Source organism: Rutilus rutilus, assembly GCF_951802725.1.
Source record: "Rutilus rutilus genome assembly, chromosome: 10".
Taxonomy (NCBI): Eukaryota; Metazoa; Chordata; class Actinopteri; order Cypriniformes; family Leuciscidae; genus Rutilus; species Rutilus rutilus.
In genome coordinates, this window is record NC_140215.1 from 38,535,348 (window position 1) to 38,671,964 (window position 136,617).

General features: G+C 40.0%; 3 protein-coding genes across 3 annotated transcripts; all 3 read right to left on the reverse strand.

Annotated features, from left to right (window-relative positions):
* Positions 1 to 641: 641 nt before the first annotated feature.
* Positions 642 to 32,647, reverse strand: LOC311298304 (sacsin-like). The gene is made up of 8 exons (XM_084421112.1): positions 31,785 to 32,647; positions 29,869 to 29,923; positions 24,119 to 24,206; positions 23,891 to 24,002; positions 22,831 to 22,977; positions 12,220 to 13,645; positions 12,029 to 12,117; positions 642 to 11,924 (listed from the first exon to the last, which is right to left on the reverse strand). Exons 2-8 carry the CDS (start codon positions 29,901 to 29,903, stop codon positions 1,021 to 1,023), a joined length of 12,801 nt encoding a protein of 4,266 aa, XP_084277238.1. The 5' UTR covers positions 29,904 to 29,923; positions 31,785 to 32,647; the 3' UTR covers positions 642 to 1,020.
* Positions 32,648 to 47,671: 15,024 nt separating this feature from the next.
* cd101 (CD101 molecule) lies at positions 47,672 to 63,845 on the reverse strand. Its single transcript, XM_084420772.1, has 11 exons — positions 63,668 to 63,845; positions 62,407 to 62,775; positions 61,713 to 62,129; positions 61,067 to 61,465; positions 60,442 to 60,825; positions 59,914 to 60,294; positions 52,393 to 52,776; positions 51,257 to 51,652; positions 50,358 to 51,155; positions 49,802 to 50,185; positions 47,672 to 48,820 (listed from the first exon to the last, which is right to left on the reverse strand). Exons 1-11 carry the CDS (start codon positions 63,759 to 63,761, stop codon positions 48,609 to 48,611), a joined length of 4,218 nt encoding a protein of 1,405 aa, XP_084276898.1. The 5' UTR covers positions 63,762 to 63,845; the 3' UTR covers positions 47,672 to 48,608.
* Positions 63,846 to 73,735: 9,890 nt separating this feature from the next.
* ptgfrna (prostaglandin F2 receptor inhibitor a) lies at positions 73,736 to 112,903 on the reverse strand. The gene is made up of 8 exons (XM_084421116.1): positions 112,463 to 112,903; positions 107,281 to 107,652; positions 102,100 to 102,516; positions 95,659 to 96,081; positions 90,452 to 90,856; positions 88,812 to 88,919; positions 81,198 to 81,494; positions 73,736 to 75,103 (listed from the first exon to the last, which is right to left on the reverse strand). The coding sequence occupies exons 1-8, from the start codon at positions 112,515 to 112,517 to the stop codon at positions 74,937 to 74,939; spliced, it is 2,244 nt and encodes a 747-aa protein (XP_084277242.1). The 5' UTR covers positions 112,518 to 112,903; the 3' UTR covers positions 73,736 to 74,936.
* Positions 112,904 to 136,617: the final 23,714 nt, after the last annotated feature.

Below are 136,617 nucleotides of genomic sequence, written 5' to 3' on the forward strand. Positions count from 1 at the left end.
ATCAGATCAACGTGTGATCGTCAAGGAGTGGGTCTCTGAGCTGTGAGTGAGTGGAGGTGGGGCTCATTTGCATATTCATAGAACCACGTATACTAAATGAGGCAAGGGTTACATTCGAGTTACATTCAAGCTATTTTAAGGCATGAAGACTTTTAGTTTTCAAGGAAAACCTTTTTAAATATGTAATTTGGGTGATAAAAGATGATTTTTAAGGGATAAAATTATTGACTACAGGGTGACTTTAAGTCAATGGAGCTCAGAGAAGGCAAGAGAGATGCGGCCTCCCGCTGTAACTTCACCTGCGGGTGTCGCCGTTGGACACAGTTACTTTATAAATACAAGTGACTTTTACACTTTTAATGTCACATTTTGTAATATTTGTGTTGTTTTATTTTTTGTAATGTCGATTATTTTCTCATCAATGGGCAAAGGACCGCCTGATGCCAAAAGCAGGATCCAGACATAAAATGTGTAATGCATTTCATTTCACAGCATTACCTTAAATATTTTCATGTCCCTTTGGATGTAATTTGTATTTAAAATTCATTCATTTTATTTGCAGTTCTGTCATTTAGTGAATATTTGTTTGACACAGCTTTGGACTTCTGTTAATATTTCTTAATAAAAAACATGCTTTTAAATGATTTACATTGAAATTTTAATTCTAATGTCAATTATATTGCACATTTTGCAGACTTGTTTATCTAAAGTAACTTACATTGCATTCAAGATATACATTAATGTAATGCTTTCCCTGGGAATCAAACCCATTAACTCGGCATTGCTCTACTGTTTGCTGCAAGAATGTCCAGTATACAATAATATAAATGCAAAATAGGCTATAATAGCAAGAAAGAAGAGAAGCAGACTTAGAATTATCAAAACATAATTACAAAGATATAAGAATTTCCAGTATGCATGGTAGCAGTACTAAACAGATAAAAAAAGAAGATAAGTATTGTTACTTGAAAAGATCCTCATGATCGTCTCAGTGGAACATAGTCTGTGATTTAAGATACTTTAATAAATGTATTCTTTTATTTTTTCTAAAAGCTTTGTTGCAATATCCAGTGCACTTCTAGCTTTATCGAAGCTGAACTGCTTGTTTGGAATGTGAGGAAATGGGTGATAGTTCGGATACTGAGTTTTTTTGCCATCAACACCAAGTTCAGTCAGTTGCCTCACAGTGTTTGGTAAAGAAGTCAACTGTGGGCTGTAATGGGACACCTGCTGAGCAAGGCTAGTTATTGAGCAGTTGTTGGGATGCTGTCCACTTCTCCTGTACATTGCTGCTTTCAGGGCTTTTTCCACAGCCTGATGCACCTTAAACAGACACCACTCTGAGCAATCTCCTCCAGTGTCATTGTGAGCTGCTCTGATGTCACATTGAGCCTGTTCATACCAGCGCTTTGCCTCTCCTCTGTTTGGCCTTGGTGTTTCTCTGTGATATGACCAAAAGTTATAGTGGCTTCTAGAGTAGTTATGATAGAACCTCTCGCGTCCCCTCCTGTGGCTTCGTGCCTCTGTGTTCCACGTGTTATAGAAATCTCGATAGTCTCTCCAGGTTGAGGATGTGCTATGTGCAGTTTTCCCTTGTTGTAGTTCCTCAATTCTGTTTTGCAGGTATTTGAAAGCCTCATTGGCAAGTTCTTCATTGCCTGGGTTTTTGTCTGGATGCCACCGGAGGTAGAGACGTTTGAGGGCTTTTTGTTTGTCCTCACTTGACATATTCCAGATTTCTTTTAAGCTTTGGTCAATTTCTTTTCTGATCTCTTCAAATGTCCCTGGAAAGACTCTTTTGGGTGGAGGCCTGGATGTCAAAAAACGTTCTATATCTGTGCAAGTGGACCCTGTTGACACAGTTGCCTTCTTTTCCTGTTTAAATTGGTAAAGGTCAAGAGAGCTTACTTCAATGAAGTTATCAATGCCAACTTGTATTTTATATCTGGCAGGAAATTGTCTCGTTTGTCCCAGTGGATCATCCAGTCGGTTGATAACAATGGCATAGAAATATTCACCGGATTCGTCCTTGCTGAAGCCAACATACTCTCCACTTTCAAAGTTGTTGAGGAAGTTCATATCAAGGCAGTCATGCCATTCTTCAGGTATGAGACATCCAGGTTTCGGTAAGGCATCATGTCCTTCCTCGAGGCCACTATTATGAATGCCATGATTTGCCAAGGTTTTCTCAACATCCTCCATGTTTTCACACAGCAGAAGATGCCCAAGGACTAGAAGTCTTGAGGCGGTCAGACAGTTCTTAAGAAGAGCATTGATTTCTTTAGTAAGACACATATTAACTTCATTCACTACTTTGTGGGTCATGTCATCATTGTGTTTCAAGTAGAAACTGCACCCATCTTGCTGTTTTTTCACATAAACATCTGTTTCAACCTTACTACCTTCAAGTGGCTCATGGTTTAACAGAAGTTCAGTTTGAAGAGTTTTGCAACAGATAATCTGAATCTTAGAAAAGATTTCTTCACACTTTCCTGCAGCTTCAGACTGTGAAACCCCACCTTTGCTGTCTTCTCTGATGAGACAGACTAGACCATGAAGAAATGCAGCAGAAGACAAGTGTTTTTCAAACCAGCCACTAAATTCACATCCCCCTTCATCACAATATTGGACACTTGCTCCCTCCAGATTTTCAGAAATTACATCCGAGAGAAATTTGGGGCGAACTTGCTGTGGAAGGAACTGCAACAATGTTTGATGTTCATAGTGATCATTTTTGAGATGACAGTAGTTTAATTTTTCCAGCAATTTCAACTTGGTTTCCAAAGGACCCTCAAGTCTTGCAGGCTGGAAGACTGTGTCATTGAAAAACAAAGTGTTGGATTCATAGAGTCTTCCATCTGTTGATGGAAGATAAAGTGAGTCGTTTTGGATAGAGGTTTTGTTCTGTTCCTCTTTCAACAGGCAAAACAGCTGTTGTACAGCACGCTTCACAGCTTTCTGCTGATTTGCCTGAAGGCTGTCTTTGTCAGAACTATCAGAATAGATTTCTTGAAGAACAGTGATGTATTGATTGACGGTGGGCCTCTCCTTTACACCAATCTTCTTAAAGAAGTCTTCAAATTTCATATAATTTGGGGGAATGCGGTACAAATAAGGCCTAAACTCAAGATCATCATTTATTACAAGTGCTGTCTGCTTTTCCTTCACAAGCTTTGTCCTGTTTTCCACCAAGATAATGGGGAGGTCTGAGAACAGAGTGGGATCAAAATTTATTGACTGAAGGTATGCATATGATTTGCTAAATATTGTGTTTCTTGTTTCCAATAATGTGTCAGTGTGACACTGAGATGTAGAGATGTTTTTCAGATTAGCAGCTATTTTTCCAAGGGGTGGAGTCTCCAAGGCTCCGACATCCTTCAGTTTCATTATGAGATGTGAAGAGCAGAATTCTGAGGGTAGGATTGGCATAGATGTCCATATCAGATAATGGTGATCATTGTCTCTGTCAATCAATGATCCACTGATTGCAACAACCTCCCTCTCTTGAGCAAAGGCCTTGTGATAATCACAAAGTGTTTGCTGGATTTGCATTGGGAAGATGAATTTCATGTTAGCAACTCTGTTCAGTAAATTTGAGTTTTTTTCATTACTCTTTGACAAAACACTCTTGAGCAAAAGTTTTGATCTTTCCTTGAGAACATCTAGAGGAGTGTTGCCTTTTGTTTCAGATTCAATTTGTTTTGCAAACTGAATGATTTCCTCATCAGACACTTCATGTTTCAATCCAAGGCCCTTTAAGAGACAATGTGCTTTATTACGTTTACTTTGGAAATAGTCCCAAAACTTTGCTTCAGTGCATTTATCTTTGAAAATCTCCCAAAACTTCTCTGGCACAAATCTCTCTTTTGGAAGCATTAACCTGTAAAGGGGTACATTGTCATCATAGAAGTATGAAGCCACCTGAAGAGAGCCATGGATGTCTCGAATAAATCTGACGTCTCTCAATGCAGAGACAATCCTGGGGTCCACTGATCCAAGTTCCACTAAAAAACGCATTAAATCAAGAAGCTTGGCCTCTTTCATCATGTGTACTGTAGGAAGAATAAACTGTACACAGAACTCCAAATCATCTATAGTCTGTATGTTTAGACATTCTGCCAAGACTAGGTTGTCCAAGGTGTTCTTCAGGAAAATACTGTCACATCCATCAACATGGTACAAGTTTGGAAAGTCATTCTGATGCTTAGAATTCAGAATGAAAATCATTCTGTGTAAATCAATCCTTTCTCGTTTTCCAGTTATGGACTCAAACAGGGGCAAGGACTTGAACATACCCACATGTTGACTCTTCTTTTTGGAATCTCTGATCCCGTTCTGTAAGAAGCGTTGAAGATCTACACATTCATCTGTAGAAAGCTCCTCAAACTGTGAATGAGGAACATGATGAATCTCTTCTAAAACAGCACTGCTGTCTCCTGTTTGCAGGAGTTCTGGATACATATACTTGAGACGGAACTCAAGAATGAGACCAATGAAAAAGCTGGAGTCTAATTTCATGAACCCCAGTTTTATGAGAATGGAAGCTATTTTTTCATCTGGCTTCAGAATCACTTTTGATATGTTTCCCAATGTTTGTAAAAAATGTGTGTTATTTTGACTGGGACAAATGACTGGTAAAATAGGACTGTCATCAAAGTGTTTTTTTATCTCACTGAAGACATTCATATTTTCATTTTGGCAGAATTTCTCTTGATCATCAAAGAAGATCCATAATGTTTTCAGCCATTTGATCGTCTCTGTCTCCGCTTTGTACAGCTGGCACCTTTGATCAGGTAATGATTGACTGAGGAGTTGAGCGAGTTCTGGTTTCAAATACTCTGCTGCTATGTCAATTGTTAAGTCCTTAATTAACTTTCCCTGACACAGAATTTGGACATGACTTATATTGACATAACTGTCAGCAAACATTTCCTGATGTCCTTGGAAAAGACAGTTAAATCTTGATATCAGCTTTGGGGATTTAGAGTCGAAGACTCTTAACATCTGATCTTCTGTGAGGAGAAGAGGCAGCCCATTGAGGTCATGAACATTTTTCTCATTTGCATTTGTCAAGCAGAAGCTCAGAAGGTTTGAACATCTTGTGTTGTTTTTGATCAAGGTCTGGTTGACGGGCAAAGGCAAACCACTAGTTGTCTGGGAAGGATCATTCAACGATCTTTGTTTCAAGAAATGCATCACTGTTGAAGCGCTGACTTCTGTCACATTCACACCAGCTGATTTGAAGTTGGCTTTTATTTCATGCATTTTTAAAGTGTCTGGCACTAATTTCATGCCAATGTCATCTAAAATTTGGAAAATTCCATCATTGTCATTACTTGTAAAATATGGACAATTTTCTAAATATGGTTTAGATAGACTGTACCAGGTAACTGTGTATTTTTGTTGTGAAAGATGTGATGACTCAACAGACACAGCATGTACAGTAGGTATGACAGGAAGATCAAGTTCTTTGACTGATCTATAGACCTCATGGATCATCTCATGCCAGCCTTTGTTTACTTTCTCTGAAATGCATGGAAAGTAATCAAGGCAAGAAGTCTCCAGTTCTACCTTGAGGGATACAAGAACTTTAGGCGTATCCTTCTTCATGACTGAACACAGATGTAACAGGAGGTCAGCATAGAGTGGTGAAATTATGTTTACTTTCAGTGACTGGTTCCACTCTGTCTTCAGACTATCACCATCCTCTTTCCACAAGTCCCTTCTTGAAGAATCTACTTCAAAATTTGCATTCACATGAACTGGTAAACCAGTTTCTCCAGGTAATGGCAAAGAACAAAACGCCCTGCCAGTAAATTTGTTGTAAAATGAGCTTTTCCTACATGCAGCCAGAGCAGCTTGAGGAACTTTAAAATGATCTTGCTTGTTTTTTTGCTCATAGTTTTCTCTTGAAAAGCTAAAGCACTCTGCAATGACCCAGTGACTTTTTTTATTTCCAGATGAGATTTGAATGTCATAGATGGTTTTGCAGGGTTCTGCTGTTCCTGACATGAGGGATTCTCGAACATGTCTGTGAAAGTTTTCCCTGCTTACCGTGTTCTTCTCTGTTTGTTTTTTTTCAATAAGGAAAGGAACTTTTTTCCCTTTTCCATCTTCACCGATCTCCAAGAACTGTATTTTTGTGATGTGTTTCAAGAAGAGAATTAGTCCTTCAGGATCTTCAGTCAAGGCAGAGTAAAGTTCGTTCATGTCACGATCTGTGATGGTCTGTCTAGATATTTCAGATTGTTCTGCCATTTCCTCTGTTCTGAGAGGGAGCCTGAACATGGTTCCAGAATTGAGTGCAAACATTTCTGGAAGAAAGGTATGATAAACATCCTCAAAAGATTTTTTTAATTCATCATCAACTGAAAACATGCAGCCTGGGGACTGTTTTGTTATACCTTCCACATATTTTAGATTTGGATCAGAAATGCAGAGCCATTTGTCACCGGTCAGGATAGATGGACAATCTGTCAGATGATACACGGAATTGAAGCCAAGTCCATATTTTCCAGTTCTCCCTAAAGTGCCATGTTTTCCTCCTTCTCCCAGCTGCTGAATACCCTGCAGATCATCATCAGAAAATGTTCTGTTGTTGTACACACAAAGAGCCGGGCCTTGAACCAGTTCCCATTCCTTTCCAAATATCTTTTTTGTATTATGTTTTCTTTTGTCCCACACAAAGTGAATTTCTGTTGCCTCTGCATCATCAGCATTTTGAATGAGCTCTTTCAGAACATCCTTTTTAGAGGGATATGCATCAATTATATTTTTTATTCGGACAGGTAGTTTCTCACTTTGTCCAAATTCTTTGGCATGAAGGGAAAACTGAGTGACCAAATGATTCTTCAGAGTATGGTGTCTTGTTGTCATTACACCAAAATGACAGGCCACAGGCCGAGATATCAGATCATGGACGAGCTTGACACCAGCTGAGACAGGCATCCATGGGCTGTCATTAAATCTCAGCTCTTTAGAAGATGTCAACACACCTCTCTCATCAGGTATGAGACAGTTTGTAAGCTTTTCGTCTTTGATTTTGTATAGCCCTTTTATGAGTATTGTGACACACTTATCGAGGTCTGACGTGGAAAGAGGTTGAGATTTATTTAAATTCTCAATTTTATTAAGTGCAGCAACAAATTGCTCTTTTGTAAATTGTTTGGTGACACCAAGGCAGTCCCAGAGCCTCTCAAATTTGGAGAAGATGACTGGAAGCACATAGAGATATGGTTTCTCCTCAAATTCTTTACTTCTGGCCACTGACCTCACATTTACAAATTGATCCTCAATGAAAATGAATGGAAATGATTTTGCTTGCTCAATAATGGGATTGGGATCTTTCTGTTCCAACAAGTAATTGTTGAGATATTCATAGCAATACTGGGCAATGTTGAAGAGAGCTGTCTTTTCAAATGCTTTGCAATGTTGGTGTGCTTTTAACAGCTGCTGAAGAACCGTCTCAACTGGTGGATTTGTCAGTACTCTCAATTTTTGGAAAACTGGATGATTTTTGTGTATTTGAAGGTTTGAATGATCAACTGTGAATTCTGTCATGCTTACTAAATTGAGACAACTGTCACTGTAAACTTCAGAGGGTTTTTTAAGAACGGTGGCTGAACTGTGGCTCTTGTTTTGCTGAACTAAAGGAACTAAGGCAGGAAGGAATGCTATTTGAGACAGTGTGTGCCAGTGCAGAGAATTCACATCTTCTGATGAGTCTTTCACTGACTCCACAAGGCACTGAAGACGTTTACGATATTCAGATTTATCCTGTTGCCAAACACTGGATATCTTCTCTGCTCTTTCTATTATGTCCTCTAAAGGGAGGTGGTCACTCAGCATTCCCAAATCTGAAAGTCGTTGAATCCTTTTTGGTGAGAGAAAGTCATTTTCTGTTCCTTCAAGAAAGCGACCTTCCTTAAGTTCATACAAACAAGCCATTTTGCCAGATGGATTCACAAGTTGCTTGATTAATTGAACCTTCTGACAACTCTGTGTTGGAATACAAGGGTAACTTTTTAGTAGGTCATCAACAGCTGGATCATTCAAATCAATGGCATTCAACACAAGAGTATTTCTGCTGTGTGTGTCCACAGAACTCAAGTTCTCAAAAATAATGTTGTAAAACTCAGGCCAGTTTATTGTTCTTTGTTTGATCTCTGGCTCGAAACCACAATCGATGAAACTCTGTCTTACCCATGATGGGAGAGAAACAACACTGGAATATGAAGATCCCAACCTCAAGAACACTTTCATGGCAATGTCTTCAATTACTCGGCTCTCCTCAATTTTTGGATTCAGAAATCTCACATTGTCCATAGAACACCAATTATGTCCATTGCTGAAAAGCTCCAGAGATTTGCCATTGGCATTCTGCACAACTGCTGAGTAGAATGACTCAACCATGGGTAAAAATGCTTTGCTTACTGTCTTTGTGTTTGGCCAGAATGTATGGAAGGAATAGTTCTGGATATATCCATTTTGGACCATTGTTTTCAGCTCAAGCAGTGTAGTGATGTAAGCAGAGGTTACAGCATCTTTCAGTAAAGCTTTGTTCCACTCAGACTTAACTCCTTTTTCCCATAGACCTTTCCTATTAGATGTGACTGCAAAAGTTCCATTGACATGGACTGGAAGACCTGTCTCAATTGAGAGAGGAAGAAAGCAAAAAGCCTGGCCTTCATGCTTCAGGCTTTCATCAGGAGACCATGAATTAGTTTTTGCCTCTTTATGCAAAGGTACAGCTATACCTCCAATTGGAAATGAAAACACATGTTCTTGTTCAGTTCTTCTCTGGAACATTTGCAAAGAATCATGCGTCCCAAAACAGGAGTACAAAAGCCAGTACTGGGTGAGGGATTTATCTGAGTTCTCCTGAACTATTTTAACAATGTGTGCTTTGTTGACATCAATAATGTTGTGGCATTTGATATCACTATTTCTGAAGGTGTTCTCAATCTCTTGGAGACGTGTGTCATTCGAGACATCAATTGAATTCATGACTTCTCTGGATATTTTGAGAGGAGTCTGGATCTGATCATTCCATGGAGGAGTCGATGCGTTTTCAGGGACAATTTGAAGGGACATAGATGTAATGCTCTTCAGAAATAGTAGGTGTGTTTGTGAATTGTCAGTCAAATGATTTTTAAAACTCCTAATTCGCTCCTCATCATATACCTTTGAACTAATCTCTGACTTGTTGGCCTCCTCCTGAGTGCGAAATGGTAATTTAATCAAGGTGCCATTGTAAGCTTTCTTGCTGTTTTGCACTGACAAATCACAATCAAAAATTCCTTCATAAGATTTAAACTGTCCAGGAAACCTTTTGAACAGTCGTTCCTGGAATGGATCAAGTTTAATTCCTGGGTTTCCTTTGCTGAGAATGTGCTTTTCCAAATGGGTGACATTTGGATCAAGTATTAGAAGGCTTTTTCCACTCAAAATTGAAGGAATATCACTCACATGGTAAACAGCATTAAATCCAAGCCCAAACTTTCCAACCATCTCGACTTTTTTTTCCTTTGATGCTGACCCCACTTTGACAATGTTTCTCCAGTCTTCTTGTGAAAAAAGCTCGTTGTTGAAGATCCAAAGGCATGGTCCAGTGCAGAGAGCCATTCCATGATCAAAGAGTGTTTCAGGGGGGTCTTTGTGTTTTCTGAAGTCAAGGAGGAATTTACATGTGGTTGCCCCAGCATCCTCAGCATTTTGTAGGAGTTCTTTGAAAATGTCACTTTCTTCATCATACTCTTTCAGAATGTTTTTAATTCTTTGAGTAATTAGTTCAGATTGCCCACACTGTTCTATACCAAAGGACTCTTGCTCTGCTTGTATGAGCTGTGGTTTTAAGATGCGAGTACTTAAGAATGGGACTTTCAACCATTTTGCAGTGATGGGTAGAACTTCTTCATGAATGACATAGAACTCCTCATTGTCTTGTTTCAGGTCATCGAGTCCTTCAGCACTGATGTCACAGAAGACTGTTTTGGACAAAGGCTGCAAAGTAAAGTTTTGATTGTGTGCCATGACAGGCACAGGGGTACTGTCCTTTAAAAGCTTCTCATTCTTTCGCATCCAGTCAAGAATGGCAATTGACACTTTACGTTCTGTCAAGTCTCCATGAGGAGGATCCCTGCAGTCAATTCTTTGTTTTATGTCATGGAGTATGTCTTCAATCTCTTCATCGGACAGTGTTTTCTTCACCCCAAATTTTGTTAGTAGGGTTTCATATTGTAAAAACTCTTCAGGCACTTTTTTGATGTAGGGGCTTAGATCCAGTTCAGGTGGATAGGCTAAAACTATATCTCCTGGACAGACAAACTCACTTTTATTCCATATCCAGGGGATGCTTTTTGTGTCCATTAAATCTGTGAAATTTCTCACATTGTCTTGCATGAATTTGTAAATACTGTGCAGCTCGGTTTTAAACTGACAATCTGACTCTGGGTTGACCACTGATCTCAGTGCAGAGAGGTTCTCCAAGACTTTTTCAGCAGGAGGGGGTTCATGAAGTCCAAGATTTTTGCAGACTTGTCCTGTTAGCTCAGAGGTAAGTGGCATTACATATCCAACAATTGAAGAATACTTTGAATCCCTTACTTCAGATGGCTTATACAGACCTCTCTTGAGATTTCTACAAATGCTTTCATTCAAGAACTTTGGATTTTCACAGGGCAACCACTGCCTTTGCTTCAGCTCTTCTATCTGCGCCTTGGTGAATTTTGAAAGGAAATCATTCTCATTCAGGACTCGAACTAGAGTATATGCTTTTTTCAATGCCTTATCTGGTGAGTGGGCAAAAAGCTTTTCAGTATGATTTATGACTTGGAGTATGTTTTCTGTTGATATTTGTTTTTGCTCTGTCTTTAGGCCAAGGCGCCGCAAACTCTGAAGCATTTCCTCTGTCTTTGTGTAAATAGGTGGGGGAAAGAAATCTGCCTCAAAAAGGTCCTGAAATGTCCTGTTTCTTGGATCAAAAACGTTTGAGGCTTGTTTGATTTCTCCCTGAGTTGTCTCAATAAAATTGAGATGTTTGGTTTTCGCAAGAAGCTGCTCACTTTGTGAGAGTAGAATGCTACCATTAGTCAGTATCCAGGTCATTACTGTCTGTTTCTCACCTTTTTTGAAAGAGGCTGTCTCAATAGAGTCAACCAAACAAACAGCCAACTTAGCGGCATCTAAGAGTTCAATATTCAGAAGAGTCAAAAGTCTGCGATCAGCTTCATTTGCACACTTTACAATGGTCTCAGGTATTGGCAAATCATTTGGAATGGCTGGTTTGGTGGTTGAAACAACTGCTTGCTTTGATTGAACTGCAACATATTTCCCAGACATCATTCTGAAGATTGGCAACATGGAAAGCAAGTTCTTTTCAGCATTTGAGAGAGAATCCAAAGAAGAGAGGTACACTTTCAACTCCTCTTTTTCCTGTGATGGAGCAGAGGCAATTCCTTTGATGACCTTATCTCTGTGTGAGTTCACAAAGACTTGTAGAACACTTCTTGGTGAAGCAGGAAGAACATACCTCTCAATGTCATGATGTCTAAGACATTCATCTCTTTTTATGACTGTACACCCCACCATTCCTAACACTTTCTGAACATGATCTGACAAGCTAGACGCTGTGCTACTCTGAAAAATCAAAGTTGTGTTACTCTGCAACCTTGCTAACAGTACAGAATTGCCTGAACTCTGTAGAGGCTCCAGTGGTATTAAAGGCACATCAATAAAGTTGTTTAACTCAATCAATTCAGTGCTAAGAAATTTCCAGATTTCAGCCAGCCAGCTCTTTGGTGGATGATGATTTTCTGCTGTTTTCCATGTCACATGACCTTGGGTAACCTTCCAGTCCATGGGTAAGTGCTTCTTGATGAGCGCAACAACATCTTTAGCATCCAAATTGATTATGTTGTATATGTCTGAAAAAAAGTGAAATGATTGAGACCAAATTTCACAAACATGTATGATATTAATTCAATATTTTATAAGCATCCCGATAAAATTTATGAAACAGTTTTCTTACTCTTTGTTGTTAGTTTCCTTAGCTGCATAGTGCAAACATGGCTCAGATCGTTGGGTATAAATCTTTCTTTACAAAATGGCAGCAATGTTCTAAACATAGAAAAAAATGATTATTAGTACTTTGAAAACACAATATAAACACACCAAAGAATTCAAGTAGGAAAGAGACAACTGTAGGCTATCACACCTTACCTTGGAAACTTCAAATTGTCGATCAAAACAGTGTTCTGCACTTCATTGCTAAATGAAGTGAAGGTTCCATCACTGAGAGGCAGAAGTTTAAGACCTTGTAGCTCTGTGTACTTCTCATCACTAAGAGCTAATTCAAGAAGAGAGTATCTGTCACCTTTGGTAAGGTTTTCAGCCTTACTTCTGTGAAGGACATCTCTAACATAAGATGGAGTCACCCATGTCAAGGCATTTTCAGGGAAGATTTTTCGAACATCTTTCAAAATATTTTCTGGGACTGTGACCAGGTTCTCTCCTTCAGCAATCAATAATCTTGACACTGCAGACATTGTGTCACTACATATATTGTTAACTGGAAAAACCGCATCTGAGGGAGACACCCAGATTTTCTCATCTTTGGCAAGGTGAAAGATCTCGTATTCAATTAGACCGCTCAGAGTATCTGTTGCAACTTCATGCCATCTGTCTTTATGTACAGTCTTGGATAGGTCAGGCCAAAGATTGTACACAGTGGCAGCAGGCAGGGTCGAGTTTCTGGATAACTGAATGGCATCCAGGATCATCATAAGATATACATGAGGAAGGATATCTTTTATAAGTAGCTCATTCCACTTTGCAGACTCATCATTCTTCTGATCCTCCTCTTGCCACTTAATGAACCTCCGATTATCTGTCAGGCCAAAGCAAGCATTGATGTGAATGGGAAGCCCAGTTTTGTTTGAGTCATTATTTGGAAGTGGCAGAAAGCAACTTAGTCGCCCATTGCAAAGTGATCTGTCTTCATCTATTCGAAAAGCTGCATCAACTTGAGGGTAGAAGCTCAGCTTACTGGCTAGAGAGTCAATCTCTGGTTTATATCCATGTTTCAGAAGGCAAGTTGTCACAAGCCACTGGGACTTTGTTTCTTCCATTTGATGGGAAATGTGTGATACCGTTTTCAAACAAGTTTTTCTGTCAAACGATTCCTGCTTGACATGAGAAAGGTCAGTGTAAAATGTATTTGACGCTGAAACTTTTAGCCTATTGCTGCAGAAGCCATTGGTGTCAATATGCATCAAAGTAATGGATGACACATTTCTCAGGAAAAGAAGACTGATGTCTGCATCAGCAATGAAACTGTCAAAAAGCTGTGTAACTTTTGTGGAGTCATACAAGTTATCTGAGATCTCAGAAGCCTCATTACGCAGAGGGAAGCGGAAAAGCGTTCCTTTTAAGTATTGCTCCTCACTGATGACCTTCTCCCAGGAACAACTGATGACATGACTGACTACATTTTGAAAGGGCTGGAACTGATCTCTCAAGTTCAAAAGGCTCTCTCTGTCCTCTTCGTCATCTAAAGACCATCGATAGCCTTCTTCATCATCTCCAAACACCTTCTTTTGAGGGTCAAAAATGGCCAGGTGTTCAGAACTGAATACACATGGCAAGTCTGTAAATAAACAATAAAAATAATTATAAATATTGTTAGCGTCGCCAGTGTTGTGCCAATTTACATGTCAGAATCCGACACCACAAGTACCCTGAGGGGCAGTTATTTCTAAAAACTGATGTTGCAGCAGATTAGGGGTGGCATTTATAAAACTGTGTGTAGGATCCTTACTAAATGTGTACGTGCCTTCTGTGTGAACGCAAACACGTCCCGGGATTGATGCCGGGATCTATGCCGGGATTGGGACCTATAGTAACATTGCCCGGATCAGTCCCGGAACGCACCCTGTGTGAACAAAAGCCAGAACCAATGCTGTAATGGGTGTGGCATAGTGATGACGCACGCACATGCCATCGCAATGACATCCTGACGCCAAGTGTCTTTATGGGATTTTTACGGGATGTGTGTGAACGCACTCACAGATTCCGGAAAATCAATGGCAGTGTGAATGAACCAAAATCAAACGATCCCGGGACAAATCCTGGGACACATTATCCGTGTATTTTCCGGAATCTCTGTGTGAAAGGGGCTTTAGAAACACAATGAAGCTGAAGCCACAAGTTTACTTGAGTTTATTTTAAGTAACACTAAGTAACTTTTCAACCTTCATAATATATTTCCAAAACCCTTGTGATGGTACATCGACTTAAAATAGGTTGAATGACACGTCTGCCATAGCCTGACGGGGTTTGTATAGTTTTTAATCGTACTTTTAAACTTTGGGGTTCGGGTAGTAACCCCCGCACACAAAAAGAACTACAAAATTCGACTGCTTTACGGCATAGGCTACCTCACTTCCCCCAACACGTCCTCACATGCTGTTGGACTTGTAAGTATATTGCTTATATTGTATATCACTCGGACAAGCACCTGGCGTTCTTGTTGATGGATTAGTAGACATCTTCGGAGGCTAGCTGTGCTTGTTCGATGTCCGACGATTTGTAACGCGTTGTGTTTATTCCCCAATCGAACTCGTGTAACTGTCTGTCACACGTTCTACCGTCCACAGCATTACTTGATAGACAAAAATAGGACAAGAATGAGCATCAAACAGAAACATCCCGCTTACGGGGTGTTCGAGGCGCACATACAATACAGACTGCCGACAGTTAAACAGGGCGCGCGCAGCTCTTAAAGGGGCCACACCTTATTTCCACTCGTTACAGCTTCTATCCGACTGAACGGGGACCGGTATACAGGGGGGAGGGGATCAGGCCGTGAGTGAAGAGACTGCTCTGCGTGAGTGGTATTTACGACAGTAACGTTAAATACAAGTAGTCCACAGTGACTCTAGGGGGTCGTTGTTTGACAAAAACGGAAATCCTACATAATGGGGCTTTAATTTAAACTAAATTAATAACTTTTTTACAACAAAAAAAGAACCATAACTGAACTTACTTAAAGGTACAATATGTAAGAATTGTATATCAAAATATCCAAAAACCACTTGCACAGTTTTATATATTTCTTTCAATTGTGTACTTCCATTATCCTAAATGTTTCCAAGAATTTGTAAATTCAGAGAAATTCACAATTTTAAAAATTGCCCGTCCCTGTACACTTGTCGCCTGTCAATGACGTAATATCCGTGTTATCCCTGGTTTCCGCTCGTACTGCCATGGTAACCATGGCGACAGACGTGGACAACTGCGTAGTGCGTTACGTGTAGCGGCACGCTCACGCTGTTGTTGTTTCGTTCAAACATTATGGACCATGGCAGACTTTGGGACAAAAGGAGAACTAAAATGAGGATCAATATCAGCATGGCGTTTTCGAGATGCCGAGAACTTCACGTCCGCGAAAATCTTGGACTTGACAGAGACGCCGCTCTTGCATGTACTTTATTAGACAGGTGAGCAAATGTACATAAAAGTAATCAATTTTATATCTCAACATGATGAAATGTTAGAATATGATCAGTATGTTATTCTAATGTTGATCTAGCTTACTGCTAGTCTCATACAGACAAACTATGCTGTTTAGTATGGTAGTGTAAAGTTAGACTAAGTGAAACTGTTTCAAGTGTCATTCGTCAAATAAACTGACCTGTGTGAGTAGTAATTCAGCACTTGCGGGTAACTTAGTTTGGTAGAATTAAATGTCCTTATTACTTTATGTCCGCGGGACTCGCGTGTGCCGCTGAGATCTGTCTCTCATTAGCACTCGCACTCTGCTTCATTCCACAGTCATGTTAAAAACTTCAATGTATTCACTCATCCATAAACATTATTAGATCCATCAGCATGACGGCAAGTTCCATGACTCCGCTTATGCGTCATCAACTTACGCCTTTGTTATTGTAAGAGGTTAGCGACCTCTAGCGGCGAAAAAACATATTATATATAAACAAAACATATAAAAAAATACATATTGTTGCATTATTTTCCTGTTATCTCTGTAAAGCTGCTTTGAAACAATCTGTATTGTAAAAAGCGCTATATAAATAAAGGTGACTTGAGTTGATTTGACAAGTGTGGTCATGCTTCATTTAAAATCTGAGGATATTATCTCTAAAACTATGAATTTTATGAAACATTTTCTAATACCATGTCATGTGTTTTTTTAGAGAAGGCAGATAAAAAGGTGCCCTCTGTAAGATCCCTGTAAAAAATAAATCTGCATTGTTTATTCTTTTGATCTTTCATTCAAATAAATTGCAAGAATCTAACCTTTCATTGAAGTAAAAGAATTGAAAGTGGGGGGAAATCACATTATGAAATAAATATTTTTCTCCAAAACACGTTGGCCACAATTATTGGCACCCCTAGAATTTTTTACGAGTAAAATATCTCTGAAGTATATTCCCATTAATATTTACCTTTTTTTAGCACACCAGGGGGACTAGGAACATGAAATTGTCCAGCTATGACTTCTTGTTTCACAGGAGTTTAAATATGAGGAAACACAAAGGCCAAATCCCCTTAATCATCCATCACAATGAGTAAAACGTACTCGGTTACTAACGTAACCTCGGTTCTCTCTAGAAGAGGGAACGAGTACTGCGTAAGATATCTTACGCTAGGGGAAAATCCTTTTTCCGCGAGATATTGAAGCCAAAAATTATCCTTAATTTTGTAATAATGCAAAACGCGTTGCGGCAGCATGCAGACATAGGCGAGACAGCTCGCGCGCCTATTGGCTGCTCTGCGGCAACTGCAGCAGCCTATCGAGCGAGGCCTGGCGTGACGCCAGACCCAATCAGGGCACTTCGCGCCCGCTGCGTCACGTCCCGCCGAAATGGGCGTGGTCTAGGCCTATAAATACCGCTCGCAGGCAGCTATTATCTGGTTTTTCATCATCGAAGCAACCAGAGCGTGTGCATGCACGGCAAGATACGCAGTACTCGTTCCCTCTTCTAGAGAGAACCGAGGTTACGTTAGTAACCGAGTACGTTCTCTTACGAGAGGTCTCTCGTACTGCGTAAGATATCTTACGCTAGGGGACCCAATGCAAAACGCCGTGCATGCTGAGATCTGACACCAAAGACCCAAGGGCGAAAGCCCGGGGTACATATAGTGCACAATCACTCAGGGAACTCACAGGGAGTCCAGGAAGAGGGAGGGGCGAAGCCGCACTCTTCCACATATGGTAGCGTCGCTGAGACGCGAATTTCATCATACAGACAGGGCGGGGTACGGCCTGAACTGATGGGGGAATGTGGGTCTTACACAGTTTGCCCAGGCACATCTCGTGCTGCTACTTTTTTACTGTCGAACATTGAGCTGTGCTCAGTAGACGCAGCATTCTGAGCTGATCGCATCAGGTCAGATAATACTGGTAAACTTAGACCGACAGCAGCCTGGCCTGCAGGGCGGGAACCTCTAGGTTATAAAACCTTATAAATGTAGACGGGGAGGCCCAGCCTGCCGCCATACAAATATCTTGCAAGGCAATCCCACTTGACCAGGCCCACGAAGAGGCCATGCCTCTCGTGGAGTGCGCTCTGACACCCAACGGGCACTGCATGCCCTTGGAGGCGTATGCCAGCGCTATAGCATCAACTATCCATCTGGATAGGCTCTGTTTCGACGCGGCTAGTCCCTTAGAACGTCCGCTAAACGAAACAAAGAGCTGCTCCGTCTGTCTGAAACCAGACGAGCGAGACACATAAGCTCGTAATGCCCTGACTGGGCAGAGGAGGCTCGCGTCTCTTTCCTCATCAGGGACCGGTAGGGCTGACAGGGAGATAACCTGTGCCCTAAACGGTGTGTTGAGGGATTTCGGAACATAACCGTGCTTAGGTTTGAGTATAACTTTTGAGTCATTAGGCCCAAACTCCATGCACGCCGCGCTCACAGAGAGCGCGTGCAGATCCCCTATGCGCTTCACCGAAGCGAGAGCCAGCAAAAACACCGTCTTGAAAGACAGGTGTTTCAAATCGATCGACTGTAAAGGCTCAAATGGCGCACCTTTCATGGCTTCCAGAACCGTAGAAAGGTCCCATACGGGGACTGAGGGAGGTCTGGGAGGATTCAGTCTCTTAGCCCCTCTAAGGAAGCGGATGACTAAATCGTTCCTTCCTATTGACTGACCAAGCGTTGTTTCTGAGAACGCTGCTATAGCCGCCACATAAACTTTGAGCGTGGAGGGGGCCCTGCCCCCATCCAACAGCTCTTGTAGGAAGGAAAGCACCTCCGCCACACCACAGTCTGTGGGTGACACACCACGGGCTGTGCACCAGCCCGAAAACACTGACCATTTCGAGGAATAGAGTCGTCTCGTAGACGGAGCTCTAGCCTGCGTGATCGTGTTTAATACTCCTTCAGGGAGTCCAACATGTACCCGTTGATGGCCCAGACATGAAGGGACCACAGTTCCGGGTGAGGATGCCAGATCGAACCGTGGGCCTGTGAGAGGAGGTCTCTCCTCACTGGTACTGGCCACGGGGCAGTACTTGCTAACTGCATCACGACTGGGAACCAAGGTTGGTTTTTCCAGAACGGTGCCACCAGCAGTACTGAGCATCCTTCTTCCCTGATCCGTTCTATCACCTGAGGCAGGAGAGAGACGGGGGGAAAAGCATAGAGCGGGCGGCGGGGCCACACATGGGCCAGCGCGCTCCTGCTCTTTGAGAAAAATTCCTGACAGTGAGCGTTTTCTTGAGACGCAAACAGGTCTACTTCCGCTCTGCCGAATTTCTTCCACAGCAGTTGGACTGTCTGTGGGTGTAGAGACCACTCGCCTGCCGGAACATTGTTCCTGGACAGTCTGTCCGGTCCTATGTTCAGGAGCCCTGGCACGTGCGCTGCTCTGAGCAAACGCAGGTTGCACTGAGCCCATACCAGGAGGCGTTCTGCCAGCCTGTACAGGTTCTTGGACCTGAGGCCGCCCAGGCGATTTATGTAGGACACCACAGACATGTTGTCCGAACGGACTAAGACGTGGCGTCCTTTTATCTGGGGACAAAAACGCGTCAGCGCGTTGTCTACTGCCAGCATTTCGAGGCAGTTTATGTGCAGGAGCTTCTCCCGTTCCGACCACTGGCCGAAGAACGGTCTGCCCTCGAGCAGCGCTCCCCATCCCGAGGTGGACGCGTCCGTGGACACCACTTTCACCCTCGAGGAAGTCCCCAGGCTTACACCTAATTGGTACCAGTCGTTCGCTCTCCAAGGTTTCAGAGCTGTGACGCACTTCTGATTGACCCTGAGGCGAAGCGAACCGGATGCCCACGCTCTGCGTGGGACTCGCGCTTTCAGCCAAAACTGCAGCGGGCGCATGCGGAGCAGGCCCAGCTGGAGCACTGACGATGCTGAGACCATGAGACCTAGCATCTTCTGAAATTTCTTGAGCGGGACAGACGCGCCACAGCGAAACGCGTTCGCTGAGCGCTGAATGTCTACCGCGCGCTGTGGTGATAGTCGCGCTATCATGGACAGCGAGTCCAATTCTGTGCCCAGGAAAGATATCTTCTGACTGGGTAACAGAGAGCTCTTCGCCCAATTGACACTGAGACCCAAATCCTCGAGGTGATCGAGTAAAATGGTCGTGTGTTCTATGAGCACTGCGCGAGATTGCGCTAGAATCAGCCAATCGTCCAAATAGTTCAGCACTCGTATGCCTCTCATTCTGAGGGGTGCGAGCGCCGCGTCCATGCACTTCGTAAATGTACGGGGTGCCAGGGACAAACCGAATGGCAGGACTGTGTACTGATATGCCTGGCCCTCGAAGGCGAATCTCAAATATCGCCTGTGACGTGACGCTATCTGTATTTGAAAATACGCGTCTTTCAGATCTATTGACACAAACCAATCTCCTTGGCGAATCTGCACAAGGATTTGTCTGGTCGTGAGCATCCTGAACTGTCGCTTCACAAGCACTTTGTTCAGTTGCCTTAGATCTAGTATGGGTCTGAGACAGCGGGCACATTTATCACACCGAAAACATCGTTCGCTTGCGTGAAGCGAGTGCACGTTGGTTTCGTTTTTACAGAAACCGTGAGACATGCACAACGCGGTGTTAGTGGGCACTGGGTAGTGGGCACTTTCACCATGTTTGAAGCGCAACCGATCTGAGTCGGTTTTATGTGCGCGAGCCCTGTGTGACAGGCTGTGCTTGTGTGTAGGGATGGGCACTGGGCAGTGGGCATTCTTACTACACATGAAACACCATCGGCCGTAGCCGGGACACCAGAAAATACACTCTTTTGGGGATTTATCTGGGTAGCCGTGAAAACGGCATTTGTGTGCAGGCAAGCGGGTGACAGAACCGACTTGTTGGCTGCAGAAAACACTGGAACAGTCACATTTGCTGGAACTGGACGAGCGAATAGCTTTGGTGTGAGTCTGGCCGCAGCGGGACTTAAACACCGTCGTTTTCCTAGCTGTGCTAGGACGACTTCGGGGCCTCGGGCTTCACCGTAATCCTAGGTCGCGGGCCACGTGCAGCGGGGCGGCGACCGGATGAGCGGGAGCGCGGTCTCGCGCTTCGGGCCTGGCGGCGCTGTGAAGTGGAGGCAGTGGACGGTGGCTGTGGCTGTGAGCTCTGAGCAGACGGTTTCGCACGGCCTGCTGCAGAGCTGGAGCGCTTCAATATCTCGCGGAAAAAGGATTTTCCCCTAGCGTAAGATATCTTACGCAGTACGAGAGACCTCTCGTAAGAGAACCACAGAATATAGTTCTGATGTGCAGCAAAAGATTGTTGAACTTCACAAAATAGAAAGTGGCTGTAAGAAAATAGCTAAAGAATTGAAAATCCCCATTTTGACCATCAGGGCAATAATTAAGAAGTTCCAATCAACTAAAGATGTAACGAATCTGCCTGGAAGAGGACGTGTGTCTATATTGTCTTAATGCACGGTGAGGATGAAAGTTTGAGTGGCCAAAGACTCTTCAAGGATCACAGATAGAGAATTGCAGAGATTAGTTGAGTCTTGGGGTCAGAAAGCCTAAAAAAAAATGATCAAACAACCCCTACATCCCCACATGTTGTTTGGGAGGGTTTCAAGAAAAATCCTCCTCGCTCCTCCAAAAATAAACTCCAGCATATTCAGTGGTCAGACACGACTGGATCTTCAAAAGGGACCGGATTCTGTGGTCAGATGAAACAAAAAAGGGCTTTTTGACAGCAAACGCACCAGATGTGTTTGGTGCAAACAGGGATAAAAAGTACCCCATGCCTACGGTTAAATACACTGCTGGATCTTATATGTTGTGGGCCTATTTTTTTGCTGGAGGTCCTGGACATCTTGTTCAGATACATGGTATTATGGATTCTAGCAAATACCAACAGATAAAAAATCTAAACCTGACGCCTTCTGCTAGAAATCTTATAATGGGCCGTGGTTGGATCTTCCATCAGGACAACGGTCCAAAACAAACATCAGAATCAACACAAAAATGGGTAACTGAGCACAAAATGAAGCTTCTGCCATGACCGTCCCAGTCCCCTAAACTGAACCATATAGAAAATGAGTGGGGTGAACTGAAGAGAAGAAGCACCAACATGAACTTGTGAATCTGAAGGATCTGGAGAGATTCTGTATGGAGGAATGGTCTCTGATCTCTTGTCACGTGTTCTCCAAACTCATCAGGCATTATAGGAGAAGACTCAGAGCTGTTATCTTGGCAAAAGGAGGTTGCAAAAAGTATTTAATAACAGGGTGCCAATAATTATGGCCAGCGTGTTTTGGAGAAAAGCATTTATTTTATAATGTGATTTACCCCCCACTTTCAATTCTTTTACTTCAATGAAAGGTTCGTTTTTTGCGAATTTTTTGAATGAAAGATCAAAAGGATAAACAATGCAGATTTATTTTTTACAGCCATTTTTGATCATATTTACCAGGGGTGCCAATATTTCCGACCACCACTGTATATATTTCTAATGATATTCAGTTTGTCCAGATCAAGTAAGAGTGTGATGTTTTAATATGCAGTGAATGTTGAACAACAATAATCCTCTGCGATCTTTGTGTATAAATTATTATTATTATTTTTTATTTTTTTAAATGCTGGAAGAGAAAGAGTTACATTTATTACAATTCTCCACTATTTTGCCTAAATAGATTAAAGATAAAACTAAAATAAAACAAATCGTTTGTAATGCTTCAAATGCATTTAGGAATTATATTATATTATATTATATTATATTATATTATATTATATTATATTCAACAGTGTTATGAAATGTATGTTATTTTAGTTTTATTTAAAGATAAACTTTAAGCGAGTGTTAGATGATGGAAAAGACAATCTAAATGTAAAAAAAGGGGAAATAAGCATACACATTTTACTATTAATAATAGACTAGCCATTAAAAAAGGTTACTGTATTCTGTAACAGTCTCTTTCTGTACATCATTCTATGAAGGTTTGCGTTTTAGTAACTTGTTTGTTTATTGTTTGTTTATTTAAAAGGATCCCCATTAGCTGACGCCAAGACGACAGCTAGTCTTCCTGGGGTCCAGACAATACATACAAAATCCAATAATTACAATCACAATTATTTATATTATTGTTTAATCTGTGCTAATTAGCAATTTAATTTGTTAGCATGCTAAGCATTAGAAATCTGAGAATACAACTAACACAGAAATTACAAATGTTATTGTGATCATTAGTAGCTTTGTATACATAATGTGATGTAGAATTTAAAAAGAAATTAACTGGCATATTGTGATGTTATCGCCACATAAATCAGCATTCAGCAACGTTATAAGAGCCAGTCTGTTAATGTAGTGTATTTCACCTGTAATATGATAAACAGAGTTGAAGCCGATCCCAAATCTCCCGACTTTTGTTGGGTCATCCTGCTTGATGCTTCTGCCAACTCTCTGGATTCCCTCCCAGTCTTCCTCTGTGAAGGCTGCATCATTGAAGGCATAGAGAGCCGGTCCTGCCAGATCAAAGATGCAAACAGATGATCAAACACAAATGGCCAAACAACTTTGAAAATAACACACTTTGCCTATAAGCGCAGTAAAGACTTTCAGCATCTGGACAAATACTGGTCATGACAGAGAAGAATGAGTTATGTCTCTCATATTGTATTTACTGAATGCCCTTATTTTCAGCTCATTTTATTTTATTTTAGGACGAAACTGTGATTTTGACCTGGGTTTGAGACACGTCACACAATACTGGTGACTGGAACTTTTCAAGAGAGGAGAAGCACAGATGTCAGTTATTAATGGCAAAATGGGTCTAATTTATTATTTTGGTTGCTCCTAAATCAGCTAAGCTGCCAATTATCATCAATGCCCAATCAACAATCAGTTTTGACCCAAATCGACCTGAGATCATAATCCGCCTTTTGCTGAACTCGCTCTACTTCCTTTTCCCATCGCATATCAGATCGGAAAGGCATGTATTTTCAATAAAAATGAAGAAAACATTCGAAAAGCAGAAATAAAGTGTCTAACGTGTGTTTAAAAATAAAGTGGTTAGGGATCGGTGTAGGGACGGCTTTATTGTCCCAATAAGACAGCATCCATTTAATAATTTTAATAAATATAATAATTTACACTCTATGTTATTATTGCATACCGTGTAATGTACAACAACACTGAGGTGCAAATGCTATCTGCCACTATTTGAAGTATAAATAGCATTTAACTACTATTTACACTTATTAAAAACTCACTTCCCATTAAAGAAAGGCAGAAGGTGTAGCTGCAAAACTCGGTTTGTGACACATGAATGAGGACAAATGTAAAACCCTAGACTGTAATATCCTTTGTGGCGGGCTCTACAGTAATTGTATAAAGTTTAAGTCTAGTGAGATTTAAATCTGTTTACAACACAAATACCTTGATACTTTCCGAGCTCTTCAGTCCACAGGCTCTGAGTCTCATAATGCCTCTCATCATGAATAAACACCACACGTGAAGCTCCTGCATCATCTGCATTCTGGATCAGCTCCTGGTACGTTACAGGATTAATATTAAACACTGATACGATGAGATATTTAAGATACATACCATTTAACAATGATGTGAAAGTATTCAGGCAACATTTAAACCTTTTTTTTAGCCTACCTTCAATATTTGTCCTCCATCTGGGTACCTTCTCAAAATCTCTTTCAGGTAATCAATGAATGGTGGAGACGTCGCACCAAATTTATTTCTGCATTGAACAATGTAAAGTTAATCACAAACTGCACAAAACACAGACAGTCTATTCAGTTTTGTTAGTTCTTAGTTTCTTTGTCTCAGTTTCCCGCCAGTTATCGTCATGAACAATCATCTAATCATCTCACCTGTTCGTTATCATCTCTTTATCGTGTGTATTTAAGCTTTTGCTTTATTATTAAAAGACATTTGGTAACACTTTACAACAAGGTTCGTTAGTTAACATTAGTTAACTACATTAGTTAACATGAACTACTAATGAACTGCACGTATATAGTATTTATTAATCTTTGTTCTTGTTAATTTCAACATTTTCTAATACTTTATTAAAATCTTGTTAACATTAGTCAATGCACTGTGAACTAACATGACCTAACAACGGAAAGCTGTATTTTTATTAACTAACGTTAAAAAAAGATTAACAAATAGGGTAGAGTGGGGGAAAACGCCCCCCTTAAGGAAAATGTGACATTACAGTGAAACAAAACATAAATGTGACTAGAATTGCCATCCCGGTTTTGAGTGACTATGGCAGGAGTTATTCACCAAATATTAAAATTGCTCAGCCTTCATAATTAATTAGTATTTCCACTGAAAATATTTTTGTACAAAGGGGGCGTTTTGCCCCAGCGGTAGGGTAAAACGCCCCCCAAGGTGGGGTAAAATGCCCCCTTTCTTACCAACCAGTTTGCTTCATAGATAAACAGCAAAATTAACAGACAATAGTTTTTAATCTCTAAAGGTAAAAGGCAAGTAATGTATCAACATGTATATATATATTAATATTTATTTCAGAAATGTTCAAAATAGGCAAAATTAACTACCTTCCATCAGTGAGCTAACTGTGCTAGCAAGCTAGCTAGTTAATGCTCACTTGAGGTATTTTTTTCATGTTTTGTTCAAATATTTTGATTTTACCACCTAGTTATACTGCATTAAGTGTAAAACAAAGGATTTGATAGACAGAAATATTTTATTATAGTAATTATGATAGAGAAACTATGCCCCCAGGGGGGGGCGTTTTACCCCTCAGCGTAGGGGGCGTTTTACCCCACAAGCTATGAGTTTTTTAAAATAATGTTTAATTTTTAAAATATAATTATATTCCTTATAAATAATATATGATCTCAAACTACAGACTTCACTATTCATCTATCATACATCACTGTGATATCCTGCAGAACAATATTCTCTTAAACACTTATTTACTAATATCTGAAAATTATAGCATTTACCATTTAATCCTCTTCTCTTCAAATGTGTCGCTGGTGTCAGCTTCTCCATAAAGATTTGTATATCCCCGTTATCAGCGTAGTGCATAGCAACAGTAAAAACCTATATTGACTACTTTTAGTGGTTATTTTGGGAAAAACAGGTGGGGGGCGGTTTACCCCAGGGGGGCGTTTTCCCCCACTCTACCCTACAAACGTATTGATCATGGTTAGTTCATGTTAGTTAATACATTAACACTCCACTCCACCATATTAGTTATGGGATTAAGCATAAAACTGTCACAGTGTGGCTGTAATGCACGCATGACGATGGAGATAATAATCAAAATCTTTAATAAATTCCTTGTTTGGATGTATTAAAGATTTAGATTATTATCTTCTTCATCATGTGCACATTACAGCCACACTGTGACACTTAGGTATCTTCAGGAAATATAACACAACCACAATATAACAACGACGATATTTTTTGTCTTTTAGTATATCCAAAACAATGACAAAATTCACATTTAGAAGATATAATTGTCACATTTTAGAATAATGCTATGTCATTAATGAATAACTACACCGGAACAATTGAATGACCCATTGTTAACACTCTAGTAACTATTATTAACTAACAAGAAACTCTGATTAATGAATTAGTAAGTAATAACATTCAGCTGAATAGCTAATCAATAACAATTTGTTCAAACCCCCCCAGAGGACTATCAATGTTAAAAACAGTTATTTACATTTTTATTTCATGATGCTATGATGAACAGAAAGTTTGTCTATACAAAAGAACAGCATTTATCTGAAATCTAAAGCTTTTGTAACATTAAACACTACCGTTCAAAAGTTTGGGGTCAGTAAGAATTTTATTTTAATTTTTTGGGGGAAAGAAATCAAATAAATCAATACTTTTATTCATCAAGGATGAGTTAAACTGATCAAAAGTTACAGTAAATGCATTTATAATGTTAAAAATATTCTATTTTAAATAAATGCTGTTCTTTTGAACTTTCTATTCATCAAAGAATTTTGATTAAAAAAAAAACTGTACACAACTGTTTTCAACATTGATAATAATAATGAATGTTTCTTGAGCATCAAATCATCATATTAGAGTGATTTCTGAAGGATCATGTGACACTGAAGACTGGAGTAATGATGCTGAACATTCTGCTTTAATCACAGGAATAAATTACAGTTTAAAATATATTAAAATAGAAAACAGTAATTTTAAATTGTCATAATATTTCACAATATTACTGTTTTTTATAAATATACATTATAAATAAATGCAGCCTTGGTGATCAGAAGATACTTATTTTAAAAACATAAAAAAATCTTACTGACCCCAAACTTTTGAATGGTAGTGTGTGTGTGTGTATATATATATATATATATGTGTGTGTGTGTATAGACTGATATAAAGACAAAACAAGCTCGATGGTGCATTTTGGCCCCCAATGGCTCCTTCCAGGCAGCTAACCCTAACCTCAACCTTAAACCTACCCATCCCCTCGCTGCCTGGAAGGCGCTGTTGGGGGCTAAAAACACCAAACACCACAAAGGAACACCAAATAGACAAGGACATTTAACAATGAGCTCTGTTTTGGGCAGGTTTTATACTTCCTGGTTCATGACGTCACCCGCCTCTGATGTTCCGTCACACCATTGGACTGATGTTTTGTTTTTCACAGACTAAAAATAACAAATCTATTCGCGATCTGTTTTTAAAGGAGGTTACTACCAAGCCTTGCTCTATTGCTTATTGGGCTAAATTTGTTAGAAACTCTGGGAAAGTGTTTGGTTATTGCCTCATAAGTTTTTTGTTACAAACAAGGTAAAATAAATTTCTTTCAAAATTATTCATAAATTCTATCCTGTTAAACATTTTCTTAGTAAATTTAAGAAGGATATTGATGTTTTCTGCTCTTTTTGCTCTTTGCAATTGGAAACTGTATCTCACGTCTTTTGGCACTGTAGTTTTGTTAAAAAGTTGTGGTATGACGTCTCTGTGTTTATCACATCAAAGTTGCTCTCTAATTTTATTTTGCTTTTTGAAAATGTAGTTTTTGGATATTTTACTCAGGATAATGTGAATAACGAAGCCTTTGTTATTAATCTGTTTATTCTTTTAGTTAAGTTTCACATCCATAAGTGTAAATTTTCTAACAGAAAACCCTGTTTTACAGTGTTTTTTAAAGAATTGGAAAGTTACTTTTGTACTATTCAAAATAGCACTAATAGAAAGGCTATTAAAACTGTCCGTTTAATGTTCTGTCTTCAAAATATTTGAGTAATGTAAAGGTCTTGCATGTTTTTGAGTGTATTTTATTTTATTTATTTCTATTTTTATTTTTTATTATCATTATTTTTTCTTTCTTTCCTTTATTTCCCTGGCTTTATATTGTCTGTTGTATTGTTCTGTATATGTTGTTTAAGGCATAATAAAAAAATAATAATAATAAAATAAAATAAAACATTGGACTGATTTTACATGTGCTTCAAGATGACGTCACGCAAAGCATTCCCTAAGCATCATTTGACACAGCGCGAGTTCCCTTGAAAGGAAACTGAGGCTTTACCGAGCTCAATGGCTCTGGCTGAACTGTGATTTAAACTAAACACTATTGGCTATTTAAAAAAGGGGAGGAGCTGATCGATATGTGTCAGTGGACGAGTGGACGAGAGGGGGTTCAGCGAAAAATCGGCAGCTGGCAGCAGGAAGAAGCTGCCACTGGCAGCTGACGTCAGCTGCCGCTAATAACCGGAAGTCGGAGGTGGATGCCGCTTTTAGCCATGCAAATAAGTTATTATATCAATATAAAATGTTAGCACTTATTTAAATAAAATACTTCTATTAGTAATAATTTTATATTATTTGATGAAAAAAAGGTTTATCAAATATAAATCAAGTAACGAAGATCATAGACATAGCCTAATACAAAAAACAAACAAACATTAAGCTACACTTGAAATTATGAATTTGTACGTATATAAATATAATTTATGAATGTGTGTACATGTTTGTTAAATAATGAAATCTATACATACAGAAAGAAATGCCTGTAATCATATTGTATATTTATTAAATATACGCTACCCCATTTATTAAACTTAAATAATGAGAACAGGCAAAGGCAAAATTCCTTTCAGAATAAATCTCTGTCCAAATAGTCCCTATCTTAATTAAATTATAAATATTGTAGCTAATGTTGCCTATTTTTTAAAAAATCGGAAAATTGGAGTGTTCAATCCAGTTGTTTCAACTGGTTTCGCAGTTTTAGAATGTTTGAGCAGTGGGTGTGATTGTCAACAATCTGGCCTTATTTAAACATGAACAGTTGATGAAACGTGTTCATGCCAGCTAGAAACGAATGCGAGTGAGCAGCAGATACAGAGCGCTTTAACTCGCGATCAACCTCGTTTTAGTCCTATACGGTGAATTCAAAAAGGCAACAAAGGCTAAATCATTTGTTATAGTTGTTTTTTTGTTTTTGTAATTGGTGCGGATGACACGCAGCGAAATATAATATACTGTATAGCCTATTATAAATATAATATATAAAGTATGAATTTGTACGTGTATAAATATAATTTATGAATGAGTGTACATGTTTTTTTAAATTATTAAATATATACATACATATGTAATCATATTGTATATTTATTAAATATATATTCTTTATACATATTAAATATACAACATTTAAACTTAAATAATGAAAGTCCTGTCTAAAAGAAGAAAAAAAGAACTTTGTCTCATCGATTACCTTTATTTAAAATCATATTTTGCTATCATTTAAGTTTAGTTTTACATTTGTAGTACTATTTTAATACATCTTGTCTTTGCTTAATGAAGCAGCTGTAACTTTTGAAACAGGCTTTGTATTTGTTGTTCTGAAATCAGAATGATAGACCACAATCCTGAACTCTAGATGGTAAAGTTCGTAGACAAACTTTAAGTTGGCTTGAAAAGGCCTAGCCAGAAAGTTTGAAAAAGTTTGAAAATGTTCTAGTATGGTTTAACATGATTCACCATGTTTTATGGTTATCACCGGCGCCACCATTGACCATTGGCTGCTGTCGCTTGACTTCCAGTTACATGTGATTGGTTGCTACTACGTTGGACGATACTGATTGGCTGCCACGAAATGGCAGGTCCCTCCTAATATGGCAGGGCTTCCGGCTGTCAACGGCAGCTACTTCCTGCTGCCAGCTGCCGACTTTTTGGCTGAACCCCTACTGCAGCGGACATTACGTCAACACATTCAAGGCACTTCAGTGGGCCTTTAAATGCATACAGGGATGATTAACGGAACCAGAAACATGTGTGAACTCAGTCAAAAAACATGCAAACTAGCAAAGGGAACACAGGCAAACAGGAACAAAACATAATCGTTCCAAAAACATGTAGTGAATAAAACCACATACTTCTTTTTCTTCTTCTGCCTCGATGCTGAACTCATTGTTCTTCTTTTACATTCTCCTGTGTGGGTAACAATTTTAACTGTTTAAAAAACAATAATTAACTTTAAAATTCTCCAAATTATTAAAAGAAGCCAGCTTTTTTAACAGTTATTCATTGGAAACTGTTACAACACTGTAGATGTAATCTCTCTTTTTTCATACACATTTAAGTAGATAGTTTGCCTTGCTTTCTTGGGTCTCCTGTGGCCTCCAGATAAAACACAGTTCTGCTCATAAGATTACACACATAAAAATTGTTCTTTATGTTGCACTGCCCTGAATAAGCTAAACAGCATAACAGATTATTCCATATAGTCCACAAGAGAAAATAATAACTGAATGTACACAACTGAACCAGTTCAGAAGTTTTCATTCTGCACACTTGAATCTTATACTGTGTGTTGTTGGCTAGTCCCACCCCTAATATCCACAGTGCTCCCCTTTGGCTCTTTAGCACTTGCATACACACATTCAATGTTCAAATGAATCATATGTTTGATCTCATTCTGAACAACTTTGCCTCAAGAACCAGTGTAGTACAAATCATTCAATTTATGTGGTAAATTAGCCTACCTGAAATTGCTGAATTTAAATTTTATTTTAATCTCTGATTAATGTGCGTGCATTTGCTATATATATATATATATATATATATATATATATATATATATATATATATATATATATATATATGAAGAGTTCAGATGCAAAAACCTCTAAATGCCATCTGAAATTTCCTCCTAGAATGGTCATTTTTATGAAGCTCGTATATTTAAGTTCAGTAATTTCACTTAAATGGCAATGAAAATTACCTATTAATTGCCATTTAAGTGTATATCTACTATGTAAAATAATAATAATAATAATAATAAACTTTATTTTATAGAGCGCCTTTAAAAGCAGCTTCTCAAAGCCCTGTACATAAAATCACAGTCCCCCGGGAAAATACAACAAGTAAAAATGAATAGAAACAAAAACAGCAATATAAAAATAACTATAAAACGATCACAATAAGACATCAGCATTCAAATGCAAGTTTAAATAAATGTGTTTTGAGAAGAGCTTTAAAAATGCCAAAAGTCTGTGCTTCCCTAAGTTCAGGGGGGAGAGAGTTCCAAAGTGAAGGAGCATAGACAGAAAAAGCCCTGTCGCCCATAGATTTTAGGTGCGTGTGTGGAACAGTTAACAAATTAACCTGTGAGGAGCGCAGTCGGCGATTTGGAGTGTAAGTGGTTAATAAACCAGATAAGTATTGCGGAGCTAAGCCGTGTAATGCCTTGCATGTCAACATCATGATCTTAAAATCAACACGGAAGTTGAACCTGACCGGGAGCCAGTGTAAGGGTTTCAGAACTGGAGTAATATGGTCAAATTTCCTAGCTCCCGTCAAGATCCGTGCAGCAGAATTTTGTACATATTGCAGTTTATTAATTGTGGTTTTAGAAACTCCAGTTAAAACTGCATTACAGTCCCCCGAGACCACAAAAGAATTAATCAACTTTTCAGCGACAGATAACATTGGGCGTAGTCTGGCAATATTTCTGAGGTGGAAAAAGGATGCCTTCACACACTACTCTGGACAAAGAAATCAAAAGTGAGGCTGGTGTCAAAAATTACACCGAGATTCCTCATCTTACTATGAGTCTCTAAAACAGAGCAGCTTTGCGAATTTGATGACGGGAACCTATAAGCATAGGTTCCAGGAAATAATAAAATAGATTATTCATACTTGTGATAAATAAAAAAATGCCATTTTTATTAACCCCTTTTGTACTTATTAAATAAAAAATACATATAAGTTATGTTATATTGTTGAGTTATATTATTGTCTATTGCATAAAAAAAAAACTTCTAAACTTCTACATGCGGTTATGTCCTACCTTCAGTGGTCCTGATGCAGAGTGAATCCAGCGATCAGAATGAGACTGGTCATAAACCGCTCAGCGCGAGCACATTCTCTAGGTTTCTGTTCACTAGAAACAGGATGTTTAGAGAAAACGAAACTTACATTTTTCCATCACTAGTTCAGTGAATTAGTTGTCAAATAAAAATCCGTTTTTAACTAAACCAGACACGTAACTGTTGCAAACCAAAGAACAGGATAGCCTGTTTGAAAACCATTCATTTGGTTACCATGGTCCATGGTTTAGCAAAATAACCGTTTTTTTTTTTCTGTAGTAAAACCATGGTTAATTTGTGGTTATGGTTTCGAGGAAATGACACCTAGATGACTGAATAGTAAAGAGAAGGAAAAATAAAGAACAGGCTTCACTCTTCAAAATCGAAAAGAAAGAAACAAGGATTCTGGAAGCTTTCTAAAATGTTAGAAGGAGATCCATTTTTTTATGTATTATGAGTAAGCCTACTTTGCAAAAAAAAAAAAAAAAAAAAAAAAACCCGACTGTAATAAATGTAACATCCTGGAATCTGTATTTACTCAGCTAGTGGATTTATGACTACCTTAAATATATTTATATTAGGCTACTTTTATTTTGATAGCAGTGCCCAGGCTGCTTTCTGTATGGCTTCCACCATGAACGAGAGAAACTGATTTCCCTTTGTTTACATCTACTGATAATATCGCTGTCAGCTCGTGTGATTTTCGCCAAAAACCTGAAAATGCTGACGTGTATTTCATGGCGCCATATTCTACATCTGTGTCCGTTCATCTGTGGTGAATTAGCTTATCTCACCATAACCAGAGTCTGACTCTTGTGCACTGAATAATGTAACGAGATACTCTGTAAATCTTCAGTTCAGGGAGTGAAGATGTTCTGTGAGGAAACTGGTGAAAGCGGTGAGTCTGCAGATTTGCATTATTGGATGTTGCGTAATCACGAACAGGGTGAAATGAGGAAATCTGTATCAAGTATTTCAGCCCTCAAGAAATGTTTCCTCTGGCGTAAGTCATGTTTGCTTGTCTTTTGTGGGGAAAACCTCTCTGTTGGGCACACAGACTTTATTCCACGCCCAGTTATTAGTGGACATACTCAGCTAAGGTTATTTGCTGCATCATATTCTGGATGTGTGAAGACAGACGCGGTTTTTGAGGCAATTTTCCAGGAAGGAAATGTGTAAAATGTTGCTCAAACCTGCTGTCCTCAACCATATAAAACTATAATATGTTTTTAAGGCCATTTTAATTATCTGGTTTTGCTACAGATGATAAAATATAAAATAATGCGTTATTATCTTTACAAGTTTCAAACATATTTCCAAACATTTAAATGAATGGAGATCCTCATGTAGGCTACTATGTGTAGAGTAGGCTAAATTAATTCTCCCCTCCTTTATTAAATAATATATTAATTTTGAGTTATTCAGTGTTTTAGCTAAATTTGAAAGTCTATGTAATATGATACTGTATAACTGCTGCCATTGGCAACAAACAGCTGAGACGTCAAATGAAGCAGATAAGGACAAATATGTCACACTTTTAAGAGCCCTTCATAAAATTGAAGGCCACTGGTTAAAAATCTGCTATGTGATGAAATATTTGCAATTTAAATGCAATCATAATACATAAATACCAAACCTTATGTTTACATCAAACTTGGTTGGAAAGATTTATATCCACCAGCTAACAAAATTATGTCCTAAGAACGTTTTGCTAACATTCCCATTAAGTTATGAAAACTTTATTTATTCATTTTCTCTGAACGTTCAAAAACCCAGTTTAAAAAAAATATATATATGTATATTTTCTTGGTTATGCGAACATTAAGAGAACATTACATTTCATCGTTTAGCAAGCAATGTTACTTTTGAATGTTCTCTGAACGTCCCGAAACAAAAATGTTAGACAGACGTCCAACCAAAACCTTTCAGAGGAAACGTTTCATGAATGATGTATAAATAATGTTTATGTGCTTATGTTTTGAGAACATTATCAAAGACCAGATACATTTAAACTATCATTCTATTAACATTGGAAGAACGTTTGTTCATAACTTTGAGAGAACCTTGCCGCAACATTAACTAAAGTTCTGAGAACGTTCCCTGTTAACTGGATTATTCCATTGTTATTAGTTTATTTTAACTTTATTTTAACAGGGAACCAGACTGAGACCGAGATCTCTTTTTCAGCTGAGCCCTGTAAAACATACAAACATATACAATATCACACAATAAAAAATACATAGACAATGAAGACATCCAAATCAACAAAAACAATCACATGAAACACATGTGGAAATGCAGGAAAATGTTATTTGTTTTCTATTTTGGCAGAAACAAATGATGTTGCCTCATTTGCATATCTATTTAAATCGTTCTTAGTGTTGTCAAATAGTACTGACTTCTTGGTACTGAAAATTGAAAAAGCGATGATACCAGCATTTCCCTCTAGCGTTTTGAGCACTGTTGAACTGATTCTTAAACACATCTGATTGGCCATTACGTTCACATGCTCAACATATATGTCTCTGATTGGCCATTGCGTTCTCACGCTCAACAGATATGTCTGTGGTTGGCTACAATGATCAGCAATAACATCTTTGACGCTCTTCACCAAGTGCTTACTCAGATGCACACAGGAGTGTTTAAAAGCAGGTGTCTATGAGCTGATCCCCAATATATCTACTGATAGACGCCACTTTCAAACTCTCACGGTGTGTATCCGTGTAAGCGTCAAAGACAACATGTTTTTGAAGCGTTGATCATTGTAGCCAATCAGAGACATATATGTTGAGCGTGTGAACGCAATGGCCAATCAGAGATGTTTAAGAATCCGTTCGACAGCGCTCAAAATGCTAGAGGGAAATGCTGCTATCGTCACATTGTTAAAATGTTAGTGCCGCAGTCGGTACTTTTGACAATTCTAAGTTCTTATACCGTTGTATACATTAGTAAAGAGTTGATTATTCCATTTGCTCTAGTTCTCAAACTTGTTTAGAATAAATGCTGACTCTCAATTACACCTGTAATACATCTTGAACTCACTGTATAATCATTGGTTAACTCAGGCAATGTTTTTGTCATTAGGTGTGATGGACTTTTGAATCATTCGGCATGTCCCACTCGTCCAAGCCTCGATCTCACCCTTGCGGCCTGTGTGACAAATCTTTTACCCAGATTTCCATGCTCACCAAACACCAGCGAATGCACACAGAAGACAAGCCCTACAAATGCCCCTACTGTGACAAATCTTTCTCTCTTTCTTCTCGTCTGGTCCTGCACAAACGCAGCCATGCCGGGGAAAAGCCTCACACCTGCCGGCTTTGCTCCAAGACCTTCATCTCTTCGTCCCACCTGTCTCTGCACATGCGATCGCACTCCGGAGAGAGGAAGTACAAATGCAGTGTGTGCTCCAAAATGTTCATGCAGTCGTCCCAACTTCTGCGCCACAAGACCATCCACACCGGCGAGAAGCCCTTCAAGTGCCCCGACTGCAACAAGAGCTTCGGCCGTGCCTCACACCTGAAGACCCATCGCAGGCTCCACACCGGCGAGAAGCCCTTCAAATGCACACAGTGCGATAGGGCTTTCACACAGAAGGCCGGGCTTGTGATACACCTGCGCCTGCACACAGGCGAGCGCCCTTTTAAGTGTGACAAGTGTGGGAAGGCCTTCCGCACGTCTGCACACCTGCTCAACCATCAGGCTCTGGAGTTGGGTGAGGGCAGGTTCGTGTGTGCCACGTGTCAGAAGGGCTTCCGGTCGGTGTCCATGTTGAAGCAGCACGAGAAGAGCCACCAGGGCGGCGGGACGCTCTGCTGTAGCGTTTGCTCCGGGACCTTCGCTCAGTCCTCTTATCTGCAGCTCAAACTGCACTTGCACAACGGAGAGCAGCTCTTCCACTGCAAGGTGTGCAACAAAATATTCGTGAAGATGTCCACCTTTGAGAAACACTGCACAAAACATCAGATGGAGATGGACGACGAATGTGAAGACGTGACCGTAAAAGAGGAAGATCCCCCATTTGAGCTGCATTCTGCTGCGTCCCCGACACCATCAACATCAGAGGTCAACACGCGCTCCAAAACAAGAGCCAAAAATAAGAGTACAATGGACAACTCGTAATGGACTGACAAGCTTTTTGCAACATTAAAGAGGACCTATTATGCCCTTTAAGTCTTGATGTTGTTTCAGTCTCTACTAGAACAGGTTTTCCTGCTTGAATGTTGATTTTTTTTCCTCATATTCTCCATTGTTGCGGCTCCTCTCTTCCCAGTCTGTCAGTAACGCTCTGTTTACTTCCTGTCTCTATGAAGCCCCTCCTTCTGAAAAGCACACTGCGCTCTGATTGGTCGGCTGGAGCAGTGTGTTGTGATTGGTCGAGCGCTTCGAGTGTGTTTGGGAAATGTCCCGCCCCTTACCATAACCACCAGTTTCAACACACTACTAACTAACTCAACCAGGCCCCGCCCCTTTATTCTGCGCATTAATTATTATAATGAGGAATATTGTGACGTGTTCGTTCCCGGAAGAAGGAGGTGTTTCAGGAGTTCAGAAACACTGACACTGATGATATAGAGAAGAACTCAGAGCTTTTTCATGATCAAACAGCAACACTACACACTGAACGTGAAAAGGCATAAGAGGACCTCTTTAACATAATGGTCCTACTGTATTTATGATTTATGATATAAATGATGCCTTCATTTGCGCATATTTATGAACATCTCTCTGCACTCATGCAGACCTGTGGATCATGTGCAGGTGTACAAAAACTTGTCTTTGCAGAGATTTTTGCACTTAATTTAATTAGTTTTTTTTTTTTTTAATTCGTCATACTTATCAAAAAGTGGTAAAGCACTATAGTTACAAGACTCTGCATGGCAGTGATGGCACATTAATATCTTCAAAGATGCCATCACTGCCATGCATTATCCAACTGAGCTTGTCTTTTCTATTCCTATTCAATTCCCTCATATTTAATTTCTTGAATTTGAATTGAGGTGGCAAACAGATTTAAATTCTGCCTTAATATTTGTATTTATTTTGATTGTTGTTGTATATAACCTGAGGGTGGAAGGACACTTCTTTTCTATGTTGAATTTTACTGCATTAGAACTATGATTTTTGTTGTTGCACATTTTGATTCAAATTCAATTGTCAATCTAAACTGGAACCAATTCTTCAGTTCTGAATTTTGCACAAACCTGATTAATACAAAAACATACTACTATACATACTATATATAAAAAATACAGACACATGTAAAAGAATTGAGACATTCTACAGATTTCCACTCCTGGAGAGACTATTTATTTAAAATAATAATAATATTTTACTTCTAAGATTGTTGTAATCTTGGCAACAAACTAATCTCAATTAAATGTGTAAAACCATTCCTCAGAATTCTGCAGATTTCCTCAAAATCAACAGAGAAAATGTGTAAAAACATTCGTTCTGTGTTTAGTCATATTGCACAAAGCACATCTTAGATTTCATAAAGCACATGAGGTCAAATCTGAAGTCAAGGAGGATGATAAAAGAAAATATAACAACAGTAATATGATTTGTATTGCGTAATTTACAAAGAGCTCAAGTAAGGTATTAAGAGAATCTCACAGTACATAAATGCTTTGTATATTTATGCAGAGTTGTCATATTCCTGAAGTCTATTATGAAAGTGAACAATGCCGTTGATTGGATTACTTGTGTTAATACTGTGTAGATGTTTATTTATTTTCTTAGTTTAAATGTAAGATATTGTTAAAAATGTGTATTCGATTTACTGTTAAATTGATACATTATTATGTTGTTATAAAGCAATGCAAGACAACATCTGTGATTGGCACCTGAAATAAAACTATTCATTTCTTTAAACAAGCGAGAACAGTTTCATTTTTAGTCGCATACATTAACCATGGTGTCTAATGTGGTCGAGTTTTCCCTAAACCTTACTATATGGGTCTCGTCTACAAATCGACGTCCCCATTCAATAATAGTTAACTAACCTAACTATCTTGTTCCCCTAAACTAGCTTGCTTCCTAAACTTGCTTCCTAAACTAGCTTCCTGCGCAGGAATAAATCGACAAACAGACTTCAGCAAATGTCCTTTAAATGCTTTAATCACGGCCAGGAGATCTTCCCGAGCAGTTCTCAGGGAATCTCTCCCAAGAAGCAAGGCCAGAGGATCTCAGACAAATTCCACTGAGAATCCCACCGTAAAACACGGACACAACAGATTTTATAGAATCGAGACAACAAACAAGACTAACATGTCACCTTCAATATGATTGGTTCAATTGGTTCAAAAGCCCCAACCTTTTCCCTCTGTCACTGGCACAAGCAAACTCTGTTTTTTGGTTTGAGGTTTGAGAACTAGTAATCTGTCTATAGTTTCACTTCCCCTTCCTGTTATTTATACACACACACACACACACACACACACACACACACTCAAAGTCACAAGTTTTCCCCAAAGAGTTTGGAAACATTTAAAAGCATATGAATGTCTTTCCTGCAAGAAAAACAAATGTTAGTTGATTAATTAAACTTGATTAATTAAAAAATCCATCACACTAACATTAGGACAGGTGTGTAGAACACATGGACTTTTTGGAGTAGCTTTAATGGTGTCTACTTTTTACTCTTATTCTAATGAGAACAAATTTAACAAACGCGTAGTGTATTCTAAGGGCATCTTCTTTTTTTTACTCAAAGATGAGCGATGTCCTTTTTGCAAATGTATAGTGTATTGTTATGCACTAATAATGTTGTTGCTGTATATCAACACTAGATGGCGCTGTATGGCTGGTAATGGGGAGAGCTGAACTGGGACTCGGTCTCTCTGCTGTACTCTGGTTAAACTGGTTTGCGGTGTTCTTGTGGTTTCTCCAGTGCTCTGGTGTTCTAGTGCTTATTTAGACTGTTGCAAACAGATCCTTTTCTCGCCTTGATTAACAAGCCTGTGACAAAAATTGTTACCAATTAAAATTCTGTAATGTTTTCACCCTCATGTTGTTCCAGATTCAATTGATTCTGTCTTTAATGAAACAGGGGATGTTTGCAGAGGGTTTTTGCATATTTGGCAAATAAAGTCATGGTTTTATATCAGGGGTATATCAGCCCCTTCAGCTTCAACCTTAAAGGGTTAGTTCACCCAAAAATGAAAATTCTGTCAGTAATTACTCATCCATATGTTGTTCCAACCCCGTAAGACTTTCATTCATCTTCAGAACACAAATTAAGATATTTTTGATTAAATCTGAGAGCTGTCTCACTCCTCCATACAACCCAGAAGCGCTGTGCTGTTACACTACGTGAACTCACGCACATAGTGTAAGTCTATGTTTTTTTGTTTGTTTTCTTCATAGTGACTCTGGACACTTAGAAGACTGAAACCAGAGTCATCTTGACCTGCGAAAGTAACGTCCACTGGAGGCAAGCTTGGAGAACACAAGCTTTATTCAAGAAATTATCAAACATAAAACAAAGGCGTGGAGTGGCATGAAGCTCAACACATGAACTCACCAAACAGTGGGAACAGGAAACAATACTTGACAAAGACACATGGCAAACATGAGGGCGTAAATACACAATAGAGGTCGACCGATAGTGGATTTTACCGATACCGATAACTAGGTTTGACCGAACTTGCCCGTAACGATTAATCAACTGATAGTTTTTAAAATTGATACTAGATTAAAAAACAAAAATAACACTCCAAGTAAAACAGTGCTAAACTTTATAGCAAGAATAGTACAGGACCATGAACATGCATTCACACTGAAACTGTGAAGAAAGTGACACTCTAAATAATAAAAACAGTTCCATCCAAAACAAATTAATAATAAAGGCACTTCAAAAAACAACAAAATTTGAACTTGTAAAACAGGTGAAACTAGTTCTGTTAAAGAACTGCAATAGATTCAATTATAACATGGTCCATTTCTATGTCTAGTTCTGTTTTAATATCCAAAGTTAAGAAACCTCAAATAATAACAGAAAGCAGAGTTGGTGTGCATGGTGCCCAGTCATGTGCATGGTAATCATGATTTCACTGAACACCCTTTCACTAGGCACAGTGGATGGTGGGGGGCACAGGGATTTCTTGGCCAGATGTGCAAGTGTTTTGAATCTTGTTTATTTTTTTCTGCCTCCAGTGCAGAGGCATGTCACTTCTTTCAATGACAGGCTTTGACAAATAGCACTCAAGCTCACTCTGAAAGCTGTGCATCCCCCGAGACACAGTTGTGGCACCAAAGACCCTGGCATACAGGGTGTCCAGTGAAGTGGGCTGATGGATTCTCTGCTGCTTTGTCTCTGGTTCCACAACCTCATCCTGCTCAGGTCCTTCTGGTGGAGGGCTCGGATTTTGTTCTCTGAGCTTGCCAAGCTCTTCAGCTTCCTCTTTTTGTCACAGTTTTCCTTTTTCAAGTGTTTCTTCAGACGCAGAGGCATGAGCTTTGTAGCTGGGATCAAGGAGTGTTGCTATGACCAGAATTTGTCTCTTCTACCTTGGAAAACCGCTTTGTCAGGCTGTCAAGCATGGTCTTTCGCAAAGTTTTGATCCCTACTGATGATGGACCCGCTGCCTGCAGCCTCAGCTTTAGGGCAGACTCACTAGGGATAATGCTGAAGACTCAGAGTTGCTCATCTCCATTGTGGATAATTCGATGGGAACCAGTGTGTCAATAAGGTTACACACGATGTCCCACTGTGTAGCAGATAAGCAGCTGATATGGCCATGTTCACTCTGTTCATACACACATTTGGAGCATGTGTTGAGATCCATCGAGTTGGGACGGCCTGGATGATGTTGTGCTTCGGGAGACCCAGCTCCTCTTGAATGGTTCTTAGCTTCTGTTTGGCCAGTACAGAGTGGCCAAAGTGAGTTGCACAGCTTTTTAATATGGCAATAATGTCTAGGACAGCTAGGACAAGAATGTTTGCTCCTCCATCTCTTAGGACAAGAACAATGTGTTCTGTTGCAATATCCCAATCTCCTAACATGTTGAGGAAGGTTTCTTGAATATAACTGGCCGTGTGTGATCCAGTCATGGGCTTAACATTTAGCACCACTTGCTTTCTAGACCAGTCCTCAGAAATAAAATGCCCAGTTAGGCTCATCGGGGACTCTGTAGTTGAGGACCAACAGTCAGTTGTGAAGGTCATGAATGGGGCCTTGTCTTTCGTCACTACACTTGACTTTTGTCAAAACTCTGGAATATGTTTCATCAAGCATCTTTGTTCTGTAGAACTTCTCATGTGTAATCCGGTACCTGGGTTCCATAAGGGACATGAGCCACTCAAACCCAAGAGTTGGTGTGCGGCCATCTTGTCTGAAGACACAGGCGAGGCTGACATGGTGTGAAGCGGCTCAGGCTTGGAGGGTACTGTGGTGTTGCGGGGCTTCTCGTCCGCAAAATCCACAGTAAAAGTTGAGCCACTCAACAAAAGGGCATAGTCAATATATTGCGCAAGGGAGAAATGAGTTTTCCCCTCAGGCAATCCGGAGCGCAAGGGTTATCTTAATCCCAAGCAAAAAATGTCCTTTAGAGCCATGTCGTTAAAATGTACCTGGCAGCACAGTCCACAAAATTCCTCCACATACTGTACGTCTCCAGGGGACCGTTCCCCTGGTGTAGATGCAGGAGGGCAACCGCTGGGTTCATAGTCGCTCAAGTATTCGGTGAGAAACGGCCACTGGAGGCAAGCTTGGAGAACCCAAGCTTTATTCAAGAAATTATCAAACGTAAAACAAAGGCGAGGCGTGGAACTCAAAACATGAACTCACCAAACAGTGGTAAGAGGAAACAATCCTTAACAAAGACACATGTAAAACATGAGGGCTTAAATACACAAGAATAATGACTAGACAAGGGACACATGTGAACAATGAAACAATGACAACATGACAACACAGAACACATGGCAGGATCACATGACAGACATAAAACCAAACCGTGACAACCTGCTTAATTTGTGATTTTTTTTTTTTCACAGCAAAACACTTGTCTATAAACCCCTATTGAGTCCGCTAGTCAGGAATGTGAAAAAAAAAAGACGTTCTTCATGTTTAATGTCTATTTCCAATAAACGTGTAAATAAAAAATAAAACCCTGAAGTGAAAACTTTCACAATCACATTTTTCTCACTGATCTGTCTTCTTTTTCTTGTGAAATAATGACAAACAGGCTGTCAATGAACAATGGTTCAAGCCATTAGATAAATCAGCTTATAAGTTTAGAAATGGTCATCTAGTCAGGTCATACTAGGCTCAAATAGACTTTTTGTGATTTGTGAAATATTTCATGAAACATTTTTGATCAGTTAACCCTTTCTTGAGTCCTTAACTTTACTATTCTGATTTGTGAAAGATTTCACAAAATACTACACAAAAGTAAGAGTAACCACGTTAGCATAATTCTTAAATAAGTTTATTAGACACATTCATGTTATTGTTGTATTTAGGTAAAATCTTGCGTTGTGGTTGGTGTCTTTGGCCACACCCACAACACAAAGCTCCGCCCACTAACTCCTCTTCTTTCTGATTCGTCTAGAAATGTGCCATTTTCCTAACAAAAACTATTAAATTAGCATGCCTAGCACCTAGCGCATTCATAGGGTGTTTCTCAAACAGAAGACTGCATCCTAGTGTTGTGTACTTCCTAGTCCAGTCCTCTGGAGGCGTGTAGGCTGTGCTGCATCCCAATTCACCTAATTATACTACGCCCTAGAAGTATGTACTCTTTTTGTGAAGAAAAAGTACATGATTTTAAATGTGGAGCTCAAGAGTAGACAAGTTTTGGGACAAACTATCATGTCATAAAATTGCTTCTTTAACGGAAGATCTGTAACATAATTACTTGTATCCTGTCACTGTAAACTGGCCTGTCAATCATCTTGTCACAATTAACAACCTCCACATTTGATTTAATTTAATGTCCTACTGTACTGGAGAGAAAAGAAGTAGCACGTTGATCTGCCAGCTGTGGACCTTTCATGCGGAGAACGCTGCTCATATTTTTGCAAAATGATGCACTTAAAATTTAATGGACAAAAAGATCTTTATAAAAGCTCACATTGTTGTTGCAAATGAAATATAACACTTATAAAATTAAATAAATATTTTTTTATCAGGTTAAATGTTGATTATTAATCACTCAAACCCCTTTTTCTAAACCTCTGTACTTAACCGTCGGTTTTGCACATCCACCATGTTTGTAGTTTTCTGAGCACTTTTTACTCGTGTTTGTAGTTCTGAACTGGATCCTCCTCCAAAGTGCAATGGGTTGTGGGTAATATTAGCTGTTATAGTGAGCACGGATCCGCACTGCAAAATAGTCGACCACCAGGGATGTCTGACATACTCTTTTCAACATACTATGCTTAATAGGGAAACACTTATTCTAATCCCACAGACTGTTTAGGATAGATGGACATTGGGATACAGGGCTGAAGTTAGACGGAGACGGCCTAGTAAGTGTGCAGGCTGCGTCACACATGTTCCTGCCCCACGCTCACAGCATGAAAATATTATTACAAATTGGAAAAATACTTTGTATTTTAAAACCTTTAAACTAACTGGCTTTTTTTATTAATGCAGTGAATGACAAGTGTCTGTATGTTATTGACAGTTTAGTGTCCAGTGATTCATTTACACCAAAACAAAAGAAAACATGTATGCCTTCATCTCCAAAACCATTATTTTTGTCTCACATTTCATAAGGAACTCAGATAACCTAAGTGTCGACTCGTTTTTCCCGTCAGTTCTTTTTTGTGACTGTGAATGTGTGCAAAGGATTGTGGGTGATTGAAGGACACGAAGGATACACTTGATGCATCCTTCAAAATCAGCCGAATGAAGGACACGAAATTAAGGACGTGGCAGCCGATACAAGCAGCCTTTAGTCCGAGAAACACCCCGTTATAATTGTCTTGGTTGTCGCTTCTGAAAGCCGCTCTTGGTTTGCATGAAGTTAAAGAGCTCAGAGTCTCTCTAACGGTTGATGTTGCCAGAAATCGGCAGCTTGCTGCTGTTGAAAATGAAGTGGTGGTGTGAACAGGGCTTTATTTTGTGACACCTGGGGCCACAAAGCTATTTTAGACCGGTCTATAGTGATAGACTAGTCTAAAATTTGCTCATAGACTAGTCTAATGCAAGATAGACTGTTTCACAAAAATTTAGACCAAAAAAATTAGACACCTTACTCCCAGGCTAACCTTTTTTTTATATTTAACGACGGCCTTTATTCTCTGAAATCTTTAGGTCACAACACTTGAACAGTAGGCCTGAATATCACAAGCTGTATTTACTGCCTTAATAATATTGCGAAAGATCGCATAACTTTGTCTAATTTAACATGATTTGTACTTTCTAAAGTAAACTAAATTGTTATACAGTTTTTATATGAGTTTTTCTCTTGACAAGGTCGCCTCTGACCGCTCATTGTGGCTCAAAGAGATTAAAGCAAATTTAGAGATTGAATTACTTGTTCATCCAGGCCTGATGGCTGGAAACGTGCATTTTCTGTAAAGCTGATTTGAAACAATCTGTATTGTGAAAGTGTGGGGAAAAATATAGAAAATAAGAAATTTTCTGATGATAATAATAAAACTAAATTGCATTGATATTTTTTTATTTATTCTTCATTCACATTAATTATGAAAAAGACCTGCAGCAACAGTCTTAGAGAGAGAGAGAGTGGACAAGAGACTCATAGTTCAGATCTATGCATCATTTCAGATGACTAAGTTGTTCTTTTAATTGATTATTTGATTAAATATAATTTTATATGTCAAGTCAACAAATTAAAACCTAATTACTCATAACTTGCTGTAGATTATAGTGCACATGTGATGCTCAGCACAGCATGAAATCATTGGTTGTCTGAATGAAAGCCACTTTTCACCAGTAGAGGGCGACGCTGACCCATACCGCCACTTTTCACCAGCAGAGGGCGACGCTGACCCATACCTGGACGATGACGTCACTGTTTTCCCCAGAGCTTTTTTACAACAGAAATGAACCATCACTGAACTCACTTAAGCTGGACTGTGGCAATATTTTCCTCTAGATCTGCTGTACAGCAGAAACAAACTCTGGTGCGTTATTTTCCTGTTATGTCTGTAAAGCTGCTATTAAACAATCTGTTTTTTAAAAAGAGCCATATAAATAGAGGTGACTTTATTTGACCTATAAATGTATCCTTTATCCTTTTACATTGTGTGTGTGTGTGTGTGTGTGTGTGTGTGTGTGTGTGTGTGTGCGTGCGTGCGTGCGTGCGTGCGTGCGTGCGTGTGCGTGTGCGTGTGCGTGTGAGTGTGTGTGTGTGTGTGTGTGTGTGTGTGTGAGTGAGTGTGTGTGTGTGTGTGGTTAGAACTGCAAATAACCTGCAGATACAATGCTGTGTGAATGACATGAAAAGTTGTTTCCTTTTACAGCATTTGAGGCCATTTAGATATAGGAACTTTTCTGGGTAGCAAGTGAAGGTGATATACCATATATAACATATAAAATATGACTTTAAAAGAACACTCCGACTTTTTGGGACTTTAGCTTATTCACAGTATCCCCCAGAGTTAGATAAGTCCATACATACCTTTTTCATTTCTGTGTGCCACCGCTAGCCTAGCTTAGCATAAAGACTGGATGTAAATGGATAATGGTAGCATACTAATCCCAATAATTGACAAAATAATGCAAACATTTTCCTATTTACATGTTGTGATCTGTATAGTCACAGCGTGTACAAATAACAAGGCTATATGAGACAGAGACCATTTTTAATCGTATAAATACTGGGAACTATATTCTCACTAGGCGTAGGAGCACAGCTAACGTTACTTGGGCGGAGTGATTAGCGCAGCACACGAGACGCCCTGTTGATGGTTCCGTAAACAAAACAAACGTGACTAACTAGCTAGTAGCGAACGTGACTCGTGATCATGGCTGACTTTGAGGAATTGTCAGAGGAATTTTACTGTGTATAAAACCAAGATCCAGATATAGTTTTGAGCCTGAATACACAGACGAGGAGTTACAAACTTTGGAAAGCACAGAAAACTTTGTATGAATAGCTAAGCTGCAAGTAAACAGGTGATCATGAAAGGCTATTTCAAATGTGCTATGTCAGTTGACGTGTGCATATTTTGTGTATTGACACACTGTATGCAATGGCTATACTACAATTTCATTGAACTATGAATGATCATTATAACAAAATCACTTACTTGGTGGACAGCTGACCATTAGGTTCACTCGGCATGGGGCGTTTCTTCCAGTTGATCTTGTCACAATGGGGAAAAAAAAACGACAACTGCCGGGTGTATTTGGGCAGAGAAATCTTCCGTGGTAGTGACGCAAATATTTTGATTGTCATCAAGCCTTGACATTGATGGCAATACCCGGTCCCATTCATTACAACAAAGGCACTCGGTTTCTGTCGGCATAGGTTGGCATGGTCCACATTTACACCACCAGTCCGTGTTCGTTCTGATTCTCCCTTCGACATCAATCTGTTCGGCATCTTGTCTTACAGCTTCCAAAGTTTGTAACTCCTCGTCTGTGCATTCAGGCTCAAAACTATATGGTTCTGGATCTTGGTTTGATACACAGTAAAATTCCTCTGACAATTCCTCAAAGTCAGCCATGATCACGAGTCACGTTCGCTAGTTAGTCACGTTTGTTTTGTTTACGGAACCATCAACAGGGCGTCTCGTGTGCTGCGCTAATCACTCCGCCCAAGTAACTTAGCTGTGCTCCTACGCCTAGTGAGAATATAGTTCCCAGTATTTATTCGATTAAAAATGGTCTCTGTCTCATATAGCCTTGTTATTTGTACACGCTGTGACTATACAGATCACAACATGTAAATAGGAAAATGTTTGCATTATTTTGTCACTTATTGGGATTAGTATGCTACCATTATCCATTTACATCCAGTCTTTGTGCTAAGCTAGGCTAGCGGTGGGTGCGTCAAATAACACATACAGAACGCACAGAAATGAAAAAGGTATGTATGGACTTATCTAACTCTGGGGGATACTGTGAATAAGCTAAAGTCCCAAAAAGTCGGAGTGTTCCTTTAAATATTTTATTCCACAAAAAAAATCTTTGGAGATGATTTTTTTCTCTTCTTGGGAAAATATAAGTAGCTTACACCTCTACATTTAGTCCCTGTATGGCCCTCTTCATTAGAAATAGCTTCGTACTGTGTGTGTGTTTCTTAGAATTGTCGATAAGTCTTTAATTGTATATTTGTGGACGGTTGAATTAAGCTTTAGTTTACAATATTACTGTTTTAACTGTATATGTGATCAAATAAATGCTATGTTGGTGCTATAATGGTAAAATGTTACATTTGCAGTGTAGAGAGAGGAAGAAGAAAGTGAAGATGTGAAGAATGGCAGTCCTAATCATGTACAGTCAGTGGTGTGAAGTAACGAGTACTCTTTCCACCACTGTGTACAGTACCTATTAGAAAATCATTTAAAGATGGATTATAAAAACACACATTTAAACACATGTATAATAAACCATAACATGACTTTCCCCTAATACAATGTTTCCATATAACCATTTTAGTAGACTTTCTTCCTAAACCAAATGTCTTTTAGTGGTTTCAGTCATGCAATTCTTTTTTGCAAAGAAAGCATTTCCTTTGTGCCTTCGTGAGATCGGCCTAACATAAGCAACAAAAACCACAACCACACACCATTGTGATTGTCAAACAGATCTCCTCAGAGCATCTCGACTTCCCGTCTACCATGGAAATGTCAGAGTAGTACGTGTCATGATCTGACTCAGTAACCACAGTGGCTGTTGCTATGTTGCTCAAGTGAAGCAACTATAAAGAGAGGAATGGAGAGTAAAAGCTATTGACTTTAATTGAAAATATAGCATCATCATAACGGTAACAATCAATACATGTGTTTGCAATGCACAATTCCAATACGAACACTAAATACTGTGCAATACAGTCGCAAATTATGCAATTACATGGAAAATGTGTCATAGGTCCGTTCTGACAGGGCTGTTATTACCTTTTTGTATATTTTGACGTTGATGTCTAACTATTGGCTGAATGACATGTTCATCCTCATAAACCATGAGCAAAATTAAGCAAGGAAAAATACAACAGAACTTACACTGCATACAATATGGGTTTAAAGGAGATTAACTATGGTTTGTGCCCACTATGTAATATTTGCAGTGAATTAATAGCTGCAAAGAGAATACATCTGAAATCTAATTCAACGAACAATTACATTTCGATTTTTTTTTTACAAAACATTTAGAAAAAATAAAACACTCAAATATAAAGACAAGCCTGTTACATCCATCATGGTCATACCACATTACCAGTAATAAATTATTATAACAAAGAATACATTTCGATGCGCAGTTTAAGGACATTCTTATTTACTTGAGCATTATTTTGATTCTGTTTTAGCCACGGGTCTGTTTGGTACGCGTTGAGACCACATGTACCGGATGTGGGCCGGATCTGGGCCGACACTATGTTGCTGTCTGGGTGGCCGACACTTGATGTGAAATGTAAAATCAGGGTCTTGAAACACCAGCTGAGAACAACTGCTTGAATATCATGTATGTATATTCTATTTATCTTGCCTATTGAACTTATTTAGAGTAACATTAATCATATAATACAAATGAGGCAGTCTGGTTAGCATTAGCATGAAATGAACGAGTAAATAAACTTGTATATGATTTAAAATAGATACCCCTCAGTAACAGTACGTTGTGTGTGTCACAGGCCCGTGTGATTAATAATCAAGGTTGGGATCAGGAATGATCCGCTTCAGGAGAAGGGACCTCCGGCACAGGGGTAAGAGGGTTGTTTTCAGCCCACAGACAGGCTTTCTTTTTCTTCAGCTCACAGTTCCTCTTGTGCTCTCTTCTCAACAACAGTATTATAACCAATACAAGTAAACAGATCAGAGGAATAGTGATTCCCAGCGCTGCTCCTAACGGGTCTGTCCGTTTTTCAGGATCACCTGAGAAAACAAATCAAATGTTAGATTGTTCTTTTTTTTAGAAAAGCTAAATATTTGTTGTTTTGTGTATACATTAGATTTATGGCTGAATGTGCTAAAAGAGATTTTTAAAATAAGGTTAGGGTTAATGTTGTCATGATGTCATTTCCTGCAGCTCTAGAGTGATTAGTCATTTATGACTGAAATACATACGTGTGCCCATAATGTGTGTGTGTACTTCCGGGGGATCTTGCGGCCACTAAGAGACTGGCATTGTGATGAATGGGAATGAATAGCTCTCTCCAGGTTTATAAGATATTGAGAGTGTCTGTGTCACAGGGGTCAACAAGAAGGATGCTGATCCATTAACATCTTCTACTTAGTGTAGTTGAAGGGATGTTGACAGAGTAATTTAGTGACTAAAGTCTAGTGGAAATTATCAAAAATGGCTCAAATCACTTACAGTAGGGGTTCCCAAACTTTTTTTTTTTTTGTCAGACGAACCCCTTAGACATAAAATATTTACTTGGACTACCCCCTGAGATTTTAATTTAATATTAATAATTTACAGACACATTCACATGTTCAAGGTTCTCTAATGACAGTTAATGGACACATAAACAAGTAAACAGATAACATATGTCATGTTTTTTAGTAAGCGTTACATTTTTATTGTTTTAATTTTAAAATAATAAGGCTGAATCGATTTTATCAGGAATCCAGTGGTGGAACCAGGGCCAAAAAATACATTGAGATTATTTAGTCAAATATTGCAATTTAAACTGTGCAGTGACATTTGATCCCCTATGAAAATGTGTTATATTGCTTCGACTGCTGCTGAGACTTCCATGACAAAATAACACAATAGTATTGTAGTAGTAAAACAAACACTGTATTATAAGCTGTACATGTGTAAATTAACACAGTGCCACACTTCACTCTGAAACTCTTACTCTTAAAGCACCTTTAAAGTATCTTTTGTATTAGTTTGTAGATAGTTACCTTCAGTGTGGACATGGACAGAGAGCTCTCCAGATTTATCTAAAACCAATTTCCTCCAGTTGTCAGCAGTTGGAAGATACTCCTCGACCTGACAGTAGTATTGACCCCCATCAGTGGGGTGGATCTGCAGCACAGTCAGTTTGTAGTGTGTGGCAAGTGGTCGTTCAAACACCAGAGGTTTATCACCGATTGGACTGTGTAAGGTGCCATCACGCCTGGCAGTGAATATAGTGACTGGTCCGTCCTCATTAACCTTGAACCAGGTGACCTCAAAGGTAGACTTATCACTGGACTGTGACTCAATGACACAGTCAACGGTGAACCCAGTCTGATCATTGGTGATGTTGAGCATTCGGTTCTCCTTCTTAACACGCAGTTTACTTTCTGTTTAAATCAAACACAACATCACAGATCAAACAAGAATGAAACAGAATACAGTGACACCATTAAAGACGGTCATATGTTGGTAGCCATAAGCTATATGACAGGGTTTCGTAAGTTATTAATAAGACGACTAGTTGACGAAAACTGGATGAGGTGTAAATGGATGTATTACCAGTACTGTGAACCGTGACGTTAGTTGAGCCTGATTGGGCTTGTGCCGTGAGTTCCCACTTGCCCTCACAATCGAGCTTGTGCTGCTCAACTCTGCACTGGTAGCTTCCACTATCAGCTGTATCTGAGTTTAATACAACCAGATTGAAAGTACTAGAAGAAGGTCTAGAGAAGCGTAACCTGTCCTTGTTTTCTGCAAAGTACTGTAGACGACCATTATAAGAGTATGACAATAAAGGTATCCCGCTAGTAGATTCCAGGCTATTAAACACCCATGTGAGAGTGTAGTGACGTGTAGGATCCTCTTTTTCTACATCCAAAGAGCATTCAAGCTCAAACTGCTCTCCTTCTTTGATGTAAAGATGCTTTTCAGTCCTGTCCATGGTAAAGCTGTCTGTCTTTTTGCTCTCCCCAGTGTCCACATGGACGGATAGCTCTCCAGACTTGTCCTCACCAATCTTTCTCCACTTGTTCGCAGATGTCTGAATCCATTCAGCAACCTGACAGTAGTAAATGCCAGTATCAGTGGGGTTGATGTTTGGCACAGTCAGCTTATAGTGCATGGCACTTGGGCGTCTAAACACCAGATCTTTATCAACGATTGAACTTTGTAAGGTTCCGTCACGGCTGGCATTGAAGATGATGATGGGTCGTTCGTTTCTCTGACCCCTGGACCAAGTCACCTCAAACACAGATACATCACTGGACCGTGAGTCAATGATGCAGTCAACGGTGACCCCCTCTTGCAGATTGGTGATGTTGAGGCTTTTGTCCTCCTTGGGCACATGCAGTTTGTTCTCTGATTTAATTTAAGAAAAGAAAAATCAACATAAATGATCTTCTAAACCAAAAATTTGTATGATTTCAGAACTCTAAATTACAAAAATATAGAACACTCACCTATAAGCTGAACACTGACATTTGTGTAACCTGAATTGTCGCTTGCCTTAAATGACCATTGCCCTTTACAGTCCAGCTGGTACTGATCAACTTGACAGTAGTAGCGCCCCCTGTCTTCCTGGATGGCTCTATGTATAGCCAAGTGAAAGACACCCACTGCTGGCCTGGAGAAGAGGAGTCGTCCCTCAAACTCATAGCTGTTGAATATCAGACGGCCATCATAACTATAGGTCAGAAGTGTCACACTGGAGGACTGATCTCGGTTATACAACCAGGAAAGGGAATAGTGAAGTGTGGAATCAGACCCAGTACCCTCCACTGAGCAATTCAACACCAGCTGCTCTCCCTCTTTAACCTTCAGCTGAGAGTTAGCTTTATTCATTCTGAAATCACTGGCTGAAACATAAAAGAAAAGTGCAACATCCGTAAGTGGGTTATGATATGAGGTATTTTTTTTTGAAAGTCTTAATTTATTCAAAAATACATAATTTATATAAATACATACATGCAATAATTTGAATAAATCTCTTGATGTTTTAATTTCTGAATTAAAAGTCATTTTGATATTTTTGGTGGCATAAAGTTAAAAATGTGGAAACAACTTAATCCAAAGCACTTTCATGGCAATTTGTAACTATTTAATATTTTAGTGAATTGGTGGCTAATTCGGATGAATTCTTTGGTTTCATGCGTACATTTTCATACAAAATACTTATGTCCCACCGATGATTATGATTAGGGATGGGGTTAGAGGTGAACCTTCATGCTTACTTTTTTCTAAAAAAAGGGGACATTTATTTACAACTTACATTGTACAACAACTCGTTCATATGAAATCGCTACATTGTTAAATAGTTATGCTTTCTCATTAGATCGGCTTGCCTGAATCTCATTATATCACGAGAATAAAAAGGTCTCATTAAAAAAAATTGAGTATATTGTATTATTTCTTAGAAAAAGTTAGGAAAGTAGTTTTGTTAAAATATTAAAATATTGGACATTTTAAACTAGACTTTTATTTGACCCAAGTAAAGAAGAGTTTTTTTAATCATTAAAAACGTATTTGTGTGAAAAATATTGCAGTTCAGTGAAAAGACCATTGCAATGAAGTGTGTGTGTGTGTGTGTTTTCTTCACCTTTCTCTTTGACAACAAGCTCTGTGGAATCAGACATTTTCTTTAGGGAATACCAGTCACCAAGAGGATCCTGAAGCCACTCTTCCACCTCACAGCGATACTGTCCACTGTCAGATGTTCTGACCTGATGGAGAGTCAGCTGGAAGGTCTGTTTCTGTCTTACTTCCATGCGGATTCTCTGGTCCATCTCTAGTCCAGCTGCGGGGCCAAACTTGACAACAGCATCTAGGTCCATAGTTAAGAGCATCTGGGACCCAATCATCCATGCAATCGTGAAACGAGAAGTATCTGTGGTTGTCGTCAGGACTGAGCATTCAATCTTAGCATCAGTGTTGACAGTGGTTTCCAGGCGAGACTTGAGTCTGGACAGGCTCATCTTGCTGACTGTTGGTAAACATTACAAAGTGAGGAGAGAGAGAGACAGAAATATTCAGTAAATTGCTGAATCTACAGTTATCTAAATGCTTTATAAAAGCAGTGGATATTTTGCAGCTCTGTGAAAGGACATGTACAAATGTTCTGTAATTTAATTTACATGCTTGAAACACAAACACACACAATGTTGGCATATGTGGTCACATGTGTTTGTTCTGTCTGAGCCATGGTTAAGTTTCCAGTTCTCCTTTTCAATTGGTATCTCTCGGTTTTAATTTGTCTTCTCATTGTAAAAGCTTTATGTCCTGAAGTGACAACATAAAATACAGTTTAAAACATTTTACAAAATATGTATTTCTAATATAGTCCCAGGTTCAGGAAGCTGTCGTCTATAAAATGCACTGCACACAAGCTAACTTTTTACTGGTCAGGAACAGCGTTACAAATAAATCTTAACAACTAATTCGTAATTTCATCCAATTTCAGTAGGCCAAGGAACAGGGTTTTGCTTTCGCATGGAAAAACAGCATCTTCAAGACATGGTGACAACACCACAATTCACTAAATCGTCATCTTCTTTATGTATGCCTTTGGCTGGGCATTATGCTAATATTTCACTTTGTGACATAGATGTTTGTAGAAGTTTTAGGCATGTCCGTGTCACGGGTGGCTGCTCCTTCTGACGAAGGAGAATACCAGGAAATAGTCTTTAATCCAACAATGAAAGAAACACAGGAAACAACTTCTAAATACTGACAAGATCGGACAAAGAACTGAATAAAACAGGAAGTACCTATATCAGAACTAAACGAGGGAACTAACGAGTTAATTAACAGAACAGGTGAACGGAATCATTAATCAGACCCACTGGGAAACTGGGTTAAATGACATGCACAAGGAAAACAGAACAAAAACACAGAACAGTAGATAACCCTGACAGTATGCCACTCTCCGGAAAGGCGAGTCCTCGCGCTGTACAAGGTCCAACTGAAAAGGGAGGTCGGGGGCTCTGGAGGAGGATGTGGAAGAAGAGAGGGACAAAAAAGGTCAGGGGCAGGTGAAACATTCCATGGGGGAGTGGAGGGAAGGAGGCCATCATGGCTCCTTCCTCCTATGACTCCACCTTGGACCACCATGCTGGCTGTGGCCTGGGTCCCTGCATGGCTGCTCCTGCTCCTGGCTCCCCCTGGGAGCAGGAACCAGGGATGCAATCTGCTGCAAAGAGACAGGGTGACACCACAAGTCTGGAAGGCCAAGGTGGAGCTTTGGAGCTCGGTCTCGGAATTGAGGCAGAGGCATAGACCCAGAAGATTGCGGTGGAATCTGAGTGACCAAGAGCAATGGTGGAGCCGGAGCCCAGTGGAGCCAAAGGCATGGAGGGTGGAAGCACAGCCAGAAGACAGGAATCCAGTGGTAGAACCAGGGTGACGCCTGACCAGGGCGGAGACGGGGGATGAGGGACCCGGTGAAACTGGTGGGATGAAGGACCATAGTGGAGCTAAGGAAGCATTGAGCCAAGGCGAAGCCGATGGGTCGGAAGACCAGGGTGGAGTCCGGGGCTCTGTGGCTGGAGGCAGAGAAGGGGAATCCTTACTCTAAGGCAGAGCTGGGTGATGGAAGACCCAAAGGCATTGTAGCAATCTCGCGCACCTGATCAGACATGTCCATGGGCTCAGACTCCAGGGCAAGGTGTGGCTCAGCTTGATGTACAGGCTCGTTGTCCACAGCAGGCTTTTACTCCATGTCTGCAGTGAAGTTATGCTGTAGCTCCATCAGGCTGGATGAAGGCTGACTGGGCTCTGCTTTGGGGTCTGGTGTCATCCTCCACGGGATGTTCACCAGCACCCACTACACGAATGTGGCAAAGTTGTAACAAGAACCGCTTCCTGGTAGGCATGCCTTGGACAGCTTACTGAGGCTTGCGATGAAAAACATGCAAATCGAGCGCTCTGGATAATGAGTTTGGCATGCCAACTCCAAAAAAAAAACCCTGGTGTGACCCTGTGCTACAAGTATAGCAGGCTAATGTCAGAATGTCAGAGCTGCAAAAATACTGTTATGGTCCTATCTTCTGTCACGGGTGGCTGTTGCAAGAAAGTGCACGACGAAGGAGAATACCAGGAAATAGTCATTAATCCAACAATGAAAGCCACACACAGGAAACAACCTCTAATTCTGATGAGATAGGACAAAGAGCTGAACAAAACAAGGAGTAATTATACCAGAACTAAACGAGGGAACTTGTGAATTAGGAATGGAATCATTAATCAGACACACTGGGAAACTGGGTCAAATGATAGGCACAGGGATAAACAGAACCAACACACAACAGAACATAACCCTGACAGTCTGGAGTAGTTTTAGAATAAATTCATTTGTAGGAGACTATGAGCTTTATCTATGAGTATGAGATCTTATACATGCACAGATACATTACACACTAAAGGTAAACATTAAAAAAGCATCATATGACCCCTATTTAAAACTATGAATTATGGGAATTTTGTTATAACCAAAAATGTTAAACAAATCAGCCCCTCTTTATATTAGAAGTATTTAACTACTATGCACACATTACATAATGTATTTATTGTGAGCATACATGTTGTTATGCAAAACTTTGGCCAGATTAATTTGTTGCTATTAGGGGTAACACGTTAATTTAAATGTTAAATGCATTTACTATATTGATAACAGTGATGATATATATAGTAATAACTATTGATTACGATGATATCACTTTTTGTGCAGTCTTTCTCTGTTTGGAACTTGTTTGACTGATAAGACCTATTCTGGATGTGCACATCTTGGGTCAGAAAAACTATATATATATATATACACTGCTCAAAAAAATAAAGGGAACACTTTTTAATCAGAGAATAGCATCAAGTCAGTTAAACTCCTGGGATATTGATCTGGTCAGTTAAGTAACAGAGGGGGTTGGTAATCAGTTTCAACTGCTTTAGTGTTAATGAAATTAACAGCAGGTCCACTAGATGGGCAACAGTGAGACAACCCCCAAAACAGGAATGGTTTTACAGGTGGAGGCCACTGACATTTTTTCCCTACTCATCTTTTCAGACTGTTTTTCACCAGTTTTGCATTTGGCTAGGGTCAGTGTCACTACTGGTAGCATGAGGCGATACCTGGACCCTACAGAGGTTGCACAGGCAGTCCAGCTCCTTCAGGATGGCTCATCAATACGTGCCATTGCCAGAAGGTTTGCTGTGTCTCCCAGCACAGTCTCAAGAGCATGGAGGAGATTCCAGGAAGACAGACAGCTACTCTAGAAGAGCTGGACAGGGCCGTAGAAGGTCCTTAACCCATCAGCAGGACCGGTATCTGCTCCTTTGTGCGAGGAGGAACATGATGAGCACTGCCAGAACCCTACAAAATGACCTCCAGCAGGCCACTGGTGTGAATGTCTCTGACCAAACAATCAGAAACAGACTTCATGAGGGTGGCGTGAGGGCCCGACGTCCTCTAGTGGGCCCTGTGCTCACTGCCCAGCACCAGGGAGCTCGATTGGCATTTCCCATTGAACACCAGAATTGGCAGGTCCGCCACTGGTGCCCTGTGGTTTTCACAAATGAGAGCAGGTTCACCCTGAGCACGTGACAGACAGGAAAGGGTCTGGAGAAGCCGTGGAGAATGTTATGCTGCCTGTAACATCGTTCAGCATGACCGGTTTGGTGGTGGGTCAGTGATGGTCTGGGGAGGCATATCCATGGAGGGACGCACAGACCTCTGCAGGCTAGACAATGGCACCCTGACTGCCATTAGGTATCGGGATGAAATCCTTGGATCCATTGTCAGACCCTATGCTGATGCAGTGGGTCCTGGGTTCCTCCTGGTGCACAACAATGCCCGGCCTCATGTGGCGAGAGCATGCAGGCAGTTCCTGGAGGATGAAGGAATGATACCATTGAAGGGCCACCACGCTCACCTGACCTAAATCCAATAGAACACCTCTGGGACATTGTGTTTCGGTCCATCCGACATCACCTGGTTGCACCTCAGACTGTCCAGGAGCTCAGTGATGCGCTGGTCCAGATCTGGGAGGAAATACTCCAGGACACCATCCGTCGTCTCAGTAGGAGCATGTCCCGACGTTGTCAGGCATGCATACAAGCACGTGGGGGCCATACAAACTACTGAGAACCATTTTGAGTTGCTGCAATGAAATTTCAGCAAAATTGACAAGCCTGCTGCATCATTTTTTCACTTAGATTTCCGGGGTGTCTTTGAATTCAATCCTCTGTAGGTTGATTATTTTCATTTCCATCAAACGATGTGGCATCCTTTCGTTCATAACACATTACCCAGTCCATATTAGTATAGATATCCAGCATGATATTTTTCCCCATTGAGATCTGATGTGTTTTCAAAGTGTTCCTTTAATTTTTTTGAGCAGTGTATATATATATCTTCCACGCTCTTTTGGTCACAACAGAGCAGATGGCATTCAAACCTAAACTATGTGATTAACTATGATAAGGCAAACAATTATTGAGGGAAAACATATTGGGTTACAGTGCCAAATTATGCAGGGAAAGCTGCACTGCAACGAATTCTACTGAATTGGTTTATAGCTCATTGCCAGCTGTTCTGTCCTCGGCTCTGAATTCAAGTTCTGCCACAGGGAAATCAAAGTACTTAAGACATTCTTTGATACAGTCCTTGTAATGCTTTTTGGGCAACCTTGACTCCTGTGGTCTTAAGTCAGCACTCTGTAGTGTAGAGGATCTGACATGGGATACGGGAACTTCCATGTGTATAACATGGCCTGTCCAACAAATATGATCATGGCCTCAACACTGACCTGGCCGGCTCTGTCCAAAACTCTGTCCTGCCATTTGATGATTGATCATAGAGACCTCTGATGGAATTTTTCAAGCTGTTTCAGGTACTTTCAGTACAGTGTCTGGGTTTCACAGCCATAGAAAAGATTAGTGAGCATGAACAACCTGTATACCCTGATTTGATCAAGCTGGTTGCCAGCTTGTTCTTGTGGGTCTGTACTCTTGGATGCACACGACTGAGGGATTGGCTGGCTTTTCTGATGCATGAAGAAATCTCCTTGTCTAGCGAGTCATCAGAAGAGATGATGCTTTGTTACTTCTATGGTCACTATAGGTGGAGGGGCTCTAGAGCCAGTAGCAAGTTAAAATAAGACCTCAGTCTTACTAAGACTGATGGTGAGGCCAAAGATATGTGCAACTTCTGTTCATAATGACTTGGAGATCCAACACCGAGTGTGCCATAAGGACACAGTCATCAGCAAACAGGATCAGTATCAGCCGTTCGATCGATTTGGTATTCAATCTACAGAGCTCAAAAAGGGAGCCATCTATATCACAGGTACACTCTTTTCTCCAGTCCTTATAGAGAATGTGCCAGGAAGCAGGTATGAACAGGTTGAAAAGGTTGGGAGCAAGCACACATCCTTGCCACACCCCATATGAAATGTCAAATGAAAGTGAAGCATCTCCATTGGGGAGGACAAGCCAATCTTCCTGTGGTGCAAGAGGCAGATCAAGTTTGTAAAATTTCTGGGGCATCCAAACTTTACAAGAATGGTCCACAGGGCTTCTCTATTTACGGGGTCAAAAGCCTTTGTAAGGTCGATAAAAAAAGCATAGAAATGCTTATGCTGCTTGATGCATTTTGCCTGACTGTGAAGACCATGTAAATGGTGCTACAGCCATGTCTGAATCCTCACTGAGCCTCTGACAAGGACTTCTCTGAGATGGAGTCAATTAGCCTATTTAGAATTCTTGCAATGATCTTTCCAGAGATTGACAGAAGTGAGATGCCTCTGTACTTGCCACAGTGTGCTTTCCTGCCCTTAATCTTAAAGATGGTTGGCCTCTTTGAATTCAGAACAGGACTAGTTTAACATGGAGAGGTGGAGTAAAGCAATAATTACAAGAGCTTCTCTGTGATTTTAGTCCCGTCTGAATGTGCCATCTAAGTAATCATTACGGACAATGTCAGTAAAGATTACAGCAACTTTTACCTTCAGTAAAAAGGTCCGGAAAAATTACCTCAGGTAATACTAATCCCGTGTGAATAGACCCGCTGTAAATATGTACATAAATATTTCGTCATTTCCTGTTTAAAAGTAGTTTTACGCAGTTTTTCAAGTATGGAGACGCTTGAAAAGCATTCAGTTGCATTCTAGACGCTGGGACAAGTCTGTGGGCATAAAGATCGACCGGGCATAAATGTTTTATAAATATAGGTTATATGTGTTTGCGCACGTGATATCAGGAAGCAGCGTAATACACACATGACGACAGGAGTGACGGCGATGCGCAAATCGAGTTACTCCTCCCACTTCTGCTAGTTTTACTGAGATATCTTATCCTGTGCGAATTGGCCATTAATATTACAGATGTCCTGTGGTAAAATTACATTACTCCATCTACCCTTGCTAAGTTAATCCCGTCTAGAGTTTAAGAGGAAGCTGTTGCGTTGGAGCAACCCCACCCTCTTGGCCGCTGAAGCCACTGAAGTCCAGTGGTACGACAAGCTTTACGGCTGGTAATTTCTTTGGTTGCAGTGAATGGCCAGGTGTTCTTCAGTACTCCAGCTTGTCCTATGCACTCCACAGTGTGCTGCTTCACCGCCTTCCTGACCACTGAACCATAGTGGTTTCATCTGCCTGTTCGGTGTAGACTTTACATGTCTACACATGTATCCCTACACAACTATCCCTGAATCTAACCCTCCCCTAAATTAATAGTAAGAAAATACTGTCAATTAACATTACCAAATACATATTTGTGTAATTATAAAATAATGTGTGACCAGGTTGGGATATTGGTAGGGTTAGAAGAAGGGTAGGTTTAAAAGCAGTGTAATGGTTGTTTTAAGTTCAACAGTGTGATTTCTTGTGCAATTATGTGCAGATACTTTAAATATAAGTACAAAGTAACATGTTGTTAATGACACCTAATGTAACATCAGACTAAACAACTTATATTTGTCTATAAAACTAATTTTAAGCATTTCAGCATAGGCCTTAAGATCAAAAGATATGAGAGTATAACGACTAATGTATGTTCAAATGTTTGATGTAGAATGTACCTTCTTAATACAATTATGAAAAAAAACAACAACATAAAAAACGGCTGTATTTACCAGGTTTTTGTACAGTCACCGCCAGCGGGTTGGAGTTCTCCATGGCTTTCTGTACATACTTTTGATAGGCATCAACTTGGCACTGGTACTGTCCTTCGTGTTGCTTGCTGGCTTGTGGCACAATGAGCAAAAAATGTGTGGCTGGCGGCTGTGTCTGAGTCTGAATGGACAGCTGATAGCTTCTCTGATCTGCTCCCCAGTCGATTTCTCCAGTGTGGCGTATGGATAAAATATTCGTTTGTACAGTAGAATTGGGGGGCCGAAACATCCAGCGTACAGCCAGAGACACTTTAGGCCCTTTGACTATACATAGTAATTCTACTGAAGAATTGATATGCACATTTGTTGTACGACTTTTCAAAGTCGCCTGCATTAGAGATTCTGAAAAGAAATGTCTGCAGTGATTACTCATACTCTGGTATCAGTAACATGCAGTAGAAATATAAGTAATGACAAAGAATTCATGTCAGCATATCTAGACAGTTTCTCTGATCCTGAGAATAATGTGTGATTATATAACAGACTTACCAACAGATTTAACCGAAATGGCTTTTTGCTGAGACTGTGTGTTGGCTTTCGTCATCTCTCCATTGCTCTGTACGGTCCACTCAGACACACTGCACCTGTATTCGCCACTGTCAGATGCTGCAGATGCACCGATCTCCAGGGTAAAGTTTCCAGCTGGAGAATGGAGTGTTTGAACATGTCTGCTCTGATACTTTGTCCCAATATCTTTCATCACTCCCTCATGGGTCAGACTGATGACATCACTGAAGGAATCCCCTGAGTCTTTCTTGTGTTGCCATGACACTGATAAAGGACCGTTGGATCTGGACACCGAGCAGGTGACCTGTAGAGTATCTCCCTCCGTCACAGCATCCTCCGTCACCATGACCAGCGTCAGATCACTCTCTGACCAGACAGGCAAATAAACAGGCAATGTCAGTGTCTTGTGATGCAATAACATATAATTGAATTATTTACTTTTATCTGTGTATTTATATATTTGTTATAAATAATAATTATATGTCTCATTACACGGTGGATGTCTAGGATGTTCTTGACAGTGGAAATGACCAGAACACACAACACAGAATTGCAACACAATAAAGTCCACTTGACTGTAGAGGAGAATCACTGTAGCATTATTTACCTTTGGCGGTGATGTTCACAGTCTCTGGACTGGACAGTTGTTTTTGTATTTTTCTGAAGGTGCCATCATCATTTATGTCTTCCTGCCATACTTCACACTGGTATTGGCCCTGGTCTTCAGCCCTAGCCGAACGGATGGTCAGCAAGTAGTCCGTGCGACTGCTTTTCACTGCTCTCATCTCCGCTGCATTCTCTCTCTCTTCATAACTGTCAAACACTGTGAGCGTCCCAGAAGATCCAATCTGAGCCACGTTCTTCTGGTCCTTCAGCCAGGTCACCGAAAATAAATGACCAGGAAGACTCTGTGCCTTCACACTGCAGTGGATGTCCAGGGCATCTCCCACCTGTAGGGCCTCCTTTGAGGCCTTCATATTGACACTGAACGAACCTGCCTCAGCCACTTATGAAACACAGGAAAAAGCAGGAGTAATTGTACTGTAAACTATTGACAGCAGAGAGCATTAAATGACTGAAATTTAAGAGACATTTAGAAAAATGTGTAGATAAATGTTGTAAAACAACATTTGAAGGGCATTTTCTGTTACTTTTGTACTCTAAATTCTTTTGGGTCACTAGGTGTAAAGTCTGGGTCCTGAAGCAAAACCAGTTGAGAAACTCTGGTTTAAATTACAAAATATAGATCTTACCAATTTGTTTGACCTCCACGTTACATGGTGTGCTGGTTTTGTGGGCAATCTCTGTCCAGGAACGGTCTGGGTCTTGGATCCACTCAATGGCTTTGCAGTAGATTTTCCCCTGGTCTGACTGCTGCACTTGCACCATCTTCAGTCTGAAGGTTGTGTCCTCCACCTTATCCATGCTGATAAGACCTCTGCGGTAGCGATCCTCAAATCCAGCTCCTGGCTTTACAGTCAGATCTTTGTCCAGAGTGATGATTGGTCGGGGGTTCTCATCCGCTTCACTGTGGAGAAACCAGCTGACCGACAGATGGGTGTGCTGATAAGTTTCACTGGAGACCTGGCACTCAAGCTGAAGAGGATCACCTTCAGACAAGCTCTGAGAGGAAGAGCCAGAGTACGACGCCTTCAGGGTGTCCTCAATCACTGTGGATTTTTGCATTGAAAACATTAGTGGTCGACCATTATGTGTTTTCAATGCCAATACCAATATCTAGAGAGTAACTGATGTCTGATATAATAGTGATTCAAATAAATATATGTACAACTTCAGCTTATAACTGATCATCTTCTTTTGGGATGAATGGAAATGTAACAGATTGATCTCTCTAGATATAGACCTGCCAATGAAATGTCAGTAATCTCAAAATAGCCAAATCATCTGATTAATCACCAAAACACTCAAGATAAAGAAATATCTTACCATTAAGTTTTGTTTCTGCTTCATAACTTCCGAAATATCTGCCATCTGTGTTTGGGGTTTGACAGAAGATATCACCAGCATCCCCTTCCAGCAAATTTTTGATCCTCAAGAGAACTGAAGATCCTGACAACCTCTCAATCTCAATCTCTTTTGCCCTTACTCTACTGGAGTACATTGCGTAGGCAAAGTCTGTCTCTTTAGTACTGATGATATTTATATCCATGTTTGATTTCTTGACCTTAAATTCAAAATCCTGCAGAGATGAGCCTTTAAACCCAGTAACATTACAGGATATGGAGATGGGGTATCCTTGCACTCTATACAGAGGACCGTCCTGGATCTGGACCAGACGCTGGCCGTAGGACAGATCTGTGTGGAGAGATGCATTAGACAGGGATATCTTAAATACTTTACCCAAAAATGGTTTGTCATCATTTACTTCCCCAAACATGTGTGACTCACTTTCAATGTTTTATTTTCACACAATTTTTTTTTTTCATACAACAAAGTGAATGTTTGGATATTAAGCTCCAAAAATAAAAATAAATAAAAATAAAAAACTATTACAAAAATTAACCTAAAAGTGATCCATGCACTATATAATAAGTCAATTGAACCCATATGATAGATTTGTGTGACTGCATTAGTTCTCTCTCATCTTTTCACACAGCAAGACTGAATATGTAGAAGTGCACAATAAGATTTAAGATTTTATTTGAGTAAATAACACTTAAAAAACCCAAAGCCATTGTTTAGATTCAGAAGTTTGAATATATATATTTATATTGTATAAAGCTGTGTAACTTTATGGTATTATTTTGTCATTTTTAGACTTGTAAGTCGTTACCATCAACGTTTCATTATATAAAAAAATTACAGCTTGGATGTTTGGTAATGTTTTTCGTTCCACACTGCATTCCACACACTTATTGTGTTGATTTGGTATTGCAAAACACTTGTGCTGCTATCGAGGTTGAATACGGGTAAGGTTAGGACAGGTTTCGTAGTATGGGTAAGTTTATGGTTGGGTTAAGGTGTAAGATAAGGGTCAACAGTGTAATTATTGATGTAAATATAGATATTAATTACAGCTGTAATTACATTCAGATATTTATTTAAACATAAGTACCATGTAAAAACATGTATACAATAAGCGCATTGCATCAAATTATTAATTTAAGTGTCCAAGTGGAACCAAATTATAAATTCAGTCTAGATATTTGTAATCTTTATGATATAATGAAATGATAGTCAGTCTTACCCCCCTGCAGGAGTCCTGTGACACACAGCAACAGCGGCAGGTGCCAAGAGTCCACCATCCTTAATCTGATCAATCCTTTCACTTTCTCTCTCATCTCCTCAGTACAAGTTAATCTAGGTTTCAGCAAGAGAACCTAAACCTAATATATGCTCGTTGACGCAAGTGACTGTGACACATCAGATAAAAAGGAGGAAACGAATGCACTGAATATTGGTTTCCTGTTGTCTCGCACAACTCTTCACACTTGCTTCATTTCCCCCAAGTTTTCATCATTACATTTGTGAACAGTGCTTTATAACAGACCAACAGTCTATATGGAGCATGACTGATATTATACACTGACTGAAAATGTGCAGTTTTATGCTATTTCATTTTTGTGCTATTTCACCAAGTGGTGCATAGAGAGGAGAGTCAAACTTGTCTGTGAAAATTACTTACTATCAAATTACTTACCTTACCACTCTGTTGTCATTTGGTTATTACTGCGATTGTTTCATGTGAGGTACAGGATTCTGGGAGACGGGACTGAAATTCTCTGGCCATTGACAACCTGACTGCCCAATAACAGCAGGAAAGGAAATGCGCAAAAATTGGCATATTTGTATGACCATGTATGGTATATTCTGATGCCTGCGCACGCATATAATCATCATATTTGTATAGACCTAAAATTGAATTTGACTTGCATGTAAAATGTGCTAGTGTCAGGATTATGTTTAGTTTTCTTTTTTCTTTTTATTCCCTGTCACTGTTTTCCTGAGTTCTTGTCGCTAGTTTGTCTCCATGGTTTCTGATTGAGTTACGCACCTGTTTTTTGTTCCATTAATTATTCCTGTGTGTATTTAAACCCTCAGTTCCCTCTCAGCCAGTCACACTCGACCTTACATCGGACTGAACTGACATACTGGGATCTCGTCTGAGAGCCCAATCACCTTCGCAGGGCTGGGCCAAACTGGCAAATGCTAGGGGCGCAACTCATCTATAGCGGCACCAAAATTTGTGATTTTTTTTTTTATTACTAATACTATTTTAATACTATTAATTTGAAATATTATCAAATTAAGCAAAAAAAAACAAAACAAAAAAAACAAACAACCCCAGACTCATCCCGGTCCGTCCTTGGTCGCTCTATATACTCGAGCCCCAAGCAGACAAACGAACATTACTTGGCATTTCAGCACGCTATTGTTGCCACACAAACCCCTCAGTTGAACTGCTGACTAGGTTGTTGTTGTCAACTTTTTCGTTGTTGTCATGACAGCGCACGCACGCGCATACCAGACACACTGGGAAGGAAGGAACTTTTAGATGCGCGCTTTCCAATTCGAAAAATTCGGCGTAATGATATGACGCAGCGCCTGAAAATAGGTCTAATAGGTTAGACAAACTTAGTCCCGGTCACGTTGGAAGAAGTTACCGAGCTGGGGACTATTTTCAGGCGCTGCGTCATATCATTACGCCTGCTGCACTCATGGTACGGCCGCACAGTTCCTTGATTATTACGCTGGAATGAGAGTAGTTCCTAGCCATATAGGCTTAGAATATCGCAACTTTTCATTTTCCGTCGATCTTAGTACACGGTTTAAATACAGAAGAGTCAAGTTTTAAATAGGAAAAATATTGAAACTCTTTGGTCATTTTGAAAGAAATGCTACTGGACTCATCAGAATCGATGATCTGTGCTAAGCTATGCTAAAAGTGGTACCGTCAGACCCGGAGTTCGGCTGAATGGATTCTAAAACGGTAAAACTCAACTGTTTAACTCTGGGGGAGATGTAAAATGAGCTTATTTCCGAAAAAAGTGGAGTATCCCTTTAAAGAAGATCTACATTTCTCAGTTTCATTCATGGTGAAAACGTGAAACATTAAAGTCCCCCCTGTGGTGAAAATCCAGCTTTTAATGTTGTTTATGTGTCTGTGTGGTGGTTTTAATGTGCTTTAAGACAAACCATGTGTAAGTTCATAAGTCGACACCATTGCATTGAGTATTTTGTCATTAAAACTGCAGTGAACCAAAGACAGTCTCAAAAACACGCTTTGAAATCGCTGGTGTTTCTGACGTCACAAACTACCTTGTAACCAATCAGATCAATGAGTGATCGTCAACCGGTGGATCTCTGAGCTGAGTGAGTGAGTGGAGGCGGGTTCCAAGACTCACTTTCCATAGGTGATCACAATACATCAGTTCAGTCCGACGTAACGTTGATAGGGAACGTCTAGGTTACTAATGTAACCCCCGTTCCTTGAAGGGGTGAACGTCGCCACAACTCCTGTACCTCCGCTGAAATTGCCGGGACCCAATTTGTAATTTCAATCCGACATAACATCTCCGTTCCCTCCTTCAGGGAAAAGGGGTTACATTAGTTACAAAGACGTTCTTTCTGTTCATTGTTCGGTGTCGTCTGAAGTTGATGTGGTTTGCTATTTCTCCTACGTTTCCTTTGAAATCTTCTGAGTGTTAAGAATTATATACGAAGACTGTTCATTGTGCTACTCCTTTGTCCAGCATGCTGCAGACCACTCATGACAGAACACTGAACCCAAAGGCAGACCACATTTAATACGTGTTAACGTGTCTTTTCCTCTCCACCTGTTTTTGTCTGGCTGACCCAATGAGCATTTCACTGTCCAATGGTCATGCCTTAACTGCAATTTCTGGTATTGCATTAGTATTGTATCCTTGACTTACAAGTCTGAGTTAAATCTCTTTTTTCGGCTTATTTTATGTGTAAAAGAAAATGTGCCTAATAATTACGCACACCTGAATGTAAGGCGTTTTTCATTTCCAGCCTTCATGAACAATTATATATCACTTATAAATGTTTAAATACAAAATGAATAGTAGTTATTAAGATTAATGTGGTTTGGAATTGGTAAAATGTGCCTGGATTTTTTTTTTTTTTTTAATTAGCTCTATTAAATATTAATAATCAATAATAACTGGTTATAATTGATTATGAATATTTGGATCAGTTAATATAATTAACTTACTGTCGTAAATTAATATTACAATCAATCAGCCTGTTTGTCCCGTGAACACTCAGGATTAATTGTTTATTAATTCTAAGAAATGTACATTTCCGGGGCACGGGAAATGTCTTTCTTACTTTACAGTACTACTAAGAGCAGTAGCAAAACCCTAAATGATTAGTGACTCCAGTTATGAGCTTGAGACACGGACAACTTTATGTGTGACATGAACAAGACTTTATTAACTAGTCTAAACACTTAAACTACTCTAACATACACACACACACATACATGCATACAGTTTACCAAGGGAAAGAGAGCTGAATACAGGAAAGCAAGAAGTTATAGCAGATCAACAGCCTTGAGCAAACCATCAGTTTAGTTCTAACACACCCTTCTTTAAAAGGGGTAAGGAAACTTAATGTATCAAATAATGAGACTAAGTTTGATACTTGCATGTCTCGCCCATTTGAATTAAACTGTCCTGATGCAGTTTGTTGAGGCTCCAGCTGATCTTTGCTGATGTGGTCTGGATGAGAGAGAACCAGTGGTTTCCAGAGTATCTTTGGTGAATGGAAAGACAAGGCCGCAGCCTGGCACAAGCTTGGAGGGTCCTTAGAGGCTTCTAGTTAAGCATCATCTTCACGTCAGCATTTCAGAAAGGGACTAAGCGAGAGCTAAGAGCTGATCAGTGACTTTAAAGCGTGAAGATGGCACAACCTCTGGAGCTGTGTGAGCCAATGAGAAGATTTCCCTTTGGAGGGAAATTTTACGACCCATTGTCCCTTTGAACATGCAATTTGATTGGATGTTTAACACAAGAATCTTTAAGATGCTTATAATACTAATGCGTCACAAATTTAGCAGAATGTAATGTAAATGAACAAATCGGGGAAGAAGATTGGAGTTTATAGAGACCAAACATGCCACACATATGATTTGGTTAACCATAATATCCAAAGTCTGAAATATTAACCCAATAGAGTTTACAAGAATACAAAAGACAACCACATTAAAGGAAAATCATGAGATCGGAAAATTAGATACATGTTTACACATTTCTCAAATGGTTATATATAGAATATATAGAATTAACAGGGTTTATTTCTCCTTCTCAGTGAGAATTAAGTAAAAGAGCTTTCTGGACATCGTAAAATCCTCTTATCAGTCTCTGTGTGTCCTATAACAAGACACCGCGTTCTGCCAGTGTGTTGGCTTCATTTGGGATGTTAGTTTTTGGGGGAAGTTTCACAGGCATTTGTTGGGAGAGTGAGTTTGCTGGATTATTCATTAAATAAATGAATAATTTCTGTGTGTCTGATTGGTCCAGACGCTACAAAAAATATGACCAGGAAATTAACATGCCTAATAATTCTGCACACACTGTATGTAAAATAACTTTATCATTAACATTAAACAGCATATAAATCCAAAACTGCATAATGTTACTGAATGAAATGTCGACCCAGGACGAGCTACAGGACTGTGAAGCTGTGGGGTGTTGATGGACTCGATCTACTCCATCTGTGTCCACTGCTAACAGTGGCTGGCAACTTAAAAAAATATATACACTTTTTAAAACTTTAAAACTATGATAATATAAACAAATAAATGCAAATCCTTTTTGTGTGATTTTTTATTACGACTGTCCTTTAAATTACAACTTCCCTTACCACTGATAAAGTATGTTCAGAGGTTAACATATTAGTTTACAAAGTAGACAACGGTGTCAACGAAAGGCCTGAGATTAAATATGTGATTTATGATTTGTAAAGAAAAAAAATCAAGTTGTTATTATTCTTTTTTTGCACAATTTATAATCAATGGAAAATATTATATTATAATGCTGTCAAGATCGAATGTGTCAAAGACCAATCTAAGAGATGCACCCCAGATAGCATACATATCCGGGCCTCAACTGGGCCAACTATGGCACACATGCCTTCATTCCATGCGGTATGTGGGCCAGAAGAATATGGGAGATGTGGGCCACAAATGGGCCAGATGTCATTTGCAATCTGGGACAGTAGAAATGTTCCTAGATACAGAGAGCAAAAAGATGTTAGTGAAACGAGTTTGAGACACAATTGCCTACTTCTGCCAAAATAGACACCAGGCACTAGGCATTTAAAGCAGAACTCTGGTCAATTTTAACATTGAGCTAATTTTTTTGTACATTTGGAGTGCTGTCAGTACAGAGAACAACGACAGAAATCGGTGTTGCCTACACCGTGTTATCCTCTTTTTAAAATGTGCACCCTGTTGACTTCAATGGGGCAAGTTTTAAACCTGCTTTTAGCCTCTTAACATCCTTGATGTGTCATTACAAGTGCACAGGTCATGTGAGTGATTCCTTCTGAGTGAACGCGAGTGAATCTGACTGCAGTAGATGTGAACTCCGTGATCATAGGTACTAAATAGGTACTAAACCTATGCGCGTGAACTCGACAATCGACTACTGTGGACTTCGACCGAAAACAGGATGTAAATACAGGTATGTGCGCTGGCTGAATAAACATCATTTTTTATATATTTCTTTCACATCTACTGCAGTCAGATTCACCCGCGTTCACTCCGAAGGAATCACTCACATGACCTGTGCACTTGTAATGACACATCAAGGATGTTAAGAGGCTAAAAGCAGGTTTAAAACTTGCCCCATTGAAGTCAACAGGGTGCAAATTTTAAAGAGGATAACACGGTGTAGGCAACACCGATTTCTGTCGTTGTTCTCTGTACTGACAGCACTCCAAATGTACAAAAAAATGAGCTCAATGTTAAAATTGACCAGAGTTCTTCTTTAATTCACTGAAATAATAGAGGAGGAGACACTGGCGTCTGCTTGTCTGTGGTTATATGGTTATGTGGTTAATAATCAAATTATATCTTTACTTAACAACAAACATGTCACTGTACACGTTCTGTCTCATGAACAGAAACCGCTGTGGGTTGAGCTACAGAGGAAGAACTCACTTTTGTGCTCTCAGAGTGCTGAGCTTGACCACAATGTGAGTGTGAATATAAATATAATTAAAGCTGCAAGCACCATTTATCGGGGTTCAAGCAGTTAAGGCCTTTAAGCACAAAAGCATCAAAAGTTATTAAGTTTTATTTAGCAAGCATTTAACAACTGACATAATAGATGAAAAAGACCATTTCTCACAGGGATCACAGTGGTGTACGGCACTTGAGTCTAGGTCAAACGGCCCAAGAGTTATGAGCGATTTTGTACTTGTGGTTGCTGTAGCGCCACCTATGGGCCAATCGGGGTCATACTCTGATAGGTTGTCCCCAAATTGAGGCCTACCATCTGGCCAGGTTTCACGTCTCTAGGCCTTACGGCTTGGCCTGCACGATGCGTTTTACGAATCCTTACAATTACAATAGGGTTTCAGCACTTCATGCTTGAACCCCTAACAAGGAAATGCTGATAAGAAAGTCCTGCGGCATTGTAACTGCATACTGTGCTCAACCCAGCCATTAAACTAACATTATTTTCAATAATAAGTATTGTTCTAGTGTTATTACACCTAGGATGGGTGTTGAAGGAATCACTCTCTCCAATGCAATATTGTTAGGACGCCCTCTTGTGGCTCAAACACTAAATAAATAAAAAAATACATTCAGAATAAATCAATGAATCAAATCTGTCAATCTGTGTGAGTGTCTTTCTCACCATTTCCAGCCCTGGTTATTCACTCATACAATAGCTAAAATAAATTATATTCTTTAATTTTATAAGTTTTACATAACATTGCAGCAGATGTAAACATGATGCAACTTAAAAGTAATCGTAAATTCATTCTTACAACAATCAATAAAAATGATTCAACCCCCCTGATCTGCAAATTATTCCAGTGAACAAAATTTTAATGAAAACCCATCAACTAAAACATAAGTAAACATCATAGTAATTTGAATAGACATCAGAGTGATTCTGAGAATGTAAAGTTGATTAAGATCATGTTGGCTCTGAAAAAGGCAAATCCAAAATTATTCAACCCCCAGTGGTCAGTATTTTGTAGAGAATCCCTAACTTTTAATAACCCCCAATAAACATTGCCGACAAGCTTATGACTCTCTGCTGGAATCGTAGGTCGTTCCTCAGTAAAAGCTTCCAGATCACTGATATGTGTTGGCTTCTGTGCCACTGCTTTCTTCAGTTCTCACCCAATGTTTTCAAAGGGATGTAAAACTGGAGACTGAGCAGGTGTTATCTGAGCAAGCTTTGGTAGATTTGGATGTTTATTAGGATCATTGTTCTGCTGGAAAGTCCAATGATCATTGAGCTTCAGTTTACACAATAAAAGCATCACAATTTTTGCCAAAAATGGCCTGATACTTCAAAGAATCCATCACGCTGGTCACATGGTCAAGACTTTCAAAGTGGGCAAGGGGCAAGAATCGAGACGAACAATTAGCAGATATAGACATCAAACAATAATACAATAAAATAATAAATATTTTGACGTACAGGAACATAAAGTTCTATTTTGTTTTTTTTAGAAAGATATTTGTGCCAGACATACTGCTGATCCATGAGACCAAAGAGTTCCCAATGGCTTAATTATGTGTTATCACAATTTTATTACATCATATATTGACATTATCACTTTCAGTATGCCGCTTAACTGATATGTGTTTTATTAATAAATACATACATATGGACCTTCATTAAAGCTTACATTTGTAAATTGTTACAATAAACACTATTTATATATATATATATATATTTTAAATCCTCGAGTATCGAAAACAGCGCCATCTGCTGGCTTGTAAAATGCCATTTTTTTGGCACGTCATATCTTAAACAAGTAGATAAGCCTTGGTAAAAATGGTAGCCAAACATCAAACCTCCAAAAAGTTGTCAAAAGTTGAACAACTTTATATAGTATAAACTTTAGTAGTGTACTTTACTCCACACAATTCAACCAATCAGAAGTGAGCAAATGTAAGTAAAGATACAACACGCAAATCAAAACTGCTGTGGAGCCAGCCTCCCGGTGCATTCAAGTCAAGGTCGTATTTATGAGCTGAATGCACATGAACGCTGCCACAAAATCATAATTACGAGCGGGAAACTGGGAAATTTCTTTAAGCCCAGAGTTTCTGAGTTGGGGTAAGTGTAAAAATACAGCAGACACAACAGATGCAGAGTCTGTATTGATGGTACATTTGCACCTGATGTAGTGATTACGACTTTCCAACAATACAGGGCTTCATTGGAAATTGCGCTCTGTACCCGATAGGCCTACATGCGCTGGAGTCTCAGTGTCATATGTAAAAACATTCTGAGTTTACAAAAACAAATAACTTAAAGAGAATGTTCCTGGAATATTAGGAGTTGAATCTGAAAACACAAGCAGATGATGCGCTAATGCTAAGGAATGCTGTGTTTGCTGGGGAAGGTTCGCATTTGCTTTCAGTGTATTTGTCTTCAAACATACACTTTAAGCATATGAACCCATTGACACGTGAACATCAACAGTATACAAAGCTCTTCAATGTCAAATTCTAACGCTAGTACGGTCACCTAGAGCAAAGGTGAGAACATGGCAGCTATGTCTGACTCTCGGTAAACACAAAGTCAATGTGATTTTACATCACGTCACTATTCAGGTTGAAGCAATCCTCACCTGTGTCATCCTCTGTACGTGCTTGTACAGATGTAGTTCACTTCACAGGCCTCCTGCCAAGTACTGCGAAACTGGTACTTTCTGGTGTTGGTCAACCATCTATATAGTGATGTAGTGTAGTGCACTTCACTTTGTCATATGAGACATTAATCCTGTCGAGGCACGTACAAGCCCTCCACTGATTGTTACTGAAACTGCTATGATTGGTGGGTATGCTTTCCCTTAATAGTTTCAATTAGATTCAATGGGCACAACGGGACGATCCTGACTGAGGGAATAAGGGGAAGAGCAGATCTGATGTCAGTTTGTTTACACTGTTGCCATGGCGACACGTTATCAACAAACACCACCACGCCCCTATTCACCCTCTCTCTCAAATAATCCTAATGTTTGCCAGAGCTGTTCTTACCTACTCAAAACATCAGTACTTTAGTAAAGTATAGTATATACTTTAGGGTCTGGGCTGAAGCCAAAAAGTGCATAAAGATGTACAGCACAAGAATGAGCCTTCTCAGATAGTCCAGAGTGTGATAAAGAGACATCAAAGTTCATAAGAAACCAACTGGTTCAAATGAAGGATAGCGATGAAAGCCTATAGACTTGCACATCAGGATCTTTAGAAGCACGTGGCTCAGGGTCGAAGGTCAAGGCCCCTCAAGGCAAGACTGTTTACGTTAAACCGGTTCAGACGCTCTCGAAATAAACTCTGCCTGACGTCACAAAATGACGTGTGACTGAAAACCTTCATTAGCATTCATGAGGAGAGACAGGGAATTCCCATGTTGAGGGAGTTATGTAAGTAACACAGATGTATTTGTTGAACTGACAATGACAAATACATGATTACACAAATGAACTTCAAAATGGTCCGTAATATATAAATAGGTGAAAGCCTCTTTCACAATTTAATACTCTTCAGAAGATGAAACTCCTAACATGAGTGCTTATTAGACCCATTCCCTGCAAACAGACCCGGTCAAATAGGAAGATGATCTGTGTATAAATTACTAACGTCATCTCGACCACTTTTAAGACGCTTTTATAGTGGGCTTTGTCCCTAAATTATTATATTATTTTAATTATTGAAATAATCTGAAAAAATATGGAAAAATAAATCAAGTTGTAAACTCAAATTTACTAAAGTTTTATTGAAGAACATACAGTTCTTGAAATATCTGGAGTCACAAAAAAACATGAAGTTAATTAATTTAATGTAATCAATAATACAGGTTTCTGTTAATAAAGCAAGCCAGCAGCTTTTGTCATGATGAAGGAAAGAGGACAAATGACCAGGAAGAAGAGTAAATGAAGGAGCCAGTCGTCAGGAAATGAACAAAAAATATATATGACTGCATTTTTATGCATATAAAACAAATCTTCATTAATATTTAAATAAGACGACGGAGGCATTTCCCAGGGGCTTCTCGTCAGATTCGGGATAAACAGAAAGCTCAAGTCAACACAGTGTTATAGTTTTGTTTTATTAAGAAATACAATTTTGTCGGTTTGCCATTGCGAACTGGAGTGAGTCACTGAACACAAAGAGAAAAATACTTATTTCCTCTTAGCAAAAAAATAAAATAAAAAGATGGTTAAAGCACATAAAATTTCACACAATTTAAAATAAAAAAACATAAAAAATAAAACATTTTAATATCCATAACGGGACTACTGTGTATAAAAGTAAAACATCTTGTGGACACTGGTCTATGAATGAGGCTCTGAACAGCTGGAAACTCTCACACATTTACTTCCCTTCTCAGAAAATACTCCGCAGACCACATGGTGGATAAAGACGGCATTTTCACAGAAGGATCCAGCATAACAGTGTCAGTGCGGGTCAGTGGTGTGAGAATCGGCATAATGAGTGGATTCTGACAAGAGGGGGGAAAAAATGCAAGGATGGATACTGATAATTCTCATTGTTTGAGGGCAGGAAAGTGAAAGTGAGGAAAGAGTTAATGCCAACAGTGTGTTGGTATCAGTTATCAGAGCCTTTGAAATGCCAGACAAGCGTTCTTTAAGAAAGCCGGGCCGCGGATTGGCGGTCAGTTGGGTCCTTTCCCTCGAGCGCTCACTTCTGGATCCCAGACGGATGCAGTCTTGAAGCCCCCATCAATCAACGCTACGCCACCGAGAGGAAAGGTCAGTCATTTTAGGTTCATAACTCTGACAGACGGGCAGGGTCACAGTGGACGTGACAAACCAATCCACTGGGACCGCAGCGGTTTAAAAGGTCAGTCTAAAATTGGAGTCTGCCACAGTCATAACTGAGAGATTCTCGGCTCTTTCCTTAAGAGTCCTTCCTATTAATTGCTCAAATCACCTGTACAAACTCTAACATTGCTGGTTTGGTCATAGTGCAGAGTCACACGTTTGTACCGGACGACAGATTTCATTCCTGATGCTCTCATCCTATCAGCAATCTGGATGTGTTACAAGTTACAAGGGGGGGGGGGGGGGACATCGGGATTGGGCCGTCAGTGCTTTATTCCTGAGAATAATAAGTGTATTGCTCCCGAGTTGGAATATGGAGCCGTGGCTCAATCCTCGGAGTGCATTTTATCAGGTTCTCCGTCTCGAGTTAAGCAATGTGCATATCCACATCCAGTCCCAAAGTTGGTTGAAGTGTTTTTGGGCAGGGTCGGGGACGGAGGACTGGTTTAGTCCATCTCCAGGTCCATGAGCTTGTTTCGGGGGCGAGGCGTGTGCAGGGGGTTCCTGGAGAAACAGCAGTGTGCGACGGCAAGACCCAGCAGCACTGAGAGGACACCAGCGATCACAGCAGCAAACACGCCGTATCCCACCGGCATCTTCAGAGACTCCCACACTGCAGGACAACACACACACAATCAGCACTGTCAATCACCAATGCTCATGATGACAACCACATATGGGACAATATGGTGTTCAAGATTCTTCATCATTAAATGCACATATTCTGAGCCTTCTAAAGTGGGTATTGCAGCATATGAGGAGTTCAGCTATGGAAGCAAAGTTTGGAAGAGATTTCTGAAGAGATGTCGTAGTCTTAAGGCCAATTCACATCGCAAAGACAAACGCCAACAAACACCAACAGTCGGAGTTTGTCCGATCAGTGTGTTACCCCTGCTGGAGTTTGCTGGCGTTGGTTGAGGTTTGTTTTCACTCGACTGAACAAGTTCATTCACGGTTTGTCGGGTCTTGGAATGTCTGAGCAGCGTGACAGGACTTCCCAACAAACTCTAAAGTAAACATCCCTTTATTGATGTGAAAATAGCCCAAACCTCATGAAAAATCACATACAAATCATATCCTAGCCTATCGTAATCCTGTTTCTTAGCTTCATGTTTCATAGGTAGAAACATTTCTCCGAGAAGTGAAAACACAAACAGCCGTCAGTTGTCATCAGATCACATAAATCAGTGGATAATGAATAGAAATTATGATTCTGTATTAAGTATAAATATTAAGTTAGCTTTCGTAATTACATCAATAAATAAATATATATATAAAATCTAATTTCTTCAAGTATGCACACTTTTGGACTAAAAGCCCTAACGGACGCTGTTCAGTGCAGCTGTGTGAACACAAACCGCAGCAGACGTGACTGAATATGAATGTGTTTCAAAATATCATTAAGTTATGAATTGATTATTTTGCACTCCTGACATAAATGTTTAAAATACTGTCACTGCGACCGAATTTTAGCATAAAAACTGAACAAATATGGAAGCTGGAGTATTTAATCTTTCTATTCAACAGTTTGTCCGGATCAATTGCAGTTCTCTGCATACATTCAAGTCTCCCCTGTCGCAGCACACGGCTTCACCCTCAGCCTCTTTCTTTTATACGCCATATTTTCGGGCGAAAAATGACACGTAAAGACATTCTGACTTGAAGTTTGTTGGTGTCTGTTGGGGCAGTGTGAATTGGCCTTTACACTTGGCACAACATCTTATAATTGTGACAGGCCAGTGGTTCTAAAATAAAATCATGGCAGATTCCCAGAAGTCTTCAGAAATCTCCATCCCCAGATGCTCCTCCCAAGCTTGCTTTAATAGTAGACACCGTGGAGACCTTCATCTAGTGTTTGATAGCTGACTGTCCAACTAGAACATGGGTGTCCAATCCTGCTCCGGCAGAGTTTAGCTCCAACACACCGGACTGGAAGTTTCTAGTCACCCTGAAGACCAGGTTCAGGTGTGTTGCTTAGGGCTGAAGTTAAGCTCCACTGGAAGGAGCAGGACTGGACACTCCTGGGCTGAATCCAAAATCGCCCCCTACACCCTCAATCACCATTCCTTACGTTAGTCCACTAATACAGTTCACTTGAAGGAGTGAATGAAAACAAGTGAGCGAATTCGGACAGATGTTGAGCGTACATCGGTTGTACACTCGTTATTGCAGTGCATTGTGGGATAGAATGAGTGCACTCAATAACGTCCACTATGGTTTCAGACACCACTACAAATGGCTGCCCCCTCAAATAATGCCCTACTTGAGGGTATAGGGGGCGATTTCGGATTCAGATTCATTTTGACAGAGGGAGCGAGTCTACAACCGAGGGAGCAATTGTTACGTCAACGCATATTGCATTTAATTTACCCCACCACAAATAACTATATGATTTATTTTTTTATTATTGTTTTTGTATATTTAAACAGCTCAAACACACCTATATACATATATAATGCTGCATTAAACAATTTCGTAAGGGAAAAAAATAAATCAATCAATCAATCAACCCCATAGTGTATTCTAGGTGATCAAGGGCTTAGGACTTCCACTTCAGCCTATTGCAAAGGTTCTGCCAGTAGTGGGCACTCATGCAACGTAAGCAATGACGTACATCCGAGTGAACGAGACGGAGGGAAGTTAGTGAGAGAAGGGCATGACAATTTTGGACTGGAACGCAGCCAAGGTCTACACAGTACATGCTGGAGCAGGGCTGGGCAACTCTGGCCCTCGAGATCTACTTTCCTGCAGAGTTTAGCTCCAACTCTGATCAAACTCAGCTGCCTGTAGCTTTCTAGTAATCCTGAAGACCTTGATTAGCTTGTTCAGGTGTGTTTGATCGGAGTTGGAGCAGAACTCTGCAGGAAAGTGGATCTCTAGAGCCAGTGCCCGGTTGCATAAAGCACCTTAAGTTTTTCCCTTAAGTAAGATACTTAAGGGGCGATTTCCCCTTACCTAAGAGAATAACTTAAGGGTGTTGCATATAATCTCTTAAACGGCTCTCTTAGGTAAGGGAAACATTTAAGTGTTTCACGACAGCGATCCTGGATTCACGTTATAAAAGTCTGTTGTTGCCATAGATACGCAAAACACTAACACTAGCAATTTCGCAGTTTCATCAAATAAAGTAGGCTAGGATATCGGAATGGACAAAAAAATAAAACAAATAAAATAAATAAATAAATAAATGCATTCTTCTTGACGAATATGGTAAAAGAAAAACAATTTTGAAAAGCAAAATAAATCCCAATGTAACTGCGGGAATTTGACCGTTGCGTTTAAATGACGGGAAAGAGCCCCCGCAACCCGGTGAACCACTCTGCTGACAGACGATTTATGTACGTGGAAAACATCTCCCACTACCGTCTGAAAACTCCCAGTTGCAAAAAAATGCAGTGCTATAATCAGTTGTAACACTGCAGGTAAAGAGTGGTTGCGATGTGTGACATGGTCAAGGTCGCCGTCTAGTTTGTTAGCGATGTCAAATATTGCGCGTCGATCAAATCGGTATTCTTGCAACAATTTTTCATCGCAAAGATGGTCCAAAGGGTTCTCCCTATCCCTAAAAATTATTCTTGGCACATAATGATCTTCAGCTGGTTCCATAAATTAAGCCATGTCGTCTCATTTTTGTCCACGTTACTCTTAAGGTTACAATTTCCAAACCTTAAATTATACTTAGGGAAATGACCGTTAAGGGGTTTTATGCAACACTTAACGCTTTTTAAGGGATTACTTAAGTGAAAAAACAGCATTTAAGGGAAATTCTAAGTGTTTATGACGTTTCACTTAAAGAAACCCTTAAATAACACTTAAGGGTTTTTTTCTGCAACACCCTTAGGTTTAAGGGAAACATAAGGGCGAACTTAAGGGAAAATTACACTTAAGGTGCTTTATGCAACCGGGCACAGATCTGCCCAGGAGCCATTATTGAGGTCTTCTGTAAGACCCAAACTAGTAAAGCTTTCTGAGACTACTCTGAAGAGAGTCTTTACTTGCTGGCTCACTTCACACTCATCCCAATGTATCTTCCGGAGATCAGGACGATACAGGGGGAATGTGTGGTTGCCACAGGCCAGTGGTTCTGAAAGACAGGTGTTGCCATCTTGTTCTCATGTGTATTCACCATAACCTCTATTTTTGACCCTTTCCGGCAATTGTCTCCATTAGGTTTTGCATAGCATGCATACAGTTAGATATGCTGTCTAAGTAAATGTTCACATTTTTGTTTAGAGTGGGAATTACAGCTACAAGATCAACTGTGGACTACACTTCTCACGGAAAGATACTGTTGAACTTTTCAAAAAACCTTGGCAAATAGTGCAGTCATATCGAATACTTTTATGGTGATTTCATGTTGTTTTTTGACAGACTATGAGCCGTGTTGGACAGAAAAACATCAGTGTACAGGTTATTTCTTTAAGCTGTAACAGTTTGTTTAAGGAACCGTACTCATTAATGGAATCAGATTCAGAACCAGAATTTAAAGAGGTCATGAAATGGCAAATCTAAATGCTTTTCATATTTCCATTTATAATAAAATCATACTGCCAGTTTCATACTTCAAAGATAACTCCCTAGTTTAAATGATGAGTTTTTGTTTTGCACCCTTCTGAAACGGCAGGATCTGAAATCGGCCCATTTTTCCTTCAGACGTCCTTTAACATGCAAATGAAGCAGGTGTGCTCTTAATAACTCATGTCTGTCCATCAACACAAGAGCAATAGTGCTGTTCGAGATGTCGAGAAAGATAAGACTGTCTGATGTTGGTCTGTCCCTGAGCTCCTGAAACTGCACATACCCTTCCAAAAGATCAGGCTATTAGAAATGCATGACTGAAGTTTATTGTTTTAATGGCGTGCCTGAGCGATTGAACGAGAATGTTTTTGTTTGTTTGTCTCATTTCACAACAGACTCTTTTCTTAAAGTCCCCCCTGTGGTGAAAATCCAGCTTTTAATGTTGTTTATATGTCTATGTGGTGTTTTTAATATGCTTTAAGAAAAACCATGTGCAAATTTATAAAAAAAGTATTTTCTCCTTAAAACTGCAGTGAACCAAAGACAGTCTCCAAAACCGCTGGTGTTTCTGACGTCACAAACTACCATGTAACCAATCAGATCAACGTGTGATCGTCAACCAGTGGATCTCTGAGCTGAGTGAGTGAGTGAGTGGAGGCGGGGCTCATTTGCATATTCATAGAACCGCGTATACTAAATGAGGCAAGTGTGTCGAGTTACATTCAAGATATTTTAAGGCATGACGAAATTCACGTTTATATACAGTACCAGTCAAAAGTTTGGAAACACTACTATTTTTAATGTTTTTGAAAGAAGTCTCTTATGCTCATCAAGCCTGCAGTTAAAAAAAAAATAAAAAAAAAAAAGTTTAATATTATGAAATATTATTACAATTTAAAATAATGGTTCTCTTTTTTAATATATTTTAAAATGTTATTTATTTTTGTGCTGCAAAGCTGAATTTTCATCAGCAAGTACTCCAGTCTTTGGTGTCTTATGATCCTTCAGAAATCATTCTAATATGATGATTTGATACTCAGTTATTATCAATGATGGAAACAGTTGTGCTGTTTAATATATTTTTTTGGAATACTTTTTTCAGGATTCATTGATGAGTAAAACGTTAACAGCATTTATTCATAAAAACAGCATTTATTCAAAATAAAAACATTTCTAACAATATAAATCGTTACCATCACCTTTTATCAATTTAACGCATCCTTGTTGAATTAAAGTACTAATTTCTTTAAAAAAAAATAGTTATTGTTCCCAAACTTTTGAACGGTAGTGTATATTGTTACAAAATATTTCTATTCTAAATAAATAAATACAGTTCTTTTTATTCATCAAATAATCCTGAAAAAAGTATCTCAGGTTATAAAAAAAATATTAAGCAGCACAACTGTTTCCAACATTGATCATAAATCAGCATATTAGAATGATTTCTGAAGGATCATAAGACACCAAAGACTGGAGTACTTGCTGATGAAAATTCAGCTTTGCATCACAAAAATAAATTACATTTTAAAGTATATTAAAAAAGAGAACCATTATTTTAAATTGTAATAATATTTCATAATATTACTGTTTTTTTCTTTTCTTTTTTTTTTTTTTTTTTAACTGCAGGCTTGATGAGCATAAGAGACTTCTTTCAAAAGCATTAAAAATAGTAGTGTTTCCAAACTTTTGACTGGTACTGTATGTCACTTTGGTGATCAAAGATGAGTTTTAAGGGCTAAAATGATTGACTATTATTCTCAACATGCTGCCGCTTTTTCCTAAATATCTTGTATCGAAAGCTCTGGCAGTGTTAAGTACTTTGTCCTCGGGGGGAATCGTTGTGGTTGCATTGGTTCGTTTTAATTTGACTCTGGCTCAAACATACACGGCTCTATTACAGCGCTCTCCATCTTGAATGTCAAAACATACATGACACATGCTGAGGGGGAGGGCATGGATACGGCACGGCGAACTTGGCCAATTACAGCAGTGGGGGTTTACTGCCCTTTCTGAAAGCGGTAACGCCACCTCTTAAGAGGAAGTGTTTGTGGCAGAGAGAAAACGAGGATGGAAAATTACCATTTTTACACTTTCTTTTTGAGTAAGCTAACCTCCAGAATATCTGAAAATGCATTTCATGACCCCTTTAACAATCCCATCACTAGACTAGATTCCCATTAGGATCTTACACTGCATCTGGACCGAGAGGAATGTTGAAGGCGAGGTGAGGTCCTTCTCCTTGCTCCAGGCTCCAGTAGCCGGGGACAGGAGCCAGGGAGTGGCGCTACAGTGGTACTCTCCCGCATCTCTGTCCTGCGTCTTGTGCAGGCTGAGGACAAACGTGTGTCGGTCGGTGCGCTCCAGGCTGCTGTCGTTGGAGCTCTTCTTCACCACCCCCCAGCGGTCCATGCTGATGAGAGGCACTCCTCCGTTATCCACCGCCCAGCCTGAGCCATGGAACCAGCGGACGTCGAACGCCACATCACCTGTGGACACACGGGGGGAAACTGGTCAAGTCAACATGGAAAAAAATGACAACTGAATTGACATTTAAACCACTGAATAGTGTTGCTCTACACATTTTGTCATTGAATAACATGTTTTACTCAGAAATATGTCTGATTATGGAAGTCAAATGGGCTCTTTATTCATGAGAGGTACACTAAAGGTCAAAAGTTCAGAATAATTAACAAGAAAAAATATGACTTTCAAAAAAATATTATAAAATATTTTTCAGTAATATATGAAAATAGAAAACCGATATTTTAAATTGTAATGATATTTCACAATATTTTAAAATGTAATTTATTCCTGTGATCAAAGCTGAATGTTCAGCATCATTACTCCAGTCTTCAGTGTCACATGATCCTTCAGAAATCAGTCTAATATGAGGATCAAGAAACATTTATGATTATTATCAGTGTTGAAAACAGTCGTGCTGCTAAACACTGAACAACTATTTATTTTTATCCAGCAAGGATGCATTAAATTGATCAGATGCGACAGTAAAGATATGTATAATGTTACAAAATATTATATTTCAAATAAATGCTGTTCTTTTGACCTTCCTATTCAAAAATAAAATGTATCAGTTTCCAAAAAAATATGAAGCAGCACGACTGTTTTCAGCATTGATAATAATCATAAATGTTTCTTGAGCATCAAATCATCATATTAGAGTGATTTGTGAAGGATCATGTGACACTGAAGACTGGAGTAATGATGCTGAACATTCAGCTTTAATCACAGGAATGAATTACAGTTTAACATTCACATAGAAAACAGCTGTTTTAACTTGTAATAATTCACTGTTTTTACTGTATTTAGAAATGTTCTAATAAATGTAGCCTTTGAGAACAGAAGAGACTTCTCTCAAAAGCATTTATGAAAATCATAATTCCTCCTAACTTTTGACAGGTGGTGTCTCTCATGTGGATTTGACGAATCGACGCTCTTGTTCATAGGCGTTGTGTTTCAGCACTTCAAACATGTGTGCCGGTGCTGCAGATTATTCATGTACGTTTACCACAACCACTAGTGTATCCATGATGTGTATGCAAACGAAACCAAGCTTAAAAAGTGTCTTTCAAGTGGCTGAATAGCACAACAGCTCCAGGTAGGAGGCAGGAGACTCGGACAGGCCTGTACACGCCGGCCCACTGCTATGTGAGGAATCTCAATGAAGGCCATTGGGTAATCAGAAACTGACAACCACGATCACCACAGCATTCTGGTACTCAACTCACAGCCCAGCTGATGACTACAAGAATCCCATGTAGCACAACTGCACACAACTTATGACTCTTAAACGGTCATATGGATCTTAACAACTATATATTTAGCTTTTTTTTCAACATCTTGATATTGATTTTGTTTGACACTGGCTTAAAGGTGACATATTCTGCCCCTTTTCACAAGATAAAATCTAAAATAAATCTCTGGTGTCTCCAGAATGTGTCTGTGAAATTTCAGCTCAAAATCCCCCCGATCATTTATTATAGCTTGTCAAATTTGCCCCTTTTTGGGTGTGAGCAAAAACGCACCACTTTTGTGTGTGTCCCTTTAAATGCAAATGAGCTGTTGCTCCGCCTCCGTTCAGAAGAGGGCGGAGCCTTTACACGAGCTTCAGAACTCCAGCAATAACAAAACACACCAATCTCCCTCAACCAGAGTCTCAGAATAACCCGTAGCGAGAGCAGCTTTACAGAGACTCAGAGTTTGACTTTTAGACACACCTGGACGTTTCTGAATGCTTAGTGGAGACATGGATGTAGTTGCACTGATTCATGCCATCGACTTGCTCGATTTTTGCAGAGAAAGGCTCAACAAAACAAAGTTACTGGGTTACACTTTTCACGTTTTCTGGGTTGGTAGAAGCACTGAAACACGGGACAAGTCCCCTTTAAAAGCGTTTTAAGAGGAACCATCATTTCAACCAAATGTTTCACACACACACACACACACACGCACACGCACACGCACACGCACACGCACACGCACACGCACACGCACACGCACACGCACACACACACACACACACACACACACACACACACACACACACACACACACACACACACACACACACACACACACACACACACAATCTCCAGTTAAGATTCAGTCCAACCATGATGACGCTAGTTGGGAAATTAAGGAAAGCCTTTGGCACTGCAGGGGTCCTGATCATCTTTACTGTACATGTTATATGATCATCAGGAATGACATGTCTGAACTAGCGCTCGCTTCCGGGGCCCGAGGGTGGGCTGTTCCCTACACTCGCTGGATAACTGTGACAGGCCAGATGCGGGTTGAATTTGGAGCATCACTGCTTTATTAGTGTACAAAAAAATGACTATAAGGGTGGCGTTTCCCACACCTCAAACACTTGCCCTGTGAAGAGAGAGATTTTTATGCACATAAAAAGAGATTTTCATAGCCACAACACATCTCTCACTGTTGCAAATGCCTAAATAATAAATAAAACCCCTGTTTTCAAAGTAAAAAGGTTTGCTTCATAGCTTCCACAGTTTGCGTAGGACTGCTTCTGATCTCCGGCACAGGCGTTTTCTCTGAGCCGGAGCTCGTATGGAGCCTGAGGGAGCCGCGCTGGCCTTATTCTCAACCACTGGAAACAACTAGGCCAAAATGAGCCTTAAAACAATGTTCTTTCTGCAGAATAAAAGAGGAACTGGTGAGCAGCTCCGACTCTTTGCTTTGGGTTGAGATTGTCCTCGCGGGTCCCTTCCTCTCCCGGCCCTCGCTTCCCTTCAGCCGAAGCACATGTTCTCGGATACATTACTGGAGTACATTAGTCAGCCTGAGCGCAAGAACAAGCAATGCAGGCATTAAGATTTATGAGTTTAATTAAAAATTAAACACTGTAATGTGATTTCACACTACAGAGCTGTAGAGGAATAGTTCACCCAAACCGAGGTGAACATGTCGTTCCAAACTTGTATGCTATTATTATGTGTTTATTGGGAGAAAAAAAACCCCCAAAGATCTAAAAAAACTAAAAAAACACATTTACCCGCCCATAGACCCGCCCCTCGACGAAATCAGGACAGAAGTGTTTGAAAATGGACAAAAGAGAGGGATGAAACCACCAGGTGTAAATGGGAATGTGTCTCCCTCGTCTACTTGTGAACCGATCGACCGAAACACATCTTAATACCAAGAGTAAACAGGGTTTTACTGACACAACACTACATCTTTATTTCTTCTGTGTGACATAAAAGAAGATATTTTGAGAAATGTCTTTCTTAAACATGCATTGTGTAATATTTAGGAGGTTCTGTTGACAGAAATGTAATCTCATATACATAACCAAGTGGTGTATAAAGAGCTTACTTAATGAACCGTTGTGTTTTTATTAGCTTAGAATGAGCATTTCTCTCTACACACACACTGCGGGTTCGCTTACATCCACATGTTTCTACAGGAGCCCTGAGCGGACAAACGCGTTTCGTCACTGTGTTGTTCTTCGTGTAAAGAAGCTTCAGCTAAAGTCAGCGGATAAAACACTGACACAATGATGAACACGTAACAATAATATTCGCAATAACATCGTTTTACTGAATAATTAAGTAAACCTAATTTCTTAATTTATCTTTGTAAAGAAACCTCATTGCTTAACTGGCTACTCTCTGCTGTCTCAGACGACGACATCACTTCCCGTCGGCCTCCGTAACCTCTGTTGGGTGCTGTTCGCAACCTCACCACTAGATGCCGCTAGACATCACACACTGCACCTTTAAGTCCATAAAATGGAAGTCGATGGGCAGTTCATTGAGGGCGAGTTAATGATTGGACTCTCCCTTTAATTTGCTTCATGTTCCTCAAACAAAACGTACCGCGTGTGGCTTCAGAAGCCTTGCAATAATGAGTCATGTGGACTATTCCTACAGAAAATAAGACCGGATGGGAATGACATACGGGTGAGTAAATGATGACTGAAGTTTCATTCTTTGGTGAACTGCTCTTTAAAAACACAAATCCTCAGAGACACTGTACGGTCTGCTGCTGTTCGACTCCCTGCGGATTACACTTAAAGAAGCACAGTGGAAACAGAAACCTTTTCCTTCAGGGCGACAATCTTTTCAGAATCCCAACAATAAAAGCAGCACAAAAACATCTCTGGTTTCTCTATACTGTGCAGTGAATAGAGAAGTGTGAACATTGTGTTGACATGTATCTATGACTTCAGCAAGTGTGTGCCTGTCTGTGGCTTCAGACGGATGAGGGAGGAACGCTTCACCTCTTATACTCAGTATTACCCAACATTCAACTTCAAGAGTGCAACATATCTGACTGATCCGGTCAGTGTGTTCTCTGTATGTTCAGGGTCACTAAACAAGCACACATCCAACCACTGACGTCCAATAAGAAACAGCAGTGCTTGAAAGGCAGCAAGATAACAGTTTTAGGTAATCTGCATCTTAACCATGTGAGCCATGACAATATACCACCAACAAGCAATGTGTCTGTCCACATCAAATGAGGCTAAATAAATCAAACACAAACCAGCCAATCAGAAGAGTTTCCTGAACTTCCCTCTCTTTTCAACTCCTGTACTGGGTGTGGGTGTATTAGATTTCGTATGGGGTGTTTTAAGTTTATTTGCAGGTCATTTTGATGTTTTCTGCTATTTCTAACAGAACTAAGACTTCTAAAAATCTGTTGGAAGTTGATATCACAATTAATAAGCCAAAACAATTTACAAACAAGAGGTTGTGTAGAACTTTAAAGTCACCATGAAATCAAAATTGTTCATTTTAACTATTTTGTGCAATATTGTTATGAATGATTTATACATGGACACGTCATTATTGTTTTAAATTCAGAATAACTCCCCCTCCCTCTTCTCTTCTCTGATGACGAGGGCGGGGCTATAACCTGTCACTCACATGAGATCAGCCAATAGCAAACCACAACCATCCAATCAATTCCACACAGACAAAATCAAGCCCCGCCCACATTTGTTCTTGTTCCAGAAGCCGTTTCACTCGGATATATACGGCACGATTAGGCGTTTGCGGTATGTTGCCTACTATAATATCATGATTGTGGTTTTAACAAGGTGTGATCTGACATTATTGAGCATGTCCCTAACTTTACAGACACGCACATAGAGAGTTGCACGCATACATTACGTGATGTAGTCTAGTAGGTTAGACTAGTGCGCTTGTGCATTTAGAGCGCACGCTTTCACTGTGTGATTTAGTCTAGTAAAATGCATTTATAATGTCCTCAATATTCAAGATAAGGGGCAAAAATACCTCTGTATGTCTTTTATATCTGTCATTTAATAAAGTTAATCAATATCACACAAAGAGTGCTGCTTTTTCTCCAAATCAGCATTATTGCAAATGTGATATTGATTTTAAACATTTCAATAAATAAGTATTTAATAGTGACTTACATTTTAGACGCAATATTTACTCTATTTCACCAACGAAAATAGTTCAATCTGAGCAACACACGGATGTGTTTTGTCTGAATGAACGAATCGGTTGAATGAATGATTCAATGACTCTCATTAAGACCTGAATGAATCAGGAGTTTGAATAAATCGATGATTGAACATTCAATTTAAACTCAATGACTCACTCATTAAAAGTGATTTGCTGCCACCTACTGGCGGGTTTAATTTCACATTTAAAGTACATTTTCATTTTCAAAATTATTTAAAAAATATCAATATTCAACATTTTATGTTTAAGACATCAAAACATTATTTATGCATTAGTAACTGCAGGTTAAATACATTTGCGTCCCTCTGAGCTGCATTAAACAGTCTGTGTAAAAGGATCTAAATCCACTTCAGATGCAGCTTCTGTTTCCTCTGCATTGCAAAGATTCACATTTTTTTTATGCCGATTTCAATGAATTGATACGAAATTGAATTTATTGATTAAATGTAAGAATTTTGACACAAAATATGATGCATACATTTAATTAGTTTAGAAAAATGGCTTTATAAAAAGATAAAAATGCCCATAAAAGGTCAAAATCAATTGAAACTTCACCACAATTGAACAGACCACTGCACAGAACATAAACTTTAGGAGTCTCTGTCCTAAACCTGACATGGTACCAACACAATAAACACACTCAGCAAAATATCATCATCGAGAAAATATCGAGATGATATTTTTGTCAATATCGCAGTCACAATAGGCTAGAAAAGATGAGAGCAACTTCCATTTCATGTCGACTTTAAATGACGGACGTTCCAATTCTGCCAAAATCTGAAGAAAGGACCAGTTTACCACAAGGACCCTCATTCATGACGGTTTACACATTGTACGGTTTGTTTATTATAGCCTTTAGCTAATTTGATTATGCTTTCAGCTACTAATAAGAGCAGTGAGTTTTATTAAACACATTTACCAGATTTAAATAGATTCCACAGATTTTCACAGAAATATATGCGTACAAATGCCAAAACGCCTACTTTTTAATAGTAGACCAATAAGTAATAGACGAATGCAGTCTCATTTGTAAAGTTTAAGCACTAAAGTCTTTAGGCATTATAAAGAAGCACTTCAATTTTCTACCCCATATAACAGCTCATACCGTATTTATGAGTAACTATTAAGCAACAGCAACAAAAGGAAAAGACGTGATACAGGATGTGACTCAGGGGGCGAAGTTTAGGTAATCATTTCTAAATGGAGGCATTAGTTTATAATATTGTCTGTGAATAACTGCAAAACCCCATAAAACATGAGCAACAGCATGTGACTTCTAAAGTAAAAACGAAGACTCTGGTGCTGATGAATAAACTGAATACTGATGCCTTAATCAAAAAGTTAAAGCTGGACACTGATATTAAAACATGCCATCCAGAGAGCGGATTACGGCCAAGACTGAACATCCACACTAAAATGACTGGTCAAAAGCTAAAAAGTGTTTTACAAAAAAAACTTTAAATAATTAAAGTACTTAAAGCACTCGGCTACTTTTGAGGTTCTGTTCGTTTCTTACATCAGCGCTTTGAGCAGAATGTGGCATTGTGAATTGAACAGGGAGATTCAAGTTCACTGTGGGTGAATTTCACAAAACCCAAAATACATTCCAGTACAATAAAAACTTGTTCTCATTACTTAGAAGTGTATACTTTATAATAATTTGGACATAAACCAAAATGAAAACGCAATGTCACTGGATTAGATAAATTATCAAATGAAATCACATTTGTTTGAAACTAGAATTAGACATCAGAAGGTTTGAAATTATAAAAGAGAAAAACTATTGTACTAGATGTATATTCGTTATGGTAGCATCTCAGCACTTGCCAGTGTTAGGAGAGACGTCCAGTGTGGAAATGATGCACTTCATCTGAACTGTGTCTCCTGGTAACACATTGTTTGCTTCTGAATGAATGGATATGTTGAACACTGGACCTGCAGATGGGGAAAAACACACACATTCACACATTAAAGTCTACCTAGATTTCATAGTGTTTAAAAGAGTAAGAGAGAGAGTTCCAAAGTTCCAAAGAGAGAGAGTTCCAAAGTGAGAAATAGTTTCAAAGTTCCAAAGAGAGAGAGTTCCGAGAGTTCCAAAGAGAGAAAGTTCCGAGAGTTCCAACGAGAGAGAGTTCAGAGAGTTCCAAGGAGAGAGAGTTCCGAGAGTTCCAACGAGAGAGAGTTCCGAGAGTTAAGAGAGAGAGTTCCGAGAGTTCCAAGGTTCCAAAGCCGAATTTGAATCTCAAAAGTGATTGAATTGTAAAATTCCTCATAGTGGAACTCATAATAGCACTTTGCATGAGAGCTTCACCTCTCAATTGATTTCAAAAGTTGCAATGATGCAATACACTGCATATTAAAAAGTGCATAACACACAAATGTTGGGTATAATGGTCCATTTTAATCAGTCTGAACTATTATTGCAGATACTTTATCAGTGAATGAAATATTGATGCAGGGCTTTTTCAAAAGACAAAAGTGTCAAGTTGTTACGGCGTCCTATTATTTCTGTCTAGATGTGTTTCCTTCTTAAATGTGTCATCATAACACAAAAAGGTGCTGCTAGTTGTAATCCAGATATTCTCATGACAAAACAAAATCACATTTAAAATAATTCTTGAAGAATTGTTAAACAATAAGAAAATTGTATTTAAAAGAATTATATATTTCCCTGGATATGAAAGGGTGGGCACCCATAGATCCACACCTCACATTTTATTCTGTGACATAAAATACATCGTTAATGCCTCCTTTTAATTTTTAAAGCTTTTACTTGTCTTGAAAAAGACGGTTGCAATCAAGTGTCTAAATGTGACTACAGAGGTTATAGCCTACATTTAGCTTTTTACATCTGGCGGTTGTATTTAGGCTTCAAAATTCATGAAGTTAATTTGTGAAGGTTATCAGGTTAACAAAACGTATCAGAATCAAAACATTTGTTTGGTCACACACCATACTGGGGTTTTTGTCTGAAAAAAACAAAAATAAAACCCTTAGGGTTAGGGTGATTCTAACTTTTGGGATGTTCTACAGAAATATGTTCTCACTGCAGCGCTCTATAATCAACATTTCAGTAGTTTGTTCAGCCATGTTGGCTTTTTTATTATTTTTTCATTAAGAGACAGCCTTCACTGTGAAGGATACATGCAATTCTGCCTTAGTTTGTATTTGGCTTTAGTTCAGCTTTTGGAACAAGCTTTCACATCAGGAGCGTCTATGGTGTTTTAAAACGCTGTCTATGAACGAGAGAGTGTGAGTGATTAAGAGAGAGAGAGAGAGAGGAATCTGCCCTGAGGGAGAGACTATAGAGCTCTAGTCATCCAGAATCAGACATAAAGAGGGAACTACAGCATTAGTGTGTGTGAAACATGAGCTCAGCTGTAAACACACCTACAGGCGGTTCAGCATCACTCCTCTGAGTTCAAGCTCACTGTATTCTGAGGCTAGTCTGGTTAGCAGTGTAATACCTGTGTGTACAAAGGCAATCTCGATCTTGTTGGACTCGGCGCTGACGGCTTTGATCCACTCTTGTTTCTGATCCCGAGTCCAGGCCGTGACGTCGCAGTAATAGAAGCCGCGATCCGTGACCTGGACCCCATACAGGCGGAAGCGGTACTCGAGCTGCCCGGTCTTCTCCAGAACCACGCTGTCGACCCGGCTCGGCTCGCCCCACTCCTCCGACTGCAGAACCGAGTCCTGGCTGAGCGACAGCACTTTCCGGGACTTGCCTCCCGGGGTCTCCTCGAAGCGGATGAGGACAGTGTAGCCGGGGCTCCTCAGGTTCTGCCCCGTCACCTGACAGGTCATCTCAAACGTGGATCCACCAGTCGAAGCTTCTCTCACACGATGGGCTACGACTCGCACAACTGGAACTGGAAAGACCACACAAAAATACATCATTAAGCAAATGTAAAAATACAGTCCTTAAACTTCCCTCAAAGAGTTTTTACTCATCTAAAAATGACAGGCATGTATTTTTGTACGTTTATCTGAAAGCAAGAATAGCGGGCTTGAACCAATAGCCAGAACCAATTTTAGACCAAGACGTTCAAAAGTTGAGAGCAGATCAATAATTTGACCACTTTGACCAGTAGGTGAGGTACTCACTAAACAGATCTGAAGAACAATTGTTTTAATAGTTGGTGGACAGAAAATTTAACAAATTGGGGTACCAATGAATTCTGTTTAACTCAAGCAATATGAATAGACTTCAGTGCGTTACGTAATACTCATTGTTTTTCTGCTGTCAGCAAACTCTCACAACATGGTGGCAACGACACAAAGCTTGTCTGGAGGCAGAGGTCTGTGTTTAATGGATTTTCCTGCAAGATTTCGCACAAAATATGTGCTTGCAACATTTATGTTTTTCCCCCGATCCCTTCTAATGTAGATTTTTCAGTCCCAATCCAGTAAAGATCACACCAAGCTGACGGCTTGGGGCGTTTTTGAGCGTCGGTAGGCTTGGTTCTTGAGTCAAGTCGGATGCCGTGTTTTATTTGGGGGGGCTAATTCATGTTGAATCTGCATCGATGAGGCCATCCTTAAAAATATTCTTGTTTGCCGTAACCCGACCGACCCTGTCAATTTAGTACCGACCCAATTATTTATTTTTTTTCCCTTTCAGTCCGACCGACTTGCCGGTTGTAAACTTGCGTTAAGACCGACCGATTTTTTTTTAACTCTTCAAACAACTAATACAAATGCAATAAAATAATATTAGTTATTAAGTATTGTGAATATAAATTGCCTAGACCTACATACAAACATAAGCTACGTTCTTTATTTTAAATAAAAACCCGTGGCGCGTCATCTATGATTATGTTTACACCATTGGTTAACCGTTAACGCATGTCACACTACTGCCTGCAAGCTAAGTTTGCTTCGTTTCATTCACTGTCAATGGTTCGCGCTTGGTAATGATGGCTGCGGCTTTACTCTAAAGATTATTTCATTTTTATATGTTGTTGAATATGGTTTATTAAAAAATAAACATGCGAGAGCGTGTTATAGGCTATATGTCATGTTTTAGTCAGATATGACGACGCTACTGCAACACGCATTGCCGCAGATGAGAAGCTGAGCATCAACGTGCAAACTATCGCAAATCAAAGTGAAAGTAAGTCGCTGATGCTTAACACACAATCATCATCATTAAATGTAAAGAAACGAAATGATCTTACCAGGGCTGTTTCCGCTTTCTCTTATTGCGGGCTTTGATTCAGAAATTTTAGCTGATGATCAATAAAATAATGCAGTCATAACTGTTGCTTTCGGTGACGTGCACTCCATTAAATCTACATATAGCGGTAATTGAAGATCGGATTTATATCCGCAAAAAAACAACACACATTTAGCCTATGTAACCAGGTGTAAATGGAATCGTTTTGATAAATCAGATTGCAATCCGATCTGAGAAAACGCATGAAGTGGCCTGGTGTAAAGTAAACAGCCCTTAGACATAGGTGAAAAATGTCATCCCACCCCCCCACCGACCCTGATTTTTTTTTTTTTTAAATGAAAAAATATATACTTTTTTATATTATTTTTTTTTATATATAAAAAATATAGACTGACCTACCGACCCTTTTTTTCTTTTTTTTTGCTGTTACTGCAAACCAAAATATTTTTAAGGATGGCCTGAGCGAGAGAACTCTGATTGGCTGTTCAACTTAACGAATGAGTCAGTGCACGAGAATAAGAACAAAAGTGATGAGAGCAAAGAAGTCAAGACTGAATGAAGACTGTGATCAGTGTGATTGGTGTTCAAAATGGTGAGCAAGCACTGCTTTGTTTACAGACTGCATATCTACAGTCCTAGTTTCGGTTCCCCTTTCTGAGTGATACCTGCTGCTGATATAGACAGATATCTACTTCCACGCAGGCGCAGAACGCATGTGCTAGTTGTCAGTCAACTTTTGTTCTTTCGGTGTGTTCAAGCACAGCTTTTTGGCCGACACACAGATGACGAGAGGCAACAACAGTCAGCTTTCATCACCGCTAGTTCTCTGATGTGGGCTTGGTGTGTCCCGAGCTTTAGAGTCTCCTGTGGTGTCATAGGCTACTTTTTCTAATTCCCCAACACACAGACCTCACATTGTTGCATGTTATGTCACAGCAGTCAACAGAAAGGTACTCTGCCTCACTGTTGCTTGCAATCGAAAGACATTGAAAATATCAGTCATGTAAACTGCTTATTTTTTGTGTGCAATCGATGAATATATCATATAACATTCTGCACTTTAATTTAGTTAATTATTTAATTAACTTTTAATTAATTTTCTGATCCTGTAGTAGTCGAGAAGGAGTGCAGACCTCTATTTAGAGGCTCACCGGTCAAATTTGACAGAGATTGATTGGAAATCCTTTAAAAATATTTGACGATTCACCTGAAGATAATCTGAGCATATTTTGCTAAAGACTTGACAAACTTTGTAGTTTGGGAATTTTGACAAAATTCCATGTCTAGATAACACCGATCATAGCTAATGAGCTCTTGGTGGAGCTAGTGGATTTAAGAAAGAGATCTCAAAATCGCCATGTTTAGACATTCCTCAATTAGTGTGCCAAATTTCTCCACTTTTTGCCATTCGATTCTTCCAGAAATGGTAAACAAAGAATACTAACAGACGCCATCACACCTTACAGGTGCTCGCCACCTAACAAGTATCAGAAACGTACATTTCGTTGGTATCAGATACAGTTTCAGAGCACATCATCAGTGAAAATGCAGTGGAAAGCGCCCAGTCCCTGACAGAGCGGCCATTGTGAGCTAAATCTGTCTTCACAGAGAAGACGCCATCACAGACACAATTAAACTCATTTACTCTAATCCCTTATTGAGCGCTGAAAAATGAGAGACAGTGGAGACTTTCAAACACCGAGCTTTGATGCTTTTTAAAACGGCGCTATAAGTGGTGCAACGGTCACAGATGCTGGGAGCTCTTAGCTCATGGGGTAAAAATGAAATATCGGCAGAGCGACTGAAAACCCTGAAAGGACAGGCTGGGCTAAACACATTCAAACATACTTGCTCAGAGTTTATTTCTGGCCAAAGACATGCTTCATGGCCAACTTTATCAAATTAGATGTAATCCTAGGGGTGTAACGATAGCCTCATGTCATGATTCGATACATATCACGATACTGAACTCACAATACGATATTATTGCGATACACCAAGACATATGATAAAAGGTTAAAGGGGTCATATAATGGTACATGCACTTTTACAAGTTGATTGTACTGAAATGTGTGTTGGCAGTGCCTGTACACAACCATCATTAAATGATAAAAATCCATCCAGTGTTTTATTTTTAAATCTCCTTATATGTTTCCCCCCATCTCAAATCAAGCCGTTCGATTTTGTGACGTCACAAGATCTGACGCCCCTCCCACGATTGTTGATTGACAGCAGAGTTTCAACACAGACCCGCCCTCGCTCGTGAGCGAGCTGTCATCATATTCCGCACGGACCGGCGCGTCATTGTTGATACGCTGGAGCACTGTCTATGAGCAGAATGGCGTCTAAGCGATTGTGGTGTTCTGTCCTTGGGTGTAATAAGGAACACAGCATCATTTTGGATGTTCCTAAATCCGAACCGCTGAAGACGCAGTGGCTGAGTTTGTTTTCGAAGGGAATATTCCCCACGATCAACGTCAATGCTTTCATGTTTGCCCGAATCATTTCACACACCAGACTGCTTTATAAACGAGGGTCAGTATAAAGCTGTTTTTGCTAAGAAGCTGCTCCTGAAAAAAGGATCGGTACCAACTATTCGTGTTCCTGCTGCACCTCCAGAAGAAGTGAGTGTAACGTTTTATTAACCTTTATATTAATATTTATATTAATCTTTGCAAATCGCTTGCACACTTCATGATGAATGCGGCTGTTTACACTCAGGGTACATTACGGCATGTTTTCTATGTACAACGTTCTCAATATAATTCATAATCCCACGTTTATAACGAACAACGCGTTATGGTTATTGTGTTATTATTACAAACGGTGTACGCACAGAACAGAGGGGCGGGGTGAGCAAAGCTCATTAACATTTAAAGACACATGCACTTAAATGGCGTGCTGGAAACAGAGCTGTTTTTGACCAGGTAAAATGAGTGTTTTCTTACAATACTAATGAGAATTTTTAATTAAAGTGTATTACAAACTTTTAATTTAGACCCTAAAGAATCATATTAGCTTGTACAAAAAAGGCATTATATGACCCCTTTAACAAAAAATGAACTGTTGATTAAAATGCTAAATTTGGTATTACATTGTAAATGAATAGGTTTAGAGCTGATAATAACCCAATGGAGAATAACAATATTCATGATTCTGAAGCTGAAAACAGAATTATTGTAGATGAATAAGCTTACACTCTGTCATGACTAGATATATTTAAAATAATGTAGGCCACTTTCTACTGGTAGCATAAGATATTTGGCATTATCAGGACCCCCAAATATCCCCCCACTGCATTATTATACATGATATTCAATAGTAGTTTAATGTAGTACTGACACTAAAACTCCTAAACTAAAAATTTCCTCACACAGAATTTTTCATTTTGGGTGAACTACACAAGCCACGATACATACTGTTGCATGTTTGTATTGCGCTATATTGTAACACCCCAATGTAATAAACAATAAAAGGAAGGGATTTAGTGCTTACTCTGTGGTGTCCATTGAACAGAAACAGGAGTGGACTGGACCTCCTTGGCTTTTTCCCATCCAGCTTGCCGGGTGGGCATCCATGCGCTCACCGCGCAGGAATAGGAGCCCATGTCTGCGTCTCGAGTCTGAACCATTCGCAGAACGAAGACGTTAGACTCTTTCCTGGTCACTGCTATGTCTCCGCTGTCCAGTCTCGGCCGGTACTCGATCCCGGGGATCAGAGCTCCTTGCTCATTCAGGAAGGCTATTATGATCTTCTTCTGGGATACGTCTCCTGGTGTGTTTGTGGAGTATGACCAGGTCACGGCCAGGCGGCCATCTTGAAGGTGGAGGAGGTCGACCACCTGACAGAGCAGTTCAGTGGGGTCACTGGAGGCCTGGGGGTTCAGGGAGGCCGTGAGGGTCACCTTGAACTGCAGATCTGCGGGAGAGGGAAGGCAAATAAACACAATCAGTCACACAGAACCAGCCACAAAACAGGCATTCTCCTACATCTACAGCTATACATTTTCAGATATATTTCCCTCCCTTCAAATGTGCCATTGGTCAGAAAGTCCCACCTCCTCAAACCACTGTTCAAACAACCAAAGCAAAGTTATGAACGACAGTAGTGATCGTCTTTTCTTCCCTACTGTGACGTATATCTGAGGCTTCTCACTCAAGAAACACTCCCCAGACGTCGATGCAAGATGGAGGAGAGGTTATTTTGATGAACGATTTTGAATTTAATTTGATGAATGCATATGAATTTAAAACAATAATGATGTTTTAATGCCGGAAAATTGTTTACCAGTATGTTTGGAAAGTCCTGTTCACACGGTAGAGACTGTATTGTGTGAAAGGAGCTAGTGGTTCATTTGAGCCATCACTCAAAATCATTACTGCATTTTTATTAAAGAGATTAATACTTTTATTCATCATGCATGCATTAAAATTGATCAAAAGTGTCAGTAAAGACATTTATGATGTCACTAAAGATGTCTATTTCCAATAAATGTTGTTCTTTTGAACTTTCTTATTCACTAAAGAATCCTGAAAAAAAAAAAAATGACCGTTTCCTCAGAAATATGAAGCAGCACAAGTGTTGTCAACGCTGATAATAATCATAAATGTTTCTTGAGCATTAAATCATCATATTAGAGTGATTTGTGAAGGATCATGTGACACTGAAGACTGGAGTAATGATGCTGTAAACTCAGCTTTGATCACAGGAATAAATTACACTTTACTATATATTCACATAGAAAACAGATGATTTACATTATAATAATATTTCACTGTTTTTACAGTATTTTTTCAGTATTCAAGAGAAGACATGAATGTTTGAAAAAATAAATCGCCCATTTGACATCAAAAATATATTAAAAGAATAAAAAACACTGCGATATAATTGTTTTAGGTACAGGCCACATCACCCAGGCTGTAGAGGTATGCTAGCTAGTCGACCTAGTTTTATTAGCTTTGCTCTGGGTGAGAAGGGAAGGGCAAGGGTGCACATTCTCTCCATTTTCAGCTGTCATTGTTCAAGCTATGGTAAGCTCTCTCTCACACACACACACACACACACACACACACACACACACACACACGCACGCTCACTGGAGTCACTGTCTCAGCTGTTGTGTGCTTTGAGAAGAGACACCTGTTAGCATGTTTAAGAAACACTTTATGCGGTTCTCTATTGTAAGTGCTGTTCTAATAAAGACAAAAGACCTGAAGTGATAAAATTAGCCTCTGAACCAGTTTCTCTGCTTCTTATCTTACCCTGACCCACATCCCACTGTATAACAGCCATGCACTTGCTCTAGCACTGCTGTGTCCTCAGAAACACACTGTAACCACGATCATAAGACCAGCAGCGAGCTCTGACTACGAGGTCTGACTGCGTTCAGAAGCACGATGTGGCAACGCTTTGAATATCCTGAACATGGAAATTCCCCGAGCTGAATTCACAGCGCCGTTAGAATATGCAAAACACTGATTAACATTTAACGTTGAGGGAGACGAGACTTCAAAAACAAAGCTGCATGTTGCACAGAGATCCTTGACATGATTCTTCTCTCACCAGCGGCAGAACGAGCACGCAACCGGCGGGCTGAAGACTCCACACAAACAGGACAGTTACATGAGCTGTGATGTTTCACAGGGAGCCTTTAGTATGAGAGACGGAGGAACATTCCCCAGAAACGAGGCTTTAATACAACATTTCTCGTCAAGAAATGTGTTTCTCTCTCAATTACGGTCCATTCATGCAAAATATTACATCAGGGTATATTTCATGTCACGGTAGAACATCTGGTCCTGTGGTGTGATTGACATTTTATTATTTAAATACAGTATTTGTGTGATCCAATTAGATAATTAGGGTATGACTCAATAATAATAATAATTAGTATACAAGTAGTAATCATTGAGTCATGTGGAGTGAAAATGTACTTGAACAATCTATTGGGAATCCCTGAAAATGATCCCAACAGGAGAAGCTCAGGAAAGCTACTATTAATTAAATGCATTCGTTCTTGGGGTGTGACGCCTCCACATGACAGAAAGAAAGAATAATTGCTAATTTATGCTTATTAATGTTCCCTTGAAGCACTTAACTAATGCACATCTGTCTATATCTACTGTCTGCGTGTGTACTAGTGCACACTTTATGGACTGCGGATATGGTTTGCTCTTATTCTCTGTGATCGTCCTCATTGCTTTGGATAAAAGCAACAAATAAATGTAAATGTAACTATTGGAAACGGTGTCAAAACAGCTTAATAATAGCTTGAAATATCCTCCGGTGTGACTATTTGCATGCCATTTTCCATTGCCTCGTGTTGTACGTTTCACTAGTACTTTGACACAACACAAGGTCGTTTATAAGATTAAAAAGTTGATTAAAACTGGTTAAACTTAAGTCAGCGCAACAGAACATACACATTAAATATGAAATATGTGAAGTCTCAATGAAAACAAAAGATCGTGTCCATTTGTCAGCTCTACCGTCCAGCCCTACTTTACATAAAGTTAAACAAGAAATGTTTTGCTTCTCTTTCCATCATTTTGACACTGTAAAGCCTTATAAAAGGGCATAACCCTGTCAGTCCAGTCCAGCAGGAAAAGGCCAGATCAATCATTCACAGACTAACAGCAGATTCCAGATTAGTATTATCACCTCGCTGAGAGTGAACTATGATCAGACATGCAGAGATAAACTTCTCCAACACCGGACTGAACAAAACAGAGTCACTGTTACACTATCAGACAGAAGCTGGGAATAATTATGAAGCGTTTTTAGTGTTTTTGAAAGGAGTCTTTTATGCTCACCAAGGCTGCATTTATTAGATAAAGAATACAGTAAAACTGTGAAATATTACTGCTATTTAAATCAGCTGTTTTCTATGTGAATATATGAAGAGTTCAGATGCAAAAGCCTCTAAGTGTCATCTGAAATGCTCTTCTAGAATGATCATTTTTATCAAGCTCGTATATTTAAGTTCAATAATTTCACTTAAATGGCAATGCAAATGACTTAATTGTCATTTAAGTGAAATTATTTAACTTAATTCAGTTAATTCAGCAGATGGCACTTAGAGGCTTTTGCATCTGAACTCTTCATATAGTAAAGTGTAATTTATTCCTGTGATCAAAACTGAATGTTCAGCATCATTACTCCAGTCTTCAGTGTCACATGATCCTTCACAAATCACTCTAATATGATGATTTGATGCTCAAGAAACATTTCTGATTATTATCAGTGCTGAAAACACTTGTGCTGCTTTATATTTCTGTGGAAACTATGATGCATTTTATTTTTCCAGATTCTTTGATAAGAAAGTTCAAAACAACAGCATTTCTGGGAAATATGATCTTTTGCAACATTATAAAATGTATTTTGATCAGTTTAATGCATCCTTGCTGAATAAAGGTATTAAATCTTAAGCAGCACAATATATTAATAATCATACATGTTTCTTGAGCAGCAAATCCTCATATTAGAGTGATTTCTGGAGGATCATGTGACTCTGAAGACTGGAGTAATGATGCTGAACATTCAGCTTTGATCACAGGAATAAATGACTTATATTCAACATAGGAAACAGACAAATGCACCCTTGGTGAACAGAAGAGACTTGAATTATTCCAAGCTTTTGACCGGAAGTGTGTGTGATGCAGAAGTCTTTAAAACAAGTCAATAAACTTGTTTTTGTATTATGAAATCCAGCTTTCTAAAGCAGTGTGACCGAGATCTGCTCATGTGTGAAGGGTGAAGTGTAGTCGACTGAGATGGAGCAGCAGAGACTCTGTTTGCCTGGTAAACTCAAACATCGCTCTCACACACACACACACACACACACACACACACACACACACACACACACGTCTGGAGGCCGGTGAGAGGGTCGGGAACCGAGATAACATCAGGGCCAATGGGAAACACACACACACCACTGTTAAAACTGCCTGCTCTCGACATCTAGTAACGTTACATAGTTTAGAGGTGATGTAGGGTACAGTACTTTACATTTACACTCATGCATTCGGCAGACGCACTGCACTTCAAGGTACGCGTTTACATTCTTATCAGTTCTTGCTTTCCCTGGGAATCGAACCTCATCAAGTAGAGTATGCTGCTGGGAGAAAGTTTGCTCGTCTGGAAGTGTTTGGGACTTTCTGTTCCCTGAGGGAGTTTCTGATCCTGTGAGATTAAAAAAAACTTAAGCCAGCAACTATCATCTAAAAGTTCTCTCTCAGTTTGCTTTCCATGCATGTGGTGTTGTCAGCGAAGTGTATCTAGCCAAATCTAAGATGCTGTGATCGACACGCCAGAAGAATGAGGCCATCTGAACGTGCTCGTGATAATGAATGGGAATACAGATACAGAACATTATATATATACACACACACACATGACCTCAGAAGACTCGGGTACGAGTATGCACTGCTTTAATGGTACATTAACTGTACTTTTTGGTGCAATATTCTGGGCATCCTTAGACAATCTGACTCTGAATATGATTAGTCATTGCCAATTTCTGTAGGCCTCTTTATAACTTCAGATTAAATGAGCACTTTACTGAAGCGAGAGCCTCATGAAAGAGCTCGGATAGGCAGGAGGGCTTTAATAAAAGGTCACAGCTACAGTCTAGAAATCCCTTCGACTTCGGTATCATTGTTCATAATGCTTCGTAATAACAGGGACTCAGAAAGCGCCATTGTCCCCAGTCTGATGTCTGCAGGCGATCATTTCACTTACAAATCCCAGCATAAATTAAAAAGAGTTAAAGTAGCAGTTTGTGTAACCCAGACAACTGTTATGATCTCGGTCTCAGACGGCGAGTCTACCGTACGCTCACTGGCTGTCGAACGCACATCGCACACAAAACACACACGGCCGAGTGCAAAGATCTGAGCTTTACGTTGTTAATTAGAAACAACAAACACAATGTTTTAAAAGGTCTCATGTTGATATTGAGTGAGGTTGTGCTGTGTCTCTCTTCTAGCATACTCTATTTTAAAGGAACTATCTGATGTTTAAAAAGGAAATAAAGTCATTATTTATGTAATTTAGTATGAGCAGCAATGTGCACATTTCAATAGTGAGAACTTCTTAGTGGTGACGGTCGAACATTGAGCAGCTCAGTTTGAGCCCGAACCTTTTGAACAGTTAAAACCACTATAACCATCACAGCTAGTCTTCATTTAAATGAAGAAAGAGGGTGAATACCCATAATGCCTTGCACTTGCATGGGTTAATTTAGTGTGTTTGGTCCAAACATGGGCAATTATGATGATGTGTAGAGTTACAGGATTAAGGGTTAAAACATCTATTTAGTGTTTTGACGGTGTTGTATCTTTCCAAATTTTTTTTTTGTATGATTACTGTTACTTTTTGGATAAGTTTGCTTTAAGACAAACCATGTGTAAATTCATAAAGTATTTTCTCCTTAAAACTGCAGTGAACCAAAGACCAGTGAAATCGCTGGTGTTTCTGATGTCACAAACTACCTTGTAACCAATCAGATCAACGTGTGATCGTCAACCAGTGGATCTCTGAGCTGAGTGAGTGAGTGGAGGCGGGGCTCATTTGCATATTCATAGAACCACATATAGTAAATGAGGCAAGGGTGTCGAGTTACAGTCAAGAAAAAACGTTTAAATATGTAATTTTGGTGATCAAAGATGAGTTTTAAAGGATATAATTATTAACTACAGGGGGACTTTATGAACCAAGACCACTGAAAAAATTATAATTAGCCATTTCTTTCTGGAAATGTCATCACATCTTCAGTATCTCTAGTCATCAAAAATGGAGAACAATCATATTTCGTACTCAGAACCTCATAATCATGACGCAGGGACTCATCAGTTTCCCAATGTTTCATTGAACAAGTCCCATAATCATAGTCACACACACTACAGCCTGAGAAGAGAATGAGACAGGACTCACCTGTGGGCGTAACCACGACAGTCCCCATCACCTCAGACTTCTCCTGAATCTTCCTCCAGTTTCGTCCTCCTTCTCCCTGCCTCACCCACTCCTGGGCCGAACACGCATACTCCCCTTGGTCTGACGGCTTCGCACTCTTCAGGACTAGTCCGTAAAATCCCCCTCCTCGAAGGTCCAAGCGAAGCCCCCCGTCTGTGTAACGCTGAATGTAGTTGCTCCCTACTTTGATCTTATCATCCGGCCCGAAAGTCATGATGTCCTCCAACAGTCCGCTCTCTTTCTTGAGGGACCAGGACACGGAGAGGAAGGTGTGCTCTGTGAAGCCCCGCGTCATGTTGCACTGAAGCTCCACTGATTCTCCCTCGGACACCGTGGACTTGGGAGTGGCTGGAGAAACCTTCAGACTGTCCCCGATCACTGGACACAACAGAGGACACTTTAAAACCTGCGTTGTGTAATATTTAGGAGGTTGTTACAGAAATGCAATATCATATACATAACTGTGTGTTCAGTGGTGTACAAAGACCTTACTTAATGAACCGTTGTGTTTTTATTAGCTTAGAATGAGCATTTCTATCTACACACACACACACCGCGGGTCCGCTTACATCCACATGTTTCTACGGTGGCCCTGAGCGGACAAACGCGTTTCGTCACTGTGTTGTTCTTCACGTAAAGAAGCTTCAGCTAAAGTCAGCGGATAAAACACTGACACAATGATGAACACGTAACAATAATATTCGCAATAACATCGTTTTACTGAATAATTAAGTAAACCTAATTTCCTAATTCATCTTTGTAAAGAAACCTCATTGCTTAACTGGCTACTCTCTGCTGTCTCAGACGACGACATCACTTCCTGTCGGCCTCCGTAACTTCTGTTGGGTCGCTAAAACTTACACACTGCACAGGCGGGGGAGGAGAAGTGCGTTTTTATAGGTAAAGTGTGTGATTTCCACGTCACCAGACTTGCACAAATATTGTTTTCAATACACCACCTGTCTGCCATTGCTAGGACACACAGATAATCACACACAAGTCTAACATTTCTGGCTTAGAACATGTTATTTTCGACCCTGTCTGGCTCCTCAAAATTGTAATTTGGTTTGTTGCCAGTGGTGCTGCAGAAATAACACACTTCGCCTGTAACAAGACAGCTGGAATCAGCACTAATACAACATTACTGGGATATGATGAAGGACAAACATACATCTGAGATTACACTGTTTCTTGAGCAGCAAATCATCATATCAGAATGATTTCTGAAGGATCATGTGACACTGAAGACTGGAGTAATGATGCTGAACATTCAGCTTTGATCACAGGAATAAATTACACTTTACTAGATATTCACATAGAATATTGAGGCATTTCAAGTTATTTTAAATGGTAATAATATTTCACAGTTTTACTGTTTTTACTCCATATTTGTTGAAATAAATGCAGCCTTGAGCAGAATTTTTCAGGCCAAAACAATTATCTTCAAGAAAATGACCAGAAAAATGAAATTTATTGATCATTTTACATGTGAATGGAGAACTGCCTCTCTTTCAGATGAACACTGAAACACATAACTCACACTTAGCTGCCAGGTCTCTCGTCACTCTCTATGCTGAACGTCCTCCTCATTATCATACAGAAACAAGAAGACTTTCATTCTGATCTCCTAAACTCATCATCACATGATCAACAGACTGAACACTTTCGGTTAATGTCACTCGTTTCCTCACACTTTCGACTCAAGTTTACATTGTTCTGCTAAACTGCGGTTACTAGCACCTCAGCACGGGCTGAAAGAGCTGCTTGCTAAGAGGCGGTTAGCGCTTGACCCTTGACCTCTCTCACGCTCTGTGTCTGCCAGCGTCATCGTCTCTTTTAGTTAAAGTTTTAGGGAAATTCCTGATGGTGACGGCGTCCTGAACGCTCTTCTCTATCTCTAAATCTACAAATGAAAGGGGACGTGACGATTAATGTCATTCACTGACCCAGAAAACCTACAGATAACGCAGTATCAGTCAGACGTATGGGGAAGATCTTTAATCAGTAATCATCACACAAGGCTATCAAGTGGCTTCAGGATGTAGAAGTTAATATTGACTATTATATTGTACTATTACAGTGTCAAACTGTTGAAAATAGCTAGATTGCTCACATTTACGTTCACAAAAATAACAGCATATCGCTTAGAGACTCCCAAGTTACAGCAAAGTGAGCGAGAGATTTGTTTTATTTGATTTTAGGGTGGAAAGGAGTGATAAAATCAGCACATCATCTTAAAAGAAGCTTCAGAGCTCCACAGACTTTCACTCTATTCAGCAGAACAAAGAGTAAGTCTTTGTATTTCTGTGACACTTCAAGCCTCGCAGCGAATCGCATTCCTTTACACTTCTAGTTTAAACATGTAAAGCCTACAGTATCTGACACGCTACAGGACTCTCAATGATCTCAATCATCAAAACTGTCGTCTCAACGTCATCTGTTCATCATCTTCAGCTTTGAATATTTAACACTGAAAAAATGTAGTTCATGAGATCAAATGAAACTGGTTATTTAACACAAATTTAATGGAATTTACGGAATAGGCAAATATCAGTAATTTCACATTTTGCGATTCATTGAGATCAACCCTATGAAGACTACTGTATCTTATTTGATACACACATTTCTAAGGCGTCTAAATGCTAAAGAAGCTGTCGTCCTCCAGTTCTTCTGTCTCTGACTGATAGTTCACACTGTTTTGCCCAGTAAAGCTCTTCAGTATAACTGTACAAACGTCCTCCTTCAGCTCGAGCCTCACGAGTCTTTCTGAGTCAAATCTGCTCTGATTTTATCAAGGAAACGCTAGAATAACTTTGATATTGTTAGTAATATTTCAAGATGAACACTTACTGAAGCAGCTTTACTTGATTATCCATCATTTATTAGATCAAATATGATCATCAGGCTTTAGAGGAAGGTTTATTTGTTCATCTCTCAATCATTACTGTACGGCATTGCATTGTTTTAAAACTAGAGAGCTTTGATCATAAAACTAAGCATTAAATATCATATTACTAACACATTATTGGCAGCTATAGAGTGATTTTGTGTCAGTATAAGCTGTACTGTAATGAAGATCTTATTGATTTAGCATGACAAGCATCTAGGGTTGCATTGGGGATGAAAATTTCCAAAAGTTTCCAAACAATCCGGGAAAGTTCTGGAAAGTGTCTGGAAACTTTGCAACCCAACTGCATCAGACTTTTATCTTACTTTTTATCCATATAAACAGGTTTATCAGCACAAAATTGCATATCGTTGCTCAGTTTGGACCTGTTTTTTTTTCCTCTATATTCTATATATTATATGACATGACCCATAAAAGCCTGATATTTGTTCATATGTACCAACTATGATACTCAAACACATATGCAAACTTTTTTTGTTTGTTTAAGGGTTCAATAAACTGCTCCACTGGGGAAAGGGGGAAACAGATATTTCTCATATAGGATTAGCCTGCTTTTGTCACGATTTGGTTTTGTTTCATGTTCTTGGTTCACGTCTGTCATGTGATCCCCTGTTTTAGTCATGTGATCCTGCCATGTCTTCTGTGTTGTCATTGGTTCATTGTTTCAAGTATTGTTAGTGTAACCACTGTTGGTGAGCGTTCTAGTCTAGTCCATGAGTTCATGCCACTGTTTTATGTTTGATCACGGTTTGGTTATTTGTAAATAGACTGCACTTGGGTTCTTAAAACTGGACTAATCATTTCAGCTTTCTATTTTTATCAACTCAGTTTGGTTTGGTTTATGTTAGGCGGTTAGGATACACCTCTGCTGTTTAATTTACATTCGCATTAGATAAGTTATCCCTATATTGTTCCAATCAGTCGACCTATAAGGGCTTGTTAGAGCCAACACACACTTCTAGAGCACAGGCAGCTGATATAAAGGCAAAATATACAACTCAAATTTACTATAACAAATAAAAACATATTACTTTAAATAACTTAAAACACAGAATCTAAACGAACCGTTGCAAAACTAATGTTTACCCTGTTCACAAATGGACAGGTTTTGGCAGTACGAGCACTTCTGAGTTATTGACTGAATCTCCAAATGCCGAAATAGCAGTCGATATACAAGTGTATCAATTTTCTCTTTGTATATTCTCTTTGTATATTCTAAAGTCGTTGCAACATTTTTATTATAAAGAAATAAATGATTTCAGTTTGGTCTGGCAGGTGGAGCGGGACTGTTACTCGATGGAGCGTAATATGAATAAATGAACCTGCTTTTCTAGTCCCGCACAAGCTTACAAGGGGCTTTTGCACCGGGTAGTTTTAGGAACTCAGTTATGGGAACTCGCCACCAGAGTGGATCCCCGAAAACTAATGGTTCCCTTAGGAACATTTTCCTGGTTTTGTTCACACCGCCAGTATGAACTCTGAAGTGACGTGAGACAAGCTTGATGTTGTGACTTTTATTTTGACGGCGCTGAGAACGCCAGAGCCTGAGCTCACAGTGCTCACATTCTCTGTGTTCATTAGTTTACGATCTGTCTAATACGTTATTAGATAGAACTGTTATACATAGAAAGTAGACAGTAATGAAAAGGTATTAGCGTGTGCCGTGTGGTTGATGTCCAGTGTTGCTGAGCAGAAATAATCATGTTTCTCTTGGTCTCCTCAAAGTTGTGTTGGATTTTCTCCTCAGCGTAACGGTTAAGAGGACCATCTATCACTGTTTTACATGTTCGTAGAGTTAGTTTCTGGAGTAAATATATAGGCTATAATCTGTGTGTTTACACAGCTATTTTAAAATGGCGGATGCTGGTGTTTCGTGTGCGTTCGGCCAATCAGCGCACAGTAACATCACTGTAGTTCCTGTAGCGCTGGTTAAGACCCGACTCTGAAGTAGGAGACAAGTTAGTTCCTCCAAAAGGAGTTCCTAGAACTAAAATCGTTCCTAGTTCCTGCGGTGCGAACACGGCAAAAACCGGGTACTCCCCCCAATAGTTCTAGGATCTATGAAAAGGTTCCTCCGGTGCGAAAGCCCCTATACAGGCCTACAGAATGGTGTGTAAAACCAATGTATAAGGGAAAAAACTGTAATAAGTCAGCTCCTAAAGCCAGAAGAGTCTGGTAAAGCCAGAAGAGTCTGGTAAAGCCAGAGGTGTGTGGTAAACGCAGGCTTGACTCACCTTTGAGCTCCACATCGGCGTGGTAGTTCCCGCTGATGACGGAGTCTGTGCTCGGGGTGCTGCAGCGATACACACCGCTGTCTGTCGCTCGCACCTTCTTGAACCTGAGCTCCACTGAATTATCGCCCAGCTTCTCATAACTGATGTCCCCGCTGTTGACCCGGTCCCTCACTGTGGGGTCCATGAAGCTATTGTCAAAGGTGGAGACGAGATGGAGCAATTTATCACCGGACTGGATCATGGACCACTCGAAATCCTGGTCCCGGGGCCCCTGGTAGTCGGACACATTGCAGCGGATGGAGACGGCCTGTCCCTCGACATGCATCAGAGGACTGACCGGTACCTTCACCACACGGCCCTCGCTGAACGCCACTGAGACAAGAAGACACGAGAGATTACATATACAGGGAAACACTGAGGGAACAGTATGATCACGTATACAGTATCAGTGTGCATCTACACATTATAGAATACAAGTACTGTCATCAAAACTATGATATAAATGCAAGTGATCACAAAACTATATTTTGTCAGCATATAGTCGCCAGCCACGCAAAGCATCCTGGGATGCTTTTTAAACAATACTGCTTGTATGACAGACACTTTGCTTGTTTTTTTTTCCTTTACTGCCCTGTTCAGCTCATATATTTAAAACAGTTTTTATTAGGTGAAAATATATATATATTTAGGCACAATGTATGTTTGTATAGAAAACTAATTCGCAGTTGCAAATTAAGTTGCAACACAACTTCTCGTCCAGGCCCTGGTCATCTCTAGGCTTGATTACTGCAATGCTCTTCTGGCTGGACTTCCATCATGTGCAACTAAACCTCTACAAATGTTTCAGAATGCTGCAGCTCGTCTTGTCTTCAACGAGCCCAAAAGGGCCCACATCACTCCTCTGTTCATCTCTCTGCACTGGCTACCACTCGCTGCTCGCATCAAGTTCAAGGCATTGACGCTTGCTTACAGATCTATCACAGACTCAGCTCCCTCCTACTTTCACTCACTCCTACGAGCCTACATCCCTACCAGAAGCCTACGATCGGTCAACGAGCGACGTCTCGTGGTTCCATCACAGAGAGCCACAAAATCACTTTCCAGAACATTCTCATTCACAGTTCCATGCTGGTGGAACGCTCTCCCACCCTCATCCGGAATGCAGAATCCCTGACAACATTCAAAAGACAGATGAAAACCCATCTCTTCCGTGAGCACTTAACCTCATATAAATTTTAAAAAAAAAAATATATATATTCTTTCCTTTTCCTTTAATCCTCCCTTATCGGGCTTATGCTACTCTGAGCAATGCCTGAACTTCGTATTTTGAGCAATTCTTGCGTTGTTTTTGACACAGATTAGACGGCCACAATACATCTGCCACCATATCGGTATCTGCAGATAATGTTCATTTTAAATGTTGTCATTATCGACCTGATAAGAAAATTAGTCCGATATATTAAAGCCAATAAATAATGGATTATTTCCTTCAGCTGAGACACTTCAGATGTTCACTGTTCACCATGATGGTTTTGAATTGCTTGAATTACGTTTGGAATCACTTCAAAAATGGAAAATACAGTTTATTGCAACATGTGTCTGTCATATACTGTAGGCTACAAAATAATCATAATGAGAACATTATAATTGTGTGTTTGGGACATGGCTTTTAATGCTGAGACATTTTTTTTGTAATCAGGCTCTCAATTATATAAATTACATAATTATATAAAATTTGGATTTAGATTTATCAGCCAATATATCAGTTATCGGCTTTCAAATATAAGGAATTATCGATATCGGACAATTTTCATATCGGTGCATCCCTAATAAAAACAATTCCAAAGTGTCAATGTGACATCTATGTTAAAGGGGTGGTTGATTATGATTTCACTTTTCTAGCTTTAGTTAGTGTGTAATGTTGCTGTTTGAGCATAAACAACATCTGCAAAGTTACGACGCTCAAAGTTCAGAGCAAAGGGAGATATTTGCTTTTACAGAAATTGCTGTTTTAAGGACTACAACAAACGGCTGGTAGAGACTACACGAGCTTCCTCCCGGGTTAGTGACATCACTAACCCTAAAATTTACATAAATCCCGGGGAACACGATGTATAGATTATCATGACAGAATATGCTAATCAATGACTAGAAGATAACTACACATAAACTACATAAATTCACCAACTAACCATTCAGAAATGTCCTGTTGCTTCTACATGTTGTCACTTCTTCTTGAGTCTCTCCATCTTTCTGACTTCGGTTTGAACATAAAAGGTTAAACGTTTTTGAAATTTCCAGTGCATGTGTGTGTGAGGTAAAAGGACACAAGCTCTTGAAGCTCCGCCCCCTGTGCCGGGTGCAGCAACTCATTTGCATTTAAAGGAACAGACACAAAAACTGTGTGTTTTTAACTTTAACATGCTAAATAAAAATATCTGTGGGGTGTTTTGAGCTAATTCTTCACATACACACTCTGGGGACATCAGAGACTTATTTTACATCTTGTGAAAAGGGCTTTATACCCCCCCTTTAAAAAAAAACACTATTTCTTTTACCTCAGATTTCTGAATTTAAAGTTTGCCATTTTTAAAAGCTATAAGCCCTCAGATCAAAAATCATTTAGGCCTGGGTTTACAGAAAGGGCTGGGTAAGTGTACCCATAAAGCCCATGTACCCTTTAAGCCCACTTTCAACTCTGAAGTCAAATAAAAAAAAAGAGAAAATAATATTTTATGCTGCTTATTATTTTAACCAATCCAGTGATTTGTTACCTCCCTGGCATCTTTTACTGCATACCAATCCCATTTGGCAATGTTGAGTTAGCCCCACCCATGTGCATGCTGTCTCAGGGGACCTCACACAGAGTCACCCCAAAACTCTCTTCAGAAATCAACACATTTCTGCAATTTTCAGCCATTTCTTTGGTAACTACATTGAGATTATGTCAGATAAGAGATAAATGTATTGTTTTTTGTGTATGAACAAATAATACTTTATCATTTTAGGTAATTTTCCTTTAAATTGAAAGATTTCGAGCCCACCCAGGGCTCTAATCTAATACTTCCCTGTCACTGAATAAATATATTGATGTTTTACTACTTTAAAATCAATTCATTTTTATATTTTGTGAATCAATGATGATGCGGGCTTAAATGGTACCAAAGTACCAATAAAGCCCATGTCAGACTTCTGACTTTATTCCTAAATTACCTTATTCTAAAATGTACATCAACTAAATAATACATTTTCAAATGAGAGATAAATCTTGCATTTTAACAAATGATTTTTATTATAAAATATGTCAATATCTATGAAAAAACCTAGACTTAGATTTTGGTGGGCTTAATGGGTACACTTACCCTAGATTAAATCAGGATTAGACCTTAGTTCAATTAGGACATTTAAACAGCTTTTATAAATGTGCCTTAGAAAAAAATATTACTGGTGCATCTTGAGACAAAACAATGAAACTGAAATATTTTAAGATATATTGCTTTCAGTTAAAACTGCTCAAACACACATTTTATTAACATGGCTTAAGTCATAAAAACCAAATTCAGTCAAGTTTGTCCAAACCATGTCAATCAAAAAAAGCAACCACGAAGACAGAAAGTGTGGTGATGTCAGAGGAAATGATCAGTCCCGAGTGCAGGATGAGTCATCAATATTTTTGCTCTGTTTTCCCAAAAGAGAAAGACTGTTCATTTTCAAGGTGTGTATCTGTTAAAAGTACACCTCAAAGAGTCTGTTCATGGAAATGTTCATTGTAAATAACCATATTAGGTTCAAAGCACTGGGATAAAAACATGCGGGCGCAACTAAAGGTGAATATTAACATTTTATTGGGTTTGGGAATTAAGTGCCGTGAGAGGAATTACATCAGCACGGCAGCCGAAGACATTACACAGGAGAAAAACCCACAGACAAACCAGAAGAGGAGAAGAACAGAGGGACAGAAACCAAAACTGAGAGAAGATGACATGTAACAACTCGTTTCCTCATGAGGGATCGGTTGTTCTCGTTAGGTGGAGGACTCAGAAGACAAACATTGTAGACACTAGAGAAATATATGGTACAATAAAACCTGCTGTCAAGCAACTGAGGTCAAAAGCTACTTCAGTATTTAAAGCAGGACACAGTGAAAGTGGATCAGAGCTGATTATATGAATGATTATGAATGATAATGAATGTGAGCCAGGGAACGAGCCAGATCAGACAACACAAAAGACTTATCGGCACAGTATTCTAGAATGCGGATCTGAATTCAGAAAAACTTTACAGTCCTTTAGCACAAATTCATGTCAGGTGGTTGAAGTTTTCAGGCAGATGCTAACATTACCTCATCCTCAAATCAAGCACATAACCAAATATTCAAGAACGAAGGGACCACATGTAGTCTATTTGACAATGTAAACTCATTTTATTCTAAATATCAGAGATCAATGTTCATGGAGGCTACAACCATTTGAAAATGAATAAATAACTGAATTATTGTATGTCGAGAGCATGAAAATTGACATTTAATACACTTTGAAGCGTATATTGTTGGACTCATACGGTTCATAGTAGCCTAATATTCATTTAATGTTTGATTTAAAGGCCATGTTTGAATGGTAAACTACTTTAGCACTTGACTCTTTTGAGTCCTGAAGCAAAACCACTGATATTCTAAACATGATGCTTGAAAAACAGGTTCACTCTATCTGCCTGCAGTAAACACATTTACACCCAAACTAACACTGGATCACTTCACTTAATGGATCATGTAGCCAATATTAAACAACTGAGACCTGGATTCACACGTTACATCAAACTTACAGACTAAAGGAAACTCAAGCTCATTAACTAACAGACTAATGTTGCATTGTTGGGTTAACAGACCTAGAGCGATAAGGAAGCATTGTAAACCTTCTGCTATCTTTTGACGATAATAATTTAAATTTGAGGTCGATCTAAAACACAACAAGCTCATTTTCATCATAAAATAGCCTATAGTAAGATTAAACAACCGAGTTTATACTAAACTCGTCATATGGTTGTTTATCTTACTATTGGCTATTTTATGATGAAAACGAGCTTGTATTCAGAGGAAATTAGTTGCATGTCTAACTTTTTTTGTTGTTATCTAAACTAAATAAATACAAACACGCGTTTCTTAATCAAGAACTAGTCAACTTACCAAGAGCAAAAAACAAAATCACTGGACGAAGGAGTCGTCCCGTTCCTTTATCCATTTTGTGAAGGCGCGTGATTTTCCCACGGGATCGCCTTTGTCACTCAAACCGGGCAGAGCGTGAGGAATCCTGAACGAGTCTCTCCCACGAGCGCGGATTAAAGTTTAGTCCTTTAGTCCTTTAGTCCTGTGAACTGGTGGATCTGCGCGAGCAGCATGATAAAACCCAGCACTGAGGACTGGATTGGCACAGTCGTGTCCGGAAGTGAGTGTGTGTGTGAGTCAGTGTGTGTGTGTGTGTGTGTGTATGTTGGATGAGGGAGGGACTCGCCGCAGGTGAAGTTCCGCCGCACCCGAGCGAGCGAGAGTGTGTGTGTGTGTGAGTGCGTCGTGACGGTGCAGGCAAAATACAGGCACTAATTATCTCCCAGAATAACTCAAGAGTCCAGAGAGACCCCGAAACACCCACTGATATCCTCCGTGTTCCCAGAACGATGCAGAATGAATCATTTATGGCGAGAAATCGTCCTCATTATTAGCCTATCTGTCCTTTCATCTCAGAGAGAGAGAGAGAGAGGCATTGTAGGAGATATGCTCTTATCATCATACACCTGAATGAAGACATTCATGCATCAGTACAGTGAAGGCTAAGACCACAGTATGGATTTTAGTGCAGGGCCATATGTAGCAAAATAAAGTGTTTGGAACATTTCATATAGATTTTTGCAAATGATGTTTTTTGACTTCTTCAGACCCTATAGTTTGCAAAACTACCTGTTTCCGATTTTTTCCCGGGCTGCACAGGCCCAAAATCCAAGATGGCGGACATATCACCAAAAATTGCAAATAATCGCCATTTTAAACATTTCAATTGGATATATGTTAGGTATATCATTATATACATACATTTTCTAATTAACTGATTGACTTGGGTAATAAATATGACCATGGGTAACATGAATTATCATGATTATCAACCAATGATGGGTGTAACCACCATTATGCTATTTATTGGCATACCCGGAAAAACGCATTGACTGATTAGGCTAAAAGTTTCCTTCATATAACCTAATAATCATTTTAATTAAAATAATGTTCTGCGCTCACCACAATAATTCTGTTAACAATCAGATGACATGGAAAATTATTGGGGAGAATGGATTACATGAAGCCAATGGAAAGATGGGAAAGATAGCCAGCCTTTGTTACTAGGAAACGATAAACAAAATGAAACTTTTGAGCTTTTGCAGGAAGAGGGAAATTATTTTTCCAGCCTGGGCAACTGGTGTTTTATTTACTTGCTAGGACCCCACTGAATACAAAACAACCTGTTTCCAATTTTTTTTCTTCATTTTTAGTGCCAAAATTCAAGATGGCCCCCGAACCCCCGAACCCCCCTAGAGGGATCCCAAGATCCTGTGGGAAACACTGGTATTGCTATGCCAATGCAGCTTATAGCTTGTTTTTTGTATGCATCACTGTGGAGTATAGTTCAATTGTATTAATAAATTACAATTTTGTACTTATTTCACCTGTTAACTCCTTCCTACTCACTCATTACATGGCATTAGTGGTTTTAATGAATAGGAGTTGAACAAAAACATATTCAAGGGCGTGCAAAGATGGGTGGTGTTTATGGTCATATGTAGTGGGCCAGTCTGGGCCAAAATGCCAGGGCCGATTTTCTGTCCCAGTCCAGCCCTGTTGATATCAACAAGTCAATTTTAACTAGTAAAAACTATAATTCTTGATATTAACAATTGAATTTCAACTAGTAAAAACTATAATTCTTGATATTAACCATTTATATCCTGGGAATAGCAATAGGCATTTTAATCTAAATCTAAAAGACTTTTAATCATTCGCAGGATATGAATTCTTGATATCAACAACTAAATTTTCACTAGTTAAAATGATAGTTATTGATATTAGGAATTAGATTTTTACTAGTAACAATGGCAATTTTTGATATCAGGAATTACATTTCCACTAGTTAAAATTATAATTCTTGATATCAACAATTAAATTTCAACTAGTAAAAACTATCATTCTTGATATCTGTAATTGTATTTTCACTAGTGAAATGTCACCATAGGCTGCCATTCAAAATCAATTGTTGATATCAAGAATTGATTTCTTACTTGTTGAAATTCCAGTTTCACAATTTTAGAAATACAATTCTTACTTATTTTTGTCTATTCTTGATATCAACATTTGAATTGCTACTAGTAACAATGTTCATTTTTGATATCAATAATTCCATTTTCACTAGTGACAATGTTAATTTCTGACATCATGAATGTGATTGTTACTAGTAAGAAAGCCATTTTATATATCTGAAATTATATTGATATCAGAAATACATTTTCAGATATCAAAAATGAAAATTTTTACTAGTAGCAATTCAATTGTTGATATCAAGAATAGACATTTCAACTAGTGACAATTTAATTATTGATATCAGTAATTATTGCCATTTTTACTAGTAACAATGTAATTATTGATATCAAAAATTATATTTCTATTATATTCATAAATTCACAAATTATATATCACTTTAAAGCTTAGGATCTCAGCTTTTTAATGCATCTAATTACATGTATTAACTCCTAACGAGTGCTGAGTAATCCCTCTAAAACCGAGTGTACCGCCAGCAGGAGCCACCTAGCTGCGAAAATATTCATCACCATATTTTTCAAAAATCTTGCCTTGATTAACACAAAGTTGATGTCATTTGAAAGCTTAGAGTCTGAACAGTGAATGTATCCACTTTGAAAAACTCTTAAGTATTGCTGAGTTATTTGCTGATAAATAGAATTTCTTTTTTTCATAATCTATAAAATAATGTACTGCAATGTGTCAAAAACATCATACAGCTCATGAAGCATTCACAGATAATTGAAAATGCCACTTTATTTTTTACAGCATATTATTACAATTAAAATGAGCCCAAAATTAACATAATCTATTGCTTTTATGACAAGATATTCTTCATGGAGAAAAAATTGCCCATGAGGGGGTGTCAAAGACTGTACAAAAAGGCTATCTCTTTTCCAAATGCTGTAACTTTTGATTCCTTTATCCAAAAATTATTATTTTTTATCCAGATGCAGCTAACATCTAGAGGGACTTCACTAAAAACTAATTTTCCTCCTACCTTATTTCCTTTATGAGTTATTCCATGACAAATAAGAAAGATATGCAAAATCATAATAAAAATTATATATATATTTTTGTCTTTTATCAGCCGTTTCTCGGCAGGACAATGTCCAAATGTAATCTAATTTATATTTTAGAAAAATTTAAAAAGAGTTCTTTCAAATGATACCTACCTTTTGACTCTCCTTGCAACGGTTTTGGAGTTATGATTATATAGTTTTTATATAGTTTGGAGCATAATTTGTTTGTGTGTGTGGGTGTGGGTGTGTGTGTGTGGGGGGTGTCATATTTGCACTCTTGTTGTTTTAGAGTGTCACCCCTTTATTGCTGTGCACTTTTTTTCTGCACAGTGGCTGATTTGTAGTTTGTACCACCAAAAGTTTCTCTGAGTTTTCGTATTTTTTCGTATTTCCCATTCATTTCCTATGTCGGTCATTTTTGACCGGCAGGAAGCTAAGTGTGACTATTTTTTTTACGACCCTTTAACATATCCGGATCATGTCCATGATTTTTGTGTGTGTTCGCATAGCTAATACAACAAAAGTTACCAAGTGTCATCCCATTCCGATGAAGCAAAAAAAAATTAAAAATTAACAATGTATAAGTTTTCGTCCGTTTTTGACCGAAGAAGCCCAGAGGGGTTATTAACTAGTGAAAATGTAAATGCTGATATGAAGAATTAGCATTGTTACTAAATGTAATTCCTGATATCAAAAATTGCCATTGTTACTAGTAGAAATCTAATTTCTGATATCAATAACTATCGTTTTAACTAGTGAAAATTGAATTGTTGATATCAAGAATTCATATCCTGGAAATAAATAAAAGTTAAAACGGCTTGCCATACTGAGAAGACATGCACCATTATTGAAAAGTCAGACAGTGACAGTGACAGTGACAGTGAGAGTGATGAGGATAAATACTTGAGTGACAATGACTGACTGTTTTGTTGAACTCTTCAATAATGAAACAAAATGCAGATTATTTTTTTCTTCATTTTTTTCAGATTATTTATTTATTTATTTATTTATTTTTTTGCCCAATTTTTTGGCAAACAATACAATAAATATTTTTAAAATAGTCTGGGTCTCACTTGTCTGCCTTATTAGGAATACATTCATCAAAAAGTTTACCATTTTAAAGCCTTCATAGAAGTGACAAGATTATATATTTTATTTTCTGTGATTTTTCTGCATATATTGTCTGCCATCTTGAATTTTGGCACTAAAAATGAAGAAAAAAATTGGAAACAGGTTGTTTTGTATTCAGTGGGGTCCTAGCAAGTAAAAAAACACCAGTTGCAAAAATCTATATGAACCGTTCCTAAAATAACACAATTCCCCACACTATTTATTTACATTTTACACAGATTAAGCGTGTTTGGATTCTGACATTATTAGAAAGGAAAGTTATAGGCTATGCTGTAAAATGAATATGAATTTTATATTCTGCACTATTTCTAGGTCACTAATCAAATGTTGCATTGATCATGTGAACTCTTTGCAGTAAAAAAAAAACAAAAAAAACAAAAAAAACAACAACAACATAGAAACAACTTCGAATTTTTTTTTTATTATTTTTTTTTTTGCACAGTGTATTTAATTCATTCTCAGATCATGCTGCATAACATGATCATTGGGATTTACACAAATCTGTGGCGCTCAGGTGCTGCTGTCATTATGCATTTTAATTTTAGACCCCATTGTAAATGCAAATGTATGTGTATAGTATATTATAAACACAAACTCATGGCAGTTCTTCACTATTTTACATTTTGTTGAATTCGTATAAATTCATAAAATCTCAGTTGTATGTTTTTGTACACATTCACATCACAGAGATTCACATCATGACACAGTTACACTGCATTTTCCTGTCAGATCAGGTTGTAAACACCCCATACATTTGACAGTTTTTTCCGATTGCTAACACACTAAACTGACATGCACAGCACAGTTAAACCTCTTCTCAAGTCTCCAAAAGTCTAAACACATTTTCTGCTTTACACACATTTTGACCCTAGTTGACACACAACTAGACACCAGTCTAGTTTGCAAAAGTGTGTTAGCAATTGGAAAAAACGGTAAATGCTAGTGTACATACAGACAGACACACTTTACTACACGATTCAAACATGTTTGTTTGTGTGAATGTGTAGAGAAAGATCTGGGCAGAGGTCAGGTGGTGACTGAGGGTTCAGGGTCAAAGGTCAGTGTACCTTTTGGTAAAGCCACTGTGATTAACACTTGTGTTCAAGTCATTGTGTGACTATTTTTACTTGTTTGATGCAGAGCATATGGTTGCAGTCAGACTGCAGTGACCCACTGCGACACACACACAGACACACACTCACGCACACGCGCACACAAACTCTCTCACACACACACGCACGCACACACTAACTCTCACACACACACACACACACACACACACACACACACACACACACACACACGCTCTCACACACACACACACACACACACACACACACACACACTCTCACTCTCTCACACGTCACACACACACAAGCGCACACACACTCTCTCTCTCTCACACACGTCACACACACGCACACACACACACACACTCTCTCTCTCTCTCTCTCTCTCTCTCTCTCACACACACACACACACACACACTCTCTCTCACTCTCTCACACGTCACACACACACAAGCGCACACACACTCTCTCTCTCTCACACACGTCACACACACGCACACACACACACACACTCTCTCTCTCTCTCTCTCTCTCTCTCTCACACACACACACACACACACACACTCTCTCTCTCACACACACACACACACACACACACACACACACACACACACACACACACACACACACACACACACACACACACACACAGTATGGTAATAAAGCCAGAATTCGTTAAGGCACAATCAAACTGTTTCACAGTTCCTCCATTGTGAGCGGCTCCTCCCAGTATTAGTGCTTTCAGAACAAACCCGACACACCCTTCAGACGTGCCTCTGTGACAAAGGGAGCTGGCCGACTCTGAGCACCAGCACAGCCCCGATCACCATACGCAAACAAGGACAGTGACAGTGACTGATGACAGTGGGCTGTCAATCAAACACACAATGCTCTCACCAGTACTGAATGTGATCTATTCTATCTTATGCATTTGGAAAATTGACTCATTTGAAACATACTGATCAACTTCTCCCTGCATTCAGTTGAGCCATTATTAATGTCCTGTCATAACAGAATCCAGCAAGAGCAGAGGTATGTTCTTCCGCCTCATCTTGTAGGAATCTGATCGAATGTGTCCTTGGATAAGCTTGCTCACATCTGCAGGGAAAATATTTGATCTGTTGTTATGACCTGCTGTGATTTCACAATGCAAGCGTCACACAGATGTAGAAGACGTTTGCAAAATAAAATATAACACCTTTGTGTTGAGTAAAGAACAGAGATAGAGAAAGTAGAGAAACTGTCTACAGTACGTCTGTCAGAAGAAATCCTAAGTCCAACATCCAACATAGATCGATCAAAAGCTCCCTCTAGTGGTGATTGCAAGGCAATTGAATGCAACCGACACAGAGCTTCAGTACAGTCATGCTTATGGCAGTTGACAGTTTTTTACAATCGCTATGACATTTTTTTCAATACTTTTAACAAATTTCCTAAACTCTTAACGCACCAACACAACACACCTACAACACACAATTGGCAAAACAGTTAATTTCATGCTCAAAATCACACATTGTAAACTAAACTCCAACACTAATTTTCAAAATACAATAATACACTAACACAATACACCATGTCTACCAAAACACTGCAAACATGTCTCAAAATCAAATAATTTTTCAAAACACTAACATGTGTTCTCATCCAACAGGAAGATTTAGTCAATCATAACACAATGACCAAAAAAAAAAAAACACTATCATCAGATGGAATTACAGAAACTGCATTATTTTATACGTATGCCCTTATACAACAGACAGTATATTGATCATAGATTGTGTTTTGCACTGCAGTTTCTTTTGAAGCCTCTCTACATTTTTGTTTTGATGGGGTTAAGGTCTTTTGCTGCAGAAATTCAATAAAAAAAGACCCATCTCAGAGTGCTTTACACAATGTATAATGGAAAAAACGAAGACAGAGACAGAATTGCTGCAATAAAGACTTTATTTGCAAAATGACATTACTACAAGATAACAAAAATATGCAATATAGCTGCCATTTACAGTTTTTTACGATTGCTATGACAGATTTTTTAATAGTTTTAACAATTTTCCAAAACTCTTAACACAGTTAGCACTACATCCGCCTGTGTAAGCTATACTATTAACACATTTCTTGTTGCTTTAACACAAAATGCATACAATTAACACAAATTTAAAATGCTTGAACTTCTTTTACACACATGCTCAAACAAGACCAAAACAATGGATTTTTACTGCCAAATTTACCAGTGCTTTAACACTGTATGCCAGAACAGATAACACCATGTTCTAAACCTAACCTTACAGGCTAAAGTCAAGGTAGACAGCTGCTTATATTGTGAACTGAAACACAAATATATCCCCAGCTTACACAGACGGATGTAGTGCTAACTGTGTTAAGAGTTTTGGAAAATTGTTAAAAGTATTGAAAAATCTGTCATAGCAATCGTAAAAAACTGTAAAGGTTTAGTTCGCCCAAAAATGAAAATCCTGTAATTAATTACTCACCCATGACTTTCATTCATCTTCGGAACACAAATGAAGATATTTTTGATGAAATCTGAGAGCTCTCTGACCGCAGCAATTTAACGACCACTTCCAAGGCCCAGAAAGGTAGTAAAGACATCGTTAAAATAGTCCATGCGACTACACTGGTTCCACCTTAATGTTATGAATCGAAGAGAATACTTTTTGTGCAGCAAAACCAGCACTTTGCCTCCTGTAATGAGAGATAACATACAGCACATTTCAGTTACTGCGATCTCAAAATTCCGGCCAGTTGATAATACCTAGAATATCAAAGTAGACTGCTGGCGGTAGATCCTTTTCCTATTTAGCACCAAAACTTTGGAACAGTCTTCCTACCATTGTCCGGGAAGCAGACACACTTGTCAGTTCAAAGCAGGATTAAAGACACATCTCTTTGACATAGCATTCACATAACACATTATAGACTTCTATAATCCAATGTTAGGCTGCATAGATTAGGCCAGCCGGAACCGGGAACACTTCCCATAAATCCTGATGTACTCGTTATCATAAGAAGGATGTTTTTTATTTAATTGGTGTGGATGATACGCAGCAACATTTACAGTATTATTAGCTGTATTATGTTTCTAACCTGAAACATTTCGAAATAACATAATTAAATCGACCCTGAAACTTACACATTAATAACCGTCCTGCCATAGACTTTGAGCAATTTAGTGTTTTTTGTTCATTTAAATATAAACGTTACAGTGTAGATCTGCACTACGGATTAAAATATCTGTAGATTCAGTTGGGCTTCACTCTCTTCACCTACAGAAGACTATTTTTTGTGAATTAAAAAATGTATAATATTCATAGTTGGATCGGGTGACAAGTAATGATATATGACCTACTGTAGAATAGTTATATTCACCATAGGTTTTTATATACAGGAGACTGAGTGAAATGTTTTTTTTATGAATTTATATAAAGTTACATTTAGATATTAGCCATATTAAGCCCATTACACATACAGTACCGTGCTATTCACCATTGGTCGTCATACAGCTAAAAAAACAGTGTCGTTTTATGAAGACAAACACAATTTATCCCTTTTCTAAAATTCCAAGGGCCATTAAGAAGAAAGAGACAATATTATTGTTCACAAATAAATAATATATTTATTTCTCCCGTAGATGACTCCCCTGTGGCTTGCAACTCTTCTTTAACTGTTTTTCTATCCTCCTGTCAAAGTGCTCCCGCTCACTGCTAAAAAAAAATTAAACTAGATGTACCGCATCGCGGTACAAAATATGACCGCCGCTCAGGCCTGCACTGGCTTTCCACAAAAATAAATGACGTGGAGTAATTTGGCTGTATTGCGTGTTTATGTATATACCTAAAAAACGGGGGGGGAGTGGCCCCCGGGGACCAAACGAAATTTTTCCTTAGAAGTCTAGTGGGGCTACATGCCCACCAAATTTCATGTTCCCCGGTGTTTCGGTGTCCCTGGTATGGTTGACGAAAAATTTACGGGGGCCCCAGCGCGGGGGGGGGAAGTGGCCCCCGGGGACCAAATGAAATTTTTCCGTAAAAGTCTAGTAGACCAACATGCCATAAAAATGTCTTCATCCTCGGTGCCACGGTTCAGGTAGTTATTTAGGAAAAACTGCATTTTTTTGGTTTTGGGGGGGGGCCCAGCGCGGGGGGGGGGAGTGGCCCCCGGGGACCAAACGAAATTTTTCCGTAGAAGTCTAGTGGGGCTACATGCCCACCAAATTTCATGTTCCCCGGTGCTTCGGTGTCCCTGGTATCGTTGACGAAAAATTTACGGGGGCCCCAGCGCGGGGGGAGGAGTGGCCCCCGGGGACCAAACGAAATTTTTCCGTAAAAGTCTAGTAGACGAACATACCATAAAAATTTCTTCATCCTCGGTGCCACGGTTCAGGTAGTTATTTAGGAAAAACTGCATTTTTTTGGGTTAAGGGGGGCCCAGCGCGGGGGGGGGGAGTGGCCCCCGGGGACCAAACGAAATTTTTCCTTAGAAGTCTAGTGGGGCTACATGCCCACCAAATTTCATGTTCCCCGGTGTTTCGGTGTCCCTGGTATCGTTGACGAAAAATTTACGGGGGCCCCAGCGCGGGGGGGGAAGTGGCCTCCGGGGACCAAACGAAATTTTTCCGTAAAAGTCTAGTAGACCAACATACCATAAAAATTTCTTCATCCTCGGTGCCACGGTTCAGGTAGTTATTTAGGAAAAACTGCATTTTTTTGGGTTTGGGGGGGCCCAGCGCGGGGGGGGAGTGGCCCCCGGGGACCAAACGAAATTTTTCCTTAGAAGTCTAGTGGGGCTACATGCCCACCAAATTTCATGTTCCCCGGTGTTTCGGTGTCCCTGGTATCGTTGACGAAAAATTTAAGGGGGCCCCAGCGCGGGGGGGGAGTGGCCCCCGGGGACCAAACGAAATTTTTCCTTAGAAGTCTAGTGGGGCTACATGCCCACCAAATTTCATGTTCCCCGGTGTTTCGGTGTCCCTGGTATGGTTGATGAAAAATTTACGGGGGCCCCAGCGCGGGGGGGGGGAAGTGGCCCCCGGGGACCAAATGAAATTTTTCCGTAAAAGTCTAGTAGACCAACATACCACAAAAATTTCTTCATCCTCGGTGCCACGGTTCAGGTAGTTATTTAGGAAAAACTGCATTTTTTGGGGTTTGGGGGGGCCCAGCGCGGGGGGGGAGTGGCCCCCGGGGACCAAACGAAATTTTTCCTTAGAAGTCTAGTGGGGCTACATGCCCACCAAATTTCATGTTCCCCGGTGTTTCGGTGTCCCTGGTATCGTTGACGAAAAATTTACGGGGGCCCCAGCGCGGGGGGGGGAAGTGGCCCCCGCGGACCAAACAAAATTTTTCCGTAAAAGTCTAGTAGACCAACATACCATAAAAATTTCTTCATCCTCGGTGCCACGGTTCAGGTAGTTATTTAGGAAAAACTGAATTTTTTGGGGTTTGGGCGGGCCCAGCGCGGGGGGGGAGTGGCCCCCGGGGACCAAACGAAATTTTTCCTTAGAAGTCTAGTGAGGCTACATGCCCACCAAATTTCATGTTCCCCGGTGTTTCGGTGTCCCTGGTATCGTTGACGAAAAATTTAAGGGGGCCCCAGCGCGGGGGGGGAAGTGGCCCCCGGGGACCAAACGAAATTTTTCCGTAAAAGTCTAGTAGACCAACATACCATAAAAATGTCTTCATCCTCGGTGCCACGGTTCAGGTAGTTATTTAGGAAAAACTGAATTTTTTTGGTTTTGGGGGGGCCCAGCGCGGGGGGGGGGAGTGGCCCCCGGGGACCAAACGAAATTTTTCCGTAGAAGTCTAGTGGGGCTACATGCCCACCAAATTTCATGTTCCCCGGTGCTTCGGTGTCCCTGGTATCGTTGACGAAAAATTTACGGGGGCCCCAGCGCGGGGGGGGAAGTGGCCCCCGGGGACCAAACGAAATTTTTCCGTAAAAGTCTAGTAGACCAACATACCATAAAAATTTCTTCATCCTCGGTGCCACAGTTCAGGTAGTTATTTAGGAAAAACTGCATTTTTTGGGGTTTGGGGGGGCCCAGCGCGGGGGGGGAGTGGCCCCCGGGGACCAAACGAAATTTTTCCTTAGAAGTCTAGTGGGGCTACATGCCCACCAAATTTCATGTTCCCCGGTGTTTCGGTGTCCCTGGTATCGTTGACGAAAAATTTAAGGGGGCCCCAGCGCGGGGGGGGGAAGTGGCCCCCGGGGACCAAACGAAATTTTTCCGTAAAAGTCTAGTAGTCCAACATACCATAAAAATTTCTTCATCCTCGGTGCCACGGTTCAGGTAGTTATTTAGGAAAAACTGCATTTTTTGGGGTTTGGGGGGGCCCAGCGCGGGGGGGGAGTGGCCCCCGGGGACCAAACGAAATTTTTCCTTAGAAGTCTAGTGGGGCTACATGCCCACCAAATTTCATGTTCCCCGGTGCTCCTTCGGTGTCCCTGGTATCGTTGACGAAAAATTCAGTAAGGTGACAAAAAAAAAAAAAAAAAAAAACCTTTGACAATCCCTATATGACCGCTTTCGCTAGCTACGCTAGCGGCGGTCATAATAATAATAATATTATAAAGGACATCCATATTGAATTTGATCTTGTGTGGGTGTGCTGTCCAGAATTGATGTCAGGTGAGTGTGGATTGCATCAATTTGCTCCTGATCTTCATGTCCATGTACGTCTCTGTATTTACTAGACAAGCTATTTGTTTGGAATGCAGTGAAAAAAAGGGATGGGTGTTTATGCTGTAGTTATACAAGTTTATAAAGAGAGAGATTTTCATTTCCTTAAGTACATAAAGCAAACACACATCTTTATGAAATGCAAGTTAAAGAGAACTTGGTAAAGACAGAGTATGATAAAACCCACATTGCACATACATTTTAGTCCAGATCAGTAAGCTATTTAAAAAAAAAAGAATTTTATATATATATATATATATATATATATATATATATATTAAGATATAAATTAGATAATTAGATAATCTCATTTATAAGAAAGAACTCAAATCAGAATCTACATTCTAATCATAATTAATGTGAGTTTTATCATGTATGACGTAATCAAGATATTTGAGTGAGTGTGCAGTTCAACTCTTTGCTTAGAGAGAGAGAGATTTACATACATACATACATATATGCCTATTATAAATGTGTCTAGAAAAACAAGTTCACATATTTCCATATCTACAGTAATGTTGCCCCAGAAACCATGTGGAGTATGTTTTAATGCAAGGAGTAAACAGGGTCTAACCAGAAGAGGCCATCTCACTCAAGCTAAAGAAAATGAAAAAGAAAATTAATTTTGAAAGTGAGTAGAGAAGACTAGGGGCAGCTAAACCTACACGTGTTAGCTAAGTTTGAGCCAGACAGAACATCAACCTGACTGTCAAGAACTTTTTTTGTCTCTTGAAATAAATTATAGACCCATCCATTGATATATAGAAATGAATTTATATCTACCCTTAGCTAATCGTTTATAAATAATAAACTTTAATAAAATTAGCCAGCAGCCAAATCACCCTGTAGCCCAAGACTGGTTGCCCACTGAAGCTAAGCAGGGCTGAGCCTGGTTAGTACCTGGATGGGAGACCTCCTGGGAAAACTAGGTTGCTGTTGGAAGAGGTGTTAGTGAGGCCAGCAGGGGGCGCTCACCCTGTGGTCTGGGTGGGTCCTAACACCCCAGTTTAGTGACGAGGACACTATACTGTCAAAGAGCACCGATCTTTTGATGAGATGTAAAACCGAGGTCCTGACTCTCTGTGGTCACAAAAAAATCCCAGTATGTCTTTTGAAAGAGTAGGTGTGTAACCCCGGCATCCTGGCCAAATTTGCCCAATGGCCTCTGTCCACCATGGCCTCCTAATCATCCCCATATATACTGATTGGCCTCATCACTGTCTCCTCTCCACCAGTAAGCTGGTGTGTGGTGGGCTATGCGCAGTATGGCTGCCATTGCATCATTCAGGGGGATGCTGCACATTGGTGGTGGTTGAGGAGATTCCCCTTTCCAAGAAAAGCGCTATATAAATGTAATACATGTAATGAATGAATTAATTAATTAATTAATGTTGCATAATTGCTAAACAACAATATCTTTAGCAGATTATTTAGCATAGGCTACCTCAATTTGTGTCACTGTGCAGCATCAGGAACAACAAGGGCGTAAATCTGCCTGGGCCGTATATGTACCGGCTCCAGGTCTGCAGCCTCAGTGAGGCAGACAAAAGAAACTTGTTAAAAAGAGATCCAGTGCGTCTGCGAGAGAGAGGCAAAGAAAAACGCCTGTACTTAATTTATGTTGCTTTGTGCTAATTTAATTTTGTACTGTTTTAATTGTACACAGCAAATCTGCAATTTCTTTGGCAATACAAATTTAAAATGTCGCAAGATTAATATTCTTTATTTTTCATTTTGCATCGCAAAGGGAATAAACACTAAACTCGATGCAACCCTGTTTTAAATAAATAAAATGTCCCGACACTTTATTTAAACCTTGAAATGTGCAATGGGGTTTTAAACTGAATTAATTTGAGTGTTCTTTTACATTTTCATTGTTTTTTTATTGAAAGCAATACTATTTAGTTAGTCTGTTATTTTTTGTAGCCTAGTCAACAAAATCATTCTTTTTCTTATATGTTCAATGTTTTCTGAAAATGTTCTTTTGTTGCTATGGCCGGGTATCACTGTCAGTCAACTCAGTTTCGTGAGTGAATCACAAAACGATAATAGCAGGCTAAAGACGAGGCCATTGTGATTTTCTGGTGCGATCGGCTGATAATCTCCTTCAACAGCACCTTCGGGTTTTGTCGGCTGTGCAGCGGCTCTACTGGAATGTACCAAATTTATGTTGTAACGTGCAATTATTAATTAAACAAAACTCTTGACTTTAATAATCTGTTAAATATTTAAGCATCAAGAACGGTAAAACAAACGCTGTCAGCTAACATCGGTTAACAGCATGTAGGCTACAATGTAATTGTCTGAAAGCCTATTAATAAAAATGACAGACAATGAATAACAAAGCTCTGAAAAGTGTTTCGAATCAATAAATGAACATTTCAGGAGTTTTTATTTTTGACAAATATTAAACTACAGATTTATTTTGAAATGTTTTCATTATTTATTAAAGAAAATTATGCTAATCATAACAACCTACTGTAAGCCTATTTCATTCTTAATTAATGCTAAAACACAAACGCTGCCAATTAACATCGGTTAGCAAGTCCTGACAATGTTTTAATTTTACGATCATTTTGTCCGTCTTGTCCGAAGACACAGGCACGGCTGACCTGGCGTGAACAATCTCTGGCTCTGCAAACATGACGTGAACAGCCTCTGGCTCGGGAGACATGACGTGAACAGCCTCTGGCTCTGGAGACGTGACGTGAACAGCTTTTGGCTCGGCAGACATGACGTGAACAGCTTTTGGCTCGGCAGACATGACGTGAACAGCCTCTGGCTCGGGAGACGTGACGTGAACAGCCTCTGGCTCTGGAGACATGACGTGAACAGCTTTTGGCTCGGCAGACATGACGTGAACAGCCTCTGGCTCGGGAGACGTGACGTGAACAGCCTCTGGCTCGGGAGACGTGACGTGAACAGCCTCTGGCTCGGGAGACGTGACGTGAACAGCCTCTGGCTCGGGAGACGTGACGTGAACAGCCTCTGGCTCGGGAGACGTGACGTGAACAGCCTCTGGCTCGGGAGACGTGACGTGAACAGCCTCTGGCTCTGGAGACATGACGTGAACAGCTTTTGGCTCGGCAGACATGACGTGAACAGCCTCTGGCTCGGGAGACGTGACGTGAACAGCCTCTGGCTCGGGAGACGTGACGTGAACAGCCTCTGGCTCGGGAGACGTGACGTGAACAGCCTCTGGCTCGGGAGACGTGACGTGAACAGCCTCTGGCTCGGGAGACGTGACGTGAACAGCTTTTGGCTCGGGAGACGTGACGTGAACAGCCTCTGGCTCGGGAGACGTGACGTGAACAGCCTCTGGCTCGGGAGACGTGACGTGAACAGCTTTTGGCTCGGGAGACGTGACGTGAACAGCCTCTGGCTCGGGAGACGTGACGTGAACAGCTTTTGGCTCGGGAGACGTGACGTGAACAGCCTCTGGCTCGGGAGACGTGACGTGAACAGCTTTTGGCTCGGGAGACATGACGTGAACAGCCTCTGGCTCTGGAGACATGACGTGAACAGCTTTTGGCTCGGGAGACGTGACGTGAACAGCCTCTGGCTCGGGAGACGTGACGTGAACAGCTTTTGGCTCGGGAGACGTGACGTGAACAGCCTCTGGCTCTGGAGACATGACGTGAACAGCCTCTGGCTCGGGAGACATGACGTGAACAGCCTCTGGCTCGGGAGACGTGACGTGACGTGAACAGCTTTTGGCTCGGGAGACATGACGTGAACAGCCTCTGGCTCGGGAGACGTGACGTGAACAGCCTCTGGCTCGGGAGACGTGACGTGAACAGCCTCTGGCTCTGGAGACGTGACGTGAACAGCCTCTGGCTCTGGAGACGTGACGTGAACAGCCTCTGGCTCGGGAGACGTGACGTGAACAGCCTCTGGCTCGGGAGACGTGACGTGAACAGCCTCTGGCTCTGGAGACGTGACGTGAACAGCCTCTGGCTCGGGAGACGTGACGTGAACAGCTTTTGGCTCGGCAGACATGACGTGAACAGCCTCTGGCTCGGGAGACGTGACGTGAACAGCCTCTGGCTCGGGAGACGTGACGTGAACAGCCTCTGGCTCGGGAGACGTGACGTGAACAGCCTCTGGCTCGGGAGACGTGACGTGAACAGCCTCTGGCTCGGGAGACGTGACGTGAACAGCTTTTGGCTCGGGAGACGTGACGTGAACAGCCTCTGGCTCGGGAGACGTGACGTGAACAGCCTCTGGCTCGGGAGACGTGACGTGAACAGCTTTTGGCTCGGGAGACGTGACGTGAACAGCCTCTGGCTCGGGAGACGTGACGTGAACAGCTTTTGGCTCGGGAGACGTGACGTGAACAGCCTCTGGCTCGGGAGACGTGACGTGAACAGCTTTTGGCTCGGGAGACATGACGTGAACAGCCTCTGGCTCTGGAGACATGACGTGAACAGCTTTTGGCTCGGGAGACGTGACGTGAACAGCCTCTGGCTCGGGAGACGTGACGTGAACAGCTTTTGGCTCGGGAGACGTGACGTGAACAGCCTCTGGCTCTGGAGACATGACGTGAACAGCCTCTGGCTCGGGAGACATGACGTGAACAGCCTCTGGCTCGGGAGACGTGACGTGACGTGAACAGCTTTTGGCTCGGGAGACATGACGTGAACAGCCTCTGGCTCGGGAGACGTGACGTGAACAGCCTCTGGCTCGGGAGACGTGACGTGAACAGCCTCTGGCTCTGGAGACGTGACGTGAACAGCCTCTGGCTCTGGAGACGTGACGTGAACAGCCTCTGGCTCTGGAGACGTGACGTGAACAGCCTCTGGCTCGGGAGACGTGACGTGAACAGCCTCTGGCTCTGGAGACGTGACGTGAACAGCCTCTGGCTCTGGAGACGTGACGTGAACAGCCTCTGGCTCTGGAGACGTGACGTGAACAGCCTCTGGCTCGGCAGACGTGACGTGAACAGCCTCTGGCTCGGGAGACGTGACGTGAACAGCCTCTGGCTCGGGAGACGTGACGTGAACAGCCTCTGGCTCGGGAGACGTGACGTGAACAGCCTCTGGCTCGGGAGACGTGACGTGAACAGCCTCTGGCTCTGGAGACATGACGTGAACAGCTTTTGGCTCGGGAGACGTGACGTGAACAGCCTCTGGCTCTGCAAACATGACGTGAACAGCTTTTGGCTCTGGAGACGTGACGTGAACAGCCTCTGGCTCTGGAGACGTGACGTGAACAGCTTTTGGCTCGGGAGACGTGACGTGAACAGCCTCTGGCTCTGCAAACATGACGTGAACAGCCTCTGGCTCGGGAGACGTGACGTGAACAGCTTTTGGCTCGGGAGACGTGACGTGAACAGCCTCTGGCTCGGGAGACGTGACGTGAACAGCCTCTGGCTCGGGAGACATGACGTGAACAGCTTTTGGCTCGGGAGACGTGACGTGAACAGCCTCTGGCTCTGCAAACATGACGTGAACAGCCTCTGGCTCGGGAGACGTGACGTGAACAGCTTTTGGCTCGGGAGACGTGACGTGAACAGCCTCTGGCTCTGCAAACATGACGTGAACAGCCTCTGGCTCGGGAGACGTGACGTGAACAGCTTTTGGCTCGGGAGACGTGACGTGAACAGCCTCTGGCTCGGGAGACGTGACGTGAACAGCCTCTGGCTCGGGAGACGTGACGTGAACAGCCTCTGGCTCGGGAGACGTGACGTGAACCTGTATTTTCTTCCTGTTTTCGGTCAAGTCCACAGTAGTCGATTGTCGAGTTCATGCGCATAGGTTATCACGCGCGTGAACTCGACAATCGACTACTGTGGACTTCAACCTAAAACAAGAGGAAAATACAGGTATGTGCGCTGGCTGAATTAACATCATTTTTATTAATATCTTTCACATCTACTGCAGTCAGATTTACCGTGTTCTCTCTGAAGGAATCACTCACAATGGCTGGGCATTTGTAATGACACATCAAGGATGTTAAGAGGCTAAAAGCAGGTTTAAAACTTGCCCCATTGAAGTCAACAGGGTGCAAATTTTAAAACGAGGATAACATGGTGTAGGCAACACCGATTTTTGTCGTTGTTCTCTGTACTGACAGCACTCCAAATTTACAAAAAAATTTGCTCAATGTTAAAATTGACCGGAGTTCTCCTTTAAGCCCATAGCGAAACATGTCTTTCAAGACCTCATCATTGAAATCCACCCCATGACAAAGCCCACAAAACTCCTCTACATAATCTTTGATCGGACGGTAGATTGGCTGAGGCGGAAAAGACGAATTGCTGGGTCCATGTTTGGTTGAGTATTCTGTAATGAATGGTCCACTGAAGGCAAGTTAAGGTAAGAACCCAAACGCAATATATTTACAAAAAGAACACAAATCAAACATAAAACAAAAACATGGCAAGGCATGAAAACTCAAAACTAAAGCAGGTGCAGGTGCAGGTTCAGGTTCAGGTTCAGGTTCATGTTCATGTTCATGTTCATGTTCATGTTCATGTTCATGTTCATGTTCATGTTCATGTTCATGAAAACAAAACTACAGGAGCCTGGACATGGAACAATCAATGCTCAACAAAGACACAGGGCAAACAAGAGGGCTTAAATACACACATTACTAATGACAAGACAAGGGACACCTGTGAACAATTAACAATAAACCAATTACAACATGACACAACAGACAAGGGAACACATGGCAGGATCACAAGACTAAAACCAGGGGATCACATGACAGACAAAAGACAGGAACAAGAAACAAACACCCAAAACGTGCATAGCCTTTCTAAATTATAGAAAAACTGGGCACACAATGTTAACGTTTAGCCTACTTTGCTTAAATGTGATGTAATAGAAGCCTACATTTGTTTCAGCTCTAAATTTGTACTGTAATTTCAGTATTGTGATTATGAATTTGTTTAACTACAATGTTTCGCTTGAATTTGAATGACGTGAATATGAGATAATATGATAATATGAATATGAGATAATATATTGACATTATCTGCTACAGCTCTCAATAGCCGCGTTTCCACTGTCGGGCCAGTGCGAGCCAGGGCTTTAAACGGGCCGTGCCGGGCTAATAGCCTCGGGCTAATAGCACCGGGCCTGCGTTTCCACTGTCGGGCCAGTAGCTCCACAGCGCTTCACTAAAACACGCCCGTAACACGCCTCTCTGGAACAACGTCACACTAACCCATCATTTCACCAACAAATGGAAGTTTTATCAGAAAAAAACTAATCAGAAATCACTGGAAACAGCGTTGAAAACAAACATGATAAAAGCGGCTGTTTGCTGGCATTTTTTTGTTTACTTGAATATTTAAAACCCAAGCATCGATGTTTTACCACAGGTTTACAATAAAAAGTGATACATTGATCATAATGAATTAATTTATGTCAAAATTGCACATTAGTCACTCAGAAATAAATTACTGTTAGGTCTATTTCACAAAAGAAAGAGGACACACTTACTTACTTCTTCAGTCGCGTCTGTTTCTGTTTATCTGGTAGTTATATGACATATTTACATCACATTTAGAAAGAATGATCATTTCTACAAATATATGCCACCAAAAATACGACCTGAGGAGCTTTAGCACTCTCTCGACTCCCATACAGATATTTTCAGTCAGAGAAACAGAGGAAGCTCCCGAAAAAATATTGCTTTATTTTATGATAGACCGGTATAAAGAGACGAGACGTAGGCTACTGACAGATCAAATAAAAACATGACTGTGATAGCCTTTATGATTGGTCTGATTTCTTCAAGCGTTCACTATGTTTTTTTTACTATGCGTATCTTCAAGCGTTTACTATGTTTACTATGGTAACGGTTAGCGCGCATAGTCTTTTGCATCACAAACAGAAGGCATTCAAACATGAACGCGAGTTAAATTATTTTAAAAGTCTTTAATGCTGACAGAATCATCCGGCGCTGCCGTCTCCCGACTCAGGTGAACTCCGCCTCTGTTCGTAACCACTCCTCTAGCCCGAGCTGGCCCGCTTTGGCCCAAGGTATTCGACGGGCCAGAAATCCTGGCCGTTGGCCCCGAGTAAGCCCCGATCAAGCCCCGGAAGTGACAGTGGAAACGCGACTGGCCCTGGCACGCACTAGCACGGCCCGGCCCTGGCCCGACAGTGGAAACGCGGCTAATGAGCCACGGCAGATTACGTAATAGAGAGAATAACCTGACACGTTTCAAAGTTTGTGATTATAGCACCACTTAGCGATAAAAGGCAGCAAATACACATCCCCAATTTTACCACCGTGGGAATGGCGGTAATTATTATTTTTTATCAGAAATGATCAATTATTCTGGTTGAGTACTGTCATAACCCGGCTCGGAGTTTATGACAAAGAAGTAAAACAGAAACACTTAATAAAAAGATAACCAATTTATTTACCAAACAGAACCAAAACTAAACAAAATGCCGGCAATAACAAAAACATAAAAGAGAAGACACGCCGGGGAGAGAACCACTCTCTCTCTCTGGAAGGCAGGAAGTAGGAAGCTTTTAACAGGACGTTAAACTCCAAACACAGGTGTCATCCATTCACCCTCAGGATCGCAGCCCCGCCCTACTGAAACAAAGAATAACAAAGACAGGTATGCAGGCCGTCACAGTACCAACTGGGGCCTGTTTCAATAAGGAGGTTTAACCAACTCTGAGTTAAAACTTGAACTCTGAGTTGACTTACCCTGAGATGGGAAACTCTGAGTTTTCGGTTACAGAACAGCTGAAATGAGTTAGTTCAATCAACTCTGAGTTAACTGACTCTGAGTTAAGCGCATGCACCACAACTATAAAAAGCCATTATCAATGGAGCGCAGATATTATGAGTCACCATGGCAACAGCGCCAGACAAAAAGAGGAATTACTGTTATACAGTGTTGGGTGTAATTAATTACCAAGTAATCTAAATATTGTGATTTAATTAAAGGGATAACTCTTAATTCTTCTGTAATTTAAAATAAAATCTGATGTAATTACATTAAATAGGCTACTGCATAGACTATAGAACAATTCTGTATAAAACAATAGTGGATTTAACATACATTTTTAAAAGGTATATTTTTTATGTAACCTTCTCCCTCTACACACTTTGGTCAATTCAAGAATAATTCATGCAATTGTATACTGTTTATTTAAAAGCATTAAAAGTGCAGTTTCTTGTCTCTCCTTGTATTGTTCAAGTGGTTGAGGTTGATATGGGATTTAGTAATTAGTAATAAGTAGACCAATACTTTCTAAAGATAGTAATTATTACATTAATCTAATTACATTGTTGAAAATAACATTAATAACTATTTTAGAGTAACTTGCCCAACTGTTATAATATCTGAGGTGAAACTGGAAGAACAGTATGTTATTCAACCTAATTTTAATTTTCATGTGGAGCAATCCTGCAGGCATTAAAAGAACATGGCAGCAGCTGAAAATTAAATATAAAAACATAATTCAATCAGGTAAGGCTTGAGAATATCATGGGTGAAGGCTACCTGACTTCACAAACATTTGACATATTAAATAACTAAATAGCATCAAGTGTCTAGCAGTGCAGCAGCATTTTTGGCTGAGGGAATTCCTGGACGGACTTCAGAGCCAGTCACTCCCGAAGATCCAAGGGCCTTCATAAAATGTAAGAGGTTTACATATGTGTTATTTTTTAGATAGGCTATTTTTGATATTTCCATTTATTTTACTTTGAGGTTGGGTTTTTTGTTGGTCCCAACAGATTCTGATGGTAATATCTGTCTTTTGGAGCCTCCTGTCCCAACAGAACCCCCGGCAGTTGTAAGTACCAGAAATTATGACAAATAGTGTTATAAAGTGCAGTCGACCAAATGCTCATCTTCACAGGACGATGAGGATAAATAGTTACTGCTGCCACAGAGAGGCCTACAGAGGTAATGTTAATATTATGTGTCTACACATCAAACAATCTACACATTCAGATTTTTTCAAATTTGTATGTGGATAATCTAAGTTTAAATCTAAGTATAAACGGGTATTCTTATCTCTCCCTCCGCCCCAGAGTGTGGAAGAACAGCTGGAGGACGGTCCAGCAACTTCTGTTGCACAGATGAACACAGTTCAGTGATTTCCAGTAAATGCCACAGTTTAATTCTGTAGAATTTGTTTAGAACTGCATTATGTAACTCTAATCTACTACTGTGTTTTCAGTTGCCAGTTAAGGAGTCATAGACTTCATCTTATATAAAAAAAAATAATAGAAAAAAACTGCAGTAAAAATAGCAATATTTTATTTATAAAAGATTAATTTTATTAATAAAAATGTACTGAAAGAATGAATGAGGTGTTTAAACACCGCTTCCCCTTTAAAAAAGGGGAGGAGACCGATAGAAACTCTGGGTTTACCGAAGAAAACCTGCTCCCGACCAGGTTAGGTTCACAGAGTAAGTTACCATGGTAACTGACTCTGAGTATAAGTTGCCTCTCTTTCTGAAACAGGCTTGACTTACTCTGCTTTCTCAGGTTTAACATACCTCCCATTCTGAAACAGAAAACTCAGAGTTTCCCTCATTTCAGGGTTAACATACTCAGAGTTTACACTTAACCTCCTTTCTGAAACAGGCCCCTGTACATCAACGACATGGCAATTCACTCAGAACGTTGGTCGGGGGGGGGGGGGGATGAAAGGCAGGATTTTCTCTAGCGTGCTTAGACAACGGCACTTGTGAGGATAACCCTTATATAAATAACCCTTAGTGAGGTTGAGTGTTGAGATGTAGCGGGCCCTGCCGAGGCATTTGACCAACTCGTCCACTTGGGGCATGGGGTAGCTATCGAATTGGGACACCTCGTTCAGCTTCCAAAAGATGTTACAGAACCAATGACTTCCATTTTTCTTGGGCACCATAAATAGGGGTGGACCACGGACTGGATTTTAGGACTAGATTCCCAAATTACCCCCAAATGAAGCATCCTTCATCCTCTAAAGCCTGTCAGCGAGCTTCTGGTACCCGGTAGGAGCGCTGCCTAATGATGGTTCTAGGTGGGGTGCGAACCTCATGGGATAGGATGTCGGTCCGGTCAGGGGTCTCTGAAAACACATCTGAATAGCTGCTTACCAACCCATCCAGTTCTTTCTTTTGGACTGCTGAGAGTTGTGTCCCCAGATCCACCACAGCTGGTCCCTTTACAGCACTTGGTTGGCTGGCTCGACCCACCTCTTCAGCAAGTTAATGTGGTATATCTGTTCACCACGTCGCCGTCCCAGCTGGAGGACTCGATAATTTACCAGCCCCACTCTCTCGGACACAGTATACGGCCCCTGCCAGGATGTAACAAATTTACAAGAAGCATTTGGGATTAGCACCGATACTTTGTCACCTGGATAGAACTCACGTACTTGAGTGGGGTGGTTGTACACTAGCTGTTGGGCGGGTTGGGACTGTGATGAGAGTGTGATGCTCTTTTACTAGGGGCATCACTCTGTCTATTCTCTCCTTCATCTCCTGTACATGCTCCATCAGAGTTCGATGTGGGGATGCTTGGCCCTCCCAGGCTTTGGTTACATCTAAGAGCCCTCGTGGTTGTTGCCCGAACAGTAACTCAAAGGGGGTGAATCCAGTAGAGGCCTGGGGCACCTCCTGGACCCCAAACAGCACGGACAGAATCATACAGGTCCCAATAGCGCCCATCGTCGGCTACCACCCTCTTCAGCAATATCTTAAGAGTCTGATTGAAACACTCAACCAATCCATATTTCTGGGGCTGGTAGACTGAGATATGGAGTTGTTTTATCTTTAACAACTTGCACAAGTCCACCATAAGCCGGGAGAGGCATGTGACTCCCGTTCGCTGTTGGTGGCGAGCATCACTGGCTGTCATGGGGCATCCCTCTTCACTCCTCTGTGTGGCTGGCGCTGTCTGGCAGACTGCATTGTGGTTGACAGAAAGCAGTCGAATCCAGACCAGTCGTGACCAAGCAGGAGGGGTACTACCCCCACAATCATCCTCCAGCTTCTGGGTTCTGCAGCGATGGTAACCATACGGGCTGTCCCCATGCAAACAGGTGATGGGCATCACCATTCTACCTCCATCTTTCTTTGGTACAACATTTGGATTGGCCAGGCTCACT

Coding starts and splice junctions, on each gene's coding strand:
- cd101 (XM_084420772.1), bottom strand. CDS start 63,761: ATGAGAGAGAAAGTGAAAGGATTGATCAGATTAAGGATGGTGGACTCT. Junction 62,130..62,406: donor AGCAGAAACAAAACTTAATG/GTAAGATATTTC, acceptor AAAAATCCACAG/TGATTGAGGACACCCTGAAG. Junction 51,653..52,392: donor GCTTGTTGTCAAAGAGAAAG/GTGAAGAAAACA, acceptor TTTATGTTTCAG/CCAGTGATTTCAGAATGAAT.
- ptgfrna (XM_084421116.1), bottom strand. CDS start 112,517: ATGGATAAAGGAACGGGACGACTCCTTCGTCCAGTGATTTTGTTTTTT. Junction 96,082..102,099: donor TGTCGTGGTTACGCCCACAG/GTGAGTCCTGTC, acceptor CCTCTCCCGCAG/ATCTGCAGTTCAAGGTGACC. Junction 90,857..95,658: donor TGTTCAATGGACACCACAGA/GTAAGCACTAAA, acceptor TGGTCTTTCCAG/TTCCAGTTGTGCGAGTCGTA.
- LOC311298304 (XM_084421112.1), bottom strand. CDS start 29,903: ATGAGTTCAGCATCGAGGCAGAAGAAGAAAAAGAA. Junction 22,978..23,890: donor AGAGCTCGGAAAGTATCAAG/GTATTTGTGTTG, acceptor TTGATCTGGCAG/GACCGGCTCTCTATGCCTTC. Junction 13,646..22,830: donor CTCTGTTTATCATATTACAG/GTGAAATACACT, acceptor GTTTATTTACAG/ACTTGCCATGTGTATTCAGT.